At 40.4% G+C, this 144,179-nt stretch overlaps 7 protein-coding genes across 11 annotated transcripts in view; 3 read left to right on the forward strand and 4 right to left on the reverse strand.

The window, feature by feature from the left end:
• The window catches only part of ECPAS (Ecm29 proteasome adaptor and scaffold), a 70,732-nt gene extending 45,508 nt beyond the window's left edge, over positions 1 to 25,224 (reverse strand). Inside the window, exons 1-11 of one of the 3 annotated variants that reach the window (XM_044427572.1) lie at positions 24,999 to 25,224; positions 17,297 to 17,427; positions 16,408 to 16,524; positions 14,892 to 15,010; positions 13,597 to 13,746; positions 9,352 to 9,523; positions 8,726 to 8,865; positions 6,228 to 6,309; positions 3,015 to 3,134; positions 2,088 to 2,173; positions 1,247 to 1,325 (exon numbers count right to left, since the gene is read on the reverse strand). In XM_044427572.1, the coding sequence (XP_044283507.1) occupies positions 1,247 to 1,325; positions 2,088 to 2,173; positions 3,015 to 3,134; positions 6,228 to 6,309; positions 8,726 to 8,865; positions 9,352 to 9,523; positions 13,597 to 13,746; positions 14,892 to 15,010; positions 16,408 to 16,524; positions 17,297 to 17,427; positions 24,999 to 25,035 (1,233 nt within the window). In that variant the 5' untranslated portion in view covers positions 25,036 to 25,224. Of the gene's footprint in view, positions 1 to 1,246; positions 1,326 to 2,087; positions 2,174 to 3,014; positions 3,135 to 6,227; positions 6,310 to 8,725; positions 8,866 to 9,351; positions 9,524 to 13,596; positions 13,747 to 14,891; positions 15,011 to 15,992; positions 16,215 to 16,407; positions 16,525 to 17,296; positions 17,428 to 24,998 lie in introns of those variants that run through there. The other 2 variants (XM_044427573.1, XM_044427574.1) reach the window with 2 other exon arrangements.
• Positions 25,225 to 32,289: 7,065 nt separating this feature from the next.
• DNAJC25 (DnaJ heat shock protein family (Hsp40) member C25) lies at positions 32,290 to 39,994 on the forward strand. The gene is made up of 4 exons (XM_044427938.1): positions 32,290 to 32,717; positions 35,814 to 35,966; positions 36,792 to 37,262; positions 39,112 to 39,994. Exons 1-4 carry the CDS (start codon positions 32,376 to 32,378, stop codon positions 39,232 to 39,234), a joined length of 1,089 nt encoding a protein of 362 aa, XP_044283873.1. The 5' UTR covers positions 32,290 to 32,375; the 3' UTR covers positions 39,235 to 39,994.
• Positions 39,995 to 43,375: 3,381 nt separating this feature from the next.
• On the forward strand, positions 43,376 to 57,480 carry GNG10 (G protein subunit gamma 10). The gene is made up of 3 exons (XM_044427939.1): positions 43,376 to 43,514; positions 55,196 to 55,327; positions 56,735 to 57,480. Exons 1-2 carry the CDS (start codon positions 43,434 to 43,436, stop codon positions 55,319 to 55,321), a joined length of 207 nt encoding a protein of 68 aa, XP_044283874.1. The 5' UTR covers positions 43,376 to 43,433; the 3' UTR covers positions 55,322 to 55,327; positions 56,735 to 57,480.
• A 3,710-nt stretch (positions 57,481 to 61,190) lies between these two features.
• On the reverse strand, positions 61,191 to 87,673 carry SHOC1 (shortage in chiasmata 1). Its single transcript, XM_044428129.1, has 20 exons — positions 87,588 to 87,673; positions 86,177 to 86,419; positions 83,716 to 84,165; positions 82,733 to 82,892; positions 81,993 to 82,133; positions 78,863 to 79,039; positions 76,763 to 76,870; positions 75,782 to 76,082; positions 75,324 to 75,327; positions 75,196 to 75,268; positions 74,327 to 74,396; positions 74,016 to 74,206; positions 72,313 to 72,430; positions 71,415 to 71,526; positions 70,311 to 70,432; positions 69,695 to 69,788; positions 67,521 to 67,652; positions 65,860 to 66,009; positions 64,402 to 64,609; positions 61,191 to 61,550 (listed from the first exon to the last, which is right to left on the reverse strand). Exons 4-20 carry the CDS (start codon positions 82,797 to 82,799, stop codon positions 61,450 to 61,452), a joined length of 2,169 nt encoding a protein of 722 aa, XP_044284064.1. The 5' UTR covers positions 82,800 to 82,892; positions 83,716 to 84,165; positions 86,177 to 86,419; positions 87,588 to 87,673; the 3' UTR covers positions 61,191 to 61,449.
• On the reverse strand, positions 83,480 to 111,467 carry LOC123022427 (protein shortage in chiasmata 1 ortholog-like). The gene is made up of 15 exons (XM_044428130.1): positions 111,321 to 111,467; positions 105,270 to 108,406; positions 101,213 to 101,294; positions 100,259 to 100,388; positions 99,582 to 99,669; positions 98,295 to 98,488; positions 97,122 to 97,284; positions 93,916 to 94,009; positions 90,775 to 90,928; positions 90,476 to 90,583; positions 88,690 to 88,819; positions 87,588 to 87,682; positions 86,177 to 86,419; positions 83,716 to 84,165; positions 83,480 to 83,502 (listed from the first exon to the last, which is right to left on the reverse strand). Exons 3-15 carry the CDS (start codon positions 101,255 to 101,257, stop codon positions 83,480 to 83,482), a joined length of 1,917 nt encoding a protein of 638 aa, XP_044284065.1. The 5' UTR covers positions 101,258 to 101,294; positions 105,270 to 108,406; positions 111,321 to 111,467.
• On the forward strand, positions 106,407 to 111,807 carry PLA1A (phospholipase A1 member A). Its single transcript, XM_044428131.1, has 4 exons — positions 106,407 to 106,479; positions 109,590 to 109,679; positions 110,672 to 110,780; positions 111,346 to 111,807. The coding sequence occupies exons 1-4, from the start codon at positions 106,407 to 106,409 to the stop codon at positions 111,512 to 111,514; spliced, it is 441 nt and encodes a 146-aa protein (XP_044284066.1). The 3' UTR covers positions 111,515 to 111,807.
• Positions 111,808 to 133,197: 21,390 nt separating this feature from the next.
• Positions 133,198 to 144,179, reverse strand: part of POPDC2 (popeye domain containing 2) — a 23,524-nt gene continuing 12,542 nt past the window's right edge. Inside the window, exons 2-4 of one of the 3 annotated variants that reach the window (XM_044427608.1) lie at positions 143,643 to 143,751; positions 138,912 to 139,293; positions 133,198 to 133,516 (exon numbers count right to left, since the gene is read on the reverse strand). In XM_044427608.1, coding sequence (XP_044283543.1) covers positions 133,431 to 133,516; positions 138,912 to 139,293; positions 143,643 to 143,751 — 577 coding nt within the window. In that variant the 3' untranslated portion in view covers positions 133,198 to 133,430. Of the gene's footprint in view, positions 133,517 to 138,782; positions 139,294 to 143,642; positions 143,752 to 144,179 lie in introns of all 3 variants that reach the window. The other 2 variants (XM_044427607.1, XM_044427606.1) reach the window with 2 other exon arrangements.

Raw genomic sequence — 144,179 nt, forward strand, 5'->3', positions numbered from 1 at the left:
TATAAAGACTGGGGATGGTGAGCAGGAAAAAAGGACTTGAAGTCATGAAGTCTGCATTATTGTGGGAGAAGTCTGCAGACATTCAAATCAGGCTCTACAAGGTAATGTGATGCACCTGGGGCTCCTTGTAGAGTTGTTTACTAATAGAGGTAATGAATCCTAAGAGAACACAATCTCAATTTCATATGGCATAAAATTCTCCACTGGCAGCACTTTGCTATTGTGAAACTTGAAGAATGCTAAAGTTAACATTCAAAAGCAGGATTTTACACTGTAGAAATTTTTTATACCAAGGATTTGGTATTTTGGATTTTATACCAAGGGATTTTATACAAGCATAAAAACTTACAAGAATAAATTAAATACATGTTTCAAATAAACAAAACCAGAACAAATTGATGGATTATAAGCAATTCATTATGTGAAAAACCAATGCTGCATAAATGTATATTCTAATTAATAGTCAAATTATCTTACTCTGAGTAAATAATACATATACACCATATATTCAGGCACTTGTATGAAATACTTCATAAGCAACAGTGCAGCTTAGAACACAAAGTCACCAGTTAACTATACTAAACAATGGAGTGGTACTGCAGACTACACAAAAATATGTTGTGTAAATCATCATAGTATTTTTAACGAATAGCAGTATAGAAATTCTTAAAATAAATAATAAATATTCAACAATACTGAAGAATAGTGGGTTATCTTAAAGTGTGGCTAATTATCAATATATTATGTATTCACATACTGTAACAAACAATCTAGAATGTGATGATGTTTCTATTCTTCAGAATTCTTCAGAATTTCAAAACCACTGTTTCAATAAATACATACAAAATAATGGTAAATTTCATTTTTAAAAGAAACTTAAATCATCCTGAATGTACATAGAACTGCACTCAAGGGTATATCTGAAAAGCCCAGCAATCAAACCCACACCACTTTTCAGATGTAGTAACTCCCTCTAATAGTGAAATCAGGTTTGAACAATGAAAGAAATCAAGCCAAAATGGAGAGAAATGGACTTACCAGAATGCGTAGAGAATCCTCAACATTTGAAGAAGTATAACGTTCTTTTTAAAAAAAACTTTAAAGGGTGGGGTGTAGGGGAAAAAACACCAAAGTCCAATGAGGACTCAACATGCTCAGTAGCCACAGAAAGCTGTGAACTACAAAAAAAAAAAAAAAAAAAATGACATGACAAATTCCACAGTAAAAGTCACTCTTCTGAACTCACCTCTTTATATTCATTAATCAGTTTTGTCAGTCCATTCAGAAGCATAGGGCCTAGTGGCTTGATCTTACTGTCTGGGCAACTGCAATTCAATGCATAAAAGAATAAGAATTTTCCATGTTTTTAAAAGTTTCCTTAAAAAATAATTATGTAATTCCCTTCCAAAAGACTTGTCCAGCCCAGTTACTGCTCAACTTTTGACAGGCAGTACAAACCTGACTCTTCAAGGAAGCTTTTGAATGATACTGTTGTGTTATTAATTTATTTTTCCAGACTTTCCTTTAAGGAGGGTAAATGGATGTTACAATTCAGAACACCCTTCCCAAGATAACTGTTGTTTTTTTGGTATTTTTATATCATTCCTGGTGTATATGCTTATTTGGGTAAATAATATTGGTTTTATGTATTTTTCTATATCTTTCATGTGTTTATCTGACTTTAAAGTTACATTTTGGTTTATTTACTATGGCTTTATTACATTATTCACCTGTTTTCTTATTTACAAGCCACCTTCAAAACCAAAAGTATGGGATCCAAAATTATTATTATTAAAATAACTATTTCTGATAATATAACATCATCTTGGAGGTTAAGCAGGGTTGGGTCTGGTTGAAATCTGGATGGGCGATTTAAATGTTGTGAACATTTAACAGTTTCTGAAAGTTTCTGCTACAGGCAGTACAGAAATGCAAGTAATAACAATAACAACAACTACTACTCAAGTCCATGGTCGCATACACCTATCTTTCTTAGTTTATCATTATATCCCATTCATAATGCAATTATTTAACTGCAGTTTGACAACCAATGTTACATTTATGCCATTAAAATGCTGCATACTTACATTACACAAATATGGTGCACAAATTGAAGAGACAAAGTTCGCAATTTTGCATTGGTATTGGCACCAAAAAGTCCGTCATAGACAACCTAGCAAGAAGAGAACAAATTAGAAACAATATTATTCCTTTTCCCAATAGGTACCATAACAGTAAGTATAATTATAAGATTAATGTTGATAGACTTTACAATTTCACTTATAAATTCCTCTCACAATTTTCTGCAATCCATTAAAATCTAACATCCTTCCAGATCAGTAAAAAGATTATTAGTACTGATACATGAAAAACAGGAACAGAGGAAGCTGCCTTCTACAGGGTCAGATGACTGGTCCATCTAGCCACTGCTGTTGAAATTGACTGGCTGTAGCTTTCCAGGATTTCAGATAAGAATGTTTCTATCCATACCTAGAATGAACCTTTGGACCTTTGGCATACAAAGCATTTACTCAGCTATGGAGCAACAGTCCCTCCTCAATTGCAAATATAAATCACACCTAGGAAAGTTGTATCAAATTTTATGTTTCTTATAACTATACCACACAGAGAGAGAGTGAGTGTATCTTTTTATACTTCATGCAACTATTTTGTTTAGCATTCAAGTGCTCTCAGTTGGGTACATGCGCTAGTGTGGAAGTATGGAAAACAACAATCTTGGTACCTTTAGAAACGTTTTTCAGAACTATTAGCATGCTACTCTAGCTATATAAACTGCATACTCCATGATCAGAGATACATTACTTTCCTTGATGTAAAGCAAACTTCCCCAACTGGGTGCCCCCCAGAAGTGCTGCCTGCAGTTCCCATTACCACAGCCAGCAAGTGGTGGGATTTATAGCCCACACATCTGGAGGGCACCTAGATGGGTAAGTCTGATGTGAAGGGACAGGGCTAGGCAGAACTGGATTCTCAAAGGTCAACAACTGCTTTACCTGAATGTTTGCAGGAAATGTTTCTGCAGCTTGCCTGGAACGCAGAAGATGAGGGACAATTTTTAACTTCACCCGTGTGCTGACTGGATCACGTTTCAGTTCTGGTTTCAAAACGGCCCCCTAGTATAAGCAGATAAGAGTTAATGGGAAAACATACATTTATTGAGGGTTTAATATCAGTCACATTTTTTTATAATTTAATACAAAGGGCTATAAAAAGAAGAGAATGCATTTAATTTGCATTCTATTAGATGAATTCATTCATATAATGCAAGCATGAATAAACTACTGACAGAATGCAAATAGGTATCAAATAAGGCATAGCTTAGCTCATCCATAGTTCCTGCCGGTCTTGTCTCAGCAGCCAACATGATGGGGCAAATGCTAAGGCCCACAGGTCTAGTGCTATCCATTGGCATCCCTTCCCTTTTTTTCAATTTTGTTTTTTTTACTGGCACTAGTGCTATGAAGAAAAATCCCAACCAAGGTTGGTGCCACCTGCATTTCCTAAGAAGACTGAAAGAAATGACAGCAGCTGGCACTCTACTCATAGCTACAGAGTTCAGGACAGAGCACTGCTGACCTACTCCCCTAGGTAAAATATTTTTACTATTTTCAGTCACTGCCTGTTAAGCTAATTGGGATGTAGTAGAGGGAGAACAGGTTGACAAGCCAAGTGGGGAGAGCAGACAGCAGATCTCTCAAGGTTTCCTCAGACTTGCCACCATCCCTATTGAGTGATAAACTGAATTATAATTTTGGCGTCTCTCCTCAATATCAATAACTTCATCAATAATCAACCACAAGGTAATTTCTTTTTGTTTTCCTTTCTGACACCAAAAGCAGGCTGTAGTGGCCAGACCAATGGCTGTATGGGATGACATTGTCAGCTGGTTCCTTAGGGATGTGCTGCCAGTGCAGGGGCATAAGGGAACCAAACACAGAATCCCACACCCAAAAGGACATGGCCTTGTTCCACATGGATAACATCCACCCATTTGGCCACAGCTGCTGGAAAGTACAGACCAAGAGCATTTCTCAGAGATGGCAAAGAGTAGGCTGCTCTGGGGGAAGGCACAGTTATTTCTCCCTATCCTGGGTTTTGGTACCATGGAGGGAGCAGAAGATGGGTGAATATTATCTATTATAGTCTAGCCATATCTTTAAATATGTTTGATGATATAGAAATCTATTAAAAAATTAACAGAATATGTGGAAGCTCCAGGGAAGGAAGGGGTAGTTGTTGGGCATCTTATCCCCACAACAGCAATCCTGTGAGGTAGGTTGGGCTGAGAGTCCGTGACTGGCTGAAAGTCACCCAGCTGGCTCCATGACTGAGTGTGACCTAGAACCCAAGTCGCCTGAGTCCCAATCATGTGTTCTTACCACTACACCACACTGGCTCCCTTTATCAATTAAGTCACATTTATGGAAATTGTGTAGTTGACACTGGTGGTGTGAAAACAATATGGTTAATACATTTGGTGGGAATGTCCGCTACTTAGCTGATTTGGGAAAAAGATCATTAATTGCACATGTTGTTATCTTGTTACCCACTAACAGTTTTGCCTATTTGTGTAGATGTATATATAGATTTTAGACATAAAGAATTGGTTCAGAATATATTGACTACTGCCAAGATTTTGATTTATAGACACTGGAAGAATAAGGCTATCCCCAATTAGAAGTTTGTTTATCATTTGAAAGGCTGAAGGTGATTAAGTTAACATAATATGTCCATTTAAAAGAAGGTACATAAAAGACTGCCTGTTTTCCCAATGCCTGACACCCCTTTACTGTAGCAGCTAGCCACAATCTTGCTCTAGGTTTTAATAAAATGATTTTATTAATTTGGTCTGTTTTTAATGTGCTTTATGTTTATATGTGTTCATAGCTATTTCTTTCTTTGGGTCTTTTTTTAGAAGTCTCCACTTTAAAAAATATAAACAAATAACATGGTGCTGTTCACACTGTATACAAGGGAAGTGAACACAGACATCACAAACAAACACTGAGAATTGAGTTCTTAAAAAAAGAAAAATGGTGGAATATAAATGTAATAAATAAATATTTGATTCATTCATTCGGTTTCTCTATTTATTCAGTTTATTCTCAAATGTTCAGTTCAGAAAAGTAAAATTAGAATTCTAAAAGTAAAGCTCCAAAATCCCACCATCACCCACAAATCAGATTCTTGGAGTTTCACTACACATCCACATAGTTAACCATTTTCCACAAACTAAGAAGTAGACCTTTTTGTTGAAGGTGACTTATAGTTACTATTTTTAGTAAATTTAAAGAAACAGAACAAAGAGCTAAGTGCAGTGAAAACACTGCCCCATGCCAAAAAGAAATGTAGGGAGAATAAGTAAGGACACTGCCAATGAAGGAATGCTTCCCATAACAAGAACCTCCCCTGCTTAAGATTCTACTCCATGCAGCTTCTGTAAACAAAAGAATGATACTTCAAGCCAGCATCACTGTTTTGTGAGCGGAGGCACTTAGACACACAGAAGGGGGTTGTTCATTTTCACAGCCTCCCACTCCAATTCCCATGCTATTCCAAAAGGTCTCCTCTGCCTTCAAAGATTTCAATAAGGACATGGAGATAATTAATAGCAAGGACATCTTAAGCACAGTTATATGGACAGAAACCCTGCTGAATTCAGTTGAACAAACTTTCTTATAAGCAGGTTTGGATTTCAGCCTCAATTTCCTAATGTATTTCTAAAGGTAATTGTTCAAATATGAAGACAACTCCATTAGAGAAAATATTAAGCCTAGAAAAGGTTTTGGCAAAATGCAAAAAGGAAGTTCTGGGCATGATCCCATACTACTGGATCAGACTGAACATCTGTGTAGTCTAGGATCCTTGAAACACATCTATTTTGAAACATATTCAAAAAGCCTACCCATGTGAATTTGGCCAATGAAAAATAATTGAAAAATACAGCAGAACTGTCACCCAATTATGGCTGGCTGCCTATTGGGGAGAAGCAGCCCCTTGCTTAATTAAATTCTTTCTTCTTCACTTGTAGAGTAGTGAAAAAGAAGAAACAGCATGGGCAGCAGATAACTCACAGCAGGGCCCTGATCACTATTACAATATTATAGCAACAATAACAGCAAATTTAAAGGCAAATTGTAAACACAACACATGCAAGGTAATACAAAAATCAAGAAGTAACGTATCTCTAGGAAAACAAATCTTACCTCCTTGGTTTTTAGTGGTATGTCCCCAAGGTACACTTTGTACAGCTTGTTAATGATGGCTGGATTATTCCAGTCAATTAAGCTAAATAATGTTAAAAGGATACATATGTGGTAAGTAAGGTAGTGGACACAAAGTCAATTTATTGCCAGCAAAGCATTACTTTCTCTTCCATACTATTATACACACCCCACCCCATCCTGGGCTTGTCAAACAAGTAGTATACCAAACAAGAGAAAGCTGGTCTTTGGAACTTGTAAAATTTGGTACTCACTTGACAAATACTTTTTTTTTGCTGCATGATTTCTACCTAGTTTATTATTACTCATCAGGATTTTAAAAACACATATCAGAAAGACATTTATGTTTATAGATGACAAAGACTGATGGTAACAAATGCACAGTACTGCCTGCTTTGCTTTAAAAGGAGCGCAATACCAGACCCTACCAAGGCAATTATGTTTTCTAATAAGCTACAGCAGAATGCATCTAAAAAAACTACGGTGAAGATCCAAAGAATCACCCAACTGGTTCCCAAAGCCATGTAGCACCCTTCCCCAACCAGGGGCTCTCCAGCCATTTTGGACTACAACTCCCAGCTTTCCTAACCATCAGCAACACTAACTGGGGCTGCTGCTGCATAAAGGAAACTTCAAGAACAGTTTGCAACATAGCATGAAGTTCTGCTATTTAAAATGTTGCAATGGTTAAAAATCCCACAGGACACAAATATATTTCCTTGCCTAAACAGTAAGATTCCTGAGGTGGTATTTACCATTTTTGATGTGTGTGGACTTTGCTCTTTCTGTATAAAGTATGCTTTAAATTCCCACAATTCTAGGTGCAATGCTCAAATTTGTATGCACTGAATTTATTTTAATTCCCCTAGCTGACAATTCCCCCTTATCCCTGTTCCTCATTCTGTAGAATAGAATGGAAGTAGAGTTGGAAGGAACCTATAAGGGCATTGATTCCAACCACCTGCTCCACTTTGACATGTGGTCACCCATCCATCTGCAGGCCCATACCTTGCCAGGTTAGCAAAGCTGACTTGACAAACTAGCTTGATGTAAATCTATGCAGGACAACGTTTGTATTCATAGTGATGGCCATGGATTGTTCACAAGACACAACTTTAACCCTTTCTTTGTTGGCGTAAAACTCTGGGTTGTTTCCTCTCAGTAACTCAGAGCTCTGGATTCACAGGTGCATCCTTGGTTCTTTACAAAAGCAGGTATGAAGCAGAAATGGCAAAGCAGCAGGAAGCAGCAAACCTGATTACTTCTAGCTATGGGATATTTAACTCTTAATTGATTATGATGTGAGAAACAGGTCATCATCTCGTAGTATCTGAACATCTTCAAAAGAACTGGTGAGCCCTAATTAGCTTATTTGATCCCGTTAAAAACATTTTGATTTTCCATAGTCATCATCCATTAATATTTTATCCATTACATTTTTCCTACTGCAATTTACTTTACCAGTTTATAGAATTATACTAAATGCCTCAGTAATGAATTCATAGTATTTTCCTATTTTTAAATGTAGGAGCACAGGACCATAGTTCCAAGCACATCATCATATGAAGGCTGGGCTGGCAGCAGTATGAGCCTAACATCTTTTACATACAAATCTGAGGCTCTCAAATTGAACAATGAATTCCTTTACAGATGCATGCTTTTCCAAACTGACATGCCCAACATCACCTCTCAAATTCCAGACCATTACTGAAATGACAACACCAAAAATCAAAACAGATACATGCAGTTACATCCAGATTTAGTCATCTCTACAAGGAACCCATTAAGTTCCATTAACCTCGGTGAGTCTACTGTATATATGAGTAAGCCTGGGTCTAACTCGCTATGAATAAATTGTTTGAGAAAATTGGGAAACATAAATTTACTTCTCAAAGAATGACACATGCTAAAATCCCAGAAGCACATTTTTTCCAGTCAGAATCTGTTTTGTGCAATCCATCCAACATAGAAAATCGCTAACATACACAATCTTATACCTCCCTCCACAGACTCAGTCAATAACACCTGAATACAGGTCTTTTCTCATCAGAAAAATTTAAACTGCTCATTTCACAGTGCACACCCTGTCACATTCTGAAAATCAGATTTTCTACTGTGCAATTAATGCCCAAGAAAATGACTCTGAAATGAATAATCTTATACTGAGTAGTGTAGGAAAAGCAAGCCTCTGCCAAGTTAGGATAATGAATGATTATCATCCATTCTAGCGCAAATGTTTTTAGCATTTAGATTCTAGAACATATGGAAAAATGAGATATCAGAGTGGTAGAAATGGCAGCAGGCAAGATGGTCTTACAATAAGATGGCAGCAACAGTTCAGCAAATGCAATCTCCAGTATATGTCACTATAACAGCAAACAATGATTGCAATAAAGCAAAAACAGTCCAAGAATTTAGCACCACTTTCTATGAAAAAAAGAGAAACCCTATTCAAAGTTTTCAAAATAACATGTGATTACCTTTGCTTGCTTTTCAGTTCAAGATCTGCTGCAGTGGCTACACTGTGCCGAGTGTCACTGGAGGCAATAACCAAATGTATGACAGCTTCAACTTCAGGCACTTGCTCAGCCTCAATAAACTTCACAATGCCTAATTTACACTGTCCATCAATGCAGAAAAAAGGTCAGTTAGGCTGATTGAGCACATGATCTAGAAATGGCAACAGCTAAGATTGGGACTGGATAAAATGAATGACTAATTAAAAGGTAAATGTCCTTCCCAACTTCAAAATATCACCCTTCCCGAGCAGAGTACTACCATTAACACAGACAATGTAGCTAGGACTAGAATAAACAAACTTCCACACTTCTTTCATGTATGGAAGAAAGCAGCTGCCCTCAGAGAATTTACACTAAACTTTCAAAATTTTACATCTTACACTGTTGTGTTTCTAACTAGGATCATGAGTAGTCCAGGCTTCATATCTAATACCTAACCAAGGAACCAATTCAGATAAGAAAATCCGGCTGGGTGGCAGGGAATATGCAGCAGTAAATCTTTAACAGCTGAGTTAAACATGCATTCGTTTGGCAATTTTTAAGAAACAAAAAGTTACCCTTTTGTACTGCAATGAATTTGGCTTTACCTGTTCCAGCTGTTCAGGTGTCCATGGGCTGTCTCCAATGACCCGCTTGGCTGCATAAAAACTCATCCCTGGAGGAGGCTGAGGGATACCAGAACCTCCAGAACTACTTGATGAAGAAGAGCCCTGTCCTGCTGGCACACTTTGGCGACTCTGGGATTCATTCAATACATATCTAGAGAAACAGGAAAAAAGACAAAGCTTTAAAGGGGAAATTCAAATCCCCTATGTCGAGGTGAGTGAACTGGTAGATGGTTCAGTCCAAGAACACCAGAGATTATGCCAAAGTGACAAGTTGTACAGAGTGAAAAACCTAACCAAGCACAGCAGCCCAACCAGACTACTGAGTCATATAATCAGTTAACTGCAGCACCCCATCTGACCATTTACTGTGGTGATGAAGAACAACCTGGCATCTTCCTCCTTCAGCAAGATCCAAGGAATGTATTTCATGACTGCAGATTGTTTAACCTCCAGTAGGCATGTCACCCAGGTTTGGACGATGCAGCAAGCTGGGCCTTGGTGTGATTACATAAATTGCATGTAGCACACATCATTTAAGACACAGTGATTATGCAAACTAGATCAGTAGCCCATCTTGACTGCTCTATACGCAAGAATGCAAGCAAATATGTAAAGGCCAAAGCTTACAAAGAATTTACTCTGCTACCAAAATACATTACAACAAAATATGCTACTTTTTTTTTTTAAAGGAAAACAGAGTTTTCAAACAATGTTTCAAAAAGAGGCAATTCAGGGAGACAAGTCCAACAAACGTTTCCTGTGGAAAGGGCTCCTTCTACTGGCTGGATAATTTTGATCCAGAAAAGTTTTTCTCCTGACTTGAACAGGGAGAAGAACTTTGTCAATTCCTTCCTCTCACTGTGTGCCCAGAAAATCTGCTCCAGAGATTTAGAAACTTCTGGGAGAGTGAGAAAGGGGATACTGGTGTCTGCAGAAGGAAGGTGAATACCACATCCTCAACTTACTTCTGTCATCAAGAATGTTCTGAGCAGAGCTCCACCAAGGAACACTCCTATCAGAATAAAAACTTTAGATACTCTAGATTGCTTTTGTAATGAAAAACAATGGAGGCAATTAAGCTGTTTCTTGAGACTGTCAAGTTCTTTCCATATATCAAATGCATGTTATATAGGGGTTCATCAGGACATATGTTAACTGGAATCTTTCAACTGAATTATCTCAGCGTCTACTGAACAAAATGGGCATGTTCAGACTTCGCAACAACCCACTCTGGCAGAAAGCCAGACCACAACCAACACTATACCTGACAGCCAAAAAGGATCACTGTGTATACCCACCCCTCTCTCCCCCTTGGGTTTCCTGTGGGTATCTCAGGGATATCACACCTCTACCTCCTTGCAGCAATCTCAAGCTGTTACCAGCATTCCATGGCTTTTTTCTTACTTTTAACTTTTTTCAGGTATCTCAAAACCTGACTTGACAATCTTTTCAATACCTGTTTTGACAGCCACTGATAGCCCCTTTAAAGTGCCCAAGTGATATACTTGATGGAGTTGTCAGTACTTGGCAATTAAAAACAAATAAACAAACCTTCAATGTATGGACATTTTTCTTTTTTTTTAGTTTTTCTTGCCACATTTGTACAACTAAAGAGGTGCAAAGCTCCATTTGTGGGGAAGCCTCTGCTGCATCAATGTTCTAGTGGGTACATGCTGTCTAAATGTACCAAATACAAGCCCTGGACACTGACCAGAGAGGCTCTGGATACATTTTTCTTCCCTTTGTTTTCTCTTTACTGCTGCCAAAAGTCAAGTTATCTAGGGAAAGCAAAGGCGTGATTTTCACTTGCAAATGGGATAGTAAGATTTATATCCTCTTGACTCCTTTGTAACAAAACCCATTTTTCTTTTCTCACTAGACTGTCCTAAGAAAGATCTCACTAGTTGTTTCTGAGATTCTCAGTTCTTGGCAATGTGTAAAAGTGTGAGCTAACTCCATTTAAAATCCATAAAGCCTCTGTGTGTCAGAGTTAAGAAACTATAGGGAAGCCCTGTCAAGAAACCCCTTTTAAAAAGAGCCAGATTTTGACAGCCAGCCAAAAACCTGGAAATTGACCTAGCTGAGAGTTCCAAATGCCACATTAACAGTACTGCACACCTCCACAATTGCACAAGTGCAGCAAGAAAGAGTTAGCAATACTGCAGGCATATTTTTTTTAAATTAAAAAATTAATGATTTCTAACCATTAACAGCACCTCCAAAATGCCACTTGGGCACTCTGAAGGAGCTGTTAGCATCTGTAAAAATGAGTGATGTGATGTCAGCTGTCAAGTTGGCTTTACAATTTTGACATAAAAAGGTAAAGGGACAAAAAAGTGGTGAGCAAAACAGCTTGCAATCACACTGAGAGATACCCAGCCAGTACCAGTCTCCCCAAAGTGCCACTTGGACACTTTAGTGCAGCTGGCATTGGCAAGTGTCATGCCAAAATCAGCAAGCATGATAAACCTCTCTTCTGCTGTTGCCAAGTAAGTCAACAGACAGTTTCTGCTATCCACGATGGACTTGGTCACTCAGATTTAGACAATGCAACAATCTATTGTGGTACAACGACGTTAGAAGATCCCTTGGATTGTAAGGTTGGCTTGTTGCCCTCAAATACTCCCCAAAGAGGTCCGCCTGGCACCATCGTTACTGGTTTTTCGGTGCCAGGTAAAGACCTTTTCATTTAAACATCATTTTAATTGTTAAAATATATGATCTGGCCAGGGCAACTTCTTCTTCCTTCTCTTTTCTCCTCCTATATTCTTTATTTACTTAATTTATACTGTTAATTTTAATTTTATATTATTATGTTTGTATTTCAGTGTATTTTTTGTATTTAGTGGCAATTTATTATGTTCTATTGTATTTCAATGTATTTAATTGTGCTGTAAGCCGCCCCGAGGCTTCGGCAAGGGGCAGCATAGAAATGTTATAATAATAATAATAATAATAATAATAATAATAATAATAATAAGCCAACTTTCAGGAATCAATCCAGGTTTACATGTTCTGATAACCCACCGTAGATAACAACCCACGATGGCTGAAAAGTAAACCAAATGGTAATGCATGCACTAATATTAAGAAGTCATTAATGCAGTTGCACAAATTTCCTCAGATTGATGGGCGATTTAACCCACGAATAACCCAAAGTGTTCAGATTCACATGTCACAGTAACCTATGAATGAGCCAGTCAAAAGCTTGCACATTTGATAAGAAAGCTGCCTGACAAATCTAAGGGGTTGATTAACCCGTGATTCACCACCACTATGAACCCTAGTGGAATCTTTCCTACCAGTATTTGCAGGCTTCTCATGCTTGGCCTGGTCTTGCAAACAAGCTGAGCCAAGAGGAAGTCTGCAAATATTTGTGAAATTAAGGTTGTGCAATCAGCAACGTTTTTCCTTATCAAGTGCACCAGCACAAATGTCTACTGCACCTGGCACAGCAGGATGCCACAGAAGAATCCTGCATAGGGCTCCATTCCAGGTGTGCCATGTGCAATCAACTTCCTTCTGCATCATCTGCAGCAGGCGAAACAGTAACTGCACATGGCATGGAAGAATGACACTGCTAGTGATCACATGGGAATTCACTTCTAGTGAGTTCTGTGTGACTGTTAGCAGCATCTCTCTGCCACCCCACATATAATAGCCACTTGACCTGCAGTATCTGACACAAAAGAGGGATCCTGCTTGAGCAGCATGTGGGGCTGAAGTACTGGTAGCGTTTGCCAGAAGCTCAGACTCTGGGCCACTGCAAAGTGGCCCAGAGTCCAGGGAGCCTAGCCCAGCTATCAGACAGATTCCCACCCCTAAATGGATTTCTTACACATTCCTACCAATACTTGTCAACCAGATCCTTGTGTTCCACCAGCTTCTGCAGCACACATTGCATACCTAGAATAAAGCACTTTAACTGCTTCAGCTACATATAAAGTAACACTGATTATTACTAAACAGGGCTTAGTAGAACTAGACCCTAGCAGAACTGCTCAACATTTCAAGTAACTTCTGTGTGGCATAGTATCCATAAGAATCAGTACTGATACATTAACTTCAGTTTATAATTGATCTAAGTTAGAAAATAAGGTTTCATCCCTCTTTAAAGTATTGATCTTGTTCAAGGAGAATGTTAAGGCCCATACAGCTAGTTAGGGGATTTAAACATGGGACTCTTCCCCACTTCCCCAACTGCTTTTCTGCTCCATTACTTACCCATAAGGCATAAGGAGGACATCCAACATAAAATCCAATAGCAGCTGTACAGTCTTTGGTTTCTCAGCAAGATTAAACGGAGATGCTGCTTTCAGAGGTTCAACAGGATATTTCATGTGAAAAAGGGTTGGTATTAGAAGGTGCATTAGGCTGAAAAACAATTATATTTACTGCAACTATTTAATGAAACAACAAGATGCCAATTGAATTTTTACACTAAGCAAATTACCATTGGTCAAGCATGCCTCTGAAGCTCACCTTCATAATATATCTGTTTTCACTGGATAGTAATCACGCTAACACTGAAAGTGAAAACATATCCAGTAGGATAGGAAAGTGAAGACTGGCCCCCTCCTCTGCAATGGATACCCATAAGCTTCCATGTTTGGGGCCTTATGTTCATCATCATAGAACTGTAACCTAAATCTGATGGTGATTAGTAACTCTGCAAGTTAGACCCCACATTACAATTTATCTACATATTGTAAGACTGTTGCTTGACAATATTTAAAATATTTAAATACTGTAATAACTCTGGGACAAACTGGCTGTTTTCACAAATGACAAGCTAGACAATCTTGCAACAATAATAAAACAATCTTGGCTTATTGTTTTTTTCTGCTTTGCTCCACCCACCAATGGGAGCAGCTAACCTAGCCAGAATCAAAAAGCCTATGGTACAGTTTAAACTGGAGCTCTTGATTTGTCACTCCTGAATAAGCCAGAAATCATAAACCAAGAGCAAATCCTTGCCTGCAATTCCCAATTGTAAAGGCTACAAGCTGGAAGCATCAGTTCAGCCATGATTAAGCTTTTGGATCCTGGTTAGTTTACCTGATATCATGAAAACAACTAAATGCAACAGCACAGTTCATTAACAATAAGCCAGGATTCTCAAAAATTATGGGTTATCATTGTTTGCAAACAATGGTCATAGGCTCTGTAACCTTAAGAACAAACTAATTCCAATGCTTACATTTCTGAAATGGCCCAATACACAAAAGAACTCAAGTGCGACAACTAAAAAAAGGAAAAAGTCCCAGTCTTCTCCCTGACATGTTTACATGTCTGCGTGCAGAGAGCATTTCAAACTGGAAAACTTTAAAACAATATTAGCTCCCCACATATGTAATCTCAAATGGCAGTCCCAGAATGCCAACTGCGTATGATTTTTATATGCCATGTATCTAAGGCATTAAGTACCATCAGCTCCAACAAGGGAAATCAATGCTTGTAAAACTGGACAATTAAAATAAAGGTGCGAAAAAGGAAGTTGTGTGCAAAGGATATCGTACCTGTCTTGTTGGGGTTGCGGTTTTCCTTCCATTGCAGTAAGGAGAGTGGGAGCCAGTTCACATTGTTTTTCCACAGGTAAACGAGGGTAACCCATCTTAACGTATATTATTGTGAAATTCTGCAACATAGAAGATACACCTACATAGCACCATAGCAAAAGAACAGCCCTCTAAGACAGAGGAGAAAAATTATTTTAGCCCAAGGATTAAAGCTTTTGGATGCCACCTTCCAGTGGACAGGACAAAACTCTTACCAGCATTTTTTAGCTTAAAGATATTTCTGTCAGTAACTAAGCTTTAACTTTCAGCCTTCCAAAAAGGGGGAAATAAAAGCTGCACAAAAGCTGGGAAACAGTCAGGGTCAGATTAACATGGCTGCAGGATGGAAGAGTGGCCCTCTGGAGAACCCTGAATGGCCAGAACTGGTCCCCTGGTGTATCAGATCTGGCCATTGCGCCTGACGTTCCGTACCCCTGCCCTAAGACTTCTGCATAAACATTTAATAAACTTGTTCTTGAAATTCCTTACTACTGGTTCCTGAAATTTCCTTACTGTTGGCTTTAATTTCCATAACTTAACCACCTTTATAAACTTGAATGACGTTATTGAAATGTACTCTAAATTGGCCTGAGTACAGCAGCTCACCTCCTAACAGAAGTGGAGTTCATTCTTCTGCACCCCAGTGACTGCACTGTCTTCCAGGTAAAACAGAAGGTTCTGCTTTGAAGACCTTAATGAATAAGGCCTGTTATATTTAAGAGATTGCTTCCACCTCTAACATTCACCACAGTCTCTACAATTTACTGGAAAAGCCCTCACTACTACGAGCTAATTGTTTGAAACAACAAACAGATATTTTCTGGTCACTGCCTAGTCATTTTCAGCTTCCTATCCCAGTGACCCACCAAAGCATAATTGCCTTCTTGATTTTGTTTTTTAATCTGAGATGACCTTTGGCAATGGAATCAGATAGGCTATAAATCTAAAGAAATTAAAAAAGATAAATGCCAGCAGCCAAATTCTTCAGGAAAACTTTAAAATTCTACATACATAGAGAGATATTTAGAAATTAAGGTTAGCAAGCTCTTACTAGATGCTTACATATCTCCTAATGGGGAAGGGTTGACGCTCATTAATAGAGCCCATGCTTTAGCTGCAGAAGGTCCAGGTTCAATCCTCAGCATTCCCTGGTAGGACTAGGAAAGATTCTGTCTGAAACCTAGGACAGCCATTGTATTCAGTGTAGGCAGCAGTGACCTAAACAGACCAATTGTCTGACTTGGTATAAGTCAGCTTCCTAATGGAGTCTTCACCTAGACTGGGCTTGATTTGACAGCAAGAGAAATATTAAAGGTTATACATGAAAAACCCTGGTAACAAACATTCAGTATATGTTTCTTCTATCTGTTCCAATGACTTAAATGTTAGAGGTTTTTAAAATAATAAAACTATGTTCATGAAGTTACTGAATGACATTTCTAACTGTAAGAGATCTTCAAAGAAAGTAAGCACTTACTGTAACAAAGGACACTGCAGAAGGATCTTGATACTGCACCAATAAGGTTTCCACTGGAAGCTGAATTTTGGGTCGACTTTTGATACGTTTATTCAGGTGAACCAACAGTTCCATAACCTGAAAGGGAGGAAATAATTCTTGATTTTACTGGTTTGGATCCTATACTTACACCTTCCAAAAATTTAAAATATATTGAACTAATAATGTCTAGATTATCAAGAGAACTGCTATCAAATACGCATATACTATATATTTCTTTCATTATAACCTCTTCCAGAATGAGTTCCATTTTGCATATCTTTTGCCTATATACATGATGAAACCAGGGAGATAAGCTGAACCTGAACCAAAAAGTGAACCAAACCATTATATTTTTCTGAACCAGAAAATAACACTAAAATAAATACATGTAATCAGCTCAAAATAGAAATTTAACTTTTTTAAAAGCCTGAGATGATGGTGCACACATTGATCTGGTTCGCACATAACAGCAGCTGTTCAATCCATAAATTTGTCAGGTCTGAACAAGAGCAAGGATGAGCACTGTCTTTCACCCACATGCCACTTCTGCGTACATCCAGTTTCTTAACACTCCAAAAACATATTATGGACTCAAAATCTGGTTTATTTGACCCTCAACTACTCAAAGTTCAGGTTTCAGACATTGTATCTAACAAACCTGGAATGCAAGAAACTGGATGCCAAGAAATGGCGAATGCATAAGAAGCAACAGACTTACTTGTTCCTTGCTTGCTCCCTGATAGCCCAAGGATTGTCATGAAATGTGAACCAAGTGACTGGCTTTGACTGAGCTAGATCACAAGCCTGTGAGAGAATGTTCGACATTTTGTATCTCCCGAAGCTTTTGTACCCAGAGAGTCATACATACCTTCTTACGTACTCCTTCCTGTGTACTAGAAAGTTTGAGAAGAACAGGGGGCAGAAATTTGGATATAATACTCTGTAATTGCTCATCTGTTTCTGCATGCCCAAGACGTAAGAAGACACGTTCAAGCTGATCTGTAACAAAGTAAGAAAGACTCATTCAGAACTACAAGTCTTTAACAAATAGTAAAACAGCTATATCCCAAGCTCAGTTTTAATTCTTAGTATGTTTCTAACACAATCTGTTTTAATAATGCTTTCAACATAAAATTCCTAAAGCAATATGATCATTCTGCTATACTGATAAGTTACCTATAAATAATAGAAACTGTGCAAACTTATGAATATGAATAAATGTGGCTGAACACTATATTGAAAAAATTCTCAAAGAACATAGTCTCTTTACTTGATATATTAGCTGTTTTACTAATATATACTTTACTGTATTCACCACTAAGCTTAAAGAGACTATATTTTAGTATTGTTTAACAAAGGGTTTTTGTTGTCAAGACTCCTATTTGTTTAAATATCTTAGCATCCATCAACAACAGTGCCAGCATAGTATCCCACAGAACTGAGTGCAGATATTGAATATTAGAGAAATGGAAGATATTCCACTGCACAGCAGTCATACTCTTCAATACCATATAAAAACACCTGTACCAGAAGTAGAATCACCAATTGTCTTATTTGCTTTAAGTTACAGCTAGTCTGATCCTAAAAGTTAGTAAGGATAACAAAATGTTAAAAATATTTTAATTACAATGATTAAAACCCTTAACTTTGTCACACTTATCTGTGGACACCAAAAGCTATAATGAAGAAAAGCATATTACACTGCTTCAGGAACACAGGTTGTTAAAAGATTTGACCAGCTATTCTGAGAAAACCCCTTCATCAATAGGCGAATGATAATGTTGCAAGCATTTCCAAATCATATTTTGCAATCTGTCACCCAACTTCAGCAATGCATCCTCCTTCAACCTCTTCTAAGCCATTCCTCCCTCTGCTTTTCCATGTATTTACCATGGTTCTGTGTTAGATTTATACTGATGTGAACCACAGTTAATATCAGAAAGGGAGAGGTGAATTGCTCTGGGGAAGTGAAAAGAAGAGCACACAGTTCAGACAGTGGCTCCAAACTGGTATCCACATTTTGCAAAGCATCTGTATCAGTTTGAAAAGGCTTGCTCAGCACAGAAGAGGAAACCACATGGAAAATATACAAATGCTGAATCTGCTTTCCGATCCTATGTTTTTTGCTTCCTTTGCCCAAATCATGACATTTGCCAAAGCTGAAAGCTTTAATAGTTTTAATTGATGTATTAACTGACTAAAGTATTAGTTAATGAATCAAAGGGTGCCAATTTAATTCAGCTATGTCAAAAGTGAATGGCATACTTTATTTTTAAAAATGAGATCCTGGTGTCTTACTTTAATAGGATCTAAAAACAAATGATTCATCCATTTAAATATTGATAATCAATTTTCTGTTCTACCTGCTCTAGATTGCAATATTTGGTTCTCTAGAACACTGAAATACCCAACCTACTTAAGTTCAAGCTCTTCTCCCATTAATTCGTCCTCTCTGCTCAGTTTCCAACTATCACAGTCCCTCCACAAGGGAAGTAACATACTACTTTGTAAAAAGAAGATGTTCATTCCTGGGCCTAGACAACCTTTCCCTAACCAGGTACTCTTCATACAGTGACTTAATACTATGGGAATATTTCACTTTCCCTATATAAACACCAGCTTAGACAATCTGGTATCTGCAATCCAAGTCATGGTTCCATATATGTGATTGCTAGTGACTGCCATCAATTTAAGTGTGGCAACTGTTGACTACCCACTTCTTTCAGAAAGCAGAAATAAATGAGATACTTCTCTACTACTTGTTCCATTCGTCACAGTCTTGGAGAGAAGTGCAATACTGGAGGAAGATCATAAATGTCAAGGCACACACTTGCTATTTCTGGCCCACTCTTCCTTAAATGTTCTGCATGTACTCAAACCAAGGATGAGAATAAACTGAAAACAAAAGCTATCCATAAAACTCTATCAAAATCTGCAGGCCAGGGAACTGTATAGCTAGATTATTAGTAATAACATATTTTTGAGACTGGTAACCATTTATTTATGATAATATCTAAGACTTCTACAGTAACTGAGTATATTACCACGTGTAATCTATTTGTTCAAGATCAAGCATAATATTAATAATATAATGCTTGGTTAATAATAATCATATTTGATAAATATTAAATCTCATTACGGAGAAGCACAGGGAGTGTAGAGAATTGATATAGTTCTAACATCTGATAGTATATGTCTAAAAAACTAAATGTCCTGGCCATTTTTCAGGTGTAAGCTGAATGGTATATGAGAAGTGTAATTAGAAGACATATATGACTACAGTATGATCTCCACCCTTAAATGTTAATCCATTCCCAGTGCCATGTAATATTTCACACAGTAGTGTACAGCTGTCCAAAGTATTATATTTTTTCAAAAGCTTATCCTTTACTGTCTTTCTTTTTCAGGCTCTCTATATAAGTTGTTACCCACTTGTGTCACAAAGGATGGGAGAGGCCCAGTTCCTAGTACGAACTGAGCTATGCTACTGCAACTGAGTATTTCTACTTAGCATGAGCATCCTGCTTGGTCATTCCTCAAGAGTCCCTGATTTGCAAGACGTATATAGGTGTTACAGTAATACATTATATAGGTACTGCCAGCAAAGATGCTTCTAGGGGTATGTTGATATAAACCATGGATCAATCTGGGAGAAAAGAAGCACTTATTCCAAATTTCTGTAGTGAAAAAATATCATGCAAAAGGTTTGTAAATAAGAAAATCCACTCATGGATAGTAGCCACCCACCCTAACTTCCATCCCCTTCAACTACTGTTAACTCTTCCCCTAAGGCTTTAAATTAATCCAACTCTAGGCTGATAGCACAGTACTAGTGTAAGGGCAGATTTTAGCAGCAATATTATACAAAGAGACCGCTTGTCATCCCTTGCAAAAGCGTAAAGATTTACCCCAATTTTGAGTAACTCCTTTTTTCAAAGCAGCCTGTTCCATTTCGTATGCATGTGCCAATTTGTGCAGATTCATCTTTCTGTCAGCGTGGATTTGATTTAAACCAAATCTATTTAAATCATGATTTAAACCACTAGATAGTTAAGACTAGATTTAAATCATGGCTTTCTACATAATTTGCATACATCCCTGCCTTAACCTTAAGCAGAGGAACTTCAGTAAATATTTCCAAACTGGGTCTCTTTTACTGCTGCCATTATAGGTTTTCTCCTCTAGGGAAAGAATAATATGATAAACCTCAGCCTATACACAAAAAGATCCAAAGATTTGTGGATTGTTCTGCTCAAAAGGTTTGACATTCCTTGTCACTGCTTGCCCCTCCCTCCTCACACTTAGCTTCTTGTGCAGATCTTTTCCACTCTCAACAATCTTGTTCTATTCACTGAATTTTTGAAACTTAGCACTTAAGAAGCAAGGGGTTGATTCTGCATCCATAGATTTGCAAAGAAACAATGGCATTGAGGTCTTTTTCTCAACTCTGTATGCTTATTTTATAACATTTCTGCTGTGAAGAAGAGATGTGTGATCTCTACAGACACAAATTCAGTTTTGAGAACTGTAAAACCAAGCATCTGTGATAGTATCTTCTAAATTAAAAAATGCCCAATAATCTTGCAGAAACTTCTGTAAAAGCATGACATTATGAATGGATTAATAGATTTCATTTACCAAAACATTTAAAAATTGCATGAATATACAGCCTGATGCAAAAAACTAATCCTTATTTCATGATGAAAACTATAGTTACATCATTTTTCCCAAATGGATTTCATTTTTTAAAAATCCAATTTAAATAAACAACTCTGATTTAAATTTTTAAAATCAGCAAAACAGCAAAAAAAAAAAAAAGATCTCCCAAATTATACCACTGAAATTAAGAAAGCTTGGAGCAATCAGGAGTATTTTTGTGAATTCTGTTCAGCTCTGTTACTCAAGAAATTCCTGGGCTAGAATTCTTTGATTTTAAGTGCACGTCCTCTGAACGTGACTCTAGTTGGCAGATCTCATGCTTATAGTTAAAAACAAAGTGGTTTTGGCAAACCTGAGGTCTGTGCTAGTTTCGTAAATTAGTTTTGACCAATATTAAAAAGAAGGCATCAATCTGAAAAAGATGTCTAGATTCCAATTTTATAAGCAAAAGGAAGAACCTTGTTTAAAGGTAACTTATTTCAAAATGCATCAAGAAATACTGTATGTTGATCCTTAAAAAATTTCCCCCAAAGCCTGTCAGAACTAATTTAGCTCTTCTTGATTGTACTATTTCTACCACAATTTTCTGCTTAAAAACATATACAGCAAAATGAGTAAAATGGGGGTATATAAAGAAGAGAAGTGACAGGATTTCTTTTAAGATGACTAGAGTTAGAGCTATATAGAACATAAGCACAACAGAGTTTACATTCAATCTAAGACAGCCCAAAAAGAAGAGATAGGGCAAGGTGTGGACCTCAATTTTATTACCTATTTATTCTGTCCTTTAACTCTATTGTCAAAGCCTTCAGTTGCATGAAAAATAAATATTAAAAAGAAAATTTCACAGCCAAATGCCTCCCTAAAAACCTAGACGGGAAGGATAGCAGGTAAAGTTAGCCATACTACTAACAGAGTTAGGCAGTCCATCACATGCAACGTTTTGTAGGGTTTCACTAACATTGTACCTTCTTTAGTATATCAATATACTTTTATCATCAAAGGGGGATGCTCTGTCTCCAGCCTCAAAATATCTTCAGTCAGGGAATGCAGAAAAATAGAGCTATGATGGTCTAGGGAAGACTTCACATAAGAAATGGTTTTTAATGTGGACTCAAAGAGTTGCCAGTTGGTTTGATAAAGGAACACTGTTCTAAGCATACAACAGAAAACACAGAGCCAAGAGTTGAAGAATGACCTTACTTAGGATCCTTCTGATGCCTTCAAGTATGGAGACAGCTCTGGTATGCATCCTTCCTAAACCACTAGAATGTGAGAATCCTCTTACTCTCAAATGCAGCTCTGTCCTACAGAAATGAGCTGCCAGTTTCCAGAAAGGGCTACCCTGGGATGTCCCCTTGCACACTGCCCAGTGCTTCTTGTGCTTACGGAGCACTACATGAGCAACTGTGCTGCAACCATTCCCATCAGAGCCCACAGCCAGTGAGAATAGGAATAAGGACATTGTGGAACTATTTTTAAAATGGAGTTCATCATCAGGACTATAGAACCTAACCTTACTCAAGCATCAGTAGCTCATATGTCATATTCTCAAATAATGAAATACTATTATTGCAATTATTTTCCAGCATCATTTTTGCATGTAGTGGAGAAGAGGTGCATGGGTTTTTTTAAGTTGGGTTTTAATTAATGACAATGTATTGGTAGTACGTAGGTAAGAGAAATCTTATTCATATTCAAGCATTATTTTAAAGGTCTTTGTAAACTGTCACAAAGGACACAAAATGTCAAGGATGCCAACAGGTGTCGGTGACACCCACTTTTTGATTATCACAATAGATGTGTGCTGGGTGGAACAGGCAGCAACATATTGCCATTTGAGCACTGGGAAAATTTTGATTTCTTGTTTCAAAACTGTGTCCCCATGGACTTGCACAGAAATATTAAAACAGTAGAGCATGTATTGATTTTGAAATTTCACAAATTCACTGGAACTATAAGCACATTTTCCAGAAAATACTTAATGTAGAACTAATTCTTAGTCTTACTTCTGAGTAAACATGCTTCGGATTGAGCTGTGTGTCACTTTAACAAAGCCACTGTCTCATAGTCTCAGTCCCATCCATGTGTAATATGACACCAACCTATTGTATACGCCAGTCCTAAATGTACTGATATGTAAATTCTATGTATGTGTATCACTTTGCATTGTACAAGGTAATTTTTGTTACAGTGTGCTCAAAGGCATATTTTATGCTTAAAAATGCATGCTGAAGACAGTTTATAAGACAGGGTGTTTACTTCTGTGCTAAGCCACTCAGAAGAGGAACATAAAATAACCTTAATTTTTATTTACTCTCTTAATGTGTATATGTTTCATTGAAACATTTTGGAACAAGCATAGAGTCAAATCATATCATTTCAAACACAAAGAAATTAAGGCACGGAGACAAGGACAAGGGTTACCCAAGGTTCGGCAAGATTTATTTTGAAGACAAACCTAGAGATCTGAAGACTTTTATTGGCTCAAGTGCCCCATCCAATCAGCTCAAATACCACAATTACAGCTCAATCCTTTGCCCTTTAATTCAGAAATATGCATTAAATATGCATATATGCCTATGCATTTTAATATGCCTATGCATTTTAATATGCATAGGCATATATGCAGGCAGCTTCATCAGTATGTCTTCTGCAGCGATGAGGCAGAAACATGTGAAAACTATGGTAGTCATTTTCAGAGAGCCCAAAAGAAAAAAGAACACAGTCAACCCCATTTCCCAGCTTGCCTCAGTGCCATGAACTGCAGACATTTCCTGTCACTAAGAATCATTTCCCCGGCATGCCACGCCTCAGCAAGGCCTCCATCCCTTTAACACAAGCGGTGGGGAGAGGAAAGCACTGAATTTGGAAAGGCAACTCAGAGGAGGGGGGGCAGCAGCAGAGCACGTTAAGAAGCAACATGCTGCCCCTTGCACTTGCTGCATCTTTTCTCCGGAAAGATGCCCAGAGCTGAACGACTGGGTCTGTTGTAAAAAAAAAAAAGGGGGGGGGTCGGGATGGGGGCAGGGGCGAATGAACCAGAGCAGATTCGTTACCTCTCCCTCCGCTCAGGTGATCTGCGATTCTAGAAAGACTCCTAGAATCGGATATAAACCCGGAAAAGCCAAGTCATTACGGCTGCTCGGCCTGCCCTTTGCATATAATAATAGCCTTAAGAGAAAAAGAGGGGGGAAAGTCATTCAAATTGGGAGGGGGGGTTAAATTCGCATCCCCACAAGAGCAAAAGCAGACTTTTGCAAAACATAATGGCTTTTTTTTAATCCTTGTATGAACAAGGCACCCGTAAACACAACTAAAATCGGAGTGACTCTTACAATTTAAAAAAAAACACACGAAAACGAGGAAGGGCAAAGGAGAGAAGTAGGGTGTCGTTACATCTAAGTCACAGAGGGCTCGTTTTGGGGAAAGGCCCTCAAAGCACTCTACCGAGCCACCGGTCCTTCTGGAGGCTTTACTTCCAATTCCCGAAAATGACTTTGCACAACTGAGGCCTAAACGTCCGGCTCCTCCTCAGCCGCCTCCTTATCTCGCATCCTTTCAGGGCACCAACCACCCTGAGCCTTTTCCCCATTTCCACCCCCGCCTCCAAGAAGCCACCCAAACCCTCAAAGTATTGCAAAAATATATAAACGAGTCTCATTCCAAAATCTTCCATCAAGGCCCATAACCTCCCCCCCTCCACACACACACACGCGCGCGCGTCAAGAACTGAGGCCTCGACCACTCCCCTGAAGCACGGACGTCTGCTTTAAAAGATGACCCCTAAAAGAAATGCAGGCAGAGAGTGCGAGTAGACGAGGAATAAAGCCGGTCAGCCGCGACAAGCTCCCTCCCTGCCCATCCGGGCACACTTGCAGCGCTTCCCGCAGCACCGCAGGAGCACTTACTCAGCTCATCCTGGGCAGCAGAGGCGGCCGCAGCCATGTTGTCAGCTGGGGAGGCGAAGGAGGGAGAATGAATCTTGGCCAGGCGTTCTCCTCACTCGGGGGGCTGCTGTGCAATGGGGTGGGCCCAGGAGATGGCGCCGACGACGGGGTTTCCTTCACCCCCTTCTCCTTTCCCTTCTCCTCCCTGTGGCTTCTGAGAGTGAGCGGTGGGGGGGGGGGGAGGACTGGCGGTGACTTTTCTCCTCCTCCCGCCTGTGACTCTCCCTTAAAACACCAACCACCGTAAGAGACGGCAGCGCTTATGCCCTGCGACTCTCTCCTTTTCCTTCTCCCTCCCCGTGTGTATCTGCCATAGATGCACACACCCTTCCCCCAGTCCACCTCCTCGGGCTTTACTTTAGTTTTATATTTAGAAAAAGCTGAGCCATCGTGCCACCCCCACTGCCCTCCATCTATCTCTCCGCCCCTCTCTCCTTTGCAACCTCCAGTCACTCGGATCCCTGATTCTGGGAAGCTAAGTATAGAGCTCCACACTCTGATGGACTCAAGGCATTAACATCGAAGAAAAGTGGAGGGGGTGCAGGGAGACTCGGCTGCAATTTGCTCACGGCTTGCGAAATTTTCTCTTTCTGTCTCTCTGTCATCTGTATTCGCTCTCAATGAGGGTGCTAAAAGAAACTGACCTAAGTCCATGCTGACCTCCATGCTGGACGGTGTGGTATATGCTTTTCCTGCAAAATGGGTAGTGGAGAAAAAGCACTCAGGAAAAAAAGACTTTCTCCCCCTATCTGCAGAAGGGGATTGTAGCAGTCTGATTTATTTCTACCACGGAAGAGATTTGAGTGACATGTTCAGGAACAAACTTAAGATCCCTTAAGGAATATGTTACCCGTTCTTGTCATATTTGCAGTCAGAAACAGTTAAAGAACGCTCAAACAAAAGGATGGATTTTTTAAAACCCAAAATTTGCATGCCTGTATATGAATGAAACGAGAATGTTTAAGTCTGTTAGTGGCTCTGATTATGAAACAAGGGGCAGAAGTTACTCTATATTCCATAAAGGCCTTTTACAATATCATCATCATTAAATTGCTGTTATAGGAAGGACTTGTACGTTTCAAGAAACCCGCTTAGGTGGAAGGAGTTGAATGTGTGTCCTTATACTCTGTGCACAAAAACAGGGTGCTTCTGGTCAGAGAGATCCTAGCACTAATTAAAAGGTATTGTTGAGTTGCTTATTTTTTGCTTACTTAGAATGAAATCTTATGCATGTTTAAACAAAAAATCTCATGCTGTTGGTTCTTTTTCTATTGAAACATGCATAGGATTGTACGATTAAGAGCTTTTTCTGTGGTAAAAAAAAAAAAAAGCAGCAGTCATGGGAAAATACAGGGGAGCCCTCTGTCTTTTGGGTATCTCAGCAGCTGGAAATTAAACCTTTTCCTATTTCTAGTTTCTTCCTCTGCCTCTCACACCATAGGACCTCCAACATGGTGTTCATGGTCACCAATCTGCCCATAGACATTCATCATGGTTCCTATCCTGATTTTTGTTTTATGATTTTAAGCATGTATTTTGAAACGATTACTGGGGGCTGACACACACAAAATGAAATGTTGCCTTCCAATACCATCTTTATTTGTGTTCAAAAGATTGGTTTGATGTTTTGGAGCTTAAACCTCACCTCTACTTTGAACTTAAATTACTAGCCAAGTTACTTTCTTATAATCTTACTTGTTTGCCTTCTGGAAAATGTATATTTTGTGACTGAGCTTGCCTACCATGGCAACCATTTTATAAACAGGTAAGCTTCACCTAGCAGTCATTTTGTGAGAGAACCCACAACAATCCCTTAAAATTTCATATGACCCACCAGTCCAAAAAATTTGGACTCATCTGTTGTAATCTACATTTGTATTTTTGTTTAATTCATCCATACGCACTTTCTGAAACCTCTTTTAACTAGGACTAAAGATTTTGAAGCAAAAAAGAAGGATTGCAGAGCACTTCTTCAATCAGGAATTATATTGCACAGGAAAAATCATCCCAGACCTCTCCTTTGGTACTAGAGAGAACAGTGAGAACTAACAGTGTAAAAAGACACATTGACTACATGACACAGTGCAGAGTGCTTAAGTTAGTTGTGCAGCTATGTATGTGCCACCAACCCACAGATCTATTGCTTTATAGAAGAAGAAAAAAGTAGGACCAGTAGTGGAACATAGATAACTGTGTTAGGCTTTCCAGAAAAGTTAAAACCACATAAAATAGATTTATTTTTTCCTTAAGGGAAAAAATGTTGGAAAACCTCAAATATCTGAAATCTTTCACAATAAGCACCAGGCTAATGCTATTTAGCCATTAAGTGTAATGATATGAAAATATATAACTTTCAGTAAGGAATAGGAAGTAACAAACATACTACCAAACTAGAATGTATGTCTGCAGCTCTGAATAATATGGTTTAATTGTGTAGCTCCTTGTTCAAGCAATGGGAAATTCAGCTGAGCTTTTACAGAGTCAGGATGTCCTGTGGAAGAAAGAGAATTTAAGACTGAAGACATTATGGCTCTTATTCTTTCCCATGTGTCTGGGTGTTGCTTGTGATGATTCTCTCAATTTAAAAAAATAGGTTTGATGGAATGTGTTCTTGCATGTCAGGTTGCTTTTTCACTCTTCATCACTTTATCAGATTCTTCCCCTTTTGGCCCAGCAGCAGAAGCCAAGGGATGCTTAAAAGGCAGCTAATATTCCCTAGTTTCAACAGTAGTTCTGAACTGTCCATATTAAGAAAACACATTAAGAAAAAAACCAATGGCCCAAATATCTCAGGAGCAGTGGTATCAGTATAATAGCTTTAACATAACTTGTTCCATACTGCAGTCCTCCAGATGTGTGGGGCCATAACTTCCCCCATCTCCAAGAAGCATGGCATATCTAACACAGCACAAACATAACTCATATATAACACATCTGGAAGAGGCAAGCTTGGAAAGGCTGCTTTAGTAGATGTTTGAATTTTTTGATTCACTTGTATTTCTCAAGAAATGTAAGAACCTTAAACATGCAAAGCAATGTCCCAGCCACAGGAGTGTCATTGTATAGGCTGACAGTTTTGAACAAACATGCATTCTATTCTTATTGTTCTTATTGTTTTTGGAAATACCTACAATAGAAATGTCAGTAATGTAAAGAGTGGTTACCTTGACAGCTGCAATTTAACAAGACTGTGAAAATAATCTGGAAAGGTTCCTTTGTATATCATATAAATATTTCAAGTGAAACTAGTTGAAATATGAAACCCTGCACACAGCAAATTAGGTACCGTTTATTTTTGTATCTATATAACTTACAGCTCTTAGTAAATCTTTTATAATATAAGACCCTTAAAAAGTATGCCAGTAAGCCAAGTTTCCCACACTGGCTTTGCTTCATGTAAATTAGAAATACTCTGGTTCAGTTCCATTGTGTACAGCCAGTGTATGGCATAAAACACTTTCATAGTGTTTATATATCACAATCCAGTATTGTTTCCCTCCTGATACTGGATTAAAGCCAGAATATATCTTTCATTCTCTCCTGGGACTGCCCATATCTTGCCCATAAACCAGATATTATTCTGTCAGCATATCCTATCATACAGATACACACAGACTCATCATTCATAGCCACCCTTGTATCTTCTACAGTACAAATTATATTCAATTTGTCATGTCATGCCAGTGCACTAGTTCTAATTTCTTCTTCAACTAGGAACATAGTAATTACTATGTGGTGAATTTAAAGATGGGTTCCGAGAGTATGGCAACTATACCATCCAACTGTACAGATGGTATTTTGCTCGGGCTTCTCATCAGGAGTATTTTTTTTTCTTTTTATTATTTTCCTTAGAATCCAGATTTCTTGTGAAAGGAGGCAAAGAGACAACATTCTAACCATGTTTTATAAAAACAAAATCTCCCAAACCCAGCACAATACTTTTATCTTGCAGGGTAGTGGAACTTTTACCTTCCCTGAAAATAGAATGGGAGAAACAAGTTCCAATCCAGTGAAGCTACCTGAAAGACTGCATTCTTCAATGCAAGCCTGCCTGGGTTTTGAGGAAGCTTTTCTCTCAGTCCTGCCATCATCACAAGTATATTTGCTGTGGATACAAGAGAACCTTCCTTGTAGATGCTTCCAAGCTCTGGAATTTCCTGCCAGGGGAGGTTAGGTTGGATCCTCTCTGTTGTCTTATAACAATTAGTCAATTTTAAAAAATCAAACCAGTCTTTGGCACGTAAGCTGGTTCAATTGGGTGTTGTTTTATTTTTGCATTGCTGCACTTTTAAACTGTGATGTATTTGTTTTTTGTTTTGTTTTGTTTTCATGTCTTTATTTCAGTCCTAGTTTGATCATTATTAGCTGCCTTGAGTGCCATTGATAAATTGATAAATGGGTGGTTCTTGCATTAAGAGAATATACTGGCAGTAGACTGAAACTAGCAATGGCTGTAGAACCTATGAATGTGCCTCAGACTACTGATCCATTTAATTTTCTACTGTTTACATTGATTGAAAACAGCTCTCCAAATGTGTCTGGCAGTATTTAATAATTTCTGCTAACTTTTACATGGAGGTATGATGAACCTTCTATGTGCATTACCAAACCACATTCAGTGGATGTATCAGTATGTCTTGTAAGCTGCACTTTAAAACAGAGTGAAGTGTTTATCTACGTCCTCCCGCTCCCTAAGATCTGCAGCAGAGGCCCTGCTCTGGGAACCCTCCTTGAAGGAGGTTGGGAGAGTGAGCTCCCAGAGGCGGGCCTTCTCTGTGCTGATGCCCCGACTGTGGAATGTGCTCTCCAGAGAAGTTCTCCTTGCACTTTCTTTTCTTTTCGGTGCCAGGTAAAAACCATTTTATTCGCCCAACATTTTAAGGTTTGAATAATTTAAAGCTAGTTTTAATATGTTTTATTATATTCTCTGTCACATTTTGTTATTGCATTTTTATTGTTTGTGTATTTATTGCCTATTTATATTGTAAGCCGTCCTGGGAAAATTGGATTGTGTAGGATGGGATAAAAATATTCCAAATAAGTATTCTAACATAGATTTAAATGGAACTTAATTTCAGCTTAGGTTACAGTCTATACCTGCTTACTGATTATTGTGCTTAGCATCGTAAGCCAAGATGCCCTGGGGAAACACTAATCAGGTAGCAGAAGCACACAACATTATAGACACTGCACTGTTCGTCTCTGGAACTTCAAGCCATAGCTTCACAGTTTTCCATTCTAATGCCCTTTCTCACAAGGTACTAACCAAATTGTTGATTATACTGCAAAGGCGCTTTGTGGCCTTGTGCCCTCTGTTTGTCCTCTCCGTATTTGTATATTAGTTGTCACCAATATGCTCCCGTGTTTCACAGATGAAAATAAGGGCAGGCTTTGGCACTTCTAATAGGCATACAATTCTTATACAAAGGAAGTGTCACAGTCCAGACCACACACATTTGCTGCTAGTGCAGAAGAGTCTGCTCAGAAATTAGCAACCTGGTATCCTCCAATTTTCCTGGGCTCACCACAGACAGGGACTGCAGCCAAGAAATTAAAAGATGCTTGCTCCTGGGGAGGACAGCTATGGCAAATCTAGACAACATACTAAAAAGCAGAGACATCACCCTGCCAACAAAAGTGTGTATAGTCAAGGGTATGGTTTTCCCAGTTGCAAGGTATGGCTGTGAAAGTTGGACCATAAAGGAAGGCTGAGCACCAAAGAATGGAGGCCTTTTAATTGTGGTGCTGGAGGAGACTCCTGCGAGTCCCTTGGACCGCAACGCGATCAAACCGGTCAGTCCTAGAGGAGATCAACCCTGACTGCTCTTTAGAAGACCAGATACTGAAGATGAAGCTCAAATACTTTGACCACCTAATGAGAAGGACTCACTGGAGAAGAGCTTAATGCTGGGAACAATAGATGGCAAAAGAAGAAGGGGAAGGCAGAGGATGAGGTGGCTAGATGGAGTCACTGAAGCAGTCAGGTGTGAGCTTAAGTGGACTCCGGGGGATGGTGGAGGTCAGGAAGGCCTGGGGGAATGTTGTCCATGGGGTCGCGATGGGTCGGACACAACTTCACGACAAGCAACAACAACATCCTCCAATTATTTTGGGCAACTCTCATGAATCCTTACCATTGGCCTTGTGAACTAGGACTGTTGAGAACTGTGGTTCAAAGCATAAGGAGGGCCCACAGTTTGCCTATTTCTGGTCTATTCTGAATGCTGTAAGACATTTTTACTCCTGTAACAGCATCTCTTCTACCAATTTCCAATTGCACCATTGGCCATCCAAACGCAATAGTATTTACGTGGACATTTGTGCTGACAACCATCAAGCTGCCATAACAAAGGTATGACACATAGCCCCATTTTTGTCCAAAGCTGCCTTCTCCAACCTGGCGCCTTCCAAATGACATGCATTATAAGTCCCTCAGTCCGTATCTCGGTGGGAGAGTGTAGGATAAGTAAATGATCGGGAGGGGGCATCAGGCTGGGAAAAGGTGATCCAAGGAGTTGAACAGCCCTGGCCCACCAAAAAATCGGGAGAATGATAAGGTCCCTTTAACACAGATTAATTCTGGAACGCCTGAAGCAACCCACCCACTTTGCAAGGGGAAACCTCCCAAGAAAAAGTAGCTCTACTTCCACAGCTGCGTCATTCTGTATCAATGCCTTTAATTCTTCCATGCTCGCAAGTACTGCTATTAACGTCTGACGGCTACTTTTTTTTTTCTTCCTTCCACCCTAAGGGCACAATTTGGACAGGAACAAAAGTCTTGCAACTCCCAGCATTCCCCTGCCTGCCTTGCCGAGAACGGTGGGGAGCATGCGTGTAAACGTGCACAGGATTGCGCTCTAAAATAAATCGTGCGCAGTGCTATCCTTGCCCCTTACTTTCTTAGGATAAATCCTCTTTCTGTTGCTACGTCTCCGCCCCGCCTTCCCTGGCCACGCCCCCTCCCTCGCTCTCCTTTCCCCCCACTCGTCTCCCTCTCTCCGCCTGGCCTGTTGGCTACTCCAGCGTGCTGCTTCCCGTTTCGTAAACCCTGCCTGCCAGCCAGCTCGCTTTCCAGCTCACCGATTGGCCACTCCTGCCGCCATGTCGGGCATTCCTATTTGCCCCGCTCGGTCTCTGACGTTCGGCGGCTTGCTAACGTATGGTTCTCGCCCGGTGCCTCCCAGCCAGCCCTTCCGCTTTGTCCACGTCCATGTGTTCTAGCCCCGCCCCGCCCTGGCAGCCGGACTCGAGCGAGGAGGCACAGCAGCGGCGGGCGACGTCGTGCGCGTGAGGCCCGCTGGTGGCCCCTCCCGTGAGTGGTCGCCCTGGGCTACGGGCATGGCGTTGGCGCGGCGAGCGCAGCCCCCGTCGGAGGGGCTGCTGCTGCAGCGGCGGCGGGCAGCGCGCTGGCCTCCGTTGCTGTTGCTGTGGGGAGCCCTGTGCCTTTGCCCGCGGCCGGCGGAGGCCCTAGTGGAGGGCTTGTACTGCGGGAAGCTGGTGTGCTACGACGTGCTCGGCGTGAGCCGCGATGCCAGCAAGGCTGAAATCGCCCGCGCTTACCGGCAGCTGGCCCTGCGGTACCACCCGGACCGGCAGCGCGAACCGGACCCGGACGGCAGAGGAGTCGAGGGCGCGCAAGAGAAATTCTTGCTCATCGCCACCGCCTACGAGACCCTCAAGGTGAGAGAGCGGGGCCGGGACCGCCCCCTCCCTCCTCCCGTCCCGAGCGGATCCCTCCGGTAAGACACGCGCCCTCCCCCCTCCTTTTCTCCCCACACGAGCCGCCTTGAGAGGATGAAGCAGCTGTGTGTGACAGGAAGGACCGGCGCCAGCAGCACGCTGAAGATATTGCTGGTGTCCTCCCGCTGCCGTGGACCGCAGCTCCCAGCATCCCCTGGCCATTCACACAAACCGAGTGCACCAGTGCTCTAGTCCTGTCTCTCTTATTAAGAAGGATTAGATTGGCCTTCCCCCAACCTGGTACCCTTAGTGGACTTAACCCCCAAAGTACCTGCACTTTGCCGCTGCTGAAGCTTGGGCTTTATAGGGTCATAAGAAGAGCCATAAGGGACAAAGCTGTAAGACCCATCTAGTCCGGCATCTCTTTTCTGGAAGTCCTCCCCATGGTTGATTCATTACCTTGTTGTGGGCCTCCTACAGATGTTAGAAGAACCGTTTTTCAAAGGAACACAGGAGAGCTGTTACCTTCATGTCTGTCTACTGGGTATCTTAGAAGCATTTGGCAGGCCACTGCAAGTAGCTGGCTAGATGAACTGTTGCTCTAATCCAACAGGGTAGTCCTGATGTTTGGGGAGAGGGCCTTTTTCCATGTCAAATACTTGTTGCTCTTCTTTGTTTCTGCCTTGAATATCATGACATGGCAAGGTTCGAGATTCAGGACAGAAAGAGATGATGTTGACACTTGGCTTTCCCTAAGCTGGTGCCCTTTAGATTTTGGGTACTAGAATTTGATGCATAAGGTTAATTGTGCGAATGGTATTTGTTTTGTAAGCTGCCCTGAGGCTTTTTGCGAATGGGGCGGCACAGAAATATTTTTAATAATAATAATGCATATCTGACCATTAGTAACACTGGCTGGGACTGGCAGGAATTTAACTCAAAATGCCTGGATTGCACTAGCTTGGGCAAGGCTAGTTCAAAGTTAGCAACCTACACAGCATTGGTGTAAGACAGATCTACGGGTATATAGTTATCCATCTATTGCAAAATGGGAGACTGAAGCTGGAAGAAGAGGACCTTGCATAAGGCCATCATGGCAGGGCAGAGCAGAGCTCTGAAGTAGGGTTTTCCTGGTAATGAAAAGGAATGCGAAAATTGGCTTGTATATTAAAGATAGTAACCCATAGTGCAGTCATAGGGACTGCCACCTATGTACAAGAAGGGAGCTTCTCTCACCTCCCTGGTCTGGAAATGGATTTCTAGGGTTATTTTTTGAAAAATAAAAGTTCCATGGAGCAGGTGGTCAGTCATGTGAGTCCAGCAAACTAGCAGAGATGGAGCAGTCCAACTGCCTTGTAGGCATGAGCTGATCCTCTGTCCTGCACTGTAAATCATCAATACAGGACAGGTCAGTGAGGTATTGTGCCAACTTCTTTGCTGATTTCTAACACCAGCACTTGGTTTAAAGAAACTATGAAATTTAGGTATAAGAATGATGATACCCAAGGAACTACATGACCAAAATGCAGTTGGACTGGTTCCCCGCCCCTCCCCCGCCTTTTTTTAAAATGTCTGTCAAAGTTTTAGCTTGTTGGCATTTGGGAGCATGTCTCATCACAGGAGTGGCTCTTACTTGTTCTGCATGGGCAACATCAAACTGTTTGTTTTTTTTTTCTAATTACCAGCACTAATGGTGGCACTCTCAGGCAAAGAAATTCAATTTTCTAAGATTAGGAATTAGGGAAATCAGTCCACTTCCTGCTTCCTCCTCAACCTGAATCTTTCTGTCTTAAGGTACTTTCTGGAATTAAATTCCCCCTTGCCCCTTTTCATGAATCCCTTGTTTTAGAAATAGGGGACAGGGTTCTTTAAAGATACATAGACAGACAGACTCTGGAACCTAAGCAAATGAGTACTGTTGTTGTCCTGTGGGTCTTTTCTCTGGATCTGGCACTGCCCCTTAAAGTAAAAGTACCCTATTTTGTCTGTGCAGTTGCAGAATCCACCACTTGCTCAATCAGTCTTTTGCAATTCTATAAATGACCCAAAATGAACAGGAACACTTATTTCCAGGATGGAGCGCTTCAGTGGAGTTCACAGAAGTCAGTTCCACTGACATCCCCTGATCTGCAAACAAGTGTATCTTTTAATTACAAAGTTATGTTCAGCAGTGCAACCTCCCCATTGTCCGCAAGCACAGTGGAACCAATGGAGATGGCACTTCCCCACTGGATAAAACCCAATGGAATTGTGCTTTGGAACCCAGTTGGAAATGAGGATTTCCTATTGCCTTGGTTGCCAGTTGATTATTTATATGAGTTGCCATACCTCTTCTTTTGTATGGTGACACCTGGATTCTGGTTCTTGGTTGTGCTCAAACGTTGGGAGGTGGCCTACAGACAACATGCAGCATGGCCATCTTTTTGACAGTATGCGAAAGGAAGGTATGAGTATTGCAAAAGCCCCTGGCGAGGTGCAGTAACTGTAATCTGTTTGCTTTGCACACAGATATGCATTGTCCCCTCCTGTGGAATGCCTGTCAGTGCATTGGTTTTAATAAGTTTCTGTGGAATGAGGAAACCACCAATGGTAGGCTAGCTGTCTACCATTATCAATTTTCCTCTGTAATGTAGAAAGCAGCGTTACAAGAAGCAATTTAAGTCTGGTTCATAATGGAAGAAAAAAGGGACAAGTCAAGTCTGGAAAAACAAGAGTGAGCGTCAGTTTCTAGCAACACAGAGGTACAGTGTGTAGGCTAGAATAAATAGGAGCTCTTATGCATACCGTGGTGTATCTGAACAAGTTCCATCGATAGCACCTGGGGTTTCTGTACAGGCATATAATTACAAGTGTACCTTTGAAGGTAACTTACATTAACAAGCATAAGCACAATTTTAGCTTGTCTTTGGCCATGACAATGAATAGCATTGATTATTTTGTTTCAGAGTTTAATTTGCAAGTAGTGTTTATTTTGTTTACCTGTCCAACTGGGTATACATAACATAAAGTGCATTCTGAAGCACTTGCTTAAACTAACATGCTATCTTTTTTATTCATCGTTTTCAAATATAACAACTTACCAATCATCCATTTCAGGATGAAGAAACTCGTAAGGATTATGATTATATGTTGGATCATCCTGAGGAGTATTACAGCCATTACTATCACTATTATTCTAGAAGATTGGCACCCAAGGTGGATGTCCGAATAGTGATTCTGGTCACAGTCTGTGCCATCTCTGTATTTCAGGTAAAATGTTGCTCTCCTGCCAGCTTCAATGTTATCTTCTAATCTGGAAAATACTAAATGATGAAGGGTTGAATTCAAAATTGCACTTGTATTCAGGATAAGAGTGGATAACTGGTTTTTGGCAATATTCCTCAGGGACTGCAGACCCCTTAGGAGCATTGAGGGGAAGTGAGGTGGGTCTTTATCAAGAAAGGGGAAGTAGTAAAAACAAGCCTTTGTAGGGAGCCTCTGCTGTATTTTGGTGCCTTCTGTGAATGCAGCAGCCAGTCTGTTGAAGCCTAGTATAGCTTGTTCATTAGAAGTGTTTCTCCTTTAAGTAAAAGGAATTCTTTGTGCTTAGACCAAGTGTTTCCTCTCCATTGTATACATGAAAAGGATATTATTGGCTTTAATCTCATTATTTACCTGGTCTTGTTAGAAATCTCGGCCAAAATGGCTTTATTTTCACACGTGGGGTGGGTGGGTGGATGGCATCACCTTGGCTAAAAAGCCATTTTGTTCTGAGAAAGAGCAGTCAGAGGGTAGTGCCTGGGTAAAACAATCCCTAGTATGCCAACAAGCCACCCTGTGGGAAATAATATGGGTTTGCACAACATGACAACTCACCATGGCTTTACATCACAATGTGCTGTTATGTCTAGTGAATTGAGATGGTGCTGATGGTGATGGAAATGGCTTGAAATCTCAAAAGCGGAGAAATAATCATGAATGAAAACTATGCAACACAGTAGAACAAGTTTGATATAGTGCATCTTATATACTGCCTGAGTAACACAGGTAGAGTAAATCTATGGCTTAGTATTGTCTTACAATTTTGTATTTCAGTTCTTCAGCTGGTGGAGTAGCTACAATGAAGCTATCAACTACCTAGCAACTGTGCCAAAATATCGTATACAAGCCACTGAGATTGCCAGGCAACAAGGGCTATTGAACAGAGCCAAAGAAAAGGGCAAAAATAGGCGGTCCAAGGAAGAAATACGCAAGGAAGAAGAGGAAATAATCAAAGGTGTAATAAAAAACAAAATAGATATCAAGGGTGGTTACCAGAAACCCCAGATATATGACATTCTTTTATTTCAAATCATTTTAGCACCCCTTTATCTGTGCAAGTACATAGCATGGTATTGTTGGTGGATTTATTCTTTTAATATCAAAGGACAAGAGTATGGTGAAGAGGAGAAGCTGTATATCATACGAAAATATATGAAAATGTCACAGTCTCAGTTTGACACTTTGGAAGATCAGCAGAAGGAGACTTTTCTTGAGCGACAGCTCTGGATAAAAGAGAACTATGAGGTGAGTAATGGAGAATAAGGGGTAGAGCACATAGGAGGCAAAAAAGGATCTAATGTCTTGATTTCCTATATTACTTTGATTTCATTTTAGTACTGCTCACTTACACACTTCTGAAGTGTCTGTTCATGCACTAAAAGCAGGCTGCTTGGCAATGATCAATGCTCCTAACAGAGCTAAAATGCATCTGATGATTTCTATGGAGACTGTTCAGATTTCATCCACAAAGTTCTTTCATGGATGTCTTTTGTAGGCCTTTCTCAACTTGTATGTATAGCTTGGTCTATTGCATTAACTACATTCATACCTTAGCATAGCTAGAAAGCATAAACAAAGCAGCAACAATGTAGTTGTTCACATCGGTAAATAAATTTCATGATTATTGCATAAATACTGATTTTCGTTAGAGGCTGTGTGACTTTTTTATTTCTTGTCTTTCTAAAAGTGTTCTATTCAAAACTGTTTACAGACAGAATCAATAAAGCAACCTGGTAAAATAAAAATAAAAGCAAATAATAACCGTCCAGTTGAAGTCATAGTTTATCAGAAAAGCTCAAATTCAGCCCTCTAGCCAGTTTTGTCTGGGACATCTTAATTTGCTACTTGGCCCTTGAAGCAGAGCACCACAAATTCCTTACAGTTAATACTACAAAGATAAGTGAACTGCCCAGAGAGCCCTGTAAGCTATGGGGCAGTACAACAATGTAATAAATAAAATACGGCACCAAGATGGAAAAGGGCTTGCTGCAGACTATTACGATACAGGAAATTGTGCTGTAGAATTTTGCTTAGCCTGGGAGTTTGTTACATATTCCAATGCTTACTGGACACAGAACTCAACAGTTACTCTGCACAGAGGTTCTACTAAAGATCTAAAAGGTTGATTTATCTACCACAGTGCAGTCATTCTATGTGCTTAACAAGTGCAACAGAGCTGTTGATTTCAGTCCCACCTGCCATTTTAAAAAGCAAACCAAGATCCTGCCAATAAAAGCCTCAATGCAGAGCGGCCCTGACAGTGTCCTGAGGGAGTCAGCACTGGCCCCATTCTGTTCAATAACATGCAAGTATCATTGCGTTCAGCTTGTTGTGTTTTATACAGGCAAAGCAAATGCTGGCTTCAAACATACACAAACTTTGTGAACAAAATCCAAAAGGTGACACCAATTGGAAAATGCTTTTGTATTAGCTTATCACTTACTGGGCCATTCATTGGTATAATAGGTACTGAGACTTTTGGCAATTTGCTACTTTTGTTTTCTCTACTTTTTGTGCTATCTAGTTGCTTAAACCATTGGTAGGCAAACCTCCGATTGTAGGGTTCATTTTGAGTTTCTACAGAGGTCCACAGGCCACACCCAGACACAGAAAGGTGGCTCATGCACTGACTTCAATTACCCATTGCACCCCATGAAACATTAACTAGGATATGTCCACATCTATGTGCAAGTTAACAAAAATTAGGAGTTCTAACATAACACAACTAAACAGCAGAACTCTAGTAAAAACGAATTAGTGCTCCTGTTTTCCAGATGATTGGCACTAAAATTGAGAGATAAGCAATGAGGACAAGCCTAATGGCTGATTTTTTTTTCTTGGCCTTTTTTTAATTTGCTCTTACGTTGAGAGACAGAAACATCTTTGAAACCATCTGAAAATAATTCAGAGATTTACCAGTAGATCCTAGTCTCCCTGCCCCAGTTGCTCTTACACATTTACAGTGTATTTCCCAACACTTGTTCACTCAGTGTTGTTTGCATCACAATACTGAAATAATTAATTTTGCAAGGAATATGTAGGTGTGGGTACACATTGAAGGCTAACATTGCTGTCACATTTTTTTTCTCCCTAGGTTTACAAGCAGGAGCAAGAGGAAGAACTGAAGAAAAAGATGGCAATGGACCCTCGATGGAAAAGGTATCGGCGGTGGATGAGAAATGAAGGCCCTGGAAGACTAACTTTTATTGATGAATGAATTTGCTGAAACTTAAACAGTCCTATTATAAATGATTGGCAAGAAAATTCATACCTAAAATGTTCAGAGTTTAACTGCTATGTCACAGCAGTGTTCTAAAACTCAGGAATTAATCAAATCAGGCAGAAAATTTGTAACATTTTATGCTTTTTATATATAAATATTTATAAAATAAAAACAGATCTGTTAATCATATAATTGTTTTGCTCCACTGTTGACCTGGTAACAAATTAAACATGCATCTGAGACTGGATTGTTACTATCTTCCATATTAGTGTGGTAATAAACATACAAAGAGATATAACAACAAACATCAGTTGCCCTAAAATTTAGGTATCAGTAGTTAAAGCCTTGAGGACTTGCCACTTAAAACATGTTGTCTTGACTTGTGCTTTTTAAATTTTCAAAGCTCAAAGGCATGTGTCATGAGGCTTCAGTTTTGTTTCATAAAGCTAAACACATTGTAAACATTTTACGATGTTTCTCAAAATGCTGTTTCAGTACCCTTGAATTAGGGAGGAAAACAGGAGTGAGCACCTGTAGTGAGGAGGGGACAGAGATAGGTGGGGGGTACTGAGGAAAGCCAGAAGGAAGTGACCTTAGAAGGTAGGTTGGAAGGGGTGATGGATGTGTAGTTGTGTCTGAATATGTATAAGGGAGAGAGAGAATTGTAGGGTGATCCAATGGTGCTTATATTTGTTTGCCTTTCTGTTAAACATTATTTTGTAGCAGCAGTAAAATTTGTGAGTTCTTAAACAACCATTTTGTGACTCTCCTCCTGTTGCAGCCATTTTTTTGTGTCAGGGCTGCTAACACTCTCAGCAATCAAAATGTTTCCATGGCTCCAAAAGGTTGGAGACCTCCTCCTCTATTCCATCCTGTTCTTTACTTTCAGTTTTCCATCTGATGCACAGTAGTTGTTGTGGAATATTGGGTATGTTGATTCCTCATTTGGATGTCTTATAAATGAACAAGCAAAAATATTATTTCATCTGCAAACTTCACATATATTTATTTGAAGGCTTTTACCCCACTCTTCAACCAAAAGGGCTTCAGCAGTGGCTTAAATAGATCAGTAGAATGACAGCCCCTTTCCATAGGCTTACAATTAAAGTACATGACACACCAGGAAAGGGTTATGGGAAACAAGGAGGAAAAAAATAAAATTCAGACACCAGTTCTTAACATGACAGTACTTCCTACAAGCATTTGGGATGGAAATGGTTTAGGTGTAACCTAACGGAATGGCTGTTAGCTAAATTTTACATAGACACTGTCTAATCTTGGAAGCTAAACAGGGTCAGTCCTGTTTAGAATCTGGATGAGTCACTTGAATCTACGATTGTGATTATTGGTGTAAACTGCCCAGACAGCTTCAGCTTATGGGTGCTGTAGAAATGTAGTAATAATAAAAATAATATAATAGCTGAGGAGAGATAAATGCAGCCATGTGGTGGCAGAGATGATGGAACAGCCCTGCTTTGCTCCCTTGAGTATAGTACCAATACCTCCGTTTTGCTTTGCAGTAGGCCTATTTTGTCAATGCAGCAGTTAGCAATCACTGTGATTTAGTTATTAGAGCCACAGAAACAAATTAGATAATCCAAGATTTATGAACGGTTTTTGAACTATATACTTTAAATGAGCTCTGGAAGAATCTTGGTTAATAACAGCTTTGCAAAATACTTAACACTGGCTTTTATTTCAGCTCTAGAGATACTTACAGTAGGGAAAAGCATATATATTGCTCCCCTCTTGATCAAGCATAACTTTTCAAGGTTCTATCACATGAACTGAGGAGTGGGAAGAGGGAAGCAGCAGTTGCCTGGCATGAGCTTTCTCTGAAGGGCTTCAGACAGCAGTCCTTACCAGACCTATCCAGGGACTGAACGTGATGTGCTCTTAACCAGCTGTACTGAGAATTTCTCCCATACTTTTTTCAACCATCATTCAATAGGTGAAAAATGCTTTGGAAAAGAAAATAGAGGAGTATTTTGGATAAATTCAGATGGTCTAGGTTTGCAGCTCTTGTAGTTTACCTTACTCAAGATGTGGCCAAGAGTGTCCTGTTTTTCACTGTGCAACCATCTCCCCAGCAGCCCGTGGCATCCTCAGCTTCTTGCATTAGCTCAGGGAAAGACATCAAGAGGTAATTTCTTCAATAGCATTTTTTCAGATTTAGGAAGTGCAGGCAGCCTGGACAGCTGCAGAGAAAGAAGAGAAAACACAGCACTCCTCAGCCACCTTACAATGATTATGTAAGTTCAAAACCATCATGAAGCGACATTCAAAATAAGATAGAATGCCTAGGGAATGCAGTAAGAAAACCTTTCAGGACATTGTGAGGGGGAACAAGATTTTGACATGGCATTCTAGTTCTTCCCTAGAGCTGGAGACTGTCTCGGTATTACAAAGTTCTGAGGGTTTCCCCACTCTGTAGAAATAAAAGATCACGTTGTAGTGCCCAAATGTCCTTCATTTTTTATGGTGGCCAGCTTCCCCACCCCCACAAAGCCCCAGAACAAAGCAACATATGGAACATTGCAGAGGATGCAAAATGGAACCGGGAAGCCTATGGAACCAGGATGCTGATGTTGCCACTTGTAACAGCAGTGCAAAACACACCTGTGGGGAAAAAAATATGTTGTGCTATACACCCTGCTAGTGGTGACAAACTGTTAGAAAATTTGTTCTCTTTCTGAAGAAATTCAGTGAAATTTTTCCCCATTCTTAGGAATATAATTGTTAGATAATTCACCATCCTTGTCTGATGTACAGCTCACTAAAAGGTGACTGAAGGACATAGAACTGTGTGGGAAGCAAAAGGCATAAATATAGAACTGTGTTTATTAAGGATTTAAGGAATTCTCCTTGGAACCACTGTCTTATCAATGACGCTTCTTTTGCATGCAGTTGAGCTGGTTTGTTGTTGTGGAGGATGACTATGTAAGCTGCCTAGGGATCCTCACAAAAGGAAAAAGGCATGATATAAATGCAGTGTTATAATAACTGCAATCAACTGTGCCTGACCTCTTGCTTAGATATGAAATCTTATGTCAGATTGTCTACAGCTTGTAGCCTGTAGGCTGGCGTGGAAAAATGGCTCAGAAAATTGGTTAGAAATGAAGGAAAACTAGCTGGTCTGAGACTCAGGAGATCTGGATTCAAGTCCCCACTCAGCCATGAAGCTCATGGGATTTTAGGGCTAGTCACAAAACTCTCTGCCTAACCTATCCCACAGGGTTGTTGTTGTGAAGATCAAATGGAGACTACCATGTACACCACCTTGGGTTCCTCACAAGAGGAAAAAATGCAAGATATAAACGCAAGGTAGTTGTCATTGCCATCCTCCTCCTCCTCTTCAAGTAGAAGAATCAAAACATTCTAGTTTTTCTGGGGTTTTGTTAGGTGGGGTGTCTGTGTCAATGTTACCTTTGCTAAAACACCACGTGTGTAACAAAATATTGCAGTTAATGATGGATGAACCTTGCTGTAAGCATTTGGAGCCTTTATCAGCTCCCAAGTTTTGCAATACAAGACTACTGGGTCAGGACACTAGGCACCCAAGTGATTCTGACTGCAGCAAGCAGAAGCTCTTGCCAACATGGCCAATGGTCGGGAATGTTGGAATCTCAGTCCCAGAGATTTGGAGATCTACTTTCTGCCCACCTGCCTCTTAAGTCGGTCTTATCCTCACAGTATTTTTTTCTTTGGATCAACTCTAGAAAAGTAGCAAAACAAACAAAAAACCCTAAACAGTCATGTTACGTGTCAGGAATAGCCTATTCATTGTAGCATGAACAAATAAATTAATCATTATAAATGGACTATACAGATGGGCCCAGCGATGAGAGAAGCGCAAAATGGTGGCGGGCAGAAACCTTCAACGTCAGAGGAAAAAATCAAAACAAAGGACGGAGAATTCGTTCCTCCCGGAAAGAGCTCGGTCAGGGTGGGGGCGGTGGGGGGTCCAAGAAGCGGCCGAGCCCCGCTTCGCTACCGGGCTGTGCCGACTGGCTGCTTGCTCGCCCGGCTGGCCGCAGACACAGAAAGCCCAAGGGTGGCGGGGGGAGCCTGGGCGGCGCTGGCTCCTCTGCCTCCGCCCCTCGGCTGCTGCCTCGGTTGGCCGGGGGCTTTTGTGCTGGAGAGATCCGGAGTCGCTCGGGAGAGGGAGGTGCGTCCTTTCAGCAGCTGCCAGCATGTCTTCCAACTCCAGCCTCAGCACCATGCAGCGCCTGGTGGAGCAGCTAAAACTGGAGGCTGGCGTGGAAAGGATTAGGGTAAATAAAGGAAAGGGCCGCGGCGGCGCTTTAAGCTGGATCGAGCGCCGATTGGCGCGCAAGGGAAAGTCGCGCGGTCGGTCCGCTTTCTGCCTTTGGGCGAGCGAAGCATCGCGCTCCTTTTTCTGGGCGCAACGCTTGGAGGCATCACCACGATGCCTCCTTTTGTCTTCTTGGTCTAGCCCTCGCAGGACCCGAGAGCTCCGGGCTGGAATCGGGAGTGCATGGCGTCCTTTGTTTTGGGGAGATCAGACTTTTGGGAGAAGTTGATTTGCAGAGAGGGGCCTGGATCCAGACTTTCTGCTTTTCCCAGAAGTCTAGCTACAAAGAGAGTCTCTCGGCCCGTACCAAAAATGCACGCACCGTAGTTGATTTGGAGAGATCGGGCGACAGGCCATAGCTGTGTGCGTCCACAGTAGCGGAACTTTATTTAGTCATCTTCGCTTTTTTTCCGTGTCGCGATATTGTTCACTTGCGTTGGAAGCTGCTGCGAATTCAAGTCGGTTCGGCTTTCTTAGATTTGTCTTTTTCGCTCCTAGTTTGAAATGGGTGGGGCATTCCTTTGTTTAGGTCTCGTAATCCGAACCATCGAACCCAGTTGTCCGATATGAGTATATTACTGCTGTCATTGGCCTGCATTTTGTTATATTTCCAATATTGTTTATTGGTCTGGGTTTTGTGCTTCTTGAAACGGTTGGCATATTTTGAAGTGTGACATCGCTAAATTGCCTGTGTTGTGTTTCAGTGCAACGTTTCCCAACCTGATGCCCTATGTATATGATGGGCTTCAACTCCCATCAGTCTTGGCCAGCATGGCCAATGGTCAGCATTTTTTCTAGTCCAAAACATCTGGCAGGCACCAGGTTGGGGAAGGCTGTTTCAACATATTCTCTTGTCCTTTTTCTCAACTGTATTTAAACGGTCTATTCGGAGAATCTGAGTGCATGCCTATAATTGTGGAAAATGGGGCTAGCCAGATAATAAACCAAGTATGGCTATTATCCCCATTTATCCTCAGATGACCTTTATGATCATGTGCCAGAGAATGAGTGAATGCATGACAACTTCCTAGTCCAGAATGAAGTAGGCACTGAATACAACAAGGAGTTTATGATGCAGTTTGTATGGTTTAAGGTGTTTTAGAATTTTTCTTTCCTGGTGGTAGCTGTACTTTGGAATTTCACTGGAATGATGATCCTTTTGGCCACCCCTCTGTATCCTTTTTTGGAATGTGCTTTTCTGTTCAACAGTAGGAATGATCTTTAATTTAATGATCAATTAGTGGCCATGGAAGGGACCCACACTTTTTTGTAATGGGGACAACATTTGTGTCAAAAGTTGTGGCAAGATCTTTCAGAGTCCAAATCTATTCTTAGGCCAATTCTCTCATGCAATTGCAAAAGCAAAGTAAACTTCCAAACTTAATAGAGCTCTTCTGGATAAAATGGCCTTAATAAAATGGTATGGTAGTAGAATATACAGTGGATGGATGAGCACAGTAATTAAATAAAGCTCCTCTGTTGAATCCCAGGCCCTTCCATGAATCAAGACAGGTATCTTTGGTTCAAAGACACCTAATTAGGAGCCAAGCCAATTGTAATTAAGAGTAATATCCTGGCTTGCAGAATTACATCCTGGCTTGCAAAGGTAATTAAGAATGTCTGACTTGCAGACTGAGTAGGCACTTTGGTTTTTGCAGATCTAGCTGGGTTTTGAAAAGTTCTCTCTCCCTCCATGTCTAGTTTAGCCCTTTGGCTTTAACCTGTGTGATACAGACCTATGGGCCCTTTATTCAGAAGTTCTACTTTATTCAATAGGGATTACTTATTTGTAAGTATGTTTAGGAATGTAATCTTCCTTGGGTTTTAGTTCAAACATGCATTTAGGAAACATGATCATACTACTGAGTTACATCATGAATCCATCAAATACACTATTCCCTGTTCATGCAATCCTGTAGAATTCGGTGAATAAAGCAAGGTAGTGACACAACTAAAGTTTCACCTGGAAGGACTCTGAGACAGAAGGCTTTATATACCCGGTCCCCCCAGTTACAAACAACTGAGTTAAGAACAACCCCTACTTACAAACAAGCAAATCCGGAAGTCCCACCTCATCTCTGAGCAGCAAGCAGGTGCCTACTGGGGGTGGGTGGCAGGGAGAGGAAGGAAGGGAAGAATAGGAATAGAGGAGGGAAAGGGAAGAAGGAAGGGAAAAGCAGCAAGTGGTGGTGTCGGAATTAGTTCTGTAGTGGCAGAACTATAGTAGTTTTTCATGCTCATGAAACACTCGTGTATCAAAGTGTGTTTTAGATCACATGGAGTTAGTGACAGTTGGGACGATTTTAAAGGATAAAGGAATCTCACCTCCATCATCATCATCCAGTTAATGTTAGGCTTAATGTTAGCTCAAGAAGTGCTAACCTTTAATAATCTTATTAACTATTTTTCTAGCTAAACTGTTTTAAGAACTGTACTGTATATCTACACACATATGTACAGATTCATTCTCTCTCTCTCTCTCTCTCTCCCTCCCTCCCTCCAGTGCCTGTAGTTACTTTATTATTACTGTATTTTCATCATTAGTAAAATGCTGTATTGTGTTTAAGATGTTTTAGTGTATGTGGAAGTGTTTCTTATGGGTTTTATATGCTTTTTATAGATGTAATCCAATTTACATACAAATTCAAGTTAAAGACAATCTCAGGAATGGGACTTGTTCTTGACCCAGGGACCAGAGGTACATCAAAGGCACAGAACCTCTTCCAGACCAGGAGCCAGATGGGTATACCCTTTGGGTCTGCACTGCAGTGGAGGGAGAGGCAAAGACAAAGGGGGTGGGGCCACAGTACCAGCCTATTTTAGCGTAAGGCTGTTATCACCAGTAACCAACTACAGGAGATGCAGTTCTGCCTTTTAGAAGAAAAAACTGCACAAAAGCCAAGAAACTACTATTTTTTTAATACCAGTTTATGCTTATTATTGCAAATGAGCAGAGGTTGGAGGAAAAGGATTGAGGCCCCTGGGGACCGGGTGGAACCACAGAGCAGAAGCTCTGCGCCACTCCTATGGTATATATGCTGCCCAGATTTTCAGAAATGTGGTTTATCATTACAACTTTCCACAAGGGGTGCACTTCAGCAACTACCAACCCTTGGTGTAGGGAGGGTGGATGCTGATTTTCCTCATATACTGATATGTTTCTTTGCCACCCAGGGGGCCCAAATCGGCTAGTTTTGCTGTCCATCAAACAAGCCCTTAACCAGTCACCCATGGGGAGTAAAATTACTTTTACATGACTAGGAAGACAAGCTTCTCCAAACTAGAAATTTTGGTTCTTTAAAAAGTAAAAGAGTAGGGAACTATTGAGATGCCACAAATATGTGGATAGAGGACTAATTTTCTAGGATGTGGGGGGAGACTAATAAATTTATCACTGTAAGCTTGAAATGCCTATGCTGAGAGAATGACGCTTCTGGATTTAAATTAGGGGTGCAGAACCTCAGGCGTGAGGGCCACATCCAGACTTCCTGAGCTCCCAATCTTATAGGGTTCCCCAGGTGGCCATGGCCTCTTCCTACACACTGTCCACTTGCTTTTGATCACCAATTGTTTGGTGGTTTCCCTGATTTTCTGCAGCCCTCTCCATTTTTAAAGGAAGAAATGCTTCCCCTAAGTCTTCTAGTAACTGGCAGGAAAATATTTAAGCTAAATTATACTAGGGTGTTATTGTTTGCATTTCAACCCTACACCTTTTGCCTTTGCCTGCCCCCAAACTTCGCTTTCCTATGAACTTCTTTAAAAGGGCATCCAGTCCTCAGGTTAGAAAAGGTGCTGTACCCCTGATTTAAAATATGTGTGCTTGTATTACTCCGCTTCTTTCTTTTCACCAAGTCCAGGGTACTAGGGTACTGTGATGCTTATATACAAGTCCTTTTTCATCATGAAGCATCCTTATTAGGTCATTGTAGATTTTAGTACTGAATGTAATATGTCCTAGCAGCTGCTGTTGCATCATTCAACCTGTAGGAAGCTTTGCTGTTGGCAGTTACAAGTGAGCCAGATGTAAAGGTAGGTAGCACCTGATGGTCATGTGTAGCTGAACTAAGGACTGGCTCCTCAACCATCTTCAGTGTACTGACTGAGCTGCCTCTGTTTTGATGACTTCTTAGCATGCCTTTTGCTCAGAGATCATTTTGCCCTGGGGACATTGAAAGGTCAGCCACTCTGCCTTGAATTGGGCTGGCAGGGAACACAGGAAAAGATGGTAATTTTCTTTGATTAAAGTGTGCTCCTGGGAAAGTGCAGCTAGTTGCTGTTCGTGGCACTTTCCCTGCTGGAATGCAGCGGGCCTGAGTGGAGCCAGGAAACCAGTGGCGCTGGCTAAGGGTAGCAATAATTTATTATACATTGTTCTTTATCATCAAAGACGCATCAGCCGTTGTTGATCCAGCCATAACTCTTCACTCCACAACACCTCTCATTCCTTCTGTTGTTTCTCTGTTCTGTCAAACTCTGGATAGTGACAGGGAACTTTCAGATCTCCTGCTCTCCTGTAAGGAGCCATGCATATTGAAATGGCATAATAATAGTAGTAGTAGTAGTAGTAATAGTATCCATTACATTTGTATCCTGCCATTTTACATCTTACAAAGAAACCAGAATGGTCTTCCTCCTCTCCATTTTATTCTGAGAACAGCCCAGTGGGGTAGTTTAGGCTGAGAGCTGGTGACTGCTCCAAAGTCACCCAGTGAGCTTCATGGCTGAATGGGGTCTAGAATGCAGATACCCTGTGTCCTCAGTCCAGCACTCTAACCACTATGCCACACTGGCTTTCAAATGATGGTGATGAGGATAAACAACATGGAGTCTTTGATATGTAAAATCTTTCTCATCTTTGTTCCCACAGGAACCCAATGACAGAGGTTACTAAGAATTCTGTTTTACAGATGAGGCTGAGAACGAGCAAGATCCAAACACAGGCCTCCCACACTGTTATTTTTGTTTTATTGGTCACAGAAGGTTGCAAAGGAAGTTGGGTACTGTTGTCAAATATTTTCAGGAAAACCGTTTATAGCTTTGGGCTAGGGTTACCCCCTTTTCTGAGTCACTGGGCACATTGGGAACATAAAGTGAGTCTGATGGGCATACTTACAAAATGGGAGCTGGGAACTTAGTCATTCACAAAATGGCTGTCCTGGTGGGTGGAACTGTTTTTCAGAAGGCAAACTGAAACTAAAGAATGGTAGCTTTCCTAAAAACCTGAATGCAAGGGTAGAAGATGGGCTTTGGGTTCCAGAACACAGAATGACACATTTCTCTACTCCAACATTGGAGGCTCAGAGACAATTCACTTGGCCAAGAAACTGAATACAAGGCCAAAATATTTATTTTCCCCTACAGTGTACCTCTGAACACTGATTTCACAGAAGTGATGGTGAGTGGTCCTGAAACAAGCACACATACATACATGCACAGGCAGAACTCTGCACAAGGCAAAAAAATACTGCATACAAACCTACCTATGCCCGCTGCAACCTCAGGACATGTGCTGCTACTACTGACATTTTTTCTTTTCTTTTCTTTTTCCTACTCGGTTGGGCATGTATCAGAATTAAATGTGTATCCACCATTTTTGTTTTTGTAAGAACGGCTGTGGGGCCAAAATATGTTATGAAATGGACATTTTACTTTGTAGTCCTCAGGATTTTTTTTGGCAGGGGGAGATTAAAAAAAATCAGGAGTGGCAAGGTGCCTTCTAGGAGAGATGTGGGCACACATACTGGAGACCATGGGCACCATGTTGGAGACCACAGGATTGGGCTGTCATGGGACGTAGGTGTTCTTCATCTCTTTCACTGCAAAACAAATCAGAATTGGTGGGATGGTGCGGGGGAATGCTTTGGGCCAAACTAATGTGATCCAGGATTTTTCCTGTAAGCTCAAAGCATCTGCATGGCCCAAAATCAGACTGGGATAACAGTGTGAGTTGAAGGGGTGTTTCTTACCCAGTGGGTGTTTCTTACCCAGCCCACCATTACTAATTCACTCACCTGGGCAGCCATTGAGGTTCCTTGGTAGGGCAATTTAACCAGGGAAGCATTCAGCACCCACTTCCACATTGCTATTCCCCTGATCACATTGCATCTGCTTCGAACTAATGCCCTCCCCTCTCCAGAGATGCAGCCATCCCTTGTACTCATCAGCTGAGCCACCATTCAAACTTTTCTTGTGCTGAGGTTGAGACAGTCAAAGGTCTTATGCAGGACTAAAATATCCCCACCAACCCACTGACCTCAAGTCCCATGGATTTTGAGAGCATTTTCTCTGTTTGTGCGTTTTCATATCTTACAATAACTACAGAGATAAGTAATGCTGAGAAATCATCACATGTGGTCTGAAGCATTCCCAAGTTGGGCCGTTCCCTCCCCTCTCTACATGATATCAGGGCAATTAGTAAATAGTCAAACTGCCTGTCTGAATGGAAAACTTGTGGGCTGCTTAATCCCTTTGTACTGTGTGCTTCTGCTAAGACTGGGAGCATCTGGACTTCCATGGGCAAGGGTGTGATAGAAGATAATGACTGGAAAGTCTAAGCCTGGAGGCTGATTGGGTGTGGGGCACAAGCTACAGCTCAGAGGGCAGCACTGGAGAAATTCTGTTTCTCTGCATTTTGCTGATCTGAGTGAAGCTTCCTTCTGTGAAATGAGATTTTGCAATGTGCTACTTCCATACTAGCACAAGTTTGGATAATGGGGATAGAACATGCATTGTTCTGAGTGAAACTTTAGGAAACAGAAGGATATTTCCCTAGGAAAGTGAGTTGTAATATAAATAATATAGGATCCCCACTAATTGTTCCGCTGTGAGACCATAGAGACCATCATAAGCACAAGCTCTTCCAGCATCTCAACCTGAAAAAGCAGGTTGAAATAAGATCTCCCCATTTCTTGTTTATTGCTTTTTAAAATGGATATCTATATCTTGGCTTATGCCTGCTCATACCCAATATATAAAATTAATACATTAAAGCATATGTAAAGTTTTGAAAATAACTAATAGAATTCTGGCAGGATTCCAGATAAATTCTGCTAAGGTTTAGCATTAGGGATAAAATGATACATAATATTAAGCAAATGCAAAGCTTTGGAAATATGCAGTGGGGAGGGAAATGTATGCTGTGGTAGGGCTTTGTTTGGGAATTGTAGTAAAGACTGTTGGGGCCAAAATCTTGCTGTGGGTGACCTTTCCTGGTATATAATTCTAAAGCTTTGTATTTCCTTTGAACTAAGTAATGTTAACCCTACCTCTGTGCAAAGTTCAACCTGGGTTTTAGCGGCCCATGGTTTTAGCGGCAAAGTAATACTGTAATCCGTTAATCAACAGTCCATTCCTTCTGCTGTCTTTTTACTATGGAAAACATATCCAGCTACTGAGTGCCAGCCAGAGCTAAATATCAAATTATTGCTTTTAAATCATGCTGTAGAGATGTTTCCACATTTCCAAGTCCAAGCTGTAGCTGCCTGCCCATTGGCCTAATAAAAAGCTGCAGCTCCTTCTCTTACTATAGGTCAAAAGATTTACTTTAAATCTGTTTTAGCAACTAACAAGTGTGCCTCTTCTCTCATTGTCACCCTAGTGAAGGTTCTGGGGGCCCAGACTGGAGCTTAAAACCGGAGTGGTGCCAAGTTGTGAAAAGATCTATGGCTGAAGCCCACAAGATGAACTCTCCCAAATTAGCATATGCTAAGTTATATATTCCTTAAAGTTTCTTTGTGTAAAGGCCCCATCTCCTGAGGTCACCCTTATTTTTTTGGGTGGCGGGGAGAAAACTCGACGGGGCAGCAGGAGTGGGGAAGCAGCTCTGGGCAAAAAGCCAGATAATCCAGGGGGATCAGATGCAGGAGAGGTAATCAGGGCCCCTGTGGCTTTATTTCAACCAGTTGTTAATGGACATCAGGGATGCCCTTCCAGAGATTCAGGGCTTCAAGTGAACGTTTTAGGACTCCAGCCCTAATGGGCTGTCCTCTAAGTCCACTTCTCAGCTCCCCTGCCCCATCCACCATGCTAAGGTATTGGTCCAGATCAGGGCCCTGTCCCTACTGTTGAGTAAAAATTAGCAAGCAGGGACATAAGGCTGCCAAATAACATCTGTTCTGGCCTTGAGAGATGCCGAGGAAACACCAGTGTGAATGCTGGACTCGTAGTTCCTTATGTATATTGGCATTCTTCTCATTATCCTGGGACGTTGTACAGGGCCTGCTGTTCCCAAGCCACAGCTGAAACAAGTGTTCCTGTGGGTGAAATAGGGACCCAGTGGGAAATACACTGTCAGGGCTCGGCCTACCTCTGCCTTGTGTAGTATTCTGTTTGGGCAGATGGTTTGTGCTTTGCCTCCCCTCCCAGGGCAGCCTTTTGGGGGGGGGGGGGTGAAGCATTTTGTACTGGTGTCAGGACAACTTGCCAAACCTGTCCACAGGTCAGGAAAGTTGCCTATTCCAACACCTGTTTCGTAATATGCACTTGGGTATGGATTCATTCCCTCACACACCATCACACCCATTCTTGCACATAGCACACACTTACATGCCTCCTACACAAACACACAAAGCACTAAATTCACAGAGTTAGCTTTGGAAAAAAGACAATACTGACAACAGTGAGAGGCTTGCAGCCCCCTGGGAAGGCCCCCCAAACCCCCTTCCCTAATTTTGACCAAAGGGAAATTACTAAGGAAGAGGCCAGGCTACAGCTGACTGTAATATACTTCTTTCCCTGATTCCCACAGCCTTTTCTCCCCACCCCCTTTAAAAAGTATAGCCTCTGGACAGGAAATATGTTAAAAAATGATTTCAGGGGTCCCCCACATTTTTTGCTCCCAACATTTGGGAATTTAAGATACTGCAGTGGACAGCGCCCCAGAAGATTTGGATAGTCACATAATGGCTGCCATGAGGACTTAGCTGATCAAACTGAGCTACAGAGGTGTGTGTATGTGGGGGAGACATAGTGAGGCTAGAGGCTGGGAGGGAGGGGAGTTATGCTGAGGTAGAGCAAGAGAAAAAGAAAGGAAGGTAAAGAGGAGTGCCCTAACATTTTTCAAGATTTTAAAAAAATGAGCACAGCAGTGAATGGAGAGCTCTGTGGGCAGAGTTGGAGGTCCTTGTGGGTGTCATGGAACTCCTGGATGCCACACTGTGTACCCCCAAGTTGTACAACTGCTAGAAAACATTAGGCAAAATTACAAATAATGTTTGCTCCATTGAAATGAATGGGGATGGTGTTTTTCTGTAATTCCCATTCAGCGGAGGAATTTGCCAGTGGATTGTGCTGCAGTGGGTCAAGTGAAGAATGTGAGCAAATGTTAACGTGTGTTGGCCCCAAAGTTTTGAGGGCTGGTGGGATTTCCCCAGAACCTGGCTTTCCAACAGAAAACTCATAAAAGCAGAGTGGCATTTTGATCCCCAAGGCAACATCCTGTACACTTCCTTTACTAATGTAAATCAGGAAGGGCAACAGATTAAAAAACATCAGGAAAAAAGAATAGCAGAATGTATTTTGACGCTCAGCCAAAAGCTGCTGTTATAGCTTGCAGTGTTTCTTTGTGGTCACATCTTTTTTTGTACACAGGGTTTTTTCCTATTGCACTTCGAACAGCCTCTTTGACAGTCTCAAGCCAAACATTTTCATTCTCACATGCATTGCCCTGCTACTCCTGGCAAGAATTGCTCCAAATGCTGACATTTCCAGGCTTAAAATAAACCCAGGAGAAAACAAAAACAGCAAGGTAGCTTAAAATAAGTCCCTAGCCCAATATCTAGGAGCAGTATAAATCATGATTTCTTTTTGTTGAAAAATCTAATGACAAGGGATTTTATACAGCAGCACTTTTTATAAGGAAGCATCTTAATGTGATATGACCAGGCTTCATATATCCTCCGATTGCACAGCATCTGAACCTGCAAATTTCCATTAGCTTTCATAGCTAATAAAGGCTGATAGATTGATTCTAAAATATTACACAGTACATGAGGCTGACTTTTAAAAAGGTCCAATAGCTGTAGCTGATGCAAAATAGGGCTACAGGATTGCTAACAGGGACTAGCAATTTCAATCTTTTGCTAGCATTTTCTTATGATATGCACTGGCTCCAAGTCTGTTTCCAGGCCCAATTTAAAGTATGGATTTTACCTTTTAAAATCTTTAACGTCAGGGTGGAGGACCAGTGTGTCCCCAGATGCTCTTGAATTCCAGCACTTGTCAGCCCCATTAAGTATGACCAGCAGTTGGATGATGGGAATTGTAATCCAACAACATTAGAAGTGTAGCTGGTATGCCACTTCTGCCTTAGCAGCTTGGGATAAACTTATCTGAAAGATTGGCTCCTCTTCTATATATACGTACCTGGATTTTAAGACAGTTTTCAGAGCTTCCCCTGTTCTATCAAGGGAAGAGAGATGGATAGCTATTAAGAACAGCTACCCATCTCTTTTTAGCAGTGGTCCCCTAGCTTCAGAATAGCCTAGTCTTACCTTGGTGGAGCCAGCTGAAGAAAAATAGTTATTCACTCAGCTTTTTCAACAACTTGTGGATTTAGGGTTTTTTTCCCCATTTAAGTTTTTAAAGTTGCTATAAGAAACAGGATGCTGGACTAGATGGATGTTCAACCATTATGCTCTTGTTTTATTGTCAATCCCTGCTAGGAATAAATGGGCACCCTTACCTGTAGCATAATCCCACACCTATCTGTGCAGAGGTTAGTCCCATGGAGTTCAGCTGATAAGTGTGTACAGCAGCCTCCCCTGCCTGGCTGGCCAACGCATCCAGAGGCCACGACTCTCTTCAGTCACTGCCAGCATGGCCAGTGGCTAGGCATGATGGGAGTCATTTGAAATACTGGACCATACCAGGTGGGGCAAGCCATTCAAAATAGTGGCCATCAGAATATTCTGCAGCAATGCAACTCAGATTTGATGTCTTAAACCAGTTGTTTGTCAGTTTCCATTAATTATTGGAATTAATTGTCCGTTGATAGTGATTACTTTTATTTCTGTACCTCCAAATAGCTGCTCTCTGGGGCAGTTTACTACATAGACTACAATAAAAACACAATACAGAAAATATAGAAAACAATAAAAACATAAAATTACTGTACAGCTGTACTGTAGCTAGTCACTAACGCAAATCACAAGACCCCTTGTGATCCAGTATAACATTAATGCTAATTAAATGCCCTGTCATAGAGAACAGTCTTAAACTGGCACTAAAATGATATTAGAGTTGGTATTAGGTGGACCTCAGTGGGAAACTTGCTTCATTAGTAGGAATAGTGGAAACGGTTGACGGGAGAGGCTAAACCTGTTGGAAAAGTGACTGGTAAGTTGGTTAAACCAATGTGCTCACGTTTCCTTGAGAGAGTCCAAGTCCATCTGTTATAACTGCAGGCTTCAGACTGTGCTAATTACCAGCGATAGTAGTTGTAGTCCAACACATTGGTGGGGGCACTGGATTGGGAAAAGCTTTCTTCAGATTTTGTATCTTTGGCACTGAAAGCACATCCGCACTTTGGCTCATTGGCTCATAATTGTGGTTTAGACTTTGGGAAATACTGTCCGTTGCTCACAAGTGGTCATGATGCTTCTAACAGAAATCACAACGTATCCTTGTGCCTTCTCTGTCCAGGTCTCTCAGGCAGCTGCAGAGCTGCAGCAATACTGCATGCAGAATGCTTGCAAAGATGCCTTGCTTGTGGGAGTCCCTGCTGGGAGCAATCCATTTCGGGAACCCAGGTCTTGTGCATTGCTCTGAAGCCAGGTATGGAAAAAACAGCATTTCTTTTCTAAGTTTAGGCCAGGGTCCAGAGAAACCCAGAGCGCCCAAGAGCTTGCATGAATTTGGAGGTTTCAGTTTCTCAAATAGTAGGCAGACACATGCATATGCTCCTTCTTCTTGGGATGGTGTAGAAGACTTTAGAAGGAAAATGGCTAGTTAAACAACTTAGGATGCATTGTGGAGGCCTGCTGGCCAAGGAAGACAACCTGCAGATTGTGTTGAGCGTCCCCACGCGCAACTGTTACATTTGGGAAAGGCCTTCATGGTCTCAAATGGAAGGCCTTTTTCAGTTCTAGTTGCCAAGTGGGGGATCACTTAAGGGATTACACCATGTGGGAAGGGCTAACAATTCCCTCCCCGCTGTGACACCCCACTCCCTGGCAATTAGACTTGAAAAAGCTTCCCACAGGAAGGCTTTTTCCAAGTCTAATTGCCCCACAACAGGGCTGGGGTTGCTGTCATGTGTACACTCATGTTTCATGTGAGAATGGGGGTGTGAGGATTTGTATAGATTGGGGGAGGATGGGTGGGTGGTCCAGCCACCTGCTTTGGTCCCACTGCTTCCCCTGGATGGGCTGAAAATGGCTCTGCATACCTTCTTTAGTATGATCAGGTAACAGAATCTGCAGGGCTGTGATGGCAGGAGAAGGTTTAGTCCGTAATGACTGAAGTAATTTGAGAAAAGGATCAAGTGTTAAGGGTTAGGCTTAACACTCCCCCCATCTCACCCATTAATGCAGCCTTTTGATTTCTCCCTAAGACCCAACTTAGGGACCCTGTTACAGTGAGAAAAAATTGTGCTTTCTGCTGCTGACACTGAATGATGCAGGCTTCATCCAGTCCAAAAATGCTAGCGCATTTCACTTACAGTGCTTACAGCCTGTAACTGAGCCTTAGAGCAACCTTTTAGAATGGGAAAGATAAAGCACAAAGCTGGGAAACCAGCAAATGATTGGTGGTTGGGCGTAGGCTTACCTTGAGCAACATTTTTTTGTAAAAAGATGGGGTACTAGTCAATGAAAAAGGGTGTGTGATTACTGGGGATTTCCATGGGATCTACATGGTTTTCCAACTCTGTTATAGGCCATGGAAAGATCATGCCTAGTGCCTTCCAGATGCTTTTCACTGCTGCATCTATAATTCCTGGCCTCTGGCTGTGCTGGCTGGGGCTGATGGGAGTTGTAATAAAAAGTATCTGGAGGGCACACATTACCTATCCTTTCACAGTACACTGTGTGCCTCGGTGATCATTTCACCCCCTTCTAGAGGAATACATGAAATGAACAAGCTTTTCCATTATAAAATTTCCGTGGCACAAATTTTACTGGTGACTTTTGCCTTGGGAAAGTAAAGACAAACTTTTAATAAACTGTTTTTTCCATGTTTCAGGGAAAATGATCAGAAAGCTCTCTTCAAGTATGAGAAGAATCCCAGCAGTGTCCTTTTTTCAAAAAATGCTTTCTCCAAGCCCTGACTTGTGTGTGGCCAAAACAGTTATCATTAGATATTTATTAGTCTACTTGACCATCTTAGCAGCTGATTAAAGTTTTGTTGTTGTTGCTAATATTTGTATGAATGATTTAATGAGAAAAAGGCTTTCCTTTTGTAACTGAGACAGCCCCCTTTCTACATTTATTTCTCTGAGATGTTTACATTTTAGGAAAAAAAGAATTACCAAACAACTTGTTCCTTGTTAATCATTGTGCCTGAATGAAACTCTTACTAGGTACCTTCTTACTAACAGCTTTGTTTTCTGAACAAAGATGCTTGTGGGGCCCTGATCCAGCCAAAGCCAAGCCTTTTTAAGACTACAATCCAATGCACATTTGCCTCAGTGGAACAAATTTACTTTTGAATAAATATTCCTAGGATCAGGCTGCATGTCCCATTAATTACATTGGGAGATCATTATGCACATACTTCAGCTCCCCTGCTGAAACTGGAGACGTCACTTGGAAGTGCTCAACTTTGGCTGGAGTGGACCCAATTTTAGTAACAGAAGAGGGCCACATGGTACTTCTGGGCCGACCACAAGTGGTCCTTGGAGGCATGCAGTATGGCCAATCCTGGAAACCCCCTCCCTCATCTCCAGCAAGCTTGCTGTTCAGTAGACTGAGGGGAAGGGGATTGCGATGGGGAGGAGATGCATGGGAATGGCCGTTCCCATATACCACCTTCCCTGTGTACATTCCACCCTCCTCAGCCAGCATGATTGTGATGGGCAGAGGGGGCCCAGGAAAAGTCATTCCATGAACTTTCATCTTGCATTTAAATTGCATGTGCATGCACACACACCCATGTATCATTCTGTACACCCAACTGATAGACATGGAGAAAAGCTCAGGAACGCAGGGACTGGTGTGCTTCTCAGCTGTTCCCACCCCCAGTCAGTAGTGAGAAAGGCATAGTGGTATCTTAGTGCAGAAGGAGAAGATGAAACCTCCTAATTTAACATGCTGGGATAAGGGGTGGGTTGTGCAAACGGGAAGGAGCTGGGAAGGCTTTGTAAGTGAGGAGACAGCGTGTGTGCATGCATATGTCTATTCTTTGCGTAGCTGGGCCGGCAGGTCAGCCCTTGCCACATTCCCTTAACCCTAAGCCATGCTCATCTCTGACACATGGCCCACCACCACTATTGCATGCAGCCCTTGGGGCAAGCAGGTTACCCACCACTGCTATAGGGAAAAATACTTTTTTTTTTTGTTATTCCTGAAAAACAGTTACATGACGATTTCTAAAAATAACTGATATCATCTGTAACACGATGGAATTCTTCCCACATGCTCACCACAGAAGGTCTAGTCTGTCTTTATTTCTGATCGTGCTTTTACAGAAAACTATTTTTAAGTGTCTAAACTGCAATTCAGCAGATCATCACAACGAGAACACTACACAATATAAATGCAAATAATTCCACAGGCCAAACTTTTCCAAGGCTTGCTACATTATTGGAAGCTCTAAAAAACTGTTTCTGGGTTGGGATGCCTTTGATTTTTGTTTATTGAGCACTTTTATACACACTTGTTTACTTTTTAAAAGAATGATCTGTTTACACACCATTGTTTGTAGTAATATATTAGATGCTTTAAAAAATAAAAACAGTCTTTCCCTAACTAATTGGACCACTTTGTTTACGGTATGAAAAAGGAAACCCTTGCAGTGATGAACAGAAGTGGTTTTTGATGGATGGGTTTGATGTCTAAATGCAGTCTTCACAGAAGTCATAAATCGGCAACGCCCTGTAAGATAGTCCTGTAAATATGTCCACAACAGTTACTAGCCTGCAAAAATTTTAAAAAGCAGCCTGTGTATGTTAAGTCATTTGTGGCACAGTTGCAACCTGAAAAAGAAGCACCTGCTTTATTCAGTACATAGTAAGATCCTTATGTACTCCTCTGGAGGCCATTGTTATTTAATACAGGGAACTAGGCAAGTGGTTATTGCAAGCCTGCCTTTCTTACTCATGTTTATTAATGTGAATAGAATTGCTAGGATGCTTGGACAACAGAAATTAAGAAGCCTGTATTGTTTTACTGTAAGGAGGCAGTTCCAAAGGTGACCCATCCTTTGGTATCTGCTATCAGTCAACCACTCAATAACAGTCGGTGCATTTTGAGATCAACCTGCAAAGTGTTTCTTTTGATGAGAACTTTCCAGACCTCTGCAAGCCTTAGTAGCATCCCATGTCTGTCAAACAAGACCACTGCCTATCCTTGTGGAACAGCCACCTCTGGCAGTGCAGGGGATGGGGAACCTCAGGCATGAGGACCAAATCTGGAATAACTGTACCTTTCCCCCCAACCACTGATTGATGGCTTTGTCATTTCTTTTTGTGAACAATTTGCATTATATGTTTCAAGGGAATGTCAAGATGGGAAGTTTTATATAGTTGTGCTATTTTTTTCACATGTATCTGCCACAGGCTCAGTTTTCTCTTGTTTTCAGGGTTGTGTTGAGGTGTCATTAGTTTTGCTTAATGTGCCTCATGTAGCATTGGATTACAAGGTGAAATAAAGGAAAAGGAGAGGGCATGTTTAAACCATGTTTCCCCAAAAGCAGCAGCTTCCCACCCTGAGGCTGTTCATTCTGTAGATGGATGTCTCTTGTGTTGAAATAACAGATTTCCAAAATCAGCAATATAGATCTGGAGTGCTGCTGCCAGGTCTGTGGAAATGGAAAATCATTAGGTCACAGACCACCGAAAAAGTGTGTGTGTGTGTGTGGGGGGGGGAATGCTCCTTGCCTCCTTTTAAAAGCCAGAATATTTTTGGTTTCTGCCTATATTCCATAATCAAATGTAGTAATCTGTACAAGTGGTTTGCTTGTGTTCTGTGCTGAAATCTTTTAAAAATTCAGTAGCATCTCAATTTACCACCCTCAGCCTCACTTTCTGTTTTGTTTTTTCTCGCAACTGAAAATTAAGGACAACAGATATCTAGTGAATTATTCAATGAATTGTGGATTAATGACTGATTCTACAAGATCATTCAAATCACTTCCCTAACACACATCTAGATGTCGCATTATTTCAACATTTTTTACCACTCTGGCCTAAGCATGCTGAGTATTTGAAGTCTGATGACTTTTTGCATGACTTTTTGTAACCTTTGCAAGGCTGTAGTACACATATGTGGCCTTTGGTTCTGAATTTTAAGATTATCACAAGGAACAGTGACCTGCCTTTATTGGTATCTCATGTGATCCTTTTAAATATGATATCATACACTATGGAGTACAAGATGTTGCTAGCAAAGTAGCTGCAGTTTGGGGGTTTATAATGTTCCATATCCCTTTAATTAGGGGTAGTATGTTTGTAGCAGCTTGAAATTTAAATAGCATTCTGACAGGTGGGCACAATGTTTACATTGTTGCCTACAACACTCTGGTGATGTAGAAGTTAGTAAGCTGGATTCTTTTCTTTTTTTTTTTTTTTACACTAAAGCATTAAGCCTTAAAATTGAATTGTTACTCTTCCATAAAAGCAACAATCACTGAACATGTGGAACTTTTATTGATTTCTAGGGACCTGTGTCTAAAGCTAAGATTAAAATTCACAATTACTATGAAACAGAATTGTTGGAAATGACAATTATTGCTGACTGTTTTAACAACCTGATGTTGGTGAACTCTTCTGAAGAACTGTCTGAATATTTTTTGGTATATTTGATATGATCTGAGACAATCTCTTCACTCTGTGACAAAGAGGATGTGGGCAAGTTGCAACCTCACTTCCCTTTTTCTTCAGCCTCAGATTTGGGGATTTGTGTCATCTGGTTTTCTCCTCCTCTCGCCTGTCCCTTGTTCTTCCTGGAAAGAAAAAATGAGGAAATCCTCCCCTAAACCTATCCTGTCTGGCCTTTAAATAGCCACCAACTTTTAAATTAATGGCATTGTGAACAGATTTTATGATCGGATATACTTTATCCTTGTTCTAGCTTTCTGCCAGTGTTTTTGTTTGCTTGTTTTCCCTCTTTTGTTTTGTTATAACTGCAAATAAAATTTGACACATAAATAAATTGCCACTCAGAGGAAAGACAAGGATCCTCCATTGTACAACATCTAGGATTGGGCTACAAGTGCTGGTGCTTCCATTGCCATAATAACAAACCAGTGCCACTTGCCCCAGCCTCATTCAGTTGTCATCCCATGAGTTGTGATGCTAATTCAGTTGTTGGGGCAACCACTCCTCCACAGAGCTGCCGGGGCAGCCCATCAGTAATGGCAACGGGGGACTTCATTGTCCTTAGAATCTTTCAGTCCCCATGAAATTCGGCTTGTAGAACTCTAATGCAGATCTTTTTATACCAATTATGTGAATAAATTACAGAGATACTGCAAAATTGAAATAGAGGTTTAATTTGGTCTAAACTGATCATATCCAACTGCACATACTTCTCTATTCATTCTCCAGATGTATCTCAGTTTTCTTAAAATCTAAAAGCCCAAATATGCAAAAACTAATTTTCTTAACAGCATATAAAAGATTGCAAGGCATTAAAATGACCAGTGATAAAACTAGGTTAATTATACAATTATTTTAAAACCACTGTTTATGCTGTATATCACATGCAAATAAATATCTCAACAGTGTGCTTGCTTTTCCTTTAAAAAAATTTAAGACGTGTTTGACCATCACTTCTCCCAGGATCTTTTTCAAATGTCAGACGTCTTTTTTTAAGCTCTGGTATTTGGGTGAATTCTAAATCTGTGAAAGAAAAAAATGCAGGAAAGAGTGTTAATCTAGTAAGCATTCTATAATTATTTATAATTATTTATTTATTAAAACATTTCTATGCCGCCCCATTCACCGACGCCTCGGGGCGGCTCACAACATAAAGTTAAAATACAAAAAATAACAATATAAGAAAATAACAATATAAAATAAGTAACAATATAAAATTATGCAGATTTAACCTATTAGTCTTATCCCATAATAAGAAAATGTGCATTTAAGTAATTAAAGATTTGAGTCAGTCAATGTTAAGCATGCTAAATGCCACTGACTTGATTTTGAGAGAATTTAATGCCAGTTTAATTCCCACCAGATTTAAGGCCTTAGTTAGCTACTGTAGATTGTGCTCTAAACTGCTAGCTTAAAAAAGAAATTACTTCTTCACTAATGCAATGGGGTATTTCAAAATATATATCTGAGTTTAAAATGGAGTCAAAGTTACAACATGAATTACTTCATAGGTCATGTAATTATGGGCTTTAACTTACAGCTCCTCCTCTATAAAGTTCAGAGCAGCCTCCATACACTCCCAGAAGTCTCTAATCAAAGCACTGATTAGATCCACATCTATTTCGCTTCGATAATTGTACAGCACTGGGTGTTTCCAAACTATGAGTGATCTACTGTTATTTAAAGCAAATCAAAGGCTGTTGAAACCTGATGTACTTGTCTATATACATCACATACATGGAGTATAATTTAGGCCTATTATAGTGGTACCCCTCCCAAAAGAACCCACCCTATAAGTGGTTCTTTTAAAGTCTCATTTATGGTATAGGAAGAAGAGGAAATTTCTCTCTGAATGAAGAAAAGGACACCAGCTGGCACAAGGGCCAAATGTTGCCCATTCCTGATTTAGGGGGGACAATTTAACAAATGGAGCTTGACGCTTCACATGGAGGAAGCATGTATGCACAGTTAAACATGCCCATGAATTGAGATAATGGGGTTTTCTCCCACTGCATTAATTACTATTAATTAGTCTACCAATGCCAGGGCATTCAGGTTATGAATACAATTTTGTGAATGGCTTCTGTGACCATTTTACACATATATTTAAGTTTCAATGGGATTTGCATTTGATTTCCATGTGGCCTCATTTTTATTTACATTTTACATTTACAGTTTTTTCCTCTCTACACCCACATGTGCTTGCATCATGAACTTAGGCTAATGCTTCATACATCCGAAGAAAGGGACTCTAGTTCAAAAGCTTATACTATAATAAATCTGTTAGTCTTAAAACAACTCTTTGTTGCTTTATCAACAAAACAATGGAATCTTTGGCTAGACAATATGTATAAAAAGAGTAATTAAAAGTAAGGACATTCAGATTGCAACTTTAAGGTGAAGAATAGCCAACAGCATTGTCTGTAAGTATTGTGTGATTGCCTTAATTCCCCAAGGTTTTAAATGTGAGAAACAATGTATTTCAATTAACTTTTCCCTGTTCAGTGTGAGCTTGTCTTATGCAGCCTTGCAGTGCTTGAAGCAGGAGACCAGGAGCTGTGGCCAAAACATGACCATGACAGAATCTAATATAGTCACTACTGAGGACTGGAGTGAGCCCTCCTTTGCACCTTGCCAGAATAGCACTCTGGCCACATTCTCCATTCATACACGGACTGCCAAATTTCCTAAGAATTATCCACATGGTTTCCAGCATTAGCAGGTTTTCTTTGAAAAGTTATAGTTGTGGCATATGGTAATAATTCCAAGTTCCTCTAATCTGAGATGCCAAGTACAGTAAAGCTTCAAAGAGTTAGAATTATAAGATGTGCAGAAGAAAGTTACTTTTATAACCTGAAAGGCAATGCCCTCTCACTTTTCTCCTGAGATCAGTATCCAAGGTTAATCCTATATCGCGTAGACCCTCTGAAATTCATTTCAATGGGTCTACTCTATGTAGCACTAACCTTGGATGCTAGCCTAAGTATTTAACAACTGCAAACTATGCAAAATATCATCTGATAAAGATAGTTGCTAGTGAAAAGACAGAATAACTGCTTTAAATATAATAAAACATGTAAGGAAAAAGTGCCTTGTAATCTTCACTGTTTTTTGTACTTCAAAAAGTAGCTGTACTTTGCTTTTGCACTTACTATACCTGCTGAAATATCTTGTTCTTTTTTATTTGATGTTAATAAATTGGGTTCTTTCTTTCCTGTATATTCTCCAGTTAAGTGAAAGTCCAAGTTATACAGGCTGTCTGAGTTGGATGCTCTTTTACAGAAACTTGGATCATGGGGAGATGAATACACCGCTTGCATGAATGGCGGGCCATCCCAAAACCTCTCCTCAGTCTGAAATTCTGGGCTGCTAAATGCTCCAAATCCTCTTAGAACATTTATAGAGCTCTGCTGGACTGGAACATCTTTATTTGAGCCATGGTACCAAGAATGATTGAAACCCTGTTTTTGCTTCACAAAATTCTTCTTTTTCACATCGTCTACATTTATAACATCTTTATGGTTAGGGGTTTCTAGACTTTGACCTGTTGCTTCTTTCAAAAGGTACCTTCTGCTTTGTGGACAATTTTCAAGGTAAGTATTAGTGTCACTTTGGCTGTACCCAAAATGTGGCATGGTGGCTTGAAAGTTATTATAGGTAGGGTCTCCAAGATAGTGTGGTGTTAGGACTGATGAACTTGTTCTTTCTGCTTCCATATTTTTTAGAATGTTGAGGTACTGCTGCCTCTCTATCCCTGTATTATCATGAAAGGAACAATTTTTTTTGCATGACACTGATGGTACCATTACGTTGTGCCTTGCAGTTGATTTCAGAGGAGTATAAGAAACATTTTGACAATAACTTGGAGAACAACCTTTGTATTTCAGTACTTCACGAAAGCATCCTGAATACTCAGTCAAGGGGCTCTGTCCTTGAAAACTGGATAAAGACTCAGAAATGGGAATGTGAGAGCAAGTGCTGATGGCAAGGTTCATGTTTTCTTCAAGTGGCACCATTTCTTTTAGATACTCTGATTCTTTTGGAGGTTTCAAGGTGTACAATGATGTGATGTCACTAAAGTGCTGAAATGGAAGAAGCAGTTTCAGGTCCATACAGATTTATATAGAAACAGTGAACAAACAGGTATGCATAAAAATGCCATTAAGCACCCAAAGAGAGGTTACTATAGCTTTGCTAACAGGTGGAAAATATTTGTGTGTTAATGCTATAGTGCAAAAAATTCCTATGAGTTGGTAAATAATGCTTCTGATAGTTCATTGAACACTGAGCTGCTGTTCAATGAGAATGGACTGAGCAATAGCTCTAGTGAAATTACAAATTTTAGAAAATTACAATCCAGTAAAATAACCAATGGGCCCTGTCTTGCACTAATAGTGGCAGCACTTAACCTGGCAAATCCAACATAACATCAAGTAAAACAAGAATGGACAATGCATGGTTCTCTAGAAGCTGGCCTGCAAATCCCTTTGGTCATAGCCATCATAGAGAATGGAAGGGGATGATGGGAGCTGCAGCCCAACATCTTGAGGGCTACTTTACTCATCCCTGAAGTAAAGCATTCAAATGAGAATAAAAAGGGGAAGGTGAGAGGCATATATCTTGACAAGCTGTGGCCTCAATTTAACATTCCTTGAGCATAATTAAGACCTGTAATGCAGTGGTAACATCTGGAACTTGGGAACATCTAAGTCATAAATGGACCCGTGTGGGGTATCGGGGCTGCTGATGCTGGTCTGGGGATATCCTTGCCATTCTTTATGATGTTACAGAGACATTAGATGAATTACCGTGTGGCATCCCACTAGTTGAAATGGCTTTTTCATTGCCAACCACACTATAGTAATAATGATTCTTCATTGGACTATATCAGCATTCCAGATACATGGTCCTCTTGGTAAGCAATCTTTTACAAATGGGATTGCAAAGGAAATGCAACTGCTCTAGAGGAGGCTTGTCCTATTTATTTTGCATGAACAGTTTTTGCTACAAGATTAGCATTAGACTCTTATCTACGCCATCATATATGATTAGGACCAAGCTCTTAAAAATGAGCTTAGTCCAAGGCCTCCCTTGTTGTTGTTTCACAAATTCTTCCTATGTGCATATAAATACACACAGGATTGTTTACTGCAGACACTGTGTAACCATATTCAGCCGTATGAATTTACAAGCTGCTTTTCAGTTCTTCACAGTCGACAGATAAACTTTAGACTAACCCTGAGGATGGGGATATCCGGGGGCAGGACATCCCACCACTTTAGTTATGTCCATTTTGTAGGTGAAAGACATACCGATACCCTACACATCTGACCTTTAAAACTTTTTCTGGCACTTCAGGCAGAAGCTCCTGCAGCTGGTCAAAAGTTGCTGACAGAAGCCACTCTATTGAAGGACTTTTCTTTAACATAAGTTGAGCCACCAGAGGGTTCATGCATGGAAATGTAAGCAAGCATGTCTCTGCCTAGAGGTGGAAAACAGAATTAGCTTTGTTGCATTTTCAAGGTTAATTACAGCAGGTGATGTTTAATTTTGTTTTGCATTCCAAAGTAATTACTTCTAAGCAATTTTTGAAGATGGCATATCACCATGAGATTTGCTTACTGCTTCAAATAATCTGGAGTTTGCCCTGGAGAGGATTAGTGGGGCAGAGATGTCTGAAAATGTTACCCAATGGTGAGCAGAACAATTTGCTAGGGTAATTGCAGAAGAACGGTGCACAACAGGCTCCCCAGCCATTTTGCACACCTTTGATAGTTTCAGGAAAGTGGTGTGGGAGCCATCACAAAGTAATTGCCATGAGATAACCCAAAATTTATTACTGCAACAGTCCTGGCATTTCAAATAAAAGCAAACAACCAAAGCTAAAAGATAAGAAATTTAAATGCCAAGCACAGATGGTATCTGAGCTTCACAATACAAAACTACGCCTTTCCACCCACAATTTTTTGTTCCCTTAGACCACCATTTCATTGGGCATGCAATTAATTATCTCAAATAATTCCCCTCTACCAACTCAATCCACGTACCCCCTTTCGCTCTTTCTCTCTGCCTGCCAACTCACCACCCCTCACCCTCTCAGAGAATCACTGCTAGTCAATCCCCTCTGTTGCCAAATCTTTCTCTCTGTTTGCCAGGCAATTGAGTTAGTGCTGCAGCCTTTTTCTCCCAAGATTGCTGGGATAAGCACGTACCCCTTCCCCTCAGGGTCACCACCCAAACTTGCATGCATACCCCAAAACTTACTCTCTTATGATCACCTCCAAACACACACACACACAAATTAAGAATGAGAGAGAGAGAGAGAGAGAGAGAGGGAGAGAGAGAGAGAGAGAGAGAGAGACCGCTTTTCCTAGCAAATGTCCCAGGAAGAAGTAGGGCAGTCTTCCTGGTAAAGTGTCATTAGGGCTTCATTTTCTTCTCATAATGAGGTAAATTAAATTGTGGCACTGGCATATGATTTATTTATTTATTTATTTATATTAGATTTATAGGCTGCTTTTTTCCCAACATACCCAAAGCAGTTTCCAAGGCTGTCTGCCTTGGAAATTAGTGGGCTGCAGTCTTCTTGCTTCTCCAGCACAGCTGCTCATGAATGAGACAGTTGCTTACAATTTTCATGTTACCCTAAGGCACACACATGCAGAGACTACATATGCAGAAACTTATCAGGATGGGCAGCCATTAAAACAAGTCCAAAGATGTCCAAACAAAACAGCAGGTGGTGCTCACACAGATTTCAGGGTCTAAATGGGCTAGATCCACACTCAGTCATGCTTAAAGTAGACCTACTTAAATCAGTGAGACTAGTAAAACATGGTCAACCTCAGTGACATTGGTTTCAGTGGATTTAATCTAAGCATGACTAAGCCTGAATTCAACCCTACTGTCTAATGTCATATAAGCAAATAATAAATGAAATACAATGGAACTGGAACTTATGTAAATGAAAGAAAACCAACTCATTAAACAGACCTCTGATGGCAAGACAGAGAGCCAGGATTTGTCCAGCCATTCCTGAGGATGTCTTTTAGAGATCATTAGAATATGGTCAGCAATCTGACGAACCAAGAGTGCTGTCTCTTCAACCCCTGGTGTAAGAGCAACCTAAAATATTGTTTACTTATACATTTAGAAAGAACATTAAATATACAAAATACAAACACAAAAAGCATAGTAAACACAAAAAGAGTCTTGTGGAAACTTAAAGTCCAAATGCTGCTGCATGTTCACAATTTCAGCCCAAACACAATAAAAGATTGTCTGGTATGCATATTATTTGGTTAACTTCTAAGCTCAACTATTGCAATGTATTATACATTGGCTTCCCTCTGAAATTGATCTGGAACTGGAATTAGTGAGGAGTGTGATATTACCCTGGTGCCATTCCAAGTTATGCTGGCCCCAGCCCATTTCTGGCCCAATTCAAAGAGTGGGTTTCATTTTTAATTAATGAATTAAATAGTACTCTGACCTCTGTACTCCAACATCCTTCCACCCCACACAGGCATCACAGCTGTCATGTGAAGAACAGCACTGGCTGCTTTTCCAAGGACAAGAAATTGACCTCAGGGAATAAAGAGGGTGCTCCAAATGAGCGCATGGACAGACTTGTAACCCCCAGAACAGCTACATGGCTGTTTTCTGCTATCTACCTAATGTGCTTTGGAAGGGGAAGGAAGATGGCTGAAGTACTGTCAGGATACCACATATCCTGGTGACCTCCCTGAAGTGCTCCCCTTTCCTCCTCTCTGAAGTCAATTTCCCAACCTTAGAGAGGTGATTGGTGCAACCCTTTCTGTGCCAGTAGTGAGAGATGGGGATCAGGGAGCAGATTCCCTGCTCTGAGGCTCTGGGAATCCAAATTATCCTATGGCATCCCAGACAATGCCTGGGATCACAGAATCACTCTCTAATTCATGATATTATAAGCCATCTTTTAGGATATATTCCTCATTAAAAAGTTTGCAGCCACTAATAAATGCAGTTTATTATTTATCGTCCATGGCTTTGCATCAGGTTACTGGAAGGACTGCTTATCTCTGTATGTACTTTTCCAGTATGTTAAAAATTTCACATTAGTGGCTGCCGTCAAATGTCCTTACAATCTGAACAGTGGTGGCTCACTACCAGAAAGAAAGTGTTCTCAGCAGTGGCACCCAAGTTTTGGAACATTCTCTTGAGAGATTGACTTGCCACCTACCTTATTATTGCTTCACTACCATTTATTTTTCTTCAGAGCTGACTGGTTTTTTGGGGGTTCTTTTGCAGATGCTGTGGATTTTAGTTTACTATTTTTATATTTACATTTTAATTCTTTTGTCCTTTTTGTATACTACTCTGGGAATATAAAATACCCATAAAGAATAGTAAACACTACAGGAAAGTCCAGACTGAAACCGCAACCACCTAGAAGGTAGTTGCTCTGTGGTCACAGGCAGTGGAAATAAAGCATCCATCAATATCATGGGATGGGAGTAGCCAAGCAGTAATGTTAGGTGACATAGGGCACCTATTGTTTTGCTGAAACAGATGGTCACTTTTGAGGAATAAAAGAAGCAACATTTTCTGCATGCTAACGGCATTCAACAATCTAGCAATTTTACTGGTCAAGCCTATGCATGGCAGAAGCAGGTCCCACTGAATTTACTCTTAAGGATATAACAGTACTAAGCTGTTGCCTTCAACTTTAAAAATAGGTTCAAAAGCAGAAATTGTCTTCACTTCAAATATTCTTCCAGCCTGAATACATCCTATACTTCCTAAACAAATAATTTGAATTTTGTGATTCATATTGTTAGCAAGAAAAGAAAGTATTCTACCATCATTAACACCAGCTAACATTATAGGCATATAGCAAGACAGAAAAGCAAACTGACAGAAATTATGTATCTGGATGGGAATAACTGAGAGGGGAAGCCAAACGAAAAAAAACCAACAGCAGAAAGATAAAGACTACAAAGAGGAAAAGTCAACTGAATACATAAGAAAGAAATACTGAATCAGATCTCTTGCATCCTCTGAGAATCCTCTGTAGCAAATATTTAAAATCTATTTCATTTCCCTGACCACATGAATGACCGTATCTGTTGCTAGTGTAATAATAAAGATTTACTAACAATATGAATTTTTTTTTTGCAACAAGCTACCTTCACTTCAAAGTCTTCTGCCTTCTGAGAAAATGGAACCAAGGCTGCATAAAACAAAGCTAGATGATGCAGAGTCTTTCCAGCCAGGCTATACCTAATCAAACAGCATCTTGTTATTTATTTATTTATTTTCATTTATTTATCAAATTTGTACACCGTCCATTACTTCTGTTATACTTAATTCGATATCTGTGTTCTCAATTAAAAAATACATTGATAAATATTATGTATTCTCTTTATCAATTTAGGAAAAAAGTCTTACTACTCTATAATTACACCTGAATGTGTTGGCTTAGCAAAGAGTAATCCAGCACCCTGAAAATAGATTTTTGTCTTTATAACAGCATACCAGAAACTGACAAGGATGGATTACATGTTTTCCCACACAACTCCCTATGGAAAGAACATTGAAAGCAGGGGAGCAGCACTTCATAGCTATTATGTCCGTAGATCAAGAAAAAAGAACCCATTCCCTTGTTGCTCAAAATCATTTCCATAGCAACTGGACAAGATGTAGCATTTAGGAAGCACACACCTGTTAAACAGTCTACAGCATTGTGCTGAATAACACATTACTTCAAACCACATAGTGTATCCAAAGAATTTTTGAACTTACTTATGACTTAATCTTTCTCTGGAGTATAAAATAACCCAACAGGAGCTGTACTGGAGTGATAGCACCATTAGTCTTAATGCAATAATATCAGAAGACTTTTCATAATTGAGTTCCTCCATGTTCTGCAACAAAAATAGCATAAACATCTGAATTCATATGCAAGACCATAGCTATCACCAGTACTTGGTTGAGCATAGGTACAATTCAATCTCATTTGGCAAATTATTTATTACGTCAGGCTCCACTTTACTTTCTATAAAAATTTAATAATTCAACTACACGATGCTTTTACATTTATATTTCAAATGTCAATCAAATTACACAAAAATCTGTGAGTGTGCCTTAACTGGTCCAAATGTTATTATGAATATTTGAGGACATTCCTAGGGCCAGTAGATGTTCTCTGGTCAGTCACAGAAAAAGGCAGTGTCTCTGCTGAGACTTCTGAAAAAAACCTTCCAAAGTTGCAGTGGGGATTCCACCTTCAGAGGCTCCCTCATTCACCAGTGTGGTTCTGTGGTCCTCACCTTGGGAAAGGCACTGGAATACATTCCAGATGGCAGGGAGAACAGAAGTAAGGAAATAAATCACTGGCTTCTGCCAAATCTAGGCAAAGCTTCAGCACTTTCTTGTGCGGGGGCAGGTTCAGATGGCTGAAATCGACAGTCCAAATGCTTTTGTAGAGTGAGGGGAGAGCAGAAGCCATCCTCACCTTTGTGCTCACCCATGCTCAACTGGATGCCCATAACCTTCCCAGTTTGGAAGGTTATGAGCACCTGCATAGAACTGTGTCCTTAAACACTGTAATCAACCTGTATATAAAATACAGATGTATACAGAGTATGGTTCAAAAACAAATTAAATGCTTGGGTAACAATTATCCAGTTGACCAACTAAAATGTACAGTATATTTAGTAAGCATACAACAAAACAATCCCTACTTAAAAGCAGATTTATTAGACCGATTCTCATTTGTATCTTGTCATATAATTAACTATAAACAACCTTAAACTGCCATAGCGCCTTTCTGTGGATAAGACATTGTAAAGTCTCACTGATACATGAAGTAGTACTTTAAGGCAGATCTTTCATAGTCTTTTTTACCTGCATAACAATAGCAGTGCACTCATCAACAGTGATCACAACGTAACAGTCTGTGCTCCCGAAGAACTGTAATGCTTCACAGCAAGTCCTCTCAATAAATGTAATATTGTACCTGCACAGAGTAACCCTTGTTAGCATTTCAGCAGCTCAACCAAAATATTAGACTTGTGCTCTTCCTATACCTGAGGTCTCAGCGTTATTTTTTATGTTGACCTTTCCTTCCTTATACCACCTGGATCTAGGAATAAATTATTCAGAGTATATTTGGTTCATTTCAATTTCACATATATTCAGATTTTACAGGTAAGTCCATTCCATATGATTTCCACATCAGTATACATTTTTTAAAAGAACCACACAAATTCATATTTTTGTACTCCACTCACCCAAACACACACATCATTTTACACATTACTTTCCCAAACACATGCATTTTTGTATGTGATGTCTGAGTGAGGAACTACACAAATTTTGAAAAAGTGTGGAATCCAAAGGATAACTTCTATTACAAAATAAATATTATTCTGGGATGGGCGAATTAAGTGAAATTACTTAAAAATGCAGACCAAACAAATCTTCCTCTATTCCCTTCTGCGGGGGCTTTGCTTATCTTCTGTATCCCATGCCTGGGCTGAATCACTTGACAGAGGGCTGCGGGACATAACTAACCTAAAGGCAGTAGCCACTTTTTTAAAGGAAGTGGGTTGAATTCTGGTCTGGATGCATTATAAGAGACCTTGTTCCTTATTGACCGTCACATAAAGGTGGGCTTTGTGCTGGACCATTGAGGCTGAGAGAGAATTACAAATAATGATGAGGAAATAGTGGTTGCTCCAGGTCTTAGGGTTGACTGATGGAGGCATACAAAACTAATCTGGTCAGCAGTTTCACTACTTACTTGGACTCCAGTAACTGGAGGATATCTGGGTTGTAGAGAAGTCCCTCAGATGTCAGAAAAACATAGGGAATGTGCAACTTCTGAAAGGCATACCCCAAATTATCTGGCAAAAACTCTTCTAAAGATAAATAATGAAGAGAAAAAGGATAGCATTTCACAAAAAAGGATGGCATTTCTACTTTATAACTATTTATAAATGAATATAATTGGTTAGATTCAGGATCCACCTTTGGTAAGAAGAAGGTCCTTCCATAGCATTTTTATGCATCCACCCCTTTCCCCACACCACAGTTCATCACTTTCAGCAGGGTCTCATGATTCTGTGTAGCATTTTCCAGGGACTGTTATAGAAAGGAGAGAATGGGGAAGTCCACCTGGGTCAAAATAGTTGATACAACTCAAATCTAGAGTGAACCCTTCCTGAGGGTGGAGCTAACTCTGTTTAGTTGGGAAGGGAGGAGATGAATTCAGTTTCGAATCAACTTCTTGGCTGGCTAATTAACTAGAGGTTTTTGTTTTTTTGTTAAGGACCTCTATAATACTCCTTTCGTATCACAATGTGAGGCTGGCTGAACCAACTCTAACACAATAAAGGCTGTAGTTATAAAGCCTCTAGTCTTGATCTGCTCGGAAGGGAAAAGAACAGGGAGAAGGAAGGGAGAGCAGTTTATATTCTTGAGAGCTCTGTAGATCAGCATGAGATGGATGCAAGCTGGATGGATCTCTAAGCTGATGCCTTCTAGATGTGTTGAATTGCAACTCCCAACATTCTCAGCCAACAGGGGCACCAGCTTGGGAAAGGCTGAGCTTGCACATATCTTGCCCATCAGAGATCTTTTTCGATTACACATTCCATTTCCCAAATGCAGAGTGGTTTGGCCATATTTTTAGTAGACTGCGTCTAACCCTAATCAAAACCCTAATTCCACAATTTAGAATTAATTAACTTTTCAAAGTGGAAGGTTTTTCTGATGCTAACAAACAGCTCTTGCACTATGTAGGATTCTGCTGCTAGAAACTCAAGTGTGAACTAGACAGTCCTGGATAAAATCTTACATCAACTATGAATTTATCTAGGTGGATTTAGGCAGGCTGTAGTCTCTCTACAGCCACATCTCTGTAATGTGACTATTATAACACTGATGTACCTTAAAAGGTTGTTGTAATGACTATACAGATACTATGCTGGAAAATTTGCAAGTTGAATAGCATAATATGCACAGCTATTTACCATGACATTTGTTGATTTTATTACCTAGCTTGGCAGATTATCTTGATGTTGTTTGGATATTTGTATGCTATTGTTCATTGTTGTTTAAATATGTTTTACTTATTTATTTTTAAATAGTTTTATATACTGCCCTGCAATTTGACAATGAAAGATGGTATTTACATAGTTAGAATAAATTAATATGAAGTGTTTTAGAAATGTTAACTATAATTATTAAACTACTGGATCAGATCAGAACAGTAACTAGCCCAAAGTAACCCAATGAGATTCATGACTGAGAGGGGCCTAGAACCCAGGTCTCTGGAATCCTAGTCCAGTAGTCTAACCACTATGCCACATTACCTCTGCTTTTACCTTTGTAGAGGTTTGTTACTGAAAAAATGTACAAGGATGGGTGTTGTCTTATTTTCTCTCTTGGAACCAATTCTATAAAGTTAAATTTGTAAGTTTTGTATTTTAAATATTCACACACCAGTTTCAGTTTCTACTGTTTCTGGAACAGCTGTTCTGAAAGTTATGTAAGAAACATTCAAATTTTTGCACTGCTCAATCCAACAGGAATTTTCCACATAGTTATATTCCACCACTACTGAAAAATGAGTCCAGGGAAAATCAGGTCCAATGTGCTGATTGTGTATAACCACACAAGAATATCTTTCCAAACTAAAAATGAAATATAAAAGAAAGTTTTAGTATGATTGCCTTCAATTGCATCCTACAGTCCTTTTCTGTAAGAATTTTAGCATCTTGATCTACTTTTCAATAATAATGGCCAATACCCACCTATTTATTACAGTTTTGCACTCTAGAAAGGTTCCTTTTTCCTCAGAATTCAAATACACAACTGTTAAGCCTGTTTAAAAACAGAGGCATACTGCTAAAGGCTCATCTGCAGTTCTGAAGACAGGCATATAGCCAATAGATCACAAACATGTGTAAGTTTACAGCAGAAAGAGAGAGAGAGAGACAGAGACAGAGAGAGAGACAGAGAGACAGAGAGAGAGAAGCTGGCAGGCAGGCAGGCAGGCAGGCCAACAGCATGTAGTCATTACACTGATATTGTCTTTAATATTTATGCAAACATACTGAGAAATTCTATTCATTACATTTAGTAAGCAAAATTATTAGTAACCTTCTAACACTTCACACTGTGCAATGTGCTTTATGAATAAAGCCGGTGTGCTGTCACAAAAGTTAAGTGACTATCAATTGTATACCAGATGGCTTTTATCTGCCCATTATTTCTACAGTAAGTGGAAGCTGCCTGCTGAATGGTGGAAAAATTTCTACCAGCCCAGTTCTATGTACCTCTGCCCAAAAATAAGCTCTAATGGGGTCAAGGGGACTCATTCTCAGGTAAGTGTATTATAGCAAGGGTGCAGAATCTCCGGTCCAAGGGCAAAAACTGGCCCATCAGGCAACCCAGTCTGGCTTTCAATAAAGACAGTGCACAAAAAGTCTTCAATGGAGCTAAAAGGAAACTAAAAAGTTGATATTTTCACTGCTCCAAGGAACTATAGAAATTCCACAATATTCTAGGAATCTGGGAATCTGACATCCTGATCCAAGAGATTTGGATTAAAATATGAAGATGAGAAGGTAAAGCTAAGGGTAACAATAGCTTCTGGACCCCCATGAAGAATAACATTTACCTTGCACTGTACTGATGGTGTCAATTAGGACAGTGGTTTCTTCATCAATCTCCATTCTAAGCACAATTACTACCTGACACATTATAGAGAAAACAAATTCTGCATGTTTAAATAAAAACAAATCAAACTATACTTGAAATATATAAGATATAACAGTACCTTGAGACATTGTTACAGTATTACCAGTAACAGAGGGATAACCAGAATATTAATTTAGAAGAAATACAGAAGCAGTTTATAAAATGTGGAAAAGTTTAAAAAAAAAAAAGACAATGAATTTCAACTGAGTTGAAGCTCAGTCCTATCTTTGTGTTGCTAGCAGCCCCATATTCCTTTGCTTCAGTATTGGGAGTTTTTGGAGCATCCATTACATCCCACCAATTTCTTTCTGCAAGCAGCCCCACTAATTCTATTGCACATGTGGGGCCTACAACTCATGCAAGGGAGATTCCGCGTTCCCTGGAGGAAGACCTGAAGCAAGTGGAAACTCTCAGTTCAGGAAGGAGGTAAGTCACTGGAGCTTCCCTTTGTGAAATGAGATTTCCAGAAATGAGCTTTTCTGTTTGTTCAAGTTGCCCCATAATACTAAATCTTCCTTGCATAAGTGATGCATCCCATTTGTGCAATACAATCAGTACACTGTACAATAATTCCAACAATAAAACCTAAGTTTTCCTCAAATGCCAGCCTGTATATATTATCTACCTTATTCTGGACAGTCCTATTGCTCTGCATCCATTTGGACATCTGATGGTGCAATTCTGTTATCTTGGGGTTCACTTCGTTTTTCTGTGTGGCAAACTGCACAATTGTCAACTGTCTCCAAATATTATCCAAGCTGGAATGTAGGAAATCTTTATATCTATCTTTTGCCTTCCACAAATATCCTATTTCAAATAAATATTAAACACATACATCACGTTTCACAACATTTTCATGAACAGTACCAGAAATACTACTTTTCTTCTTTTATCAAGAGTTTGATACATTTTGTCTGCAAACATTTTCATTTTTAAAAATTATTTTAGTTTTATAGCTATAGTTATACAACTGCGGAGGTGTGCTGTTCTGCAAGTGCAGAAATAGGGAGGCTCAGCTGAGCAATGTCTTGTGGGGGGGGGGATACCTGTTAACAAAGTGCAACAGGTACCATTCTTGTACATTGACCCAGAAATGCTCCAAGTAGGGTTTTTCTTTGAAGGGTCTGTCAGTGGCTGTCAAAGCAGAGATCATAAAAACTGGCTGTCAAGCTGGAGAAAAAGCTTAGAGACACAAAAGGCATGGTGAGCACAAAAGGGTTTCACGATCAAGGCAGGGGTGAGTAGCCAAACTGCTCTGCCATGGAGTCTCCTGAGGTACAAGTGGACTCAAAGGGAGGGAATTGAGCTGTTCATGCAACAGCCAAACTGCCATGGATTACTGATATGGGGGGTTGGGGTTGGTGTGACATGCAAACATGCCATATCTACAGCTGTGTAGCATGCCTCCAGTCTACAGCTGTGTTTGGAGTTTTGCATGCTATATTTCACTAGAACAATGAAAAGGCAAATTTATGCATAAAACTAACCTAATGCAACGTTCAAGTTACATGTTAAGAGGAGATCACGAACTGTTACCAACAAATGAAGAATAGCAGCATGTCTGAATAGTGTGGTGTCTTTTGCAGCTTTGGTATCTATTTAAAAAGGAGAGGAAAATGCATGAGAAGTATTTAGTAAACATGGGGATGACATTTCTTACCATTCTTTCAGGGACAGAATTCTGTACGTGAGCTTTAAGATGCACTGGTTGTTCTTACACTAGGGAGTTTTAGTGCTACTCAGGCACTGTTCTTCTGCAAACTGTTGGAAGCAGAACTAAATGGTTGTTCCACATATCACCTAATTCAAATCCCTTTAAGCCTGTCCTCACCAGCAGCATATATTGACTAAAAAGTAAGTTCCAGTCAGGAAAAGTTCTGCTTTTGCCTGCTCCTGCCTCTTTAAATATATCTTCATGTTTGTCCCTTCCTTTTACAGCCTTTCCTGCTTTCTGGCCACTGATGCTTTAATGAGTTGCTGCTTCTTCTTCAATTCAGCCCTTGGCATCCTGAAATAGCCCTTTAATTAGAACTTCATGTTCCATGGGAGAGCACTGGAATTATTTGCTTCCTCCTTCAACATTCATTTATTTTATTTTTCATATTCACAATTGCAGTATTTTTATAATAACATGCTTGTAAAGTAATAAGCAATTATTTTGACTGCAACTATGTTTAAAAAAATCACCACATATCTGACAGGAAAAAAGAAGAATAACAACACGGAAAACCAATGGTTTGACAGCAATATCATCTGGATTTTCCCTAAAAATATGAGTGAACAAATGATGCCTATTTCACAGAAGCTACTGATTTTGGAAACAACTTAAGTTAACATCAATGGCCAACCATTGTTTTACTGCCTCCTCCATTCTGCCCTGGGCCACAACCATAGAGTCAGGCCATGGGTTCATTATACAATGTGACCTCTTTTATAGAGGACAGTCCTCCATTTGAAGGACTATCCAGCCCAACCCTGTTTTTAAAAATGAGGAACTTTTCTAAAAAAAGGCTTTAAAACTCACGACTTCTGCTTCTGAATTCTTTTCAGGATTAAGCCTGATTCCACTAGACATATTTTTCTTTCCTGTCTATTGGTGCATCTGTCTAAACCTCCCACATCCACTCCAATTTCTTCAGCACAAAAGTACCTCCACATACAGCAATACCTGTCCTGAACACCTAAGCAGCCTGCACTTATGATGCCTATTCACATTTGTAACTGTACAAAGGGGAGGGGGGGAGAACAAGCTTAGGCCCATGAATATTGAATTGTATTACTTTTTGGTTTTTTTGAGCTATTCCTTGGAGGCTTTTCTAAGTGGAACAGTGGCATAGTAGAACAAAGTGGAATGACAAACTGCACTGGTGGACATTGACAGTTTCAGTCTGGGATTCCAAAATCTATTAAGTCATCCACATTAAAAAAAAAAGCTCCAGGAAAAGTTATCAGACACTGGAGGGTGCTGATGTACCACACTGCCACAAGTGCGGTAAGATGAGCATCCCCCCCCCCCACAAAAATAAAAGTTGCCTGGAAATGCTCAAAGAACCATAAGTAGGGAGAACAGGGATGCTGACATTACCCATTCAGACTTAGCAAAAATAGACTGCTAAGACAGGCCACCTCGTCACAGTCTTCTGAACGCTGACATTGTATTTCTGTTCAAATTACAATAGTAATTTCTAAATTTACATTTATACATTTTAGGCAAATCTGTGTCCTCTTTTGTCACCTTTTATGGCAATTGTATGAGTGGCCACTCTATTCATTAAACTATCTGCATTAACTGGCAGCAGAAATCTTTTCTAGATCTGCTACACAGGATTTTTTAAAACTGGAGGCACCAAGGCAGGTTTATAGCCCAGTTTTCGCATGGGAAGATCTCAGATGCAATCCCTGAATTCTTAGGTTAAAAGGCTCTTGTGTAGGAAGTTCTCAGTAAGAGACTCTCAGTAAGAGTAAAAGGACAATTACCTTTCTCCACTGAATTATAAATTATTACATCTATATGCCTGAGTAATACATCTAACACTTTTAATATTAAAAACAACACATGGCAATTTAAGAATTAAATCTCTTCTTACCAGTCACACCTTGTTGAAAAGTATCACTGATTACTTTCTCTTGCTGTTTTAAAAAAAATCTGGTGTCATCAAAATTAAGGGTGGCAAACCTCCAATTATTCAATCCAAGACTCATGAGTTCTTTTACAATGGGAGCCACTGCTACTTTAAGTATATGATATGCCTGAAGCTGGCTCTCTGGTTAAAAACAAACACACAACATGCAAACCTTAACATAACAGACCACAGTTAAATTATATATATATATATGTCAATGCAAAATGTTTTTATTTTGTAATGTTTTTAAACTGAAGTAGCACACTTATTTTTAACTTCTTATGCTCTGGGGAAGATGAACTTTTTCTTAACAAGCTTCTGTTATATACAAACACTAGGGGGCATCATAGTTTTTTCTAAAACAAATGTGTCTGAAACTAGTCTCATTAAACAGAAAAAAAACAAAAACATAAACAGTTTTATCTTCTTATGTTCAATCTGTTGCTAATTCTAGCCAGTTACTAATTTGTGGCTTTACAATCCAGCCCATCCAGAGGGTACCAGCTTGGGGAGGCTGCTGTAGGCTTAGCCCTACTTCTGAGGCTACACACAATGAGCAGTGTGGACAGCCTCCATGTTTATAGCCTAACGATTTTGCTGCATACAGAATGGCCAGCTGGGCTGAGTTAAGGGCTCTATGCAAATGTTAGTTCAGGGCTCTGTCCACAGGCCTTTCTGCAAAACATAACAATCAAATATTTTGCATGAGATTTGTGGGCATTAGGATGGACAGAATCCTAATTCCCTCATCACATGCAGGGTGCTTCAAGATGAGGCCTCTATAGTACCATTGCTTTGCCTCATTCATACAACCACACAAAGGGTTCAGATGTTACTGTCTTCCACTCTTATGATCCTGTTTTTCCCGTTTCTTTCATCTTTTTCCATATTGCATCCATAGTTTGCTAAGGGAAAAAAGAGAACTGCTTGGCTGATAGCACTGGAAGCTATCCTCTATCTGGACATATACATGGATATGAGACAGAGTCTGCATACAGCTTTTCTTTGAAAATCTAGTAATGCTTGAAAATTCTTTTGACTGCATTCCCACCTTGGGGAGGAATGTCTGGTAAAAACATGCCAATTCTGCAAGAGATATAGTGATGACATGTTTGCCACTTGTTTCTCTATCTCTTTAAATTCATGGCAGCCACAGTTTTTGATCCTCTAACAAAGCATTCACATAGAAAAGTCAGTTTCCTGACACTGGCCAATTTAAGAAATGACCCTTTCAAGATGGGACTACAATATATTACACTACTGGTTTTATAGCTTCTTCAGGGAACACTTTTTACTTGACTTTTCTGTCAAGAAACCCCTTTGCAAATCTGGCACAGAACATCTTGTTTAGTCTTTCTAAGATGTCTAGTCAGTTCACGTAAAGCACATGACATGTGCTTTACTGTTACCCTGTGAGTACCATGTACACCCTAATGCAGCTTTTCTCAAACTGGTGCCTTCAAGATCTTTTTGGACTACAAATCCCAGCATTCCTGACAGAGAGGAGTTGAAATTTGAGACATGTGGAAGGCACCAAATTTGGGAAGGTTGTCCTAGGTCAGGGGTTGGCAACCCGCGGCTCCAGAGCTGCGCATGGCTCTTGAATCCCTCTGCTGCGGCCCCGATGCTCAAAACATGCACGGGTACAGTCGCTGATCTGCCATGGAGGCTCCGAGTTACAAAATACCAGTAGGTGATGATGAGGCATCCACTCAGGAATGCTGCACTAGCCGGTTAAGTAAATTGCCACATTCCTCTGCTATTGTGCAGGGAAAGAGTGGAACAAGGTTCCTGCATGCTCTCATGTTCCACGAAACGAAATGCTGCTGAAAAGATTCTCTTTGTCCAAATGTAATCTTCTTCATCTGAATGTTAAAAGCTGTGCTTGGGACCTGTCACAATTCACATCACTTGACTGTTTACCTGCTACAGTCACAAAACACACCTATATCTGTGACCTGCGCAGGCAGCCGGTGATCCTGCGCCGATTTACTGAGCTGTTTCCCTCAGTAGGCCAACCATGGATAAATCGAAGAAAAGTTTCTGAAGAAAACTGAACATTTAATTGTACCTGGGTAGATTCATTTGCTTTTACTGGGAACGAACTTATGGGGTTTGCTGTTTAATGCATGCAGCCCTTTAGCACTGACTTTGCAGGTAGCTGTTCTCCTATTCAAAATATATGAAAGGAGTCCTACTAGTAATGTAAGATTAAAAATAACAGTTTTTAGTGACTGAACAAGAGCTACAGCTAAATCATAATGAAGATATAGATCTACTTCCTTGTTTTAAGAATATTCTTATAAAAATTCCAGCAACATTATTACATTTGGAGAGGGATGTTTGTTCAATATTTCACCATATTATTTATATTTGTTATATTGCAGAAACTCTACTTACTGTATGAAAGTATCAATTAGTCCCTTTTTTATTCAGGTTGACAGCTGACTGCACCCTCCAGTACACAGGATAAAAGGATGAGGGCACACAGAAGCAGACAGCATTTTTGGCTTGCTGCAGGTGGCATGTTTGGTTTGCTGGAGGTGGATAATTTAAGTTCAGCTTTTTATTTCATAAATACGAGGAGGACTCAAATAGGCATTGACTATTTTATTTGAAAGTAACCTTCAACCCAGCGTCTTTTTTTTTCGGAGTTGAAAATGTTTTTGTTGCATGCAGAAATAAAAATTTGTTTTTTCCATAGCAGTTCATTGATTTCATAAATGCAACACACTATAGTTTTTTTTATACATAGCATAAAGGTAAAAAACGATATATGCAGTATTATCTTCATTTTAGATGTCAAAAGGGTTTTGTGGCTCCCAGTGTTTTCTTTTCTGTGGGAAATGTGTCCAAATGGCTCTTTGAGTGTTAAAGGTTGCCAACCCCTGTCCTAGGTTATATTCAACACCCCTCCGTGGCTGCACGTTGCCATAGGGAAGATTGCTACTAACACACGAACCTTAAGACAAGCTTGGTTTGCCATTCCCAAGCTTCTCACTGAGGAGCATCAGGGTTCACAGGAACAAGCTTTAAAACTACAAGAACATGCCATTCACAATCTTATAATCAGATACCTTAACGAATTCAGTACCTGATGCTTTAATTTCGATGCAGGCTGTTGCTTCATTTTCTTTTTTCTGCTGTTCCATAGGGATGGAAGCATTTAGTACTACAGGACTGTCGTTATTTTCAAATGCTGCACTTTGCTCTTTACTAGCATCCAAACTTTTTACTAGAATCACCAAAAAAAAAAAAAAAAAGGACAAGCTAGAGAATGATTTAGTTCCTTACTGCATAGCTCTAATACTTTATTACTTCAAATTAAGTAGCAACTGAGTAAAAAGCAAAAGACCGTTTGGAGGAAATCTGGGTAGAACTCCTCTTCAGAGCTCTCTGTTCAATGCACAGGTGTTAAGAAATGAGGAGGCAGAGCACCACACAAGCAGGAACATTGGGCCCAACGTGATTTTTATTTATTTATTTATTAAAACATTTTTATGCCGCCCCATTCGCCGAAGCCTCGGGGTGGCTTACAACAATGATCACACCTCCACAAATGTTTAATCCTCACAAGTGCAATCAAAATGCTTATACGTAGCCTTTTCATCCTGCATGTATATCGTTGAAAGCTATATTTGGCTATATTTTTCTCCAACAGGCACACAGAGAAAAATATGTCTGCATGTATCTTGTGAATATTCCCAATGACTACTAGGAAATGCCATTCAGGTAGTAAGTATACGGACAACTTTGTTACAGACCCTTAGTTCCCATCCTAACCCTAACTCACCGCACCACAAAAAAATATGGTTAGAAGCAGCAGTCTTCAACCTTTTTGGACCCGTGGACACATTTGGGAACTTGAGAAACTGCTGTAGGCATCACTGCAAAATGGCATCCATGGAGAATGTGGCTAGTCACATAATGGTTGCAGTGGAGGCTTGGCTAGTCAAAAGAGGTCTGTTCTGTGGAGAGAACTAGAGACCAGAGACTTGGTGGGAGAGAGAAATAGAAAGGCAGAGGGAGAGAGGGGAGAGAGAGAGCAAGGTTAAAGACTGGGAAATGGAGAGAAACAGTAAAATAAAGGGGTGAGTGGAAGGTAAAGCGCAAGTATGAGGCTAGGAAGGGAGAGAAACCGCAAGGAAAGGGTTTGAGAGAAAGAACAAGCCTAGAAGGTAAGACTGATGGGAGCAACAGAGAAAGATGAGGCCTGGAAGCAGCTCTTTCTTTCCCTTTCTGCCCATTGAAAAGCTGGTCAGTGGCAAGTGTAGGAACAGGAAGGAGAGCCTGGCACCCTAATAGTTTCCAAAATAAACAGATAGTTTTAAGGGTCATGGAACAGAGGGCTTTGTGGATTACACTGGAGGAGCCTGCAAGTGCTGAGTGGGGGACCCCATTGTTTGAAGGGTTTCCTGTGGTAGGGGAATGACTGTCAAACCGATCTATGTCTCATGCTGATATGCCTTAAGGCATATCTGCCTCTGACTCCACCTTTTTCAGTTCTCACTGCTTTACATAGCCTTTTCCCAGATGTAGCATTTACTGTTTTTTTCATTTGACAAAGAGAAAATATGATCTTTAGCTGTGACTCTTATAAAAATCTGAGTCACAACAGTGAAGAGGGGTGAATGTAATCTTATGGATTAGAAAAGCTAATTTTTACATGAACATTTCAGAGTAGAAGAGATATTAGAACAATATACAAGGGGAGAAGATGACCTCAGGTTAAAAAAGGAGGTAATTCAATCTCCAGTATAGATTTACAGCCTGGAATTATGATATGTGTGGTTTCTGAAAAAAAGAACTCAACCTACCTTCCTCTTGAACAGCCACATAGTTTGCTTCCTCACTTTGGATGAACACATGTTTAGATCGCAGCATAATAAAGTCGTTCAAAAGGTCAAAATCATTGGTACATTTTTTAGGCAGCTGAAACACAGCAGGTTTTGTCTTTCGTGGTGTACTGTTTGCTTCAAAAGATACCTCCTTGCAACTAGCTGGTGAGTATAATTGATCATTTTTGCCCCCTGCTTTGTTTCCAAAATGCATTGGTTTTGCAGTTTCACTCTTTAGTTGATTTTCAGTAGGTGCAATGTCTCCTATTATAGATGTGATGTATTGTACTGATGTAGTCTCCAAGGGCTGTGCAGGAGATAACTTTTTCTTCTGCGGAGACCAACAAGAATAATTTGTTCCGCTAGAATCAGGAACATCAAAAGAATCCTCTGTAGTGTTCACAAAAGAATTTTTCTCTTCAATCCAGTCTAAAAAGGGGAAAAACATGTTCGTGCTGTGCATATAAATGTTTCCCTATTTCTCTACTAAACATAGCGCACTCAGAAACATAGGACTTCTCTGCATGAGAGTTTTAATCTGCCATGTTACTGGAGGCTTCCCCCATTTATGGAAGGAAAAAAAAATGTATCTTTACATGGACTTCCTCCCCTCAGCTTTAAATTTAAAAAGGAGGTGTTATCTGCAGTAGAGCAGATTTGTGAGTTTTTACACAGTGTTTGTTCCAGTTTGAAATTTAATACCAGACTTTCCTTGCTCCAAAAGATCCTTGTGAAAGTGGCAGTAAAACTCAGGAGAGGTCTTGGAGAGCCACAACTTTGTGAGAAGGCCACGTAAACTTCTGTGAGTGAGGAATCATGGATGCACAATAAATACCTCATGAAAAGAAGTCCCTTAGAATATTATGTAGAGTTATGAGGTTGGATTATGAAGTTATGTAGGTTTAAAAGTTGGCCACAAATTAATTCCAACTTTCCAAGTCACCCAACATGTTGTGTCATGTTCAGTTTGTATACTGTGTGTCTGGCAAATTGAAATTTCTTATAATTATGTAAGAATTATGTACACAGCATTTGTAAGGACCTTTCCACTTATTAGGTTGTATTCAATTAGTGACTATTAAACAAAGAACATTACAGAACATTACAACAAATAGGTATAGAGAAAGTTGCTTCAGAAATTGTTAAAAAATAACTCACCAGAATTTACAGTGTGCATTAGGGAATCCTCTCCTCTCAAGAGTTCTTATTAACTTATGTTATGAAAGGAAACCAGATTTTGATAATTTTGTTGCAATTTTAAGCCATCTTGTTACCCTTTAGGCATTAAATTCTTCAAGAGTGCCAACATTCACACCTTAACCATCCACCCCTGTTCCAAGAGGCCCTTGCCCACTTTCCAGTGAGCTGTTGCTTCTAGTTATACTGCAGCTAAAAGAAACCTCATCAAGTCTTTGTGGATCAGTTGTTTATTCTCTTTAATGGAGATGAATAATAAAGGCAATGCACAACAAAACTGAACTGCTTGTTTTGCTTCTAGCAGCTCTGAGCACAGTCTACCAGAATGTTAGATATACTTGTACACATAGTGTCACTAGGGGAGGAAACTGGAAACTGCCCTGCAAAACCCACTTCCTTCCACATCTGGGAATCTTTCTAAGGAGACATTCACTTCTCTCTCTCCCCTGACTTTCCATGAGGCAACAGATGCCTGGTTGGCTATCTGCCAGTCACATTGATTTCTAAGCTTTACCTGCATGAACCAATCAGTATGTAAAAGTACTGGATGTTTTGTGAGTACTATAAATCCTTTTTCTTGTAACCAGTCAAATCCTAAAGAGCCTTTCTGGCTCCTAGCAGACCAGGTTGTGAACAGCCACACAGCTGGGTAAGTTAGTAGTAAAGCTGCCACATAAGCTAGATGGCCTGGGAGGCCCCTTCTGACTCGCTCTGTTTCTGTGTTTCTATGATATACCAACCCCTTTCCTAACATGGAACACCCTGGACACCTGGCAATTAAACTAGATGTGTATAATAGGACCCTCACCCCAACACCCTGCCCAATTCTCTTTGATCCAGCAATGGAGAGGCTTATACTAGATCAGGTTGCAGAACTATGCTGCCTGGCTGCCTTCCCCTGTTGCATAGGAATTTCCCCTTTCCTCTTCTACCTGATTTCTTTGTTCTTTCCAGAAACAAGTACATTTTCTAAATAGAATAAAGCATATGGGAGTGCTGTCATAAGGTGCACAGGGAACAAGAGAGATGAAGCCAAAGCTCTTCCAGAAACTGGGTTGTAATCTTATGCATATCTACTGCTAAGTAAGTCTCACCTAGGCCTTACAGTCAGCTAAAGTATTGTAATAAGTATTGGAGGAGTTAGGAGTGTGCTACTGCCTACCAGTAAACTGAATCTTCTGTTAAACAACAACAACAAAAATCTTGTTATTCTTGTCACTTGTGAAAAATCCAAAGTACTTACTGTGTAACTGAGAGTGAGTCAGTTTTGAGAATACTTCCACGCTAGTACAAACAGGTCTTTCTCCATCACTTAAATCTATGCTCAGTGCTTCTAAAGTAGATGGGAAAGACATTATCTCCCATAAATTAATCATTCCATCTTCCTCTAAGGTGTTGATCACTGAAATGTCTTCATGTATACAGAGCAATGTTTTCAGTTCTGTAACTGGAAGGTGGTGACATGGAGGTATAGAAGTCTGATGCTCTATGAAAAAAGACAAAATGCAAAACAGGCTATTAATAAAAATAATCTAGTTTTATCTTGGCTTTAGGTGCCTATGTATAGGTGCCTGGCTAGCTGCTGAACAGATTATCAATGCTGGTTACCCATTTGAGACCAGAAAGGTCTGATCCAAACCGTTTTCTGTATTGTCCTACCACATATTACCCACAACAGAGAAAAAATGGAGGTGTAAGATACTTTCCTCCTTCAAAATGTTTGATCAAAGCTGACAAACCACTTGTTCAATGCTGCACTTGAATCTTAATCCCACAGCCCAGGGATGCCAGAGAAGAAACTACATGGACAGCGCTTTCTCCACATTCATAGCACAATTTTACTTGTGCAGAAACCCTTTCTGTGAGGGACAGAAAGTTAGCAAGGCATATATTAGCTTTTCTGAACTGGGATGCATAACAGACTGTCACTGAAATTCTGCAGGAGTGCAGAACCTCTTTCAGCCCAAGGGCTTAACTCCATTTGGGAGAAGCATCCTAGTGATGGGTGGGGGGCAAAATCAAAAGAGGTGGAGCCAAAAGCAAAATACCAGCATATTTTAGCTTAAAACCTTTGTGGCCAGTAACTAAGCCATAGGAGAGGCACCATAAACTATCAGAATGGAGGAGAATGCACGCAAACTGGGAAACCACAAAACAATGGGCTTGAGGGAAGGGGACATGGCCTTCTGCAGAAGCCCAGAGGTCCACATTGCATTCCCAGGCCTAAGACCTATTTATTTTCTACTTATTTCTTTCCAAGTAAGTGCTAATAGGATTGTAGCCTGATCCTGCAATCATAAACGTTCTTACTAAATGTAAGCCCAGCTGAACACAATAGAATTCACATCAAAGTTAACTTGCACTTGACTGCACTTACATTTTACCTTTGAGAAACTGCTTTATTCTTTATTAATACACAGAAGATTTTCAAAAATGTTATCCTGCACTGGTTGTACTGGATATGCCAGAAATTTCTCTTTAGAACATGATTTTTTTAATGAGAAGGAAATACATCTTAGCACATAACTTGGAACAGATGCTCAGCTTGGTATAGTCATGGCACTGATTGTGCTCTTGGGATTTATGGATCTGTGGGGTATGTATTCAGCATTTGAAATAAAGATAAATCTGAATAAGAATCTGAACTGATTTACCTGCAAGAAAAAAGGAATTCATAGGATTTGGGTATTTTTCTGATTGCCACATTAGGTCTTCTAATTGCATTGCAGTGGATTTGGTAATAAAACTGCTAAGGAAAAGAAGAAATAGGAAAAAATAAAATACTTGGGTAGGCAAGTTCTGTGTCTCATTTCCAAACTTGCTTTATATTGGCTGGGCCAGTGTAATATAAAAACACATCATTAGTGACAAGCCATGGTGGATGGACACAATTTGCAAACCCAGGCTATTTTCCACGGGTCGGCTTGTCTGGGGGCAACAAATTACCCCGATAACACATAGCTTCTTCTAAAAGTCCTTGTATCCAAGATGGCTTGTTATGTTTTCCAAACCTCAGTGACTAACCCCACCGTGGGTACTGGGAAGTGGTTAGAGAGCCACTTGGCAAAAGTCTCTTGCTGCTCTTGCAAACTCATCCAGGCCAGCACCAGTGCCACACTTTACGGTGATTGGCACTGGCTGAGTGTCCCCAGCTGTGACTGCAACCTGTTTTTGTATGACAAAGCCTTTTCGGCCCTTTAACCATTTTCCCCTCCACAATTGCTGGCTTGACAGTCAGTGTTCATACTCATTGTTTTGACAGTTCCTTCACAGTTCCCAAGTGGCATCACCAAAATGGCCTGTGCTCACATCCCTAGCAACACCTTCCCAACACAGAACAGCAGGCACTTCAAAATTTAACCCAAATTTTATTTTTAATAAGTGACTTATGTATGAATATTTTTCATGGACTACACACACACAGTTTTGGCTTGGTTTATTCAAACAATCATCACTCCCTTTGTTGCATAAGATGCTATAGCCCAGCTCTGTGACTGTGCATGGCTTTATTGCCATCCCAAAAACATTTTTTTTTTTTTTTGTACTGAGAAACTGTTTGGGTTACTGGAACTTAATTGTACATATTTAATTTTAATGGTGATCCTAAAATCACATATTGCATGTGGTACAAATGCAGGAGTACATTCTGTATGAATTGATGCTTTATAGCATGTTCATTTCATTACATTCAATATATCACATTTCTATCAGTTTGGATCATCAACTTGTTTTATTCCATCACAGGCTTCCACTTGCCTTTTACTAAAGGGAGAAACTGCTTCTGGTTGTAGTTGTGCGTATAGTAAATTCACATGCAGCTTCTCTGATATATTTGGAGGGGTCAATGGTACATCCAGTTCTTCAGGATGAAATGAAGCACGACTTGCTGGAAATTACAGGGAGAGTCAGTATGATAGAAATAAACTTTTCTGTATTAGGAATACACGGCACTGAAATATGAGGTGTGTCCAGAAAGTAATGAGAATGATATTTTTAAAAATATTTTATTGAAAAAAATTACAATTGAACATTGTCTCCTTCAAAGTATGCATCTTGTGAAAATACACAACACTCCCAGTGATTTTTCCATTCTTCATAGCATCCCTGGAAGTCTTCAAGTGGGATAGCGTTCAGAGCCTGCGTAGTGGCTCTTTGGATGTTATCCACACTACCAAAATGGTGTCCTTTCAAACCATTCTTCATCTTTGGGAGTATGAAAAAGTCGCAAGGAGCCAAGTCGGGGCTGAGGCGCGGATGGGCAAGCACCATGATGCGTTTTTCAGCCAAAAACTCTCTGACAGCCAAAGCACTATGACTCGGTGGGTTGTGTGAACAGACCTCACTGCATCCACATTCTGTCTCTTTTTTGACAAAGAAGGGTGTCATGATCGCTGTTTATTCTCAACACCTTATCATCCTTCCTTGAAGGCCTTGTGCCATCGGTACACTTCTGCAGATGATAGTGCAGCTCCTCCATAAGCTTTCCTCACCATTTCCAAAGTTTCTGATGCACTTTTACCCAATTTCACAAAAAAAATTATCACGTACTGCTGCTCCAAACACGCTTGCATTTTTCTTAATATGAGGCACTTGAACAGGGTGTCACATAAAAGAATGTCTCAACACTGACAGGGCTGGAATGAAACTGATCAGTGTTCTAACGTATACCTGACACCGCTTCTCCTTTCAGAGAGCCCTTCTCGAGTGTAGGGACATCATTCTCATTATATTCTGGACACACCTCATACATTTAAAAAGAAGTCTAGCCCATAACAAGGACCCTGCCACAATAACAAAATCACCTCTCCTTGTCCTTTCTAAGAGAATAAGCTGTTACCCAACCCCATCCCTGAAAAAAGTACCGACCAAACTTTCAATCAGATGAACATGCAGAAGACTTTAATCTATTTATTCCATGTATTTATTCTGAAGGCAGACAGATACCAACAGGATAGGTCTGGCAAAGGAAACCAAAAACAGCATACCAGAGCAATCACTATTTGTATCTCCTCCACTTCATACCCTCCATGGTCCTTACGCAGAGCACCAGTGATTCCTAAACTTATTTTCTCTGCCCAGTCCCCTTCAGCAATTCAGGACTAACAGCTACTTTATATGCAGCATTTAACCCAGAGCTTTACTGAGGCTTCTTCAGTTTTCACTGACGGAGACTTGTTCTATATGTCCCTGTATGCTTTATTATGTAACATACAGCAGCACTGGGGTATAGAGTGGAACCACAAAATTACACTATACTTCTATAGCAAATAATGGCAGCATGCAGCAAAATAGCTGAATTTCTTAACTAAAGAAAGCTGTGAAAATAGTTAGAAAACATGGGAGAGGCCCTGGAGGATGACAATGTTATGAAAAGCACTCACAAACTTCTGTGAGTGAGGAAGAGTGTACATAGAATCACAAAAGTGCAATGAATGCCTCGTGTCAAAAAACTCTAAGAAATAAAATCAGATCAACAGAGCTATATGACATTCTCAAAAATATCTTAGCACTGTCTCAAACAGGCCTGTGCTAAGCACCCTACCCAGCTCGTTAAATTCCAGGGCACTTCCGTTCCGACTGGCACCAACTTCCTGTGTGGAACAATAATTTGGAATCTCTATTTTCTCAGGTATAGTTTTCATTTCAAGATCTGAAAAAAAGACATTAACATGCAATCGAAGAATGGTTTTTTCCCATGTAGGATGCATAGAATCCATTTTTAAATATACCAGTTATAAAGAACAGAAATAAAATAATATTTTTTATAAAATAAAAATAAAATAATAAATAAAACTTGGACCATATGAAACCCAAGATTTAGTATCATTATCATTAGCTTACCTTGGCTGATTATTTTAGAGCATTCATTTTCATTGCCTATAGCCTCCAGAGTTACTTGTAATAAGGATTTCAGTACCAAACAGGTGGGAATCTCAGTGTCTAGGTTTATGTCTGCTGTTTTATAGAATTTTAATGGGATAGGAAGTATAAGTACCTAGAAAGAAAAAGAACTGGCATTTTTCCTCAAAATAGTCTCTAGAATTTTGCTTTTAAGTGAATAAAAACCTTTAAACAAAATTTGTGCAGATGATAATGATATAGAATAAGATTAACTGCAGTGGATTGGATCCAAAGTTGCCCCACAAACAGAAAGGCTCCTTCCATTATCAGATAGAAACAGGATCCAGTAGAGCCCCTACTCCCATCTCTGCTGAAAGAAAGGGGGAGACATTTTCATCAATTCTTCCAGCCCGGTACAACCCTCAGTCTCAGCTCACACACTATTCTGTTGTCCCCAGAACCCTCTTGGGTTTCCCATCATCTTCCCACCTGTGGGATCTTGCAAAGCTGCAATCCACACCTCTGAATTCAACCCTGTCTTAAATTATTTGCGAAATTCACAAGTTTTGCTCCAACTCAGAGTAAATCTAATCACCTCAGCACTATGTGCCTTCTAAACCAGCAAAAGGTCCAGAAAAAAATATTTAATTCTTAGATTTATATCCTGCCTTTTTTCTTACAAAGAACTCAAAGTGGCTTACATCATTCTACTGTTCCTGTATTCAATCTTATCTCCACAACAACAATCCTGTGGGGTAGGTTGGGCTGAGAGTCTGTGACTGGCCCAGAGTTGGCTCCATAGCTGAGCAGGAACCAGGTTGCTTAAGTCCCAGTCCCACACTCTTGGTGACTACACCAAAACGGCCAACACTGTTCCTGAACTTTGAGGGCTTTTCTACATAAGCATTTAACCCATTGCTTTACTAAGACTTCTTACTTTCTTCTCCTTGAAGAAGGATAATTACATCCTTTACACATTTTCCCCTTTGGGCAGGGGTCAGCAACCTGCGGCTCCAGAGCCGCATGTGGCTCTTTCATCCCTCTGCTGCGGCTCCCTGTCGCTCAAAACATGTTTCACACCCACCAATGTGCGACACCTGCCTGCATGCGATTTATTGAGCTTTTCAACCCCTGGTAGGCCAACCATGGATAAATCCAAGAAAAGAAAAGTTTCAGAAGAAAACAGAACATTTAATGGTACGTGGGCAGATTGCTTTCACTGCTGATGAGACTGGTTTACCAGTATGCTTAATAAGTGGTGAGAAATTGGCAAACAACAAAAGTCAAATGTTGCAAGACATTTCCACAATAAACACACAGCCTTCGCTGAAAAATATCCAGATGGAGATGAGAGGAAAAAAAGCCATTTCAGAACTGATGCGGAAGGTTGATCTGAGCAAAAATCATAATTTAAGTTTGACTTTTTATTTCATAAATACAAGGAGGACTCAAATAGACATTGAGTATTTTATTTGAAAGTAACCTTCAACCCAGCAACTTTTTTTTCGGAGTTCAAAATGTTTTTGTTGCATGCAGAAATAAAAAATTGTTTTCTGTGTAGCAGTTCATTGATTTCATAAATGCAACATACTATAGTTTTTTTAATACAAAGCATAAAGGTAAAAAATGATATATGCAGTGTTATCTTCATTTTAGATGTCAAAAGGGTTTTGTGGCTCCCGGTGTTTTTTTTTTTCTGTGAGAAACGGATCCAAATGGCTCTTTGAGTGTTTAAGGTTGCCGAGCCCTTCCCTTGGGTATATATTTCTCTGCTTTTCCATATATTTTATTAGGCAAGCACAAGGTGGTGCTATGGCATAGCTGCAGTATAGTGGATCTGTGGCAATTCACAGGGTTCTGTTCCCTTTGCTGCAATTTGAAATTTTATACCAGACCTTCCTTGCTCTACAAACACTCATGAAAAAGGCTGTACAACAAGGAAGAGGCACTGGAGGAGGAGGTTATGAAAAAGCCCCACAAACTTTTGTGAATGAGGGGTCACTAGTGCACAATAAATGCCTTGTGTAGCAAAGTGCACAGAGGCAGCATAACCATGTCATGAAGCTGAACATGATCAGCAGCTGCTTGTTGTACAGAGAATTTGCATTTGTTAGCACATGTGAGCTCACTGGCTTTTTACAAGCTCTACATCTGTAAGCTTTGCTCAACAAAGGATGAGCAAAGGGAGACAGGAGAGGCCCAGACTTACGGTAATTTCAATTTTGTAAACAAGGAGCAAGGACTAATCTATGCAATGGTTTCTTAATGTTGCTCTAGCATCTTGTGTGCACAAAGGCACACCGCAACCTTTTGTAATGATGCTATTTCCTTCTCACAGCATCCTGTGGTTTCCAAGCCAAATATGATGGGGGGTTTTTGGTTCTCAAGGTTTCATATATTACAGAGATGTGTTCCAACCTAGAGGATTATAAGTCATACTGGAAAGAGTAGCTTTAAAGCTATAGAAACTGTTTTGCAATATTTTCCCCACCTTCTTTCCCCTTCCTTTTATATCTTCCTCCTTCTTTCATTCTCAGTTCTCCCCATAGACTGATTTTAGAGGGTTTGGAGGCAGGAAAAAGCAAACAAAAAACAAACATACACCAAAAATGGCACCATGGCTTTCCACCTTCATTCTTCACCCATATTTCTCCCCCTCTTCTATTTTTGAAATTATTTTTTTGACTACAGATGTATGATGCTGAGAATGTGCGATTAAACCACATGATTTATTTTTAAACTGCCATTGCTGTGCATAATCAAAGGTGTGCATGGAATCAGTGGAAATAAAGAAAATAAAATAAACATCACAAATGCAAAGAGAAAAAGGAAACTCTGGTATATCATGCCCTCCCATTTCCCCTGTATACTAAGCCCTGTATCATGGACTTGCATGACAAATACAAATGATAAAACAAACCTGACCTTTCAAACTGTTCCTGCTTCTCCTGAAATTAGAACACTATGCACTTGCATGTGGCACTTGATTGTGTTATAAATACAACACGATGTGCTATATTTCTTTGCATGTGTTCTCAGGAAACATTGCATTTTGAAAAAAATGTGCCTCCGGAATACAGTGCAGATCCTCCCATAATTATTGCATATAGTATGCTTGATTCACTAAAGTACTTCACATACCTCTTCTTCCTCTAAAGAAACTTTGCAAAAATCTTCATGTAGTTGTTTCTCTTTGGATTGAGGTGTCACACTTCTTTCAAAAGTAAAGCATTCTCTTGAAAAAAAAACCAAACAAACCATCAGTTAATTCTTTCTAAACAGCCAATTTATGGTTTAACAAAAACAAAGACATTTACACTTGCAAAACCAGTTAAACTTTCTACACTGATGTTTATATTCAACAGAAGCATCCATTATTGGCAATTTTATAAAACTTGGTATGGGTAGCAGAGATCAACTGGATACGATTATGCTTAAATGCTGCAAGTTTTGGAGGGGGAAATGGTCCAAAATTATAATTCACTCAGGATTAATATTCTTCAGGGAAAACAGTATTGGTAAATAGGCAATGAATATGAAGACTTATAGGAAAAGACTTATTTCCACAATGATTTACTGCCAAAATTCCAAAGTTGGCATAACATATCCATGTAACACAGTATCTGTATTCTGTAATGTATTAAAAGAAGCGTTAATTTGAATAATCTAGAAAACAGTTTAAAAACATAAACTGGCAGTAGGTGAGGGTAGAACCAGGTACAAAAGAGTGAAATGGTGCTGAAAATTTAATAAAACAGTAAAGTGCCCAACACATTTCATTAGAAACCTTCCTCAAGGGCAAAGGAATTCAGAATGTTGAATTCTGAATATTGAGTAAAGTAACATCTCTCTCGTACAACAAATCTATGTTATTGTATAGTAAAGAAAAATAGCTGAGATGACACTTAAGTTATACCTCATACTAATTTTGACTGGATAAAAAAAAACATTCACTATTGCAGTACAATAAATCCCTTCACCCATGGTGCCCCCCCACCCCCGGATCTTAGGCAAAGCTTCACTCTCAGAGATATTTTTCCAACTCTGGAGCCCTCTGTCTGTTCCCTCCTGATCACTGTGGAAGTTTTCAGAATGGTTTCCTGTATAAGGTTGTGACCCTGACTTTATGGGAAGAAAGGAAGAAGCATGCTAGAGGTGTCCAGTGTGTAGAGAGGGAGCAGTATAGATTCAAAGGATCTACAGCCTTCTCAGCTGACAAGACCTAACATCAAGCCGATTTTAAACCAGCTCTGAGTCTGGCCCAAGTGATTTTCCTCTCATTGCTCATAGCGAGAGGGAATGTTTTTATACAGTTGAAAAAATACAGAGCAATATGGGAGAATCCCTATTACAGTGTAATAGGGCTGTGGGACAGAATCTAGATGGTAATAGGATAATTCAGAAAATCCATAGGAAGCTTGCTGTATGGTTAGAGCTGGGACTCCTAACTGGGGATGCCCTTCCCCCAGCTTTATAGTTGGCGTGAAAAGAATTGTGTTGGGTGCAGCTTTGAGATCACAACAGGTACCTTGGGGACAGGCTTTTAGAGACAGGGCAGAGGAGACAGAGTTTGCCAACATACACAGCACCCTGATGTTCTGAAGCTTCTCTCCTGAATGGCCAAAATCGGCCACATAAGTGTCTTGCATGGCAGGAGGAGTGTGAAGGTGATGCGTAGAATGCCCAAAATTCACCAAGTTTGCAGGGTTATGGGAGCCTTACTGGATTGCACTTCAGGGTGCTCCTGCTTCTGATGCATTTAAGCCTCCAGATGTAAAGACCTTGGAGGTACAGCGATGATGATTTCCACTGCCACTATGCTACGCAACCTGATTTTTACCTAAGCAACCCTTTTCAGCCGTCTAGATAAGATGCCAAGAAAGGAGATGGAGGTAAGCTGGGACACCAAGAGAAATTGGTATATGTATCAGACCGAGCTTCTTCCCCTTTCCACATTGACATATTGCTTTTTCTCCTTCTGAGGTACATTTGTGATCTTTGTGGAGGCACCTGGCCCAGCTCTTCTCGTGCTCACTGCAAGGGGTAGGTAGATTAAGGCTCTGCCTTCAGAGTCCCAACTCTGAGATCTTATGATCTTAGAGCTGGGCCTCCAAACAATCCTGTTGTTCCCACCACCCGCACACAATCCTGGGAAGCAAAACGATCATGTCCATAATCGCTGGAAGCATGGTATGGCAGTTAGAGAGTTCGACTGCAATTTGAGGGATCTGAGTTCTAGTGCCCATTAGGCATGAAGATCACGGGATGATTCGGGCCAGTCACAGACTCCCACCCGAACCTACCTCACAGTATTGTAGTTGTAAGGATAAAAATGGCATTGAGGAAAACTATGTAAGCTGCCTTGGGTTCCTTGCAAGAAGAAAAAAAAAGCCAGATATAAATGCAATGTAATAATATTTTCCTTCCTCTGTTTTCTATCGGCACTCCAGTCTGTTCATTTGTTCAGAGTAAACAATATACATTCTGAAAGCAGTTTTAATTTTGAATCTGTTCAAGTCAGTTGTAGTTTTAGCCACTGCATTTAATTAAGCTGCAGCATGAATTCTTTAACAGTGCAAATCTTTGCAGCTCTACTTAGAAGTCTCACAGAGTTTAATGGGATTTACTCCTGGGTTAGTGCATATAGGATTGCAATCTAAGCAACGGCAAGTTATGATCCAGTCAAAAGCACACCTCTTCTTTTCCATGGAAACAAGTTAATGGCCAATTAATGGTAAGCTAGGATTCTGGAAAATTCTGACTAGCCATAAAGGAGCTGCATATTAGCACATACAGCATTTTCATTTCCATTAGCATGGGTGTCTTGAAATAAAACATGCATGGTTTATTAGAGCTCATTCCAATGTTTGGTAAGACAGAAAAAAGTCCGGCAACTACTAAGGCAGCTAGCTGGTATATACTGGGAATTGTGGGACTTCTGTCTGACTATGCATAGGACCGTGCACCTTGCGTGTTGCCCAAATCTGAGATGCTATCTTGTTGCTCCCAGATGATCTACAGTATCATAAACAAATGTTATCTTATGGATCATGCTGTGTTTTGGAACAAAAGGGATCCCTGGTTCTGATGTCAACTAAATAAGGAATTGCTGGACTTTTTTAGACATTCACACTTGCAGGAGAGGCCAAGCAGGAGCAAACATTCACAGTTCTATACAAAAATAAAATTAAGTATACCCTAAAACCTATTTCATTTAAAGGGGCTTAAGTTTGGCAGGGTCATATACTATATATGTACTCAACAATATGCACAAAAACAATTATGGTCATATATTAAGATAGTATGCATAAGCAGTGCATACTGAACACCACTGCGTTACATAGTACCTGAAGATATCCTCTTCTGTGATAGTATCGCCTTTGGAATTCGAAAAGGGATCCTGTATGTGGAAAATGTTTAGTCGGCTCAACAGCATTTGCAGAGTAGGTAGCCATTTACCATACTGTACCAAATTATCCACAAAAACAAATTCATCCTCAATATATAAACCTTGCAAGAAATGGAAAAGCAAATTACAATACAGTTGAATGGTGAAGGTGGATCAAAGTTGTTGAAAACATCTGGAAGCTGCCCACCCCTGAAATAAAGCACAACTAACTTCAGCTACAATCCTCTACACATTTACCAGGGAATAAGCAACATTCAGCATAATGGGATTTACTGCTAAGTAGCCATGGATAGGATTGTGTGATTAGCCACTGCATCCAGCCCTATGGCCAACAGATTCATATGGCACAAGTCACTTGCATGATTTTTTCTTTTTGCGCGCTCTCTCTCTCTCTCTCTCTCTCTCTCTCTCTCTCTCTCTCTCTCTCTCATAACTCTGCTATATGTACACATTTCCCTTTGGCATATTTCCTTTTTAAAAAGTAACAAGAAACAACATTTTTAAAATTCTTAAACTCAATCTGTGGTGCCTTTATGTAGAATGTTGGGACAGAAGTCCAGAGCTTCAGTTTACAAAATAACCAAGGCCCCGAGGTAAAGCAGGATTCCCAAATTTTGAAGTCAGTGAAATAATGCCAGTACCAGAGCAGAGTGGAATGGCACCATTGAAAAGAAATAATCACAACAGTGACTCTTGTAGAAAGGGTTGGGATCATCTGAGGACAGGTAATGCCTACATTCGTGTACCCTAAAGAACCTTTAAGGAAGTGAGTGTGAAGTATGTCTCCAATTTTAACTTGAGGTTTGGGGGAACATCTGCCTCAGAAATAAACTAAGGCAAAACCGGGACTGGATTTATTCTTTAAAGAACAAAACTATAATATAAAATATAATATACATGAATGCTATAACAGACATGCAATTTTACAATATACATGAATATTAATCCAGCCTTGAATTTAGCCAGTTCCTTGTCCTGGGCAATTTCCCAGCTTTTTAGCCACATATGGATAAGTAGTTTATCTAAACATGTTTTTTTTGTTTTGTTTTTTTGTATCCAAGTGTCATTTTGCTCTGCACTGATAGGTGTGAAGTACAGAATGTGTCTTTACCTTCTTCTTGGTCTTTAAGTGCTACTGGAACATAATTAGAGTGCAGTTCATTGGCACAAGAAATGTCTGCCCTTTCGGTGTCTTTCATAAGCACACAGGCATCTTTTATATCCAACTGTGAACAAGGATTTGAACTTGGAACAATTTCGACATCTTCATTATGAATATGGTAGAGAGTGCTTGAAATGGGTTTCCTAAGTGGAGTACAGATTATTTTAGTACATGAAAGAAAAACAATTCATGGATAAAAGAATTTATCCCCCATCCCCAAAGCTACTAGGCCTAACCTCGGAGTGGCTCAACTCTTGGCTATGACCTTAATTTGGTGTAGGTGTTGAAGCTGGAAACATTTGAAGGGCACAAGGTGGGAGAAAGCTAATTTAGAGTGTTTCTGGTAGTGGAAGTGGTGTGCTGTCTCTCAGAATCGAACTCTCTTGAGTCAGCTTAGGAGTTTAACTTGTGAAAAGGACAGATCAGATATTTTCTATTTTTCACAAAACATAATGTGTGGTTTTAAAGATTCAAGTAGTCTTTCACAGAGTAGGCTTCCTTTGGAAATTCCAAGAAAACATGTTACAGCAAGGATTTTTTTCATTGTGTCCATAAGTGTTGTGATACTAACAATAAGAAAACTGTTTTCTAATTATTTATAAAGTGCAAAGCCCTCTGTAACCTTGAACCTGTTTTTCCTTGCGACACCTGATATATTATTATTTTTTGCTTTTACAGTTTGGGCATTGAGGCTTGGTTACTGAGGAATGATGTTTGAACTTGCATCTCACAAGCCAAGATACATTACTGTATTTATTCACTCCCCATGCAGATAATACGGTAATAATTTTAACTCTTATATTTGCAGCTATTGACTCTTATGTTTATAGTAATTTAAACACGCTATTTACTTGTGCATAAATATTGTTGGTTTTCTGGACCAGGACTACTGTTAGGCAGAATGAGGTGGGTACCTCCAATGGCAGTTGCTGGGGTCAGTGGTTGCAGTCCCCTGACTATTCCTCTATGTTTGAGAAAACAGTTGTGTGTGTCACACAGGCTATCATAGCCCCACTAAACCAGGTGTGGTGCAAGACACTAGCTCCTCACCAATATTGAAGTAAGGTTCAACTGGCAGTTCAGCTGGCCCACATTCTGCAAATGGAACTGGAGAGGGGACACCATCTTTGCTTCATGTGGAAAATGTCCTGGCTGGCCTGCTGGTTTCCATTTTTCCTACTAAGTAAATGGAGGTTTATTTGGAACTTTTTATGTTGCAAACATAAGAGGACTTACTTCTCCAAGAAATCTTCTATGGAGAGACAGTTCTTCCAAAGATCAAGCACAGAAATATTCATCATAATTTGAGCAGAGTCAGTTGAAACTAAAACAGAAAAAAAATAGAAAACTGAAATAGTTCAGAAAAAACAATGTGAATTCCATTTCTTCCTTTCCCCTCCACCAGGAAGAGGAATTCTACTAGATGGAAATAGACATTGCATCAAGCATGGTGAAAGGAATCCTAGGGGATCCAAGTGTTAGTCCCCATTTGGCCATGTAAAGTAGCTAATGCATTTTTTGTCAAAGAAGGCTGTTTTTAACATATTATTTTTAATCCCTTGCTGGTTTTAGCTTTTACAGTTCAGCACTCCACAATCTATCTGTTAAGACCTTTTTATTTAATCAATATTTTAACAAGTTTTAATATTGAATTTTATTACCATATTTTATTTGCAGCCAGAGAGGGTCATTAATTTATTTATGTTATACTGTTATGTATTGGAATTTTATTTGTGTAAGTCATCCTGAGGCTCTCACAAAAGATGACATACAAACAATATATATATATATATGGAGTGGTATACAAATAATGACTTTCTGAAAGTGGTTTGAGTTCCACATTAATGTTCTCTTGCACTCAAAATTGCATGTTTTAGAATATAAATTAAACACTAAAGCTAAAAACAACATACCTCTTGTCCAGGGTCTTCTATATTTGTCATCAGCAAAGCTTCCATTATGAGAATAATTTTTATCTTGGTATAAGCAGGAAGGGATGTGAATTGATAATGATTCAAAGAGCATTTTCTGTCTAGTCACTCTCTGCACAAGAAAAGTGTACCACAGGTTTATGAGTGACACTGTTTCAACTTTATTAAGTATTAATTAATTCCTTGTGTCCCTCATAGCCATGCAAACATGCTTAGGTTGCTACTGCAAGTCCTGTCCATTGGAATTGCTTAATAATTGTATTAGGAGTTCTAGTTCCCTTTTCCAGAGTACACAGTAATTTTGTTTGCCTGCATATTTTAGGTCTACTTTATCATGTGTAGAAACTCAGACCCATCTCCTAATTTTCTTCTAAAACCCAAGTTCCTGTGATTTCAGTGGAAAAGATTTGCAGCAATCCTATGCATCTTTACCTGAAAATTATGACCAGCTTTCTTCAATGGTATTTACATCTTATTGTGTTTAGGATTGCATCTAAAGTACATGCTAAACCATCCAGTCAAATTTTATACAATTTTCTTAATCTTTGTTGGATTATGCCAAATATTTACTTTTTAAGAAAATCAACACTATTTTGTGCACATTAAACAGATAAATGGAGATGCCTTCTGAAATCACAAGCAATAATGCCTTCTGCAAAAATGGGCAATAAAACTCTTCATGTTATGTCACAACATATTCTGAGACTGAGAAGCACAGTTGAAACAAGTTTTTAAAAAGTATTAGAAATTCTGTACATTGTTAGATTTTCTAAATGAAGCAATGAGGAAATTAAAACTTTGCAATACTGTCAAAATAATTTTAAAAACCGAAGCACAATTTAATCACTTGCTATTTAAAAAGTTGTTTATACTTTTGGATGTATCTATTTCTATCACTTCTGAAACAGCAAGAAATGTACAGCATTGATGTTGTACCTCATATAGATAGTCTACAGCATGGTACTTCAAGGAGGAAAACATATTTCCCGTTTTCTGGTATATTCAAAAGTTTTGTTAGCTGAAACAGAAGTAAGATAATGCAAAACACATTTACTTATTTTCAGTGCTTATATATTGACCAGTCAACATGATCCTCTAGGTGGTTTATGAAACAGATGTAAAACATTAGCCTTCCAACAGTCTCTTGTCTGAGATTTGAAAGCCACTGTGATGTACTTGTTAGCGTTAGATGGGGGGTGACCTAGGAGATCTGGGCTCTAGTCTCCACTCAGCCATGAAGATCACTGCCTAACCCACCTCCCAGAATAAAATGGAGTGAAAGGTGATTATGAAAGACACTTTGGGTTCCTTTCAAGAGGCAAACAGGAGGGGTGTAACTGCAATATGTTTTTTAAAAACGTTAGCCAGTGCAAAATTATTATACCTTATTTTAATTCTACACCACCCAATGGTTGAAGCTGTCTGGGGAGTTTACAATAGTTTCTAAAACAGGACTGTAATAAAGCAAAAAAACAGTTTTCCCAAAGTATACAATTTTAAATTATATATGCAAAAGGGACCTACCTGTAGTGAGAACAAATGAGGTATTTGTAGTAATATTTGTGGGATATAGGGAGACTTATTTTGAATTACATAGGCTGGAAAAGTTTGACTCTTCCCTGCCCCGTTATAATTCTGATAACAATCACTCTCCCTATCAAACAGGTGCTGCAATTAACATGTTAGAGAACAAGCTTGGAATGCAAAGCACATAAAGTGAGTGCATTCATACATAATGCTAAGTAATTCTGCAGTAACTACACTTCATGGGATCTTTGTGTCCTGAGTTCAGACAGGTACTTAGCTTCATGCATGCCTTGTTTCCATGCTTCTCCATCTTCCCTTCTAATGGTGGCATGTATTCTATTAGCCCCTGGGCATCTGTCCAGGAAAGTTTTCCTTGCTGTTGCTGGAAGTTTTCCAGCAAACTGTTAGGAGAGTGTTTGTCCCACAGCTGGTGGAGATGGGGAGAGGCAGCAGGGCTTGTTCAGAGTCCTTAGAAATGTCAGGGACAACATAGCAGTCTAGGACAGAAGAATGGGTGGAGACCTGGGCTTCTCAGAGCAATCTCCCTGATGGTAATGCCTCCACAAAGCCCATGTGCTCCTCATGGGTAAGGCCACTGGTTCCTAGAGCAGCACAAGCACGCCTGCATTTCCAAGCACTGCTCCAGCAAAGTGCAGCAACCAGACTGGGTGCCAAGTACAGCTGCTTCTACGGTTGCTGCTGTGGGAATCAGAGCTGCTGGGATTCTACAGCCTTGGCCGGGCATTGGGAAGGCAGCACAAGGACAGAGAAAAAAGTGGCGCAGAGCAACCAAGCCGAGTATGGCAGGCTCCAACACAGCTAATCATAGCCACAGCCACTCTTGTTGCCAGACTCTGTGGCAGAAAGATAGAAACCATGTGGAAACATTGTATAACTGGGTTCAGACAGTAAACCAAGCCATGATGAAGCATGGAAAACTGACAAGCTGTTGTTTCTCTGTACTTCCACCATGGCTTGTTGTTAGGTGTGAACCCACCTTGTGAGTGTGTGTGGGTGGGGGAGGTGTTTCTGCTGTCATTTTCAAGACAGTGGTAATGGAAGGAAGGTTTTGTTGTTTTCATTTACTGTCAAGTGCTCTCTAAATTATGGTGACTGTATAAATGATAGTCCTCCAAAATGTCTTCTTGACAGCGAGGCAAAGCTTTTGTAAATTCAAGGCTGCAGCTTCCTTAAGCCTTAAATGAATTCAAAAGAGGCACCCACCCCAAATTAGTTACTATCAGATTTTTAAAAACACGCACCTCACATAATACTATAGGCAACTCATCTAACATTGTATATAATTAGGCCCCGTTAATGTTATTTATCATTATATTTATATCCTATCTTTTACCCTCTTGCAAGGTACCCCAGGCCACTTATCTGGCCTTCTTTCTTGCTATTTTACCCTCATAACAAGCCTGTGAGGTAGGTTGGGTTGAGAGTAAATGGCTGGCCCAAAGCCACCCAGTGAGCTGCATGGCTGAGTGGGGACTAGGCCTGAGATTGCTCCATCCCATTCCAGCACTCTAACTACTGTACTTCACTGTCTTTAAAACCAATCAATCAGTCTGGTCAGAAGTCTTACATACTTCTGCAAGAATGTTCTGTAGGAAAATGTGCTACATCATGCAGTTGAGTTGGCTTTATAATAGCTACCCTGTTGCTTCACATTTCTGTCAGAGAGGACCTGCAGGGATATTGCACCCTGCTTTCGACTCTGTTTCACAGAGTTTGAGTTGTCTTCTAAAGGAGAGTGGACTAAGGCACCCTCCTGACATGTCCACAGAAAACCTCTCACTAACATAGTAAAGAAATGAAAAGTTACAGTACTCTTGTTCAGTGGCATTCTTATGAACACTGCTTAAATAAGCACTTTCCTCCAGCAAAAAAATCCTTGTCCATTGGGGTGGGGGAGGGTACAAACCCTAAATCTATCAGAGCCCTTTAGCTTTGCCTCTGTGAGGCCTTCCTTCTCCTTGTGTAGCCTGGCCTTGTTCTGGTCACAAGAACAGCACTGTTCCTGCTTTCCTCTAAGAGCTCTCTCTCTTTTATTCACAGATGGCGGGAAATGTCTCTGCACTCACAGGAATGAAAACAGAGGGGAAACAACTATCTGTGTTTGGGGTGCTTTATATAACATACTTAAGCACAGCCCAAGAGGGTGGGTTAAACAGGCAAGGGGTGGAGGGAGTGCCTTTTCTTTTCAGCTGACTAGAAGACCAAGGGAGGGCTGCTCCATCCGAAGGCTCGCTCACATGCATACATACCCAAGGCGGGGCTGGAAGCAGCAGCAGCCATTTTATTGTTGGCTGTGTTAATCAGGGGGCAAAGGCCTAGGCTAGGCTGGAGTAGGAGCCAGCTCTGCATGATTTAAAAGTGAAGAAGTAATTGGCTCTTTTGCTTAAAGATACTGGAGGAAACACACTTGCTCCATCGTACATGTTCAATACCTCGAAATGAATCCAACCAGCTCTGCAGTAGATGAAAAGGTAAGCATGCATTCATGTTCCTTTAGAGACACCATTCAGCCCAGTACTTATGTGGGCAGGATGCCTTCTTTGGTGCAGCAGAGGGCAACTTGTAGACTTCCAGGTGTTTTTGCTCACAACTGCCAGTAGACCTACAGATTATAGCCCATGGTGAAGGATCATGGAAGATGTAATACAAAACATCTGGAGGGCTACAAGTTGTCCAGCCTTATTCCAGTGCAGGGGTGGACAGGCTAGCTCAACAAAGAGTGACATAGGGTAAATGTCAGGTGTTTGAGAGCCACAAGTGGGCACCCATGGGCAGTGGTGGCAGATGGCAAGCGGCAAACTGCGAAATAAACTTAGAAGAGCCACATGCTGTTCTCAAGCTTGTTTGGCCAGCCCTGTTGTAGTGCCTATGGAGGAAAGATGCATCCAGCCAATTACTGAAGCCTGTACTTCTGGGTTCCTTCTGAGGCTAAAACTGGCTCTCTTACCTTCCTGCCCCTCTAGCCAGGAGTTTCTTGTTCTGTGACCTTCTGTATGTTCTATCACACAGTCACTAGGTAGCACTATAGTATACCAGAATAACACAAATACATAAGTGTGTCATCAAACCATTTCAAAATACTACCACACTTCCCTAAATCTTAAAAGAGCTACAGAAATGTTCACAAAGAACAAACAGTTCCAAGACAGTGATGACATTGTATAAAACACCCACAAACTGAGTGAGGAACCAGGAATGCCTTGCTCAGAGGAGCTGGTAGAAAAGGTAAAAACAATAAAACAAATTTTGGAATTTTGTTACCTTACCGTATAAAGCTCACTTACCTAATAGAAGCCTACCCTTGTCAGTAGGTTGTCTGGAACTCTGTTTTTAACTTGCCTTTAAAAATCTGTGCTATATTTTGTTGCATTGTACACTAAACTTAATTCTATCTTGCCACTGTTTTGCTAGCGGCCAACCAACCCTATACCCATGATACACTTACATGGGTGGCTGTAACACCTGCCCCCAAAGCAGGGGAAATTGTTTGATGGAAAACTGGTCATGCATCTGATGAAGTGGATTCCACCCTGTGAAAGCTTGTTCTGACAGGAAAGCTTGTTAACCTTTTAGATATTACCAAACTCTTGTTATTTCCTTTTTATCAGCATATTTACTCATTTGATTTCCCTGACAGCCTTCCACATCCAGCCTGGTGACAGGGTAGCAAGAAATTGTTCCAGGGACTGCTTGCATTTTGCTTATCTATTGATGAGAAAAAAGTACTTTAAGGTATACACATGAAAAAGCTTGATATACAGATGTTTAGAAAAGTTTACAGATGTAGGATTAATTAGCAAATTTGGAGTAAGAAGTGTATGATTCAGACTAGGTTGAAAGGTGTATGTGTAAGCTTTTTTGTATTTTTTTTAATAATTGTGAATTAAGACTGTTAGCTCTAATTTTTGAGACAGCGAATAAGATTAGCAATGAGGTAATTTATCCACCAAAAGGAATAAATAAAGGCTTGTTTTTTTGTTTTGAAAAGAAAGCTCTTATTAGCTCACTAGATCTGTGTACCTGTTGACTAAATAGCCTAGATGAGGTTCTTGATATGAGAACACCTTAAGCTTTAGAAGTCTAACAACAAGAAATATTTAGAACATACCATTCCATGTTGAGTTAGAAGATAAAATCATCTTTAGAAAAAGTCTGTTTTAACACGTAAAATATGTTAAGTGAGTTAGATTTGATATGATGCTGCAAGCATATTTCTAATATATATTAATGGATAATTTTAACCTTTACTAGATTTTATTAAGACAAAACCAGATGAGAGTCCATTTAGAATGATTTTGGGTTTATTAATTCTGAAGTGTGTTGATCTCCTATGGGTGCTTGACAGCCAAAGGCTTCCTTAATATTGGAACTATAGTTTGAAAACACTCAGCAAAGGCCAGTTCTGTAATGTGTGATCTGCACAGAAAAGGACACTAAGAAAAATAAATTATATATAAACATTTTTGTTTGATGAGGCCATTATTTCTTTCCATTTCTTTTTCTCTGCTGAAGAAACATTCAGTCTGCACTCATAGCAAAACAGTCCACTGTAATAGTGGCCCACATTCAGAGCAGGCTTAACATGACGACCAAGGACAGCTGCCAGATGGGAGGTGGCTTGAGGCCTGCTGGTGGAGTCTGCAACAGTGTTCAAGGTGAATAGCAATGGAGTTGGATGTTCGATGTCCCACACCAATCTCAAAACTTCAGGGTCCAAAGCTGGAGAAAAAGAGACAGTGTTCCCCCTTTCTTTTTGAGACAAAAAAAACTTTACTAGAGGTGTTTCTGGCCACTTGGATGGAGCACCTGGCAAAGATCCATTTGAATGCCTGAAATGTATTTTCTGTGGCAAGAAGCTTGAGCTCATTGGTCCGTAAGGTTTATTTGTGATGGGAGCAGTGGGTGTGAACTTTGAGTCAACTGACTGCAGTGAGTTCCCTACCCAGAACAGGATGTATTACTAACAGATGAGGGAATTAAATGGGAGTTCTGCTAATAGGTATGATCGGACTGCCTACCATTCTGGGCATCTTCAAATCTGATTTCAGAAGAGCTAAAAGGCATGTCTGAGAAACTGTTAATGTGTTTGAAACTCCAGAGAAACCAAGCCTGTAGTGGTCCTGCCCTTTTGATGCCCTTCTGTTGTTCTAGGGAGGAAGTAGATGCCATCTTAGATAAGGGGAAGGACAAAATGGAGCAGTAATCATCCTGTCCTTAGGTACAGTCTCCACAATGTGGGGGAGCCACAGGTATCATTTTAGGAGAATTAGTAGTAGCTGGGATAAAAACACTAGCTTCCCTTACCAGAATTTGTGCTGTCATTGGGCATGTATGGACATTACAGTTTCTGCTGTAAACTGTAAACAGTTTCTAAGACTTCAGAGGTGATTTCAGAAATAGTGGCATGCTAGTCAAGTCAGAGAGCCCATCAGGACCCTGTCTGAATTTATTTGACTACAGTTTGAATTTGGTGAGGTTCCCCATTGTATGCTTTTGGTAAGATGTGACTTATGGTGTTCTACGGTGAGAAGGGACCTCTGCTCAATCACCGTGGTCTGGGCAACAGGATCACCAGTACTGTGAATAATTGGGAGAGGCATCTCTTCCAGCACCATCAGAGTGTCACCATGCAAGTCAATGGTGCCATTGTGGTGGAGATCACTCATAGGAGTAAGACAGGAGATTGAGTTAGTATGAGTGACAGCTATTATCCCATGGGAGGTCATGATGATGATGGAGAAAATCTTTTGAGGAAATGGATGGTGCCAGGGAATCCACATGGTACTGAAAGGATTGGGATTGACAGGAACAATACTTATAGGTAAAGATGATTATAGGTAAAGATGATTGGCAGATTTTTCTTTGATCTCATCCTCTGCTACAAAACTCATGTACTGAATCTCACTGATGGGAAAGCTGCAATTTATCCAGGTGTCCTCAAATGAGAAGGTAGAGCCCCAGGTGGTTGTGAATCTGTCAGCACAAAAGGTCTCAGTGTTGCCAAAGTCAGTTGCATTGCTGAATTTCATTCGATTGGACTTCTTCTTTCATTTCTTTGGTCCTGGCCCCAGGTTTACAGCAGGTCATTTCCTGCAAGCCTTGATCAGCTTGATCTTCTCAGCCCCACCCACAGACGGCAAGGTTGGTGTCAAAGTCTGGAGCACTGGGCTTCAGGCAAGACTGTTCCAGGACAAGGTTGTTCCATTTTTTCATGGTTGATTTCCCAGTTGGCACAAAAGTTTGTGTGGTGGCTCCTTTCATTAAAAAGGGCTACGTCAACCAGGACCAGCTTGGTACAAGTAGAAGCAGTGAGTTCTCGGCTGCCATATCTACAGCTTTTAGGTCTCCTTCCAAACAGGGCACAAAGGCAAGCTGTTTGGTTCCTTCAGGCCTGTTTTGTAAAAGTCTGCCAGTGTATACAAGACAACACCACGTCTTTCACCTAGGCAAAAAAGGCACAGGGAATGAAAGTTGGTTGGTGGTATTTCCCTGCCATGGTGAGCACACTTATTGAAGAGCATCATGGAGAGTGCCTGCCCCCACCCTGATCCCGGGAGAGGAGTAGAAAATGAAGATAGCAACCTGGTTGGAGAAAGGAAGAAAAAACTTGGGTGAGAAAGGAAGAAAAAAAAGAACAAATGCAGCCTAGCAGTCTAAGAAGAGATAACTGAGAAAACTATTGAGGAGAACTGAGATATGGAAGATATTCAAAATGTTGCTGTTACTTCCACAAATGAAAAGGAAGAGAGTGGAAGGGAAGAAGCCACATCCCAGACCATGCACAGAAGACACAGAGGAGAGGGCTGGGTCTCCACCAATGCTCTGCCCACCTCTAGAATATTTCAAATGGTACTTCAAGGCACAAAATCCTTGCCTGTGACTGATGAAGACCATGAAGAAGAAATATTCCATATGCAAGTTCTTTTAAGAGGCAGATTCTGCAACTTATATAAATGGTAGGCAATGAGCAAAAATGCATGATTGGGCCTATTTGCTCAGCAGGGCCCCCATATCCATGTGGATTGGTTCCAAGCCTCCCAGCAGATGCCTGAAAGTGCAGATAATAGCAAACACTATGCAATACACTATACAATAGCAAGCTGGTGCCCACGAGTGGCAGCAGCAGGCAGCAAGTGGCAAACAGGCACCTGTGGGCAGTGACTGGTGTGCCGCAAACTAAACTCAAATAACCTACATATATTTCTTTTTCCCAGTTTTGTTCATTCTTACCCCAGCACTTTAAGACTTCTTTTGGCAGTTCACGGCACTTTACAACTTCTCTTTCAGGCCAAGGTCAGCTGTGGTTAACTGAAAACACAGTAACCAAGCCAGTGGAAATGGGGGTCCTGCTGTATTCTGCAGCTGCTGATCATGTGAAAGAGCCATGACCTGTGCCGAGCCCTCTTGGGACCCATCTTGGTCTTCAGTGGGCTCACTTATTTTCAGGCCTTTCCTTCATGGAAATAAGGGGCTAAGCAGCCTTCTCTGGTGCCCTCCGGATGTTCTGGACTTCTTCCAGTAGCCCCGGCCAGCAAGGCCAATGGTCAGAGATGCTGGGAATTGAGATCAAAAACACTTGGAAAGCACTAGGCTTCAGAAGGCTGAACTACAGAGATACTTGCTTCATTTTTAAATAAAAAGTGTAATTTTAAAGAAGTTAAATTATGTTCCTCATATAACATTGTTTACATTGCATTGGTCCAAGAACCACTGAATATTCAGAACTCTGACATTCTCTACACTTCTCCACTGTATTCTTGTTTAGGAGTGTTGGAAAATGGAGGAGTGAACATGAGGAAATTGCCCACAGAGGTAAAGGTTTACTTGGTCACAGCTGCATCAGCACCATATTGTGGTGAGTCACATAGCCCACCCAGATGGCTGAAGACTTTTTCTGATAACTTTATAAGGAACCAGCATAGAGCCTATACCTATATGACGTTCTCCATGGGTTTGGGAACCTGGTTTTTTTCAGGGTTTACAATCACATGGATAGCATTCAGTTGTACACAAGTAGCTCTATGTAGCCCTTCTAAGACATTTGCATAGGCCAGGGGTGTGGCTGGCCTTCGTGAACCTGCTGTCCACCCACTGCATGGTCACAGGCATATATAACTAAGGACTGAAAGGGGCCTAAGAAGGTTATTGCTTCAATACTCTGCGCATACTATTCACTCAGTTTCTGGGAAAGGAATGTGTGGAAGGCATTGTGTTTACATTTCCAGAAAGGGTAGCCATGTAAGCCTGTTGCAATGAAAAGAGTTTGGATCTTTCTTGATCATATCTAAGGTGATAAAGAATTGGAAGGCTCTGCCTCTAATGTTAGATCTCTTATGACCCATTCACATATACATGTCATCACTCCAGGCAGTGGTTATCAAGTGGGGAATTAGTTAGTGTGAACTGAGTTGGAGTATGAGAAAGGGATCCAGTGCTGTTGATCACTTCACTGGCTCATTAAACTCACCCAACTGAATATTAATTCTTGGAAAATCTTGAACTTGCAATTCCTGAAACAGAACTGCTAAGTTGCTTTCTTCCTGTGGTCCAACTTATTAACAAAGGAAAATCTGCTAACAACATGAAAGCCCCAGGGGTTCATAATGTACAGTGAGGTATGGAATAAAGCAGTATATTTTTACAATAAAACCATCTTTCCCTTAGCCCTGCTGTCCTCTCATGCAAAGATATATTACAGTTCAGTGCCTTTTCTCATAGGTCAAATTGGTGTGACAGTGGGGGTATAAGTAAATCCTAAATCCAAGAAAGGCAGCAGAAATCTTTTAATCGTGCGTATTTAGGAGAGTCAGTACTCTGTGCCCAGAATGTAATTTTTGTGCTGCCTAGTGTACCACAGCCTGGTGGAATTCCACTTGCAGGAGAGGAAAAATTCAGATACCCACATTGAGATCACCTTCCTCAGCAGCAACTCCTCCTTCAGCACCACCATTATCATGTAAGTAACAATGGACTTCCTCTGTTCTTCTCTTTTTCCTGGCAGGAGTTGGGGGTGGATTTCCTAATAATTCTTTTCTCCCACCATTGCAATAGCAGCAACACAGGGCCCAAGTACATTCATCTTCAAAGGCTTGAGGATTTGCCATTCCAATGTATCATGAACATTTGTGTAACACTTATGAACATGCTGAAGAATCTGTGAATTCATTGCAGCATGAAAATAGTCACGGTCCAAAAGGTATACAAGCTTGTGTAAACCTGTAGCAATTTTGTCTAGTATTTGCTTGGTTGATGCAGAGCTGCAGAGCAACAGCCGTTGTTGTGAATCACTGTTGTCTGTTTGACAATGACTAGTTACCTCCCATTGTTTCATTCTTCCAGAAACTCCTCTCCCCTGCTCCAATTCATACTTCTAAAATAATGCAATTACCGTAGCAGCTCCTCTCTCTAATGGACAGTTCTGCAACAAGCCAATAAAGCTTTGATGACGAAACAAAACAGCACATTTTATCCTGTACAAAGAGATATCTATTCTCACCCACATGCCTTGTTGGTCTTTGCAGACCGAAGCAGGAAACCATCGGCAAAGGCCTGTTGGCTCATTCTGCCCCACTGTGCCATGTGGAAGGGGTGATGTTGCAATATCGCTCCAAGACCTGGAGGAGAAAGAAAGATGAGTCCATCGTTGTTGGCCGGTTCTGTACTGCCCCCCTGCCTGTAGATATAAGGTAAGCAATGAGCATCTTTCTAAAGCCTTCTTCAGTAAGAGAATTATACTGAGCTCTTTGGCTTTTATGATGTTTGGGGAAGGCACACAGACAAAAAGGACATTCATTTCCTTTCATTGGAACTGCAGTTAAACAATGCTCACAGTTTCAGTATGATGGATGGTTTTATATAGGTAAAACCTATATTTATCTGAATGCCTTTTTTTAGCTCACCCAATTCCAGAAGCTCCGGGTAGGTTACAATAATTTTAAACACCAAACTTGTTTTTCTCATTCTTCCCTATCTGCTAGGACTACCAGTAGACAATCCATTATTCTGAGTTCAGTACTTTCTAAAGGCATCCAAGAAGTTATCAATTCCCCTTGCCTCAGCTCAGGGATATTAAGCTTTCAGAAGTCAATCCCACCCTTCGGCCAATCGAGTACCACTCACCAAACTTCATTAAGTCTCTATTTCTTTGAAACCACATTGGAGTCACCACTGCAGGAGTAGCCTTGCCTTAGTACCTGCACTTTCCACTGGCTGACCAGAAAGCCTCTATAGAACAAGCAAGAGCAACTGCAGATATGGGGCCTGAGCCAGGGTCTGTGGGATTGAGGGGTTGGTTGAGGGATAGCTAGCAACAGATTCAGGAAAACTGAGTGGTCAAGAGTAAAAGCATCTGCCAGAAAACTAGAATAGCTAATCCGGGGAGACAGGCTGAGGCGCCGGGACCACATGATAGCATCATGAATTCAATATAACATCTTTCTGAAGAACTTCATGAGCACCCATTAACTTTAGCATCTTCTCCTCTTTCAGGGAGAAGCTGTTATTTTTAAAGTTTTTATTTTCTATCAGTTTAAACAACAACAATTATTCCAAAGACATCGAACATACTGGGTTATTATCTTATTCTTTTTACAATTGATGTCTATTTCAGCCCTACATGAAGTGGAATTGATCCAATGTAAATTTGCCCGTAACAAATCCAGCTTGTTCGACAATAATTGAGTCTTCAGCAACCCAAGACTGTAATCTGTGCAGCAGGTGTCTAGAGTACAGTTTACTTGGTTTAAACACTGAGTAAACCAATTGGGCAAAATTATTTGGATCAGCATTTGAACCTTTCTTATGAATTGGCATCACAGTGCTTACTCCCCAAGCTGAAGGAGCGCTCTCATTATGATTTACATACTTGAAGATTGGGGCAAGAACTGGGCACCACCAAACTAGGTTTGCATTAAACAATTATTCTGGTAGCATATCTGCTCCGGGGGCTTTTTAAAGGGTAGGGAATTAATTAAAACATTTAGGTTCATCCGGGGAGACAGGGTCCTATTCAGGGCAGAAGGAGAGTCCTAAAAAGTTGATATTATTAGAAAAAGTTGTAATGGTCCTGGAGGGGAAATGGTTAGAAAGGAAAAATAATTATGCTGCTGTGATGGCATAGCTGGATTGTCAAAAGGACTATTATAATCTCTTGACGCATATGCTACTGGAGTCTAGAATCTGGAGGCGTCCTTTTCTAGAGGTGCCAAGCCCAACTCCAGCCATAATACCACGTGTGCTATCTTTCAAGACATGTATATGAGTTAAAATTTCCCACGTGTCCTCACATCTCAGTTTCCTTATTGCTTTTGCTAAGGTGTACTATCGGACCTCCTGGGTGAGCAAATACCCACTGTAAGAACAGAGCCCTTAAAGGAAATTTCTGGAACAAGCATCGAACTACATAAAAAGCCCCTCTTGAACGGAGGAGAACTCCCCCCTCCCCCGCTTCAGAGTTTAAGTGGCGACAGAACTGGGGGAGATTAACTGAGATTAATTGGAAAAGTTTGAGAACTGGAAAAGAAGAGATTTCTTTTAATCTCCCCAAGGGCGAAGAATTAAATTTGAAGCTTACTGTAAATCAATTTGAAAAAAAAGTCCGTTTTCCTATCTGTTTACATTCCTCTTTCGAGGCGGCATGGTTATCTGATTATTTCCGGCCATTGTCCATGAATTCGGAATTTATTGGCTGGTTGTTACAACAAATAGCCCTTTGGTGCCATCTCGTGGTTACTTTACGTCATAACAGGCGGTTTGAATAACAAAAATATTTTTGGCTCTTTGCTGCCACCTCGTGACTATTTTGCTTCATAACAGGCTACTTTAATAAATTTTCTCTTTTTCAACAATGAAAAAAATCTACTCATCAGCACCTGCACCTACATCCGCAAGTCAAAGTTCAACACACCAACCAAAACCCTCGGACCTGATGATTCAGCAAGAAAAAGTTCAGAAGGAGTTACAGATAACACTCCTAGCAATTCAGGAGTCTATTCAAAAATTGGCTTCAGAACAAAATGAGAAATTGGAGAAGATGGCCTCAGATCAAAATGAAAGACTGGATAAATTGGATAGCCATATTGTGGCTATAAATGCCCAACTTACAGATATTCAACTTAAAACAGTGCAGAATGAACAAAAAATACAAGAAGTGGGAAAGAAGACTGACAATATTGATAAGAAAACTGAAGAGAATGACAAAGAAATACAACAGTTAGCACAATAAGACATTATGGGACTCAGTCACTATATTGGAGATGGAGAAGGCATCTAATTACTTAAGACTACAGAAAGTACCAGAGACAAAAAATGAAGACTTAAGTGACCTAATAAATACAATGCTAGCTGATGTTCTTGGCATTGAACAGGAAGGGATTGATAAAGAAATCTGTTTGGTTTACAGAGTAAACTAGAGTTATGTAAGAAGACAGAAATTCCTGAGAGAAGCCCATATCAAATTTACAAAAAGGTCTATAAGAGATGAATTTCTCAAAATTTTACGTGACTGGCCATTAAAATGCGACCAAAATGATATAAGTGTTTTGAAACAAATACCCTGGATAATCAGAGAAGGACGGAAGAAATATCAGTTTCTTACTTCAAAGTTGATGGCGGAAGGAATCATGTTCAGATGGCTGATACTGGAAGGGATACTCTTCAATTGGAACGCCAGAAGATTTAGATTGGATTCAACCTTTAAAGCCCAAGAATTCTGTGAAAACTTTAGAAGTGCATTTGAAGATGAAGAACAGACTGAAGAAAAGTTAAAATGGTGAGGCAGCAGCTGCAATAACTCATCTTCCAGAGGAAGAAGAATCACAACTTTAGAACAACAAGGAGATGAACAGTTATCAGAACAAAGAGAAAAGAGAAAAGCTAGAAATGTGAAACCTAAATATAAATAGGCATATCCACTAAATAAATATGGATTTCAAAATGGAAGGACGAATTGAATTATTCTCAGTAAATATAAATGGACTAAACTAACCTCCTAAGCGGAAAAGAATTTTTTCCCAACTTCAAAAATTGAAACAAGATGTAATTTGTCAACAAGAAACATATAAAAAAAAAACATCATCATAAACTTCCGGAATGCTCAAAACGTGGTGAGGTATTTATATCTTTGGCCCATCAAAAGAAAAGAGGTTTGGCTTTATATATTAAAGAAAATTTGGATCCTAAACATGTTTTTTCAGATGAAGATGGTAGAATTTTAATGGTTGAGGTGACAATAAAACAAAAGAAGGTGCTTTTGGTGGCAATCTATGCACCTAACAGCCAACAAATTTTTTTTTATCAAGATTTACATACTTTACTTGTGCAAACTGAATACCAAACTCTTTGCTTAATGGGAGATTTCAATGCAATTGTTCATTTAAAAAATGAACAAGAGTGACAATAAAGGGAAAAGAGGAAGGAGAATGCTTCCAAAATCTTTCTTTAACTTACTAGAGGAATTTAGACTTACAAACGTTTGGAGACATAAAAACCCAACTACAGCCAAATACACTTTCTATTCGAATAGACATAGGTCATGGTCCAGAATCGATATGATGTGTATGACTCCTACCGTATTTTTCGCTCTATAAGACGCACCTGACCATAAGACGCACCTAGTTTTTAGAGGAGGAAAACAAGAAAAAAAATATTCTGAATCAAATAGTTTACTAAACTATTTAATAAACTATAACAGAATACAGTAATACTGTATTTCAACCTTGTAAAGTGAACAGCAGTCAACAGTGGCATTAAGAACCATCATCACTGTCATTAACAAAAGAGAGACTTTAAAGTTCGAGTACTCTTCTAGTTTTCGTTGAACCCATAGAACTCATCATCGCTAGAGTCAGAATTTATGAAGCTCTGTTGTTCACAATCACTGACATCACTTTCTTCACTATCTTCATATAAGATACCATCTTCGGTTCCATCCAAAGCATTGCTAATTCCACATTTTTTGAATGACTGTACAACGATTTCCTCCTTCACTGAGTGCCATGATGTTTTCACCCATTCACAAACTTGAGTGATAGTGGGCCTCTTCATTCGTCCAGTAGGTGTCAGATCATGATTACCAGCAGCCATCCATTTGTTCCACTCTTCTCGCATAAAGACCTTAAATGGTTTGTTGGTGGAAATGTCAAGAGGTTGCAACTGGCTGGTAAGACCTCCAGGAATTACAGCTAGATGAGTCTTCACTTCTTTAAAGCACTTTTTTGTAGTTTCGCTAATATGTGCTGTAAACTGGTCAAGCCCTAATAAGGCAGGTTTTTTCAGAAGCCCTCCAGGATGTTTGGACCACTCTTTTTCAACCCATACTCTCATTCCATTTTCGTCCATCCATCCTTTCTCATGAACATGTACAACTCCTCATGGAATCACTTCTTTTGGAAATGTTTTCCTTTTGAAAATTAACATGAGTGGAAATTTGGTGCCATCCGCACAGCAAGACAACACAACCGTGTAATGGGTTTTCTCATGTCCAGAGGTTTTCACAGTGATAGTTTTGGCACCTTTCAAATCAACAGTCCTATTAGATGGCACTTCAAAGGTTAGCGGGAGTTCATCCATATTCCCAATCTGGCCAATTTCAACCTCATTTTTCTTCCTAGCATCAATTACAAATTTCTGAAAAGACAGAATCTTAGATTCATATTTTTCTGGCATTTTTTGCGCAATTCTAGTTTTGGTGTGCATAGCAAGGCCACATTGCCTCATAAATCTGTAGCACCACGATGGTGATCCAGTAAAATCGTGAATGCCTTTCTCTACAGCAATGCATTTGGCTTCATGTATTATCATTTTTGTAGAGACTGAGAAGCCATTATTCCGGTGATGTGTGATCCATTCTTTCATGGCCACCTCTAACTGTGGCCACTTTGCAGAATTCCCACGAAAAGGGTGCTTACTTTTATTTGCTTTTTGCAGCTGATCTTCCTGTTTCCTCCACTCTCTTATCATTTTTTCAGTTGGAGGTGGCCCAAAATGTCTCTCCGCTGCTCTGTTACCATGCTCCTTAGCACAGTTTACTAGCTCTAGTTTAAAAGGAATCTTATATGCTAGTCTTTTCTGCTTTATCATCCTTGTATGTAGAATGGGGGAGGTTTTCTGCAAGAAGATACAGTGATGAAGGAACTGTCAGTAATGTACCAGAAAACCTCTGTGCAAAATGGTCAAATGATATGGTATACCGTATTCACTCTGTACAAGGACTATACATGTACAAGGACTATACATTACAGCTGTATAGTAATATACAGTATGACATTTCCCAGTGACAATCTATCGGCCAGATGATGACACACAGAACATTCCACATGACATTTATTACTGTACTCAGCAGACACATTTTATCTAGAATAATATGCCATTATTATCTGTGCTGCTGAATCTCAAAAAATTCGCAGTCAGTAGTGGAATTATTGAAGGAATCCACAATCTACACCAATTATACAAGAGCTGCTGCAGACAATTCAATAACAGATCTAAAAAAGCCAGAAATGTCCACGCTGCCCTACTAGTAAATAATAGAAAAAAAATTCTGACAAAAAATGAGATATTGTACGGTAAATCAAACACACAGCGGACTAAGTAGCCTTTGAAGAATAAACTTCATACACGAAGGTAATGCTGTTCAAATATCCACTGATCCTAAAAAAAATGTATTTGATCAACTAACAGATATTGGTACTTCTATTAACTTAATAAAGCAGGCACCATTCTGATCCGTGGAAAGCTTCCTGATAATCACAGGCACATTCCCCATCACTTCCCCATGGGCTTCATTAAAAGACGGGTTGCCATTTGAAAACACACACCGACCTGTGGGCGGTGGGGGTGGGCAGTCCATCCCAGTCGTGTCTCCGTGGCGGCCCGGCCAGCGGGTTAAACCCCACGGCTCCTCCTCCTCCGCACCCCTCCCCCTGAGTGGCACAGCTCTCTCGTGCACCGGGGGGGGGCGGAGCAGGGTGCGCCGAGCGCGTGCCGGCCAGGTGGTGCCATGTGGTGGAGGCGGGCCGGCAGCATCCCGGCGGTGGTCTTCCGGGTGGCGGCAGCAACAGTGGCTGCAGCGGCAGGTCTTCCCGGGCGGTGGGGGTGGGCACTCCGTCTCTCCATGGCGGCCGGTGGGTTAAAGCCTGCGGCTCCTTCTCCTCCGCACCCCTCCCCCTGAGCAGCACAGCTCTCACGTGCTCCGGAGGTGGGGGAGGAGCAGGGCGCACCGAGTGCGTACCGGCCAGGTGGTGCCATGTGGTGCAGGCGGGCCAGCAGCGTCCCGGCGGTGGTCTTCCGGATGGCGGCAGCGGCAGGTCTTCCCGAGTGGTGGGGGTGGGCAGTCCATCTCTCTGTGGCGGCTGGTGGGTTAAAGCCTGCGGCTCCTCCTCCTCCACACCCCTCCCTCTGAGCAGCACAGCTCTCACATGCGCTGGAGGGTGGGGCAGAGCAGGGCGCACCAAGCGTGTGCCGGCCAGGTGGTGCCAGGTGGTGCAGGCGGGCTGGTAGTGTCCCGGCAGTGGTATTACATGTCCCGGGCTTCGGGCACACCATGCTGCACATCTGACAGACTTACTGCACACACATATTCACTCTATAAGACACACATTTTCCCTTACTTTTGAAGGGGAAAAAGTGCATCTTATAGAGCAAAAAATACGGTAATTCCAGATTTGCTAGAAGCTGAAATAGACACAAACGTGTGGGCTGATCATAATCCTATAATCACGACCTTGAAAGGAATACCAAAAATGCCCAGATGGACATTTTAATAAATACTTATTAAAAGACAAAAACTTCAAAGAAGAAATAATAAGGGAACTAAAATTCTTCTTTCAAGAAAATAAAGGAGAAGAAAGCTTTCCACAAAATGTTTGGGATACAGCTAAAGCCTATGTTAGAGGACTGATCATAACCTATACAGCAAAAGCAAATAAAAGGGAAAAACAAGAACAACTTAAACTAATAGATGATTTGACGAAGCTGGAACAGGAATTACAAAAGGATCTGTCAAAAAAAGATCTTAAGATACAGATGAATATTCTAAAACATAAATTGAATCTTTTAGAAACAAATGAATTAGCTAAACAAATTAAAATGGCTAAGCAGAATTTCTTTGAAAATGCTAATAAATCCGGGAGATAGTTAGCTTATAAATTGAAGAAAGAAAGAGAAAAGAGATTAATCCTAAAGTTGAAAGATGGAGAAGGACAACTTCAAGTACAAATTATATCAAGCCAAAGAATTTTCTCAATTGAGAAAATTCAAGAATATATACAAAAGGAAAATCTAGCAAAATTGTTGAAGAATCTTAAAAAAATATTAAATGAGGAAATAACAATGACAGAAATAAGTGAAGCAATTAAGAGGCAGAAAAATGATAAAACTCCTGGCCCGGAAAGACTACCAGCAGAGTACTATAAATGTTCTGAAGAAATCTTAAGCACACCACTGAAGGACATATGTAATGCTGTATTATTAGAAGCCAAAATACCAAATACTTGGATGGAGGCAAATATTACTTTAATACCAAAAGAAGACACAGACTTGACACAGATCCAAAATTAGAGACCAATATCACTCCTAAATGTGGATTACAAAATTGTTGCCTCTGTAATGGCAGAAAGGTTGAAGAAATTTTTAATAGATTTTATACATACAGACCAAAATGGCTTCTTGCCTAAGAGACAAATCAGAGACAATGTGAGGATTATTCTGAATATTTTAGAGTATTATGAAGTACATTCTGAAAAACCAATGGCATTATTGTTCTTAGATGTGCAGAAGGCATTTGACAATGTCAATTGGCAGTTCATGAAACAGCAATTAAAACAAATGGAATTTGGTGAAAAATTTATAAATGCAATAACTAGCATTTATCAAAAACAGACTGCCAGGATAATAGTTAATGTAGAATTTACAGAGACTATAATATTCAAAAAGACACAAGACAAGGATGCCCCTTATTATCATTGTTATTCATACTGGTTTTAGAGGTTCTCAAGAAGTGTTAGAAAAGATGTGGATATCAAAGGAGCTAGAATTAAAGATGAAAGCTATAAACTTTAAGCATTTGCAGACAACCTAGTTTTTATTCTAGAAGACCCTTGGGTAACGGTGCCTAAATTACTAAAGAAGAGGAAGAGGAAGATAACGTCTATGGAGAAGGTGCTGGGATGAAAATAATAGAGAAAATACTAAGCTATTAGTCAAAAATCTCACATTGGAGCAAAAAACAACCTTGATGGAACAAGTAGATCTCCAAATAGTTAAAAAGGTTAAATACCTGGGAATTTGTCTAACAGCTAGATGTGCTACACTGAAAGAAGACAATTATGTTAAATTGTTTAAGGAGATTAAGAGTGATTTAGAAAAATGGGCTAATCTGCAACTATCACTGTTGGGAAGAATAGCTGTAGTTAAAATGAATATATTACCTAAACTTTTGTTCTTCTTCCACACGATCCCTATAAAAATAGAGAAAAGGTTTTTTGATGATTTAAATACACAAGTTTTGAGATTTATATGGCAAAAGAAAAAATCAAGAATTAAGTTTAAAATGCTTCAGGAGGCTAAAGGGAATAGGGGTTTTGATTTGCCTGATTGGTTGGTATATTATCAAGCATGTGTTTTAATGTGGTTAAAAAAATGGATAACACTAAGAAACAAAAGAATCTTATATCTTGAAGGACATGATTTGCAAATGGGGTGGCACACTTTTATGTGGTATGAGAAATGTAAAATGCATGGCTATTTTCAAAATCATTATATTAGGAACTCATTGATGTTGGTTTGGGAAAAATTAAAGATAAAACTAAGATCCTGAGATGGCTTTCTCCTATGGATGTCCTTGTATATCCAAATGCTTTGAACTTCAATAAGATTGTGAGGTGCAATGACATTCTTGATAATGATGGTAGTTCAACATTGGAGGAATGAAGAACTACCGACTGAGGAATTGATTTTAAAGAAAATACTGGACTGTGCGGAAATGGACAGACTGACTTTGTCTCTTAAGGAGAAAGAAGATACATACTACTATCAAACTTGGGACTTTTTCTATCATTGGTTAGAGAAATGGGACTATACGTAGGGCTGAAATATACATCAATTGTAAAAGGAATAAGATATTAACCCAGTATGCCCGATGTCTTTGGAATAATTGTTGTTGTTGTTTAAATTGGTAGAAAATAATAAAAACTTAAAAAAACAAAATAAATTCTACAGCCAGAGTGTGGATAATTTTTGACTCACCCTCATAAATTGGAAATCCAAAATATCTTAGGACCAAGATAGATAAGCACCAACACTTTGGACTGGGCCCAAAAACAGCTGGAAGCTAATGTAGGTGACAAAGTCCCTTGTGATGTGCTTTAAAAAGCATGCTCCAGAGAATGATCTGGCTGCTGCAGTTTCTACATATTTTTAAAGAGTAACCACACATGTACAATTTAAACTAATTGAGAGGTAACCAAAGCTGTAGCCAGATCTAGTTTTCCCAGGAAGGGGCACAGCTGGTGCACTAGTCAAAGCTAAGGCCCTCCTCACCACAGCAACCATTTGAATGTTCAGGAACAGTACCAGAACCAGGAGCACTCTCAGGTTACAGACCTCAGAGGCAGTGCAGTTCCCTCCAAGTAGTACTCTAAATCCAGGATTAGCTCATCTACTAAGCAACAGGAACTCTATTTTGGCTAGATCAGGCTCATTAACATCTCAAACCACAACCCACTGGTCACGGCATCTAGAGGGATTCAGAATTTCCACAGCATCCTTGGGAAAGCAAGGTTGATGAGACCCATCCCCAAAGCCCTGAATAACCTCTCCCAGAAATCTCCCGCAGATACGAAGCATCCTAAAAACAAAATAAGCTCTGACTTGCTGAACAATAATTACTCAGAACCAGCTTCTAAAACTGGTAAGCCAGGTAGTAGTTCTGGAGCCACTATAAAGCAGAGCTCTCAAGTTCCATGCCAGCTGAAATACCCTGAAAGATACCATTGAATGCCACTGAAAGATCCAACAGCAGAACCAACAGGTATATATTCCCCCTATCTAGTTCCCAGTAGAGGTCATCCACCACCCACAAACCAGGCTCAAGTCCAGACTGAAAAGGATGCAAATACTCAGCTTCATTCAAGAAAGCCTGGATTTGGCTTGCCACTACACAATTTATAGTAGGACTTATTTGGAAAGAAAGTGTAGAAACTGGTCAATAATGATGTAGGAAGGTGGTATCTGAAAATCATTTCTTTAGTAATAGACCCGAATCAATTCCTTTCTGCATTATATTTTTTAGCAACAGCAGCTTAGGAGAACTCCCCCCAAGAGCACAATACAATATGGACACCCCCACTTCAAATCTGGTCTGCTCTTGCTCTGTAACTTTCATGAGCTCCACAACATGGTCAAGTAAATGGGGACAAAATTCCAACCCACACACAAAAAGATGGTATCAGCAGATATTAGGGTAACCCCAAGGGCTGCAGGAATATGAAACATCTAAAGGAAAAAATACTTGGGTGGAGGGAACTTGCCCAAAGATTCCAATAGTAATTCAATGGTACAAAATGTTGTTATACTAGAACAGGAAATATAGACAAGTGGGTTGGAAGTGGAAAAAATGGAGTGGCTAGAAAGGGAGGAAGGGACTTACAGATCTTCAGAAAGTCTCTGTTCATCACACATATAGGTGCTGCACCTGTGCAGTGCCTTGTCCAGAAACATTTCTCTAGCTTAACTAGAACTTTCTGCAGGAGCCCTGCCTCCCTTCCCCCTATATAAAAGGCAGGCTCCCACCATTCGTCAGTTCAGTTTCGACTGCCATTTGCGAAGTGCATTAAGTTCTCTAGTGTTCGTTAGCTTTTCTTGTGCCACAGAACTTATTTACTTGATCTATTGCCTCACAATTTCTCATCATTTAATCACTTCATCTTTGATCTATTATCTCTAAATCCCTTCTGGCTGACCCAATGAAAATGTGCCAGCTGCAGTGTCAAAATGCTGTCTTCCAATGATCACTCCTTGTTCCTATTCTGCCTAGGCAAGGAGCATTGAGTAGATAAATGCCAGCATTGCCAGGCATTTATGAAACAGGCTCACAGAAACAGGGCCAGGAGACTCCGCATGGAAATGTGGGACCATGCCCTTGGAGCTATGCATGAGGTAGCAGACAAAGGAGAACAGTCCATTTCGGCCCCCAAAGAGGCCTGTAAAAAGCCTCCAATGACTGGTACTTTGGCAAAAGCTGACTACCTCCCATTCTGAGCCTTCTACCAAACTGAAGGTGCCAAAGAAAAAGAAGGAAGAAATTGAGAGTGCCGGAATGGTCAAAAAGACTAAAAGATCAAAGAAACAATTCTGAACAGTCAACCCATTCTCCCACCAGTCCAGAACATCACAGACTGCCATCTAAAGAGACATTTCCGATGGGGTCCTCCAAACCGAGAGAGCCACTGATCCGAGAATCTCCAATCCAACAATCCCCAACACTGATGCTGTTGGAACAAGAGGTCCATCCCAGAGAAAGAATTGAATTGTTCTCTCTAAACGTAAATGGACTAAATGGACCTTCTAAGAGGAGAAGGACCTTCTCTCAACTCCAAAAACTGAAACTAGATATAATTTGTCTACAAGAAACACACATCAAGAAACAACACAGTAAACTCTTGGGATGCCCAAAGCTTGGAAAGCTATTTATATCCTCCGCTTCTCAAAAGAAAAGAGGTTTAGCATTATACATCAAGGAAAAATTAGACCCCAAATATATATTGGCTGATGAAGATGGTAGGATTCTGATGGTTGAAGTTACAGTGAAATTTAAAAAGGTGCTTTTGGTGGCGATTTACGCCCCAAATGATCACCAGGAAATGTTCTACCAAAAACTACATACTTTACTCTTGCAATTGGAGTATCAGACTTTGTGCTTAATGGGAGATTTCAGCGCAATTGTGGACAAGAAAATGGACCATAAGAGTGAGACTAAGGAGAAGAAAGGCAGGAGGATACTTCCAAAGTCGTGCTTTAACATAATTGAAGAATTTAGATTGACAGATGTTTGGAGACATAAAAACCCAACCTCTGCTAAATATACTTTCTATTCGAATAGACATAGGTCATGGACCAGAATTGATATGATTTGGATAACCCCAGACTTAGTACCAGATCTGCTAGAAGCTGAAATAGAGACAAATGTCTGGGTAGATCACAATCCTGTAACTATGACATTGAAAGGGGCAGTAAAAACGCCCAGATGGGTGTTAAACAAAGCCCTATTAAAAGATAAAAAATTCAAAGAAGAGACAAATAAGGAAATGGAAATATTTTTTCAAATCAATAAAACTGAAGAAACCTGTTTGCAAAATGTTTGGGATACAGCTAAAGCCTATGTTAGAGGGCTGATAATAACATATTCAGCAAAAATAAATAAAATGAGAAAGCATGAACGATCCAAATTAGTAGAGGAATTGATGAAACTTGAACAGGAGCTACAGGAAGATCCATCCAAAAAAGACCTTAAGACACAAATGAATATTCTAAAACACAGACTGAACCTCTTAGATACAAATGAACTTACCAAGCAAATGAAACTGACTAAACAGAATTTTTTTGAAAATGCTAATAAACCAGGGAGATGGTTAGCTTATAAAGTAAAGAAGGAAAGAGAGAAGAGATTAATATATAAACTGAAGGATGGAGAAGGACGACTGCAAGTACAAAGCACACAAATTAAGAAAATAGTGGAAGACTTCTTTGCAAAGCTGTACCAGAATAAAGAGATCTCAATTGAGAAAGTTAATGAGTATATCCGAAAGGGGAAACTACCAAAGATACCAGAAAAATACCGAAAAGCGCTAAATGAAGAAGTAACAATGACAGAAATAACGGAGGCAATCAAGAGACAAAAGAACGACAAAACCCCAGGCCCAGATGGGTTACCAGCAGAGTTCTATAAAACTTTTGAAGGAATCCTGTCTATGCCTCTTAAGGACATATGTAACGCAGCATTGCTAGATGCTAAAATACCAAATACTTGGAAAGAGGCAAACATTACACTAATACCGAAAGAAGATACGGATTTGACACAGATCCAGAACTATAGACCTATATCACTATTAAATGTGGATTACAGAATTTTTGCCTCTGTAATGGCAGAAAGACTAAAGAAGTATCTAACAGACTTCATACATCCAGACCAAAATGGCTTTTTGCCTAAAAGACAAATGAGGAATAATATGAGAATCATCTTGGACATTTTAGAGTATTATGAGGTACATTCTGAAAAATCAATGGTGTTGTTATTCATGGACGCACAGAAGGCCTTTGACAATGTCAACTGGCAATTTATGAAGCAGCAACTAGTTCAAATGGAGTTCGGTGAAAAATTTATTAATGCGATATTAAGCATTTATCAAAAACAGTCCGCTAGGATTATAATCAATGGAGAATGTACAAATACTATAGACATACAAAAGGGCACAAGACAAGGATGCCCTTTATCACCACTGCTGTTTATATTGATTTTAGAAGTGTTAAACAGAAATATTAGAGATGATATGGATATTAAGGGCACTAGAATTAGAGATGAAAGCTATAAATTGCAAGCATTTGCAGATGATTTAATTTTTATAATTGAGGAACCCTTGGTAACAATGTCTAAACTTCTACAAAGGATTGAAGAATATGGCGATGTTACTGGGATGAAAATAAACAGAGACAAGACGAAATTGTTAGTAAAAAATCTTACACTGGAGCAGAGAAAAACCCTGGCGGAACAAGTGGATCTTCAAATTGTTAAAAAGGTTAAATATTTGGGAATTTTTCTTACAGCTAAGTGTACTACATTGAAAGAAGATAATTATGATAAACTATTTAAGGAAATTAAGAGTGACTTGGAAAAATGGGCTAATTTGCAATTATCCTTGTTGGGAAGAATAGCACTAGTTAAAATGAATATATTACCAAAGCTTTTGTTTTTATTCCAAATGATTCCCATAAAAATTGATAAAAAATTCTTTGATGATTTAAATACCCACATCTTGAGATTTATATGGAAAAAGAAGAAACCAAGGATTAAATTAAAAATGCTTCAGGAGGCTAAAGGGAATGGGGGTTTTGGTCTTCCTGATTGGATGTTGTATTATCAAGCTTCTGTTTTAACGTGGCTAAAAGAATGGATAACTTTAAGAAATAAGAGAATCTTGTATCTTGAAGGGCATGATTTACAAATGGGTTGGCACGCTTATATGTGGTATGAAAAGTGTAAGGTACATGGTTGTTTCTTAAATCATTTTATAAGGAAATCATTAATGTCGGTATGGGAAAAGTTAAAGATAAAACTGTATACTAAATTACCAAGATGGCTTTCGCCTATGGAAGCTCTTGTATATCCAAATACATTGAATTTTGATACGATTGTGAGATATGATGATATTTTGGATAATGATGGAGGATTAAAATTGAATCAAGAAATACAAGAACAAGGAATTAATATTTCTTGGTGGCACAAGGTTCAAATGCAATCAAGATATGCTAAAGACTATAGAATGTGGGGCTTTTATAAGGAACCAACAGCATTTGATCATGTGATTCTTAAATCAGATGAGAAAATGATTAAAAGATTGTATAACTTCCTACTAGATAGGAGAATGGAAGATGAACAGGTTAAGGAAACTATGATAACATGGGCACAAAACTTTGGATATAATATTGAGTTAGAGAAATGGCAAAAGCTGTGGAAAAGAAATATTAAAATAACATTAGCAACTTCATACAAAGAAAACCTGTATAAAATGTTTTATAGATGGTATCTGTCGCCAAATAGGTTAGCTAAGATGTATCCAAATATGTCAAATAGATGTTGGAAATGTAAACACAAATCGGGTACTTTTTATCATATGTGGTGGACATGTGATAAGGCAAAAAAGTATTGGATTAAAATACACAAATGGCTTGAGGAAATGTTACAAAAACCTCTAACATTTAAACCTGAAGTTTTTTTATTAGGCATTGTACCTGATGATCTTAGTAAACAAGCAATGTATTTGACTCTACATGTAACTACTGCAGCGAGGATTGCATTTGCTCAACACTGGAAGAGTGAAGAGCCACCTACCGATGAACTGATTCTAAAAAAGATTTTGGACTGTGCGGAAATGGACAGATTGACTTTGTCTCTGAAGGAGAAAGAAGATACAGATTTCTATCAAACCTGGGACTCTTTTTATCATTGGCTAGAGAAACGGGACTACGCATAGATTTAAATATGTTTATAGTTTAACATAAAAAGAAAAAATGTGGGGGGCTGACCCAGTAGGTCTGATGTTTTTGATGATTGATGCATTTTAGGTTTTTTTTTATGTTAGGTATATATTAAGAATAAAACTTATTCCAAAAAAAAAAAGAGAGAGGTCCATCCCAAGCCCTCAGCTCTGACCTCATTCTCTTACAGGGAGATCAAAGACTCTCCAACCTAGTCACCTGCAAAATCTTCACTCCATCAAGACGCACTGGATCCAATACCATGCACATCATGTCTATTCTATGGACCCTCATCTACACATCACCAGCCTCATCTCATCGCTCCACCCTGATTGTTGAAACAGCATCATGACTGTTTGGTGGACACCCGTACTGTTACCTACCTCCACCTCACTATTATAACAGATATCACTGGGATTTGACAATTGATCCAAACAGCATGCCTGGCCAGTTCCACCTAGAGGTATGTTCCAGCATCGGTCACCCCTGAGTTGCCTCCCAAGAGATGGCCAAGGGCCAAGGTCCTCTGGGACCCAAGCTCCACTGGAAATTGGTCTATGATCGCCCTTTCCATCCTCTGACTCTGATTCATCAGACACAATGGACTATGCAGGGTCTTCAGAACCCACCAAACCAATCTGTTGTCTTTACAACAGGGGGACAACAGACCTTTCCAATATCCTGCCCTACATATGGCCGCATGCAGGGCCGGAACTGTAAGAGGGATAGGACAAGAAGTCAACCCCTCAAAAGGCATCATGAGACAGAAAAGAGACAACACTGTCAGTCACAGCAAACCAATCCCAAATATAATTCTGCCAGCGCATTTGGAGACCGCCTAAGCCACTCCTGGCAATCTTTAACTTCTAATTGGTGGGTGCTGTTCATCATATGTGATGGCTACAGAATTGAATTTGAAACACTGCCACCTCTTGGATTGGTTCCTCCTACTCCTCCTCCATCAGCATTAATGGAGGAGATAGCCTCATTACTAGAAAAGAGGCCATCTGTCCCATACACCAATCAGGAGTACAGGAGTGGCTTCTATTCATGGTATTTTAACTCTGAAGAAAGATGGCAGTAACTGACCAATATTAGATATGAGGGGAGTAAACTGTTTTCTAACCCATAAAAATTTCCATATAGTCTCTCTGCAGTGGATAATTTCTCTACTCAAAGAGGGGCATTGGTTTGCCTGCACTGATCTGAAGGATGCATATTTCCCATATTTACCCATAGCTTGATGATTGGCTTCTTCTAGCAGAAACTAGAGACATACAAATCCAATCCATTGAAACGACTTGTCTCACCATAAGTGAGCTAGGAGTGTGTATTAACAAAAAAATATATTCTCTCCCTGTACAGAACATTTGCTACATTGGAGCAGTCCTGGACTCATTCTCAGCTTTAGTCTTTCTGCCCAAGGATCATATAAACAGATTCATACAGGCTGCCTCCAAGATCAGACCCAAACAGAAGGTGCCAGCAAGGAAAATGCAAAAACTCCTGGGGCACAGGGCTTCCATGGTCTCGATGGTCCAGTTTGCAAGATTACACATGAGACCCCTATAATTGTGGTTCCTCAAGGTGTTCCATCCAGGCCTTGACTCACCAAGAAAGATGCTGGCTCCACCGATCTGAGTGCATGTGAACCTTGCATGGTGGATGCAAGAAATCAACCTTTCCAGAATGAAACCTCCACATCAACCTGCTCAAGCTACTGGCAATTCACAAGGGACTCCTGGCATTCCAAAAAGTGCTATCTGGCAGACATGTCCAAGTTGTCTCGGACAATATGACTGCAGTTTTCTATGTAAAAAAGCAGGGTGGAACAAAATCGCCATCCTTGGCAAGATTAGCACTACGGATATGGGAATGGTGCACAAGTCATGAAATCACACTAGTGGCCATCCATATGGCCAGCACAGGCAATGTCACTGCAGATTCCCTGAGTCATTCCCTTCATCAAGTACACAAGTGGGAACTCAACTCACAAGTTCTCAAGGACCTTTTCAGAGCCTGGGGCACATCTTCGGTGGACTTGTTTTCCACACAAACGAATGCAGTCTGTAGACCATACTGTTTGAGAGATGAAATTAGTCATGCTTCAGAGGCAGATGCCTTTCTACAATCTTGGACTGGGACTCTATTCTACATTTTCTGCTGTTCCCACTCATTGCAAGAACAATACCCAAGATGAGAATAGAAAGGACATGAGTTATTCCAATTACTCCCTGGTGGCCAAGACAACCCTGGTTTCCATCAGTCCTGAGACTCTCCAATGAGATGTACAAACCTCTTCAAAAGATCCTGACCTTTTGTCACAGGCACTAGGGAAAATTTTCCATCCCAATGTGCAAACACTCCAACTGATGGCCTGGAGAATATTCTAACCATTCTAACTGTATGCCCTTGGACTGCAGAGAGTACCAACCTGATGGAACATCGATCTATTACAACTGCCTATGTTCTGAAGGAGACTATTCTTCTACTCCATAATGATTTTACCATACAGGTGTCCTCTTTGGTCTGGACAGAATTGAATCCAAGAGGCTCGGAAAGTTTCCTTCCTTGTAGCAATCACTTCAGCCTATTGAGCGAGTGAGCTTTGTGCATTGCAGGTATTTAAGCTTCCATAGAGAAAAAAATGTCCTCTGTACAGGCATCTCCTTTCCACCCAAGGTCCCTTTGTCATTCCATATAAATCAGAAAGTTGTTCTTCCTGCCTTTTATCCATCACCCTCTATGGACATTGAAAGGGCTTTACATACTCTTGACGTTCGCAGGCACTAGTGTTCTATCAATCCTGAATGGAATCAAATAGACAAAATGTCTGTTTATTAAATATGCTGACTATTGCAGTGGGGACTTGGTGAGCCCTCAGAGCTTGGCACATTGGATTGTAAATACCATTAAGCTGGGTTATGAATTATCTTCTTTAGGCTTACCTGACAAACCTCGGGCTCATTCACTGAGAGCTGTCTCTACATCTATGGCCCTTGGGCATCCCGACTGAGGACCTCTGCAGAGAAGCAACATGGTCTAAACTGTCAACATGTGTTCAACATTACAAACTAGACATGAGAGCTGGAAAAGACTTCCTTTGGGAGAGCTGTGCTGTCTTCCTTCTTGCACTGACATCCCTTCACCCAGTGACTTCTCACTAGTGCACTCAACCACTGATACATGCATGATATTGGACTCATACATTATTGGACAAATGTATTTGCAGAGTATAGACAACTGCAACTTAATGAACTATTCTCTCAATGCACCTGTCTCCATATATTGTTGAATGAGCGCTGTATGACAGGGCATGGGTGAGAAGTCAGGTCTACTACTTGTCTCATATGTATATATTTATATAATGATCACCCATGTGTGTGAATGCACAGATGATCACTCAAAGACCTACAGTTACAGGTATGCAACCTGCATATATACCAGTAGGTAGAGAAAGCCATCACACAGAATAAAAAGGTAAATACTTGGATCACACTGAGAGGCTCTAAAATGCCCTTGGGGTGGACCAGAGAACTCCTTATATAGATCAATGAAAGCAGGGGGGGGGGTCCAAAAGGGGGTAAAGCCCAAAGCTGTCCAATAAGGACTGAGTTTGCTTAATGGGTAAAGAATTCTGACATAAGCGGAGGGATGTTAAAGAAGAAAACCAGGAGAAGACGTATGAAATCAAGTGGATGGAACACAGAAGCACCTCACTCTGCAACATTTTTATGTTGACTGAATGAAAAGAATGGTTGGTTGATGGGGAGTTCATAATTATGAAGTCTTCTTGAAGAGTAAATGGCATTCACAGAATCTGCCAAGTCCTCTTATCATTTTCATTGTTTCTGTGTTTCCATAAACAACTTCTCAACAGACACGCAAAGATATTCAAGACCTCATTTTTGCTATAAACACACACACACACACAGACACATCCTTTCTAGTGCATTTGATAACTAAGGACTATTCATGGCTTACCTCTTGAAGATCAAGTATTTAGAGGAGTACATCCTACAGCCAGCAAAAAAATGAGCAAAAGCTCTGCCATAATATGACTGACAAAAGCCTAAAATTGTAAGAACAGCTTTAGACTCAGGAGGGGATCCTGATCTGATCTGGAAGCCATGTTACAAGTCTTTCTTCCCTTGTATGCCTTAGATATGCTAATGTATGCCTGTCTTGAAATTTCTTCCTTTTGGGTTGCCTTAACCCATTCAAGCCTTTTGTTTTTATTTGCAACTGCCTGTAGCAAACTGCCTATGAGAGCCCTGCTTCCTCAAATTGTGTTTGTAACTGATAGGTTATAAAAGCATCTTGTACAGAATCCATCTTTGTAGTTCCTTTGAGGGCTACCTACATGCTGCATATAATTTTTTCCCTGTATGTCTGAATAAACTGTAAATGTTCTTTTGATTGTACACCCCCAGCATATCTGCATTCACTGTTTCTTGACACCAGCAAGGTTTGTTTCAGAATTACAGTCCTGTAAGAATGAAAGGGCCAGGAGCTAAGATAACTCCAGTACATATCCTATATTCAAAAGGTACATTCATTTGCAGTGTGGATCTTTATGTAGTCAAGAAGGAGGTGGCAGAAGCTCGAAGTATCTTTGCAGTGGGGGACCCTAAGGCATGTGGAATCCCTAAAGAAGAATGCAGACCACGCATATGCAGCTGACACAGAAATCTGACATCAATGAGAAAGTGTGTTCCTAGTTCATGCTGAGAAGTTATTTTGAAATGGGATTGTACAGAGACCTCCATATAGTCACCAACTGAGCCATAAACTTATAGAATGACCCAAACAAGGAAGGGGAAAATCCAAAATGGAGTGAGTTTGATCTGTCCTAGGGAACTCTGTGTGTGTGTGTTTGTGTGTGTAAATATAAATGCAATTGTCAGAGAGAAGCAGGAACACATTTTCCAGTGGCTGTAATGGTTCTGTCTACACATTTGGTCTATCTACATGGGTGCCTCCCTTTCCAGCAGTCCACTCCTTTCTCCCCACCCTCCATCCCCAGTTGTCTGTCTAAACTAGCATTGGATTGGGTCAACATTTGGTTCCACTGAATTAGCATTGGAATACCTGGGGAATTTCTCTCCTGAGGGGATGGGGAGAGGAATGGAAAATGCAGGAAGTGGCATGGTTGGATAGGATCTTTCCAGTGCAGCAGTTTGTTCCAGATCTCATTTGTAGGCTTCCAATCAATCCAGACAGTCCAGTTCACAGCCTGGCCCAAAGTGTGACCATTTTAGGCAATACACATTTACTTGAGGAAAAAACACAGCTGAACTTTGTGGGGTTTAATTCCAAATAAATTAGAATAAGACTGTATCTCTTCTTTGTACTTATTCCTGCTTGAATTCTTCTTAAATAGGAATAGACAGCATTGGGCACCATATTTTGACTGCATTGACTAAACTGGAGAAATTGTACGTTGCTGTTATCTGTACTGTTATTTTAACCTGAATATACAATTTGAGCATAATAAATATCAACTGATTGACACAATTTCAAAATGCACAAGAGGCACATCATAGCAGCTGACGCTGGTTTGCCACTTTTTAAAAGCATGAGATTAGTGTACATTTCTTACATTATTTTATTGTGGAGTAGGGGTTGTTCAGAGCTGCATAAGCGCACAGCTCTGACTGCAGCTGGAAAAGTCATGTTATCCCTTGCCCACACAGTACCCTGGATCCTCCACAAGGATCCCAACTGTAATCTGGCTTCAGAAAAGCTCTGGTCTTAAACAAGGGGCTGTGTTTAAGCGCAAGTGCTCTGTATGAGTGTGTGTGGGAGGGAGAGTCTAGCTGTCTGCATGGGATGAAAGTAAACTTATCCACTACTGGCAGGCAGCCCTGAAAGATCAGCTGTGAGGGAATGCAGTCCTGGAGCTGCTGAGGGTTTTCCCTTTGCTGCTTCCTGCTTTGGTTCAGGTCTTTCTGCTTTCTACCACTCCCACAGGACCTTGTTTAAACTAGGCAGCATTTCACAGGCACACTTTGACAGCCAAAGCAGAAGAGGCATGAGCAGAAGGCCTATTTCCTCCTGCTGTAGAGCTGTAAGAAAACACAACTAACAGAAAGAGGGCAAGTTCCACAAATGAGCTCTATGACTGTCTTTCCAAGTTGTTTAATGCACCCAATAACAGAACCATGTGGTAAGTGTTCAAGAATACAGGCACTGGTGTCACTGCAGATCAACAAATCATGTGACGTGTCCCCAATCACATTTCAGTGTCATGCATTTACTACACAGGTGTCTTGTCTTCACACTGGGACTAGCAGAAGCGATGAGCCGCATTCAGATCAGGAGTTGGTCTGTGGGCAGGTTTGCATTGTTGTTTACTCTAAAGTTCTGGAGTCTGAGTAGGAGCCAGAGGAGCTCGTCCTTTTGCAAGAGCCTGGCGATTAGTTCTCAAGGGGTGTTCAGAAACTGGAGGAAAGAAAAACATATTGTTATACTTATTGTAGCAATTAGTTCATACTTGCATGCCCAGTTCTAGAACCCTCTGTTCTGGTGGGACCCACACACCAAGTTATTGTTTTCCTCTTTCTGGTTTGCAAAGTCCTTATCCTTTCCTTTGCAGATAATCAGAAGGAAATGCTCAGGTCAGGACTTCACTTAGCAAACCATCCATGTACTTAACACATAAGCATAATGTAATATTCTCAGTGTTCTTGACACCTTGCAGAAGTCACTGGATCTGGGGCAAACAGAGTTTAAAATGCTAGCTAGTGACTTTAAAACTGTAAAATGGTTCCTAAAATGGGACTGTTGATTAAGCTTCATTGCCTCTTCTATAGCCCTATTTGCAAAGGCACACATATTCTATCTGTAAATTGAGAAAGAAATCTGGATTTCCTGAAGAAGTAAGGTTTAGGAATATGTCCTTTTCTTTTCACTCCTGAAATTCTTTGGGCATGGAGAGTTTGGCAAAGGAGGCTGTGCAATAAAAGCTAACACAACATAATACTGTTTTGCATATATCCCATATAATATATATTGTAAAATATGTATACCCTGCTTTTTGACCCACCAGTCTACAAGTAGGCTTACAACATAATTTTGAAAAACAATTAGAATTAGCATAAATAAAATGCAATTAATAACCTACAAAACCCAATATGCAACACTGCAAAACCCTGTATGCAACATCTGGGAAAAAGAATGGTTTTATCTGCCATCTCAAAGCAAGCCTTGAGGAGAAAGGAATTCCATGGTGTTGGTGCCATGACTGAAGAGGCTATGTCCACTGCACTTTCAATAATATAGAGAGCAGAGCAGGGCTTCTGTAGCTTTACATGGAAGAAGGTTGTCCCTCATCTGTCTCACGGCCTTAGACTATTTAGGGCTTCAGCCTCAAAACCAGTTCATTGAACTCAGACATGTTCTGGAAGAGTTCTGGGATGCCCTTCAAAGGCAGCCACATAGAGGGTGACTGGGCTTGGACAACAGAGCAAACCACCAAGGTTTGTTGTTGTTGGCAAGTTCTTCTGTCATGTGACTATGGACCACTTCATTAAGGACACCTTGTTTTTCCCCCCCAACAAGCTACTCTGCAGTTCCTACTTGTAGCTTGTTGTCACCCATGGTGGCTTGTTGGCTCATCCAGAGTTGGACAGCATGACTCACCGTGGGTGAGAGCCAACTTTTTAAAATGGGAAACGAAGCTGTCAAATTCCATTACCCTTTAAAAAGTGGAGGGAAGCAGTCTGACCCTTCCCTGAGCCAATGAAAGGTTGGGCAAAAGAGCCCAATTGCTCCCTTATGAAGGACTCTTGCTCTTCCTGCTGATACCAGAGTGTAGGACACAGAATAATCAATTCAAGCTGCGACAACCCAGATTCAGGCTGGACATCAGGAAAAGCTTCCTCACCATCAGAGCAATATGACAGTGGAACCAGCTGCCTAGAGAGGTGGGGGGCTCTCCCACACTAGAGACATCCAGAAAGAAATTGGACAGCCATCTGAGTGGGGTGGTATAAGTTGGTGTCCTGCAATAGCAGGGGGTTGGACACAATGGCCTTCATGGCCCCTTCCAACTCTACTGTTCTATGATTCTATGACAATGCGGGAACACAGAGGATGGTAATGCCCAGAGGGGCTGCCTGCCTACTGCCCCTTCACAAGAGGGAGCCCCTGAGACAGGAAATCCTTTCCCCTACTTGTCTTCAGTAGAAGGTGAGGTACCCATTGAAAACAAAGGCATGAGGGATCTTTTGCCAAGGGGCTGTATTATGCTAACACTACCCCTCTGCTGGCAAGAGTCTTCTCATTCTACTTTCTTCCCTTTTGTTCATCCAAGGGAGAAAAACATTTGCCTTTTGTTCTGGGAGCTTAGAAAAGTGCAACAATACACCTCACACCCCTTTTTAAGGGAAATGGGGTTTCATGTTCAGCTCCATTTCCCTTTAAACTCTAAACTCCAAAAAGCTTCCCCTGAGATACCACCTGGGGGAATAAGAGGGAGGGAGCCAAGTACCACAGTGAGTCTGACTCTTCACCAGGCTTGTCATGAGTGCTACACAAAACAACCAATGCATCAAGCCTTATTGCTGGGTGAATGTTGTGTTGCATGAATAACCCCAGAAGTTATGGTAGTATAATCTGGATGTCATAAAGGCCATGTCTGTTTATGCGGGAAACAGAGCACCAGTCGTACAGGCCTTTGCTGATCACTGCTACTGTATCGGCATCTAAGAGTGTGGTCAGATCCAAGAACTTCACCAAGCTGTAAGTCATTTTAGAGGAAAATGTAACCCTCACCTAATTCTTCAGGCATTGGGTTGCGTGGCACCCAGGTCAAAATCCCACACACCAGCAACCTGGGTGTGTGCATCAACACCAACCCACTGGGAGGAGAGCGCATCCTGGACAAGGAGCAGCCCAGGTTTCCCTGCATTCTGAGCTCCATGCACTGAGGCTTCCTGCCTTCTACACTGTGGGAGCTGCTGATCCTCACTGAGCATCTAGGCTTGGTTGCTCAGCCCAGCCCTGAAGGCCTGAGGTCAGCCAGCCCTTCCTTGTGCTTATGCTATGGGGCCACTCCATCCTGCCTTGCAGCAGTAGCAATGCTGTCACTTACTTCTTCCTCCAGCACAAAGACAGCAAGCTCATACAGCCTGCCGACTACCTGGGTTGAGAGGGTAGCTGCTGTATGGCCAGCAGGTGTCACGTTGGGCAATTTCTGTGAAGCAAAGTGATGCATGTCAGACCAGCCTTAGTACCAGGAGGCCAAGGCATGGGAGTGGCTGCTTCAGACATGCCACTGCTCCCCCATAAGGCCAAGTGTCAACAGCACTGACACCAACAGGCATCAGATGTGGGAAGCTGTACCGAAAGTGAGAGGACCATGTCTGCCAACTTAGGCTTCCGCATGTGCATACAGCTTGGAGATTTCAACCCTGCAGCTTTCCCATGCAGGATACCAATGGGAAATTCGTATTGCAAGGCCATAATGCATCTTCTCAAGGAGGACATCTGGGGAGCACAGGGTGGGGGATATTCATGCATATGCGTCATGCTGCCCTGGATGCCAGGAACTCCATGCCAGGTGATCACATGCTCCTTGATGTTGTCAGACACACCAACAATCCCTTTGGTGGGCTCATCCCATTGTAGCCTGAGATGATGTGGAATGACCTGCCCCATCTTGGCCAAGAAGCTGAAGTTGGAGTGCATCCAAGAGTACATCACACTCTCGGACACCAGGGCCTTCTTCCAGCCCCCTCATTAGGTTTTCCTCAGGACCAAGCCCCAACTCATGCATGTCATGCAGATGATCACCATCAGCAATGAGCAGGGCTTCTCTGACTTCACCATTCCCTTGGACTTCAACCAGGAGCAGTCGCATTGGTCACTTAGTCTGTGACACCGACAAGCTCTGCTCATTTTACTCCCTGACAGACTCCTATGTTACCAACTACATTCCCAGCCACAAGGGCTACACACACGAGACCTCCATTGCTTCCATGTGGAGGGAGAAAATTATCTAAGTTCCTTTCTGCAAATTTGTATTTAACCAGAGTAAGAGAGCTCCTTTGCTTCACACTCAGGCTCACTTCACTCTTCCTGTGCCCTTTGTCACATCCAAAGAGAAAAAAAAAAGTTATACAGGTTATTTCTTGTGAAAGCCCCAGGGCTGCATTTGTTTGTTTATTTCCAGCAGCAAGAACTCTAATTAAGAGTTCCCCATCCCAGCCCACTCCTTTCTACACTAGGGGAAATCAAGGGTAATTAGTTTTCCTTAATTAAGCAACAGTGACTCTCTCCCTGGTCTAAAGTAAGTATTTGACCCTGTCTACCCCATCACTAATTCTAGTATTTTAACTCTTCCACAGCCTCTCTAAAGTTCAATGGAGAGAAGCAATAAAGCCTGGATGTCATTCATCTGTTACAACACCCCAGACCTCCAGAAATCCTCACCAGCAGCTCTTCAGTGCCATGGACAACAAGTTGAGCCCGTGCAGCTCCCTGTTGTGGAAGAGCACCAGGCTCACAAGGATTTATCCATTCAGGAAGGATCAGGACCATATAAAACAGAGATCTCCAATCCTATCTCAGCAGGGCAATCCAGGGGGACACCCTAATTGATGGTCTCAAAAAGCACTGAGAGATCTAGAACTAACGAGCACCTACTCTGTTTCCCAGCATATCCCCAAGAGCAGCCAAGGCTCCTGACAAGTTCCAGAACCAAGTTGCAAATCAGACTGAAATGAACTTCATTAGTCAGAGCTGAGAACTGGATTGCTACTATCCACTTGAGCACTATGGTATAAATGCAACCTGGACTAAAGGTATTAAAATCAGTAATATCCAAGGCAGGGATCTCTACAAGATGCTTTGTTGTGATCAAGGCAATAGGAATTCTGCCCCTTCTCTCTGACTGTTTGCCACTTAGCTTTGTCCTCATTCTATATTAGTACCACTATCGCTATCATTTTTCAAGAATTGGCAATTGATCACCAGGACCTTCTATGACTCTGGACTGCTAGAAATCTGGCAATCCTGCACAACTCAAGACATGGAGTTGTTGATGGAGTCAATCCATCTCATCCATGTTCTTCCTCTTCCTCTTCTTCTTCCTTTGACTTTCCCTAGTATGACTGTCTTCTGTAGTGAGTCTCCCCTTCTCAGAATGTAGCTAAAGTATGACAGCCTCAGAATTGTCATTTCTACTTTCAGGGAAAGTTCTGGTTTGTTCTGATCTAGGAAACCCTTGGTTTTCATCTCAGACTTCATTATCCATATTTTGTATGGAAATGGAGAAATACAGAACACAAGCTGTCTCTGTTACTTGTAAGTTGTCTGGTATTGCCAGCTGACAGGATTTGTATGATCCTGGTAATCTCCCCTGTAGCCTACGATATCTTGCTGCAACCAATATATCCTCAACCCATTTGACAGAGCAGAACTTTCCAACTCAGCATGAGGCTCTGAACTTCCTTCCCTTACTGAATTATCACAACTATCTAGTTTTAGGAGGCATAATGTCCTGGCAAGCCTGACCTCACACTTGAAACGACCCGGATTTGCACTACTTACACCATGAACTCAAGGCAGCCTTTTGAAGCAAGTGACTACGGTTGATGCTGCAGCCCTCACACCCTTTAAAGAAAAGCAGCATGCTGGATACATTAGCCACTACCTCCCAGCACACACAGTTGGGTTTCCTTCGAAAGGAGCAACAAGTACTTACTTACACAGGGTGATGTGTGCCCATGTTAGAGGTGCCCTCACTTCATATATTCCCCTTCGCTCACATAGTCCATAAAAGACCCTGTCAACTCAGCAAAATCTTCCAATACAAGACTGGTAGAGTCCTCACCAGACAGGTCACTGTCAGGCCGAGGCATCCTGGGATGGGCAGGAGGAACCACAGTGCAAGGGGCCACTGGAGCTGTCTGGACAAATGTGGGTGACTTGCATGGAGGTGCTGGTAGCTCTTTATTTTCCCCTGGTTCTTTCTCGACCTCTGTATCTGAAGAGGTGGATCCTAAGACATGATAGAGACTGGGCAAACGGATGTCAAATCGCAAGCCAAACTTAGCAAAGAGCTTTTCATTCAGGGCATACAGCTTCTCTGAGATGTCATAGCCAAGGAGGACTGAAAAGAGGCGGGCAATGTAGCGTTCCTTTGCCAGAAGTGAGTAGAGCTTCTTCCTTTGCCAAGTAATGAAGCTGCAGTCAGTCTCTGCTGTCAGTGTTACCTGCCAAGAGAAAAAGCAGAGAGTGGTGACCAGCTCAGACATTTGTGCCTTAACATAACAAAACCACCATGCTGCCTGAAGTACCACTGTGCCACCATTCTTCGTAGAAAACTGTATGAAGATTCCAAATTCATGAGAGACAATCATGCCATTTTAAAATCTTCATTTACTGTTTGTGCAAGAATACAATATTTTTGAGAAAGGACCTTTGCAATACATGTGCCTGAAAAAGATTTAGGGGAGAACACATTATATGAGCCAGACTTCCTCAACCTGGTGCTCTCCAAATGTGTCAGACCACAACTTCATGGCTGGCTGGGGGATGCTGGGAGTTTCAGTCCAACATATCTGGAGAGCGCCAAGTTGGAGAGGCTGATATAAGCATGCATTTCTTAATTTGTTCGGCTTTTAGAGAAGATCAGCATAAACATCTGTTCCAAATGAACTTACACGACAGATTTTCTTTAGTCTTGGAAGAGTCACATCCAATTGAGACTGTAACATTAATAATGCAAGCCTACATCATGGTTGCCAATCCTGCCTGAAAAAGGTTGTTGATCTTATCTGTTTGATTCAGATCACCAGACCCTGCATCAGATCACAGAGGAAAATTCCTTTAAAATGGCTGCTTAGGGAGAGGTTAATACCTGATGACTTAACAATTATTTGTACTATTTGAAAAGGCAATATAAAGATTTGTAAATCACACTAGAGCAGCAAAAGGTCACAATGAAAAGCTGCTTTGCTTCATTCAGTGAAGGTGTGGTTTCAAACAACTTTTGAAACTTCATATATGCATACACTGTCAGACATTGGCTGCATTCACGCATAACAACAAGCCATGGTAGAGGTGGCCAGTATTCTATCTTTGCTTGCTCTTTTGTTACTGACTTTTGTGATAGTCTTCATTTGTACTTTAATGTAACAGAGACTTCTAGCTAGAAAGCCTTTGGCCTGATCTGCTTGAAAGGAGAGAGAAAATAGACTCAGGAGTCAGGATCCCAGTCTGGATTGAACTCTCTCATTCTCTCATATATATATATATATATATATATAGAGAGAGAGAGAGAGAGAGAGAGAGAGAGAGAGAGCGCGCGCGCGCGCGCGCGCGCGCATCTATACTCCCTCTAGTGCGGAACCCAGGGGAACTTACTTAGTCCTGCACTCTAATTTATTCTCACAACAACCCTGTGAGGTTGTTAGGCTGAGAATGAGTGACTGACCCAAAATCACCCAGGGAGTTTCAGGGTCAAGCAGAAATTAGAACCCATACCTCTGGGGTCCCCAGTTCAACCCACTAGCCACTCCAGCCACTACACTGCAAAGGCTCTCTCATTTCATGGGTCTCTCTCTCTCTCTCTCTCTCTCTCTCTCTCTCTCTCTCTCTCTCTCTCTCTCTCTCTCTCTCTCTCTCATTAGTTGCTAATCATAGGAGTATTTCACATATTGGCCCTAAGAGAGGCTGGCAGAGAGCAGAGCTTTAAAAGGCATTTAGCTAAAGCTGGACTACAGTCTTGGGGACTGAAAAACCGGCTCACTGAACACCCAACATATGTTTAGCAGCTGCCCTGCTTGCTTCTACTTCCATTATGCTCTACTGTAAATAGAACAAATATCAAAAGCACTATGATATACCAATGTCTTCCAATACAAAGGAAATAGCATGGCCATAGATTTTACCCCTGAAGGGGGTCAGGCAAAGATAAGAATATTATCTGAAATCATTCACAGCGGAGCTCCCTCTGTTTCTGCAGATAGTCTGGAATTTTTAAAAGTCTGATGAGAGAGAAAACGATTTTGTTTTCCTAGTTGTATGCAGCTTGACTATGTGAGAATATACCACATTTCAGTCTTTGGAGTGGGTAAATGAGACAATGGCATGGAGATGATGGCAAGAGTTGATCCAACATATTCTGGGAGCTTTCCTGCATCCAGGGGTCTCCTTGGCCAAGGACCAAGGAATGATGCTTTGAGAAACAGAACACGGACGAGTGATATGCTGTGTCCTTGAATCTGATATTTAATCTGCAGCATTGCCAGGAGCTGCTTTGGTTGTAGTACACAGTGGGGCCATAATACGAAATTTCATAGAAGCAGGCTTGGCAGATTCCAAAGAACAGAAATCCCATTTACAGCCTTCATGTTCCAGTCAGTGAGCTTAAAAAAATTATGGTAAGTTCAAGTAAACTTGTTACAATCAAATAAAAGCTAATTGTTGTTGTTTTCCATACAGTTAAATGTAATAAGAAAAAGAAATTCTTTCTCAGGTCTGCGTCTCTACAATACACAAATTTACCTGTTACTCAAGTGATACATGTCATCACTATATTGCACCAGGACAAAGAACTGGAATTTTGAAGAAAGGCAATTAGAAATGAGGCAATGAGCCAGTTTATAGTTACTGAATATTTTATAGTTACTGAATATTTAATTTATTACAAAATAGAAAGAATAGACATATAAGCTGCATTTAGACAGGATCTCAGATTATTTGGTCATATCTACAAAGGAGGTGAAGGAGGATAATTGGAAAAGATAAAGCAGCATGTGAGAGACGTGTGAAGGCCTGAGAAAGGAGAAGTGGCCAATACGGAAATGAGAACAATAGAAACTATGGAACCTAGCTGAAGAAAAGAAAGCAGTCAAAATGTAAATAACCCTTTGCAAATTTCCATGGAGTTTTAGAGAAGCAAGCAAGAAAAAAAAAGAATTATTAGAGATAGCAACCAAATATAGACAGTACTTATCACTAGTTAGTGGTCAATTTTTAGACAAAACAGATTTTTTGGAGCCAAAATACTAGGCTCTGAACATGGAGTTAATGCAACTATTTGACATTTTTATTTAGTACTCCTGGTAACACAGGGTGTGTTTCCTTGATAGCACATCAAACTTGAATAATATTCTTCTTGAAAATTTCTGCCAGTTCACATTATGAAGGCCAAATCGGGCAAGTGGCATGCTATCACAAGAGTCTCTTTTCTCCAATGTTGCTTAAACCAATCCTCTTGAAACAAAGAGGTGCTTCTATCCACATAAGAAAAATTCAGGTGCTTTCCCCTCTATATTTGTATTTAAAAATAGCTAAAGGACAAAGGACTAAGCAGCCTTTCCATCTTTGAAAACTTTCCATGGCTGTTTTTGGTTGCAGGGAAGGAAAGAACATGTGTTTCTGTCATAACAAACATGTCTAGCTGAGACTGAAGCTAAAGCATATGTGAAACCAGCTACAAAGCAGTATAGAAAGTATAAAGCAATATACAAAAGCTGGTCCTATCAGTTTGAAGAAGAAATGCATCAAAAAACTAGCTAAGACCTATTTCATGAAGGTATTCATCTCAGAGACAGCTGCTGGACATACAGGATTAATATTTACCATTTTCTACCATCTATCATCCTGTGTTCTCTTTTAAAGCTTCCTGCAAACATCACATTACAGTTGAGTACAGTGAACACTCCATCTCTCAGCACAGACTTTTCCCCATTGAACACACTCCTGTGGTGTCACCTCCTTTTTGAAAGGTTTCAGATATGGTATGACATCTGTCACTCAAAATATTTATATAGATATTGTATTTGGGTCATCAGAGGGACAGTATTTTACTGGGATTTGAACAGGGCAAAACTGAATTAAAGCTCCATATTCCAATGGGTGGTTCTAATGATAAAATTACTGTTACTTTAATTTGAAACAAATCACAAATCCGTAAATAATTACCATACGGCTGTTGTTATTTCTAGTGTTCCCCTGAAATACCTGTCATTTTAAATCTCACAAATAAGACTATGGAATGGAAGCCAAAGCCCAGGGCACCTCAGCATTGAATTCTAAGCCTTGGCTTGCCCATTTCTAGTTCCTTTAGGCCTGTCCAATTTTCATCGCTTTTTCTTAGAACAGAGAACCTCCCTGTTATTATTATGACCATGAAGGTCTTCTTACTTTCAAAAGTAGCTTGCTATGTAGCCAACCAAAGCAGAGCTTCTGACATCCTTTGTGTGGGAAAGTATAAAAATGATGTGAAAAGTTTGAATGGGGCTCTCTGTGACCATGAGGTGCAGGACCTTTATTTTGCAAAATAAGTATTTTTTTCACTTTTACTCCCTTGTTGTGTGTGATTGGTCTGGCACACCAAGACAGAACCCCATTGCAAGCAAAACTGCTTGAGCAATTCTTTGATCCTTGGTCTCTAGTTGTGGGGATGGGGTGGGGGGCAGAGGTACATAAAATTACCAGTAAATAAAAACATAGAAACAGAGCGAGTCAGAAGGTGTCTCCTGGGCCATCTAGTCTGACCCTTGGCTCCAGCCGGCTCTGCTCATGACATGCCCTCCATGTTTTGCAAGATTACCTGAAATGTTCCCTCTTCAGAAGGCCGCAATGATTCCCACTCTGGGGAATCCAGGAACTGATATGGGAAGACATAATGTAGAAATTGTCCATCCTGGCTTACTCTAATCCTACAGAGGAAGAAAAAATCATAACTTAAACAGATGTTGTGTTGCTTCTTTTAATTTTGCATGCTCTGCTCTATCATTTATATTTGTTTTCAAGCTGACTCACTACAGAAAAGACTTTTTCCCACATTGCTAACCACCTAAGAAAAAAGGCTCTGATTATGATCATACCAAAATGGCAGGTTCATGTGAGAACAGATATGGATGCATTGCTACTAATCCTGGTACACTAGCATGAACATTTGGGGTGTGAGGAGAGAGTGTGTGACACGCTTTTAGACTACGACATCTGTAGCAAATGGGTGCCATTTTTAAAGTCAGGGGGCGTGGCCATACCATTTAATTCCACATAATATACATGGCATGTAGAGAGAGAGAAGTAGGCAATTAAAAAGGCAGTCAGATTAGCAACCTGGAGAGAAGTAGGAGAC

Source organism: Varanus komodoensis, unplaced genomic scaffold (assembly GCF_004798865.1).
Source record: "Varanus komodoensis strain SLA01 unplaced genomic scaffold, ASM479886v1 scaffold19, whole genome shotgun sequence".
Classification (NCBI taxonomy): domain Eukaryota; kingdom Metazoa; phylum Chordata; class Lepidosauria; order Squamata; family Varanidae; genus Varanus; species Varanus komodoensis.

Excerpts from the sequence above, each read along its gene's own strand:
- GNG10 (XM_044427939.1), top strand. The coding sequence starts at position 43,434 with ATGTCTTCCAACTCCAGCCTCAGCACCATGCAGCGCCTGGTGGAGCAG. Across the intron at positions 43,515-55,195 it reads CTGGCGTGGAAAGGATTAGG|GTCTCTCAGGCAGCTGCAGA; the intron begins GTAAATAAAGGA and ends TTCTCTGTCCAG.
- LOC123022427 (XM_044428130.1), bottom strand. The coding sequence starts at position 101,257 with ATGTTTTCCTCCTTGAAGTACCATGCTGTAGACTATCTATATGAG. Across the intron at positions 100,389-101,212 it reads CTGTAGACTATCTATATGAG|AGAGTGACTAGACAGAAAAT; the intron begins GTACAACATCAA and ends TTTCTTGTGCAG. Across the intron at positions 94,010-97,121 it reads ACAGAAGAGGATATCTTCAG|AGAATGCTTTACTTTTGAAA; the intron begins GTACTATGTAAC and ends TTTTTTTTCAAG.
- DNAJC25 (XM_044427938.1), top strand. The coding sequence starts at position 32,376 with ATGGCGTTGGCGCGGCGAGCGCAGCCCCCGTCGGAGGGGCTGCTGCTG. Across the intron at positions 32,718-35,813 it reads CCGCCTACGAGACCCTCAAG|GATGAAGAAACTCGTAAGGA; the intron begins GTGAGAGAGCGG and ends CATCCATTTCAG. Across the intron at positions 35,967-36,791 it reads GTGCCATCTCTGTATTTCAG|TTCTTCAGCTGGTGGAGTAG; the intron begins GTAAAATGTTGC and ends TTTGTATTTCAG.
- PLA1A (XM_044428131.1), top strand. The coding sequence starts at position 106,407 with ATGACGACCAAGGACAGCTGCCAGATGGGAGGTGGCTTGAGGCCTGCT. Across the intron at positions 106,480-109,589 it reads AGTCTGCAACAGTGTTCAAG|GAGTGTTGGAAAATGGAGGA; the intron begins GTGAATAGCAAT and ends ATTCTTGTTTAG. Across the intron at positions 110,781-111,345 it reads TTCAGCACCACCATTATCAT|ACCGAAGCAGGAAACCATCG; the intron begins GTAAGTAACAAT and ends TGGTCTTTGCAG.
- SHOC1 (XM_044428129.1), bottom strand. The coding sequence starts at position 82,799 with ATGCCATTTTGCAGTGATGCCTACAGCAGTTTCTCAAGTTCCCAAATG. Across the intron at positions 74,397-75,195 it reads CACCATCAGTACAGTGCAAG|GCTTAACAGTTGTGTATTTG; the intron begins GTAAATGTTATT and ends GTTTTTAAACAG. Across the intron at positions 72,431-74,015 it reads AACAGTAGAAACTGAAACTG|AAGAGTTTTTGCCAGATAAT; the intron begins GTGTGTGAATAT and ends ATTTATCTTTAG.